This window comes from Budorcas taxicolor, chromosome 18, assembly GCF_023091745.1.
Source record: "Budorcas taxicolor isolate Tak-1 chromosome 18, Takin1.1, whole genome shotgun sequence".
NCBI classification, from domain to species: domain Eukaryota; kingdom Metazoa; phylum Chordata; class Mammalia; order Artiodactyla; family Bovidae; genus Budorcas; species Budorcas taxicolor.
In genome coordinates this window covers 47,166,189-47,305,681 of record NC_068927.1, presented here as the reverse complement: position 1 = coordinate 47,305,681, position 139,493 = coordinate 47,166,189, and the positions used below count along the sequence as shown (strand labels likewise).

Below are 139,493 nucleotides of genomic sequence, written 5' to 3'. Positions count from 1 at the left end.
CAGCCCCCAACATACCTAGAACTACATGCCATTCCTTGTCCATATGCTGTCCCTCTAACCTTTACATGTCAAAATGCAAATGAGTTGGTGAAATTATGAGATACAGCCTCAAATCTGCTCTAATTTATTTTAAAATATCATAAAAGATATATTTCAGAAATATTCCTTATTATTAGTTACAAACTGTTTACCGTTTGTGTTAATATCTTGATTCCAGGTGACAGAAACTTGCCCAGGCTGATTAAGCAAAAATGGGAATTTGGGGCTGTAGCATTGAAGAGTCTGTGGCAAAGCAGCTTCAGAAATGGCTAGATCCAGGTGCTTAAATGAAGCTGCTGGTCAACTGTCTCCAGGTTTCAGCTCAGTTTGCTTTGCCAGCTTCATTCTCAGGCAGAACCTTCCCAAAGACAGCTCTCTGAAGCTCCAGGATTACATTTTTCCAGCCTAACAATGCTGTGGAGAGAGTGTGCTTCTTTCCAAATCATTCTAGAAGAATCTAGAAATGATTGACTCTGGATGGACTGGTTTGGGCATGAACCCGAGTCTGGGTGACATGCTCTTCCCTGCAGCCTGGTTGGGGCCGGTCTCTTTTTCCCCCAACCCCCTACCCACTGCCACATGGACTGAGAGTGGAGAAGGAGTGGTTGACTAAGAAAGAGTGGGGTGTTGTCACCAGCAGAAAGAAGGAAGGAAGCTTGGCAGGCCAGACTCCAGGGATCCACTCACCGATGACCACAGGAAACAGGCTCAGCACAGAGGCGAGGACTGTTAGATCAGTTAAATACCAGGGTGTTTCTTTCAGACAAGGAAGCCCAGCTCTGCTTGGGACCTCCCCACCTTAACTTGTGTAATCCGTCCACCAGTTTATGTCTTCACTCAGTCACTCAGTTTTCTTGACCTTTACTCTTCTGGCGTCACCCGTTCACTGGCCATGAACTCCTCACCTTGGTCTCCTACTGGGTGACCCTGCAGTCACTTAAGCCTCTCATCTTCTTCCTTTTCTGGATCAGATTTTAGGGTGCCATCTCCTAGGGCTTGCTTGGTGTTTGGGGTGATGAGCCTCATCCCATTCCCAAGCAGATGTCTCTGAGTTCAGCCCTGGAGGGACATCTCCCAACTAGTGGACTAAGGTGCAGAGACACGGGTGCTTCTGCCCTCTCAGGATCTCCCAGGACATTTACGCTTGAACTTGTGGTGTCAGGAAGAGGAAGGTGAAAGGTTGAGCTCTTTCTCAAGCCACTCAGCCCTCTCTATTTCCCCCAAAACTCTGTTCCCACAAATCTCATTCATCTTTTCAAGCCATGATTAGTCTTCCAGATGTGGCTCTGCTTTCATAGTTCAGGTGTCCTGTTCTACATATTTTCCTGAGCTAATCATTTGAAATGAACTTGCATATGAGCTTGTTCATGTATTGGAGAAGACTCCTGAGAGTCCCTTGTACTGCAAGGATATCAAACCAGTCCATCCTAAAGGAAATCAGTCCTGAATATTCATTGGAAGGATGATGCTGAAGCTGAGGCTCCAACACTGTGGCCACCTGATGAGAAGAACCGACTCATTGGAAAAGACCCTGATGCTGGGAAAGATTGAAGGTGGGAGGAGAAGGGGATGACAGAGCATGAGAGGGTTGGATGGCATCACCAACTCAATGGACATGAGTTTGAGCAAGCTCCAGGAATTTGTGAAGGACAGCTAAGCCATGTGCTGCAGTCCATGGGGTCACAAAGAGTTGGACACAATGGCATCCCACTCCAGTACTCTTGCCTGGAAAATCCCATGGACAGAAAAGCCTGGTAGGCTACAGTCCATGGGGTCGTGAAGAGTCAGACGTGACTGAGCGACCTCACTTTCACTTTTCATTTTCATGCATTGGAGAAGGAAATGGCAACCCGCTCCCGTGTTCTTGCCTGGAGAATCCCAGGGATGGCAGAGCCTGGTGGGCTGTCGTCTATGGGGTCGCACAGAGCCAGACAGGACTGAAGCGACTTAGCAGCAGCAGCAGCAGAGTGACAACTGACTGATGTACTCCTTTCTCTGCTCCTGGCCACACTCCCTGTTTGGTTATTTTCCCTAGACAGAATCCAGTTGAACTGGCTGTTCTTCATCCCTATCTCACAAAACCACTCTAGAATCCCTAGACACATGCGCACCTAAAGAAGAAAGCGGGGCCATGTGTCGAACTATCCCCCAGAGGGCTGGGGTCGTGACACAACCTGTCTCGTGTGCAGGTAGTGTTTCTGATTCTGACTCCCAGTGTCCCATCTCCTGACTCTGTACGACCTCTGCCTTTTCCCCACCTCTTCTCTGCTTCAAGCATATAGATCCAAGGTGACTCCAGTTTCCTTGGAAGCCATTTGACAAAGACACATAAATACATGAGCGACCATGTGGTTCTATAGAAAATATGCCTGTCATAGCCCACGTCATATAGTCTAGAACCAACAGGCTACATTCTCATCCCCATGAACCAGGACACTTGACCCCCATCCCCACACCCTAGATTCACCCTCAGAGTCCCAGCATCTTATTTTCCTTCTACTCCATTGTCAACCGGGACCAAGATTTTCTCCTCTAGGACCAAGATTTTCTCCTGGGCACCATTTCTTCTCAGATCAGATGTACCTCCAATATAAACAATGGAATGTGGGAGAAACACCTCTCTGCTACTATTTTATAAATTCTTGTATTTATTTAGTTTTGGCTGTGCTGGGTCTGCTTGGCTGCTCTCAAGCTTTTCTCTAGGCGCAGTGAGTAGGGGCTACCCCAGTTGCAGTGTGCAGGCCTCTCATTGCAGTGGCCTCCCTTGTTGCAGAGCGCGGGCTCCAGGGTGCTTGGGCATCAGTAGTTGTGCCCTAGAGCACAGGCTCAGTAGTTATGACCCACGGGCTTAATTGCCCCGAGGCCTGTGGGATCTTCCCAGATTAGGGATTGAACCTGTGTCTCCTGCATTGGCAGGCAGATTCTTTACCACCGAGCCACCAGGGAAGCCCTCAGCTACATTAAAAAATTTTTTTTTAAATTGAGGTGAAAGTTGCATAATATAAAGCATACTATTTTAACCATACTTAACTGTACAGCTCAGTGGCACTAAGTACATTCACATTGTTATACAACTCTCACCGTCATTCATCTTCCAAATTTTTCACCTTCCTAAACTGAAATTCTGTCCCGGTTAAACACTAACTCCTCCTCCCCACTCCCCACCCCATGTCCACACCACGGATCCTGGCATCTACCAGTGTACTTTCTGACCCTATGAATTTGACTACTCTAGGTACCTCGTATAAGTGGAATCAAACAGTGTTTGTCTGTGCCAAATGAAAACTGGAATACATTTTTAAAGTTAACTTATGTCCTACAAACAGGTTGTACCTTCTTTTTTTTCTCATTCCCTCTGTGCAATACAGCAGGCCCTCACCAGCCATCCACATTTAACTGTGTTGTTGCTGTTGTTCATTTGTGTCCGACTCTCTGCAACCCCATCGACTGCAGCACTCCAGGTTTCCCTGCCCTTTACCATCTCCCGGAGCTTGTTCAAACTCATGCCCATTGAGTCAGTGATGTCATCCAACCATCTCATCCTCTGTCATCCCCTTCTCCTCCTGCCCTCAATCTTTCCCAGCATCAGGGTCTTTTCAAATGAATCGGCTCCTCGCATCAGGTGGCCAAAGTATTGGACCTTCAGCTTCAGCATCAGTCCTTCCAATGAATATTCAGGACTGATTTCCTTTAGGATGGACTGGTTGGATCTCCTTGCAGTCCAAGGGACTCTCAAGAGTCTTTTCCAACGCCACAGTTCAAAAGCATAAATTCTTCAGCGTTCAGCTTTCTTTATAGACCAACTCTCACATCCATACATGACCACTGGGAAAACCACAGCTTTGACTAGAAAGACCTTTGTTGGCAAAGTAATGTCTCTGCTTTTTAATATGCTGTCCAGGTTAGCCATAGCTTTTCTTTCAAGGAGTAAGCATCTTTTAATCTCATGGCTGCAGTCACCATCTGCAGTGATTTTGGAGCCCAAGAAAATAAAGTCTCTCACTGTTCCCACTGTTTCCCAGTCTATTTGCCATGAAGTGATGGGACCAGATGCCATGATCTTTGTTTTTTTGAATGTTGGGTTTTAAGCCAGCTTTTTCACTCTCCTCTTTCACCTTCATCAAGAGGCTCTTTAGTTCCTCTTCACTTTCTGCCATCAGGGGGGTGTCATCTGCATATCTGTGTTATTAACTGGGTTATTCTACCTTTTTTGTTTGTTTTTTATTGAAGGATAATTGCTTTACAGAATTTTGTTGTTTTCTGTTAAACCTCAACATGAATCAGCCATAGGTATACATACATCCCCTCCCTTTGGAACCCCCTCGCATCTCCCTCCCCATCCCACCTCTCTAGGTTGATGCAGAGCCCCTGTTTGAGTTTCCTGAGCCATAGAGAATATTCCCATTGGCTATTTTATATATGGTAACGTAAGTTTCCCTGTTACTCTCTCCATATGTCTCACCCTCTCCTCTCCTCTCCCCATGTCCATAAGTCTATTCTCTATGTCTGTGTCTCCACTGTTGCCCTGTAAATAAGTTCTTCAGTACCATTTTTCTCGATTCTGTATATGCTCTCCTGTAATGTTCCTGAAAGTCTGGATTTGGTTAAGAAAGATGAGGAATGGGGAGACAGACCACTTCTTTACCCTAAGGGCCTGAAGAAGTTCTCTGCCCCACCTTGCCCATGCTGTTTCTGTTTAGTCCTTATGTCCAATTCTTTTGCAAATACATTGGAGAAGGAAATGGCAACCCACTCCAGCATTCTTGCCTGGAGAATCCCAAGGATGGAGGAGCCTGGTAGGCTGCCGTCTACGGGGTCGCACAGAGTCGGACACGACTGAAGCGACCTAGCAGCAGCAGCCCTCCAGCCTCCTCTGTCCATGGGATTTCCTAGGCAAAGATACTGGAGTGGGTTGCCATTTCCTTCTCCAAGGGATCTTCCTGACGCAGGGATTGAACCTGAGTCTCCTGCTTGGCTGGAGGATTTTTTTTTTAAACCACTGAGCCACCTGGAAAGTCCTGCCCATATGTAAGATGTACAATATATGGACATACACACCTAGTCCATTTACATGTAACTGCCATGTGTATATCTGGAGCATATGCCACTCCACTGGGTCACTTTGAGGGTCTCAGGCCTCATTTGAGCTCATTTTCCTCTTGGCAAGCAGCACATACCTGGTGTGTTCCCTCCCACTCCCGACTGTGTGTCGACTACAGGGCCAGTGTCAGAAGAAGAGCTGCTGGGAAGGTGGTCCCGGTAGCAGGGGCTTCTGCCAGCCTTTTCTTTGAAAGAGCTGGCTTTATGCTATCACTTTGGAGAGAGTTTGGCAGTTTCTGTTGAAGCTGAAAATGCAGATGCCAATGCTCCCAGTATTTCCCTCCCTGGAGGAATGTTCCCACAAGTGCACAAAAAGACATGCACAGGGATGTTCAAAGTACCATTGCTATGCTGGTGGAAAGTCTTCAAGTCCACAAATCATTTTGCTCTTCCCTGCCTCCCTCTTATCACTCTGCGCCCGGCCCCTGTAGCAGAGTTTCCTCCTGGCAGTGAAGTTGTAAATGCTAGACCTGGGCTCTTCGGTGGACTTCCGTAAGCCAGCAGGTCTCCACCCAAGTAGGGGTGGGAGCAGAGCCTCTGCCAGGTGAGCAGGTGAGAATCACAGGATAGTATGAAGGTAGGATGGCGTGGATGGCTTGAAAATGCATGTTTAATATAATTTTATCTTTGCAAAACAGTATTTGTTTAATGTGACACAAATGACAGCAGTTAGCAAGGTATTACTGTCAAAACAGCATGTGTTTCAAGGTCGTGGAGTGCTCGTTGTGGGGGTGGTATCTTGAGCCCAGTTCAGAGACAGAGCTCTCACAGGAGTTTACATAAACCAAGTGACCTGATTTCCTTTCCTGTGGAAGCACACCCTCCGCACCATTAACCTGAAAACCGGAAAGGGCTGAGATATGGTATTGCTAATGGTATCTTCAAACCTTCCCCTTAACACAATGCTCCAGGAATTATTTATCAGCAGGTGTGACAGTCGTTGCATTGAACTAGATTATATGAACTAGATGTTGTTGAGTACTCTGACTGCAAAACTGGGGCTCTAACTGGGGCTCTGTGAACCCCCCCCCCAAATAAAGGACACTAAGTGTGTTCATGACTTTTACCCTGATGAGCTTTCTTTAATCTTTGTTGACCAAAAAAAAAAAAAAAATCAAATGTACAGTTTTTTTTCAGGATGACACTGGCAAATAGAATTAGTATTGAGCCTTCCCTTCCTCCAGTTAATACAACTTCTCAAATCAGAAATCCTATCTATAGTTTAGATCAATATAGTGAAAGTGAAAGTCACTCAGTTGTGTCCAACTCTTTGCGACCCCATGGACTATAGCCTGCCAGGCTCCTCTGTGGCATTCTCCAGGCGAGAATACTAGAATGGGCAGTCTCTCCCTACCCTAAGGCACTCTTAACATATGAAAATATCTGAAATAATCAGTACAATAATAAAGACAGAGCATGTAATTTCAAATCAGTAATGTGAGAACTCAATATGAGACTGATATGAGAAACGAAAGGAAATAAAACAAAAGGAAAAACCCAACTTAATCCCAGAGGAAGGCAAGGGAAGGTAAGAAAGAAATATTAAAATATGAGGAAAGCAGAGAGCACAAAATAAGACGGGAGGTGTTTTTTTCTGTTTGAATATGTTCATGGTGACAATTCATCTGGCCAGTACACTTATTTTCAGGCCATGCGTGATATGCACGTATGTTTCAGTATGTATGTATACTTCAACGAAAGTGTTTGAAAATAAGACGGCAGAAGTAAATCCAAATATATTGGAAATTCATTATGACATAAATATGAATGAATGAAAGGATATAGTTAAAAGACAAATACTTCTGAATCATAGGACTGGATTACAGAAAATCCAACTACTGTATGTGTTGCTTACAAAGGACACATTTAAAACATCAGGATATTGAGAGTTTGAAAAGAAAAGGATGGGTAAAAATGTACTAGGCAAATACTACTAAGAAAATGCATATTGGTGTGACTGTATTCATATTAGACAAAATAGATTTTAAGGCAAATTAATGTTGAAAGACATTCAACATTCTCAGAAGACTGAACTACAGGGAGAAATAGACAAATTCACTGTCATAGAAGGAATCTGTAAGCCACCTTTCCATGCAACTGATAGATCAGACAAAAGTAAATAAAAGTTATAAAGATTTGAACATTCCAAATTAACAAGTTTGATCTAAAGTGTATAGAGAGAACTCATCAACAATTTCAGAACCTTTATTCTTTTCACAAATGGAACATGAGATAGACTATATTCTAGACCAAAAAACAATTCTCAACAAATTTCAAGGAACTGGTACTATTAAAATAGTATTCTCTGATGGCAGTGTGATTTACTTAGCAATGAGTAACAATAATAATAATAATAATAGGGTCAATTAAAATTCATATGCTTGAAAATTAAGAATCATTTCTAAACCTAGGAGTCAAAGAAAAGAAAATTAGGTGGGAATTAGAGCCTATTTATAACCCAAAATAATGAAAATTCTGCAAATCAAAATTGCGGCATCTCCCTAAAAGTGCTCTTATGTGCCTGCTAAGTTGCTTCATTCGTGTGTGACTCTTTGTGACCCCGTGGACTGTAGTCCACCAGGCTCCTCTGTCCATGGGATTCTCCAGGCAAGAATAGTGGAGTGGGTTGCCATTCCTCTCTCCAGGGAATCTTTCTGACTCAGGGACTGAACCTGCATCTCCTGAGGCTCCTTCATTGAGGGAAATTAATAACCTTATATGGGGCTTCTCAGGTGGCACTAGTGGTAAAGAACCTGCCTGCCAAAGCAGGAGACATGAAAGACGTGGGTTTGATCACTGGGTCGGGAAGATCCCCTGGGGGAGGGCATGGCAATCCACTCCAGTATTCTTAGCAGGCTACAGTCCAAGTCCACAGGGTCACAAAGAGTCAGACACAACTGAAGCGCTTTAGCACACATGCAAGCAATAGCCTTATATACTTACATTAGCAAAGGACAAAGGCTGAAATAAATGAGTATCCAACCTTAAAAAGTAAGAAAAGGAACAACTGAAAAGACTCAATAAAGTACAAGGAAGGAAACAATAAAGATAAAATTAAGACATTAATGAAATAGAATACAGAGATAAATGCCAGAGAAAAGCTGGGTTTTTGGAAAAGACAAATTAATAGACCTCTGGCAAGATTGATCAAGGAAAAAAAGCATATAAATACACCGTTTGGGGATTGAAAATAAGACATAACTACTAAGAAGTATCCTGACTCAAGTTTCTTCACACCACCACTGACTTTTCTCTCAAGGACTTTTTTTCTTGCCCATTATAGACATGAGCCGTCAACTGCTTTAGTCAGGGCTCACAGGCAGCATCTTATCCTGCTCTGTAGACCTCTGCCTGTGCTGGATGTTTAGACCCAACATGTGGAAATCACACACTTTTGATTCAGGGCAAAAGATAAAGCTAAAGAATTCTGTAGTAGATACAGCATACCTTGGCAATGTGGCAGGTTTGTTTCCAGACCGCTGCAATAAAGTGAATGTTGCAGTCAAGTCAGTCATGAATATTTTGGTTTTCAGTGCCTGGTGGCTCGGTGGTAAAGAATCCATCTGCCAGTGCAGGAGATGCAAGAGATGTGGGTTCAATTCCTAGGTCTGGAAGATCTCCTGGAGTAGGAAAATGGCAACCCACTCCAGTATTTCTTGCCTGAAAAATCCCAAGGACAGAGGAGCCGGGCAGGCTACAGTTCATAGGGTCACAAAGAGTTGGACACAACTGAGCATACACACACGCACACACACACACACACACACACACACACGCACACAAAAGCTTACACCGTACTTTAGACTGTAAACTGTACAATAACATTACATCCCCCCCAAAAAACACCCACTTTTTAAATTTAGAAATACTTTGTTGCTCTTTGCAAAGTATTGCTGTTAGAAATACTTTGTTGGCCATATAAAGTTGCCACAAACCTTCAAATGGTGGAAACCACAGTATCTTGGAAGTACAATATAAGGAGGTATGCCTATTACTGAACTCTGCCATCTTACAGACACTGGGTAGGGAAGGCAAGGAATTCCACGGCTCTGATATCCCAGGATAAAAAGGCTTATAGCTTACCACAAGCAGTACTAGCCACGAATGAGGAAATGTCATAAACCACAGGGAACAAAATGAAACCCCTCACCCAGTGGATGAATTGGATTTAAGAGATCCACTGCTCTTTGCCCCTTAAGCTCGGCCCAGGAGAACTTGCCCTGGTTCTGTTTCATTGTTCCCCTTTTTGAGCCCCCTTCTCCCCAAAACATCGTAAGCCAGGCTGGCAAATCTAGTCTCATATGGCCGCACCTAAGCCCCCATTTCCTCTCTCCGCAGCTGGCTGTCCAGCTCGCCTCCTGCAGTGCCCTACGAGGGAGGCGCCCCGCTCTGGAGCCTCTGGAGCCGTTTATCAAAGGCTCTGCGCACAGCTGGGAGGAGAAATAGAAAATCAAAGGGTCGATGCAGGCATTGAGAGCGCTGAGCATCACGGCGCAGACCCGCCACCTTTCGCTGGTCTTACGGAAGAACCCCACCACGTGAGACACGTTGCAGGGCCCGAAACAGACCAGGAAATTGAACAGCGTCGCAACAACCAGCGCCACGGCTCTCCAGCGCTTCCGGGTCGCCACTTGCGGCGGGGAGAGAACGATTCGCAAGAAAAGCCAGTAACAGAAGATGGTGACCTCCATGGGGACGAAAAAGAGGAGGCGGCACAGCTCCAGCCGCACCGGAAGCAGCACGCGCAGCTGCTCTTGGGTGAAGCTGTCATAGCAGACAGGGCGGCTGTTGGCCTCCCGCGACGAGTTGGTTGGTAAGTACTGGACAATGATCACAACGCTACAGTGTCCGAAGGACAAGAGCCAGATGGCCACGGCAGCGATCACTCCGTACACGGGCCGGCGGTTAAGCTTGTACTTGCACGGGCAAAGCCACACTGCGGTAGCGCTCCACGCTGATGCCCACCAGCAGCCGCGTGCTGCAGGAGATGCCGCAGTAGAAGCCGAAACCTGTGAGGGCACAGAGCGTGTTCCCCAGGGGCCAGGTGAAATCATGCGGAGCCTCAGCCGTCTTGAAGGGCAGCAGCAGCAGCAGCAGCAGGAGGTCGGCCAGCGTCAGGCTGAGCAGGAGGATGTGGATGGGTGCGGGGTGGGGCTGGCGCACGCGCCCCACAAAGGCCCACAGCAGCCAGGATGTTGGCAGGGAGACCGAAGAGGAAGGATAGAAAGTAGACAAGCAGAAGTCCCAGGTTTTGGGGACTTGGGGCCGTCCTTCCTGAAGAGACAAAAGATGCTGTCAGAATTCTCGCAGAGTCTCCTAGCCCCAAACCAAGGTGAATCAGACTCTTTACATCTCCCCTCTGTGTTTCACTAAGAGATTATTGCCTACCCTGCAGAGGGAACACTCTTCTTCTTCCTGTGTGTCAGGGAGAAAGAACTTGTCCTTCTTCACAACAAAATTGTGCTTTTTTGCTTCACAACAAAATTACTTCTTTAGAATCTACACAACAGAGTTACCCAAGAAAATTACTTCTTTAGAATCTTCCTCTTCTTCATTTCTGCCCTGCAAACTGAGAGAGAGAGACAGTCTTAAGAATTTTGATGTCTCAGAAGCTCCCACAGGAAAAGTTTTGAGGTCTCCAAGTCCCCAATAGAAAGGGGAACTTCCCTGGTGATCCAGTGGTTAAGAATCTGCCTGCCAATGCAAGGGACACAAGTTCAATCCTTGGTCTGGGAAGATTCACCTGCCTCCGGGTGCTCCACAACAACAGAAATCACCACAATGAAGAGTCGGTCACCCCCACTCGTTGCAACTAGAGAAAACCCCCTCACAGTGACAAAGACCCAGAGCAGCCAAAAACAAAGAAACAAAAAAAAAATTTTTTTTTTTTAAAAGAAAGGACATTGTGTGAGGGCTGTGCGGTCCTGTTTTAAGTACCTAGAACTGTGCCCGACACATAGCAGGGGCTCAATCAGCTTCTGTCAGTCAATGAATGGCTGTGTGAACTGTGGTTCCTCACGAAGACTGGGTAACCCCAAGACTATCTCTGAATATTTCCAGATTCTACTTGACCTGCTTGTAGCTTTTTCCTCTCCTAATCTTTGACCTCTTTTCTTTTTTCTCTTCCCAAGTCACAGGGCTTGAACACAAGATTCTCAGCTTCAGCTCTGAAAATGGGAGTTTGGTTGAGCTTGAGGGGAAAGCAGCTCAAGCCCGAGGTGAGCCTCAGATGCCCTGCTTCTCAGTTCTATGCAGAGCCATTCAAAGACAACCTGTAGGTTCCGGGTAGGATAACAGAGGGGCCTGACTGGGACCAGGATTCCAGTCCAGGCCATGCCATGGATCAGTCATGTGACTCTGGGAATCATTCTAAGTCCCCCCAGCATCGGCTTGTTTCCTTCTGGTTTACATATAGCCAGTGATTTCGCCAGAACCACCACAGCTGCCATAGGCTGCCAGCCAGTTCACCCTTCTCCCCCTTGAAGAAAGCATATACGTGAGATGTATGTCAATCAAGAATGACCTTTAATCTCCTTGTACACACTATTATGCGCTTCGTAGGTGGCTCAGTGGTAAAGAATCTGCCTGCCAATGCAGGTTGGATCTCTGAGCCTGGAAGATCCCCGGGAGAAGGAAATGGCAACCCACTCCAGTATTCTTGCCTGGAGAATTCCATGGACCAAGGAGCCTGGTGGTCTGCAGTCCCATGGGATAGGAAAAGAGTCAGACACTACTTAGCAACTAAACGACAACAACACACTGCTATATCTGATATGGATAGCCAACAAAGTCCTACTGCATAGCACAGGGAACTCTGCTCAATGTTAGGCAGAAACCTGGATTGGAGGGGAGTTTAGGGGAGAATGGATACACGTATATGTATGGCTGAGTCCCTTTGCTGTTCACTTGAAACTATCACAACATTGTTAATTGGCTATACTCCAATATAAAATAAAAGTTAAAAAAGAGTAACATTTAATCTCCTTTCATTCATCATTAACAAGTGTACATTTAAAATTAAACTTGAGTCCTTAACCTGTTACTGGTAGCATATTACTGGTGGCCCACCCATGTATCTCACTTCTAAATTGGAAAAATCTCAGAAGTAGAGGGACCTGTGAAAAGGGAGATGACCCAACTCGTTGAGCTCACCTTTTCTGTTCCTCCTGTGCTTACCTGTGCCCTGGCCCTCACCAGCACCCTCTCTCCCTTGACTTACCCTGGCCCCCTTTCATTTCCATGACCTTCTTCCCTCCACTCCTTCTAGAGTCAAGTTCATACTCTGCTCCCTCTTCCTAAGTTTATCTACCCAAACTCCTTCCATCCCCTTTCCACCTACAGTTGTGATCCCAACAGCCTCTTCCCTGGGCCCAAGCAAAGTCAGGAGCCTTGCCTTTTCCTGGAAGCGGATGGATGGCTTTGAAAATATGTCAGGTCTCAGAAGCAAGTGGAACCTTGTCTAACTGGGCCACCTTTCACCTCCCCCAAAAAACAAGTTGTTGTTGTTGTTGTTGTTTTATACCTAGAGGAGTCAGGTGGTCAAAAAGAGGAAGGTCAATAGTTGAGCTCTTGCCAAGGCAACTCGACCTGGATCCCCCACCAAATTCTGCCCCACCAAACATATTTCTTCCAGAACCCAGATCGTTATTATTCTTTCGAGCGTTCTCCTCCTTCTGCATTCCAAGTAATCTCCTCTCTCCTTTCTGTGGGCCATTATTCCAAACAATTTTGCACACGCATCCACTCCCTGCTCCCTCTGCTCTTTCCTCACCTGTCCCCCCGCCAGGTCCCATCTTTTCTCTCAAGGCCACTGACCTGATCAATTTCCTGTTCTCTTTCCAGGCAGCTCTGGCGGAATCTGGTTAGCATCTTGAGCATTGCCTGACTTCCTCTGGCCCATTGGGTCCCTTCTTAACAGATATTTTCTTCCTTGGACTCAGACTAGCCATGTAACACGTAACATGGACTCAGTCCATGTTGCTGCCAGGCAGCCTGTTTCTGGCTCTTCTCCTCTCCCTTCTTCTCCCCTCTGGAGTCATTCCCCTCCCACCATGATCTCGGTCCTGCTTGGACCACCCTCTCTTCTCACTGTTCTCTCATCAGCCTATGTAGGACCCACAGTGCTCCCTGCTAGCATCTCAAGGCAGACATGCAAGATGCTTGTCTCTCCTCAGGAAACGTGCTTGTCTGTCCACTGGCTGCCCGACGCTCCCATCAGAGGCTCTGGTTCTCTTCCCATGACCCAGGAAACATGACCCTCAGCCGTTTCTCCTCCAGAAAGGATCTCTTCTCACTTAGCTCATCACTCCCCACCTTGGTACTCACGTGGTCTCTCTACATTTATGCAGCCTGCCCTTTGTAACCCACATGGTGTGTATCCTAGAGTGGGCACCTAGGAAGTGCTTTTGATGCTTGATACGCAGGAGACGAAGGCAACATACTTATCTTTCATTCTCTACCAAGGTATTTTGTGCTGTTTTACTGTCTGCATGTGATTGAGCAACAGAAACTTACTGGAAAGGTGAAGATTGCTGGATAAGGGTAAGGCTGCTTTCATTAGCTTAAAATGCTAAGACAGGGACCTCTTTTCTCCACCCTTATCCCCCAGCCATGCAGACCGGCAGAACCTTCTCTTCTAGCAGGTGCCAGGACCCTGAGCCATTTCCGAAGCCTCAGGAATCTCTTAGGAAACCCCCTTTTGGCTTGGAAAATGGCAGTGATTCATGCAGAGAGTCTAGGTAAGATTGGTTCTTCTGGAAATGACTGTTTTGAAGCCTGTCCTTAGGAAAAAAAAAGCTAGCACAGTCCCTTGATTGTGATAGGCACTTGATCGTTGTTGTTTAGTGGCCAAGGCAGGTTCAAGCATTTTGCGGCCCCATGGACTGTAGGCCCCCAGGCTCCTCTGTTCATGAGATTTCCCAGGCAGGGATACTGGAGTGGGTGGCCATTTCCCCCTCCAGGGGATCTTCCTGACCCAGGGATTAAACCTGCATCTCCGCTGAGCCACCAGGGAAATCAAGGCACTTGATTACTTGTGGCTGGGAGTAAAAGGATTGGAGTTGGATATGCCTGTAAGAGCTTATTAGCTGATGATACTAGCAGAGTGCGTCAGAACCTGTGCTTTTTACCTTCTTTTTAAAATCTCCATTCTCTTCTCCAAGTCACCAGTATTGGGACGTCCTTGGTGTCCCTAAGACCCCAGCCTTATGGGCATTTAGACTAAGTTGTTAGCTAAATCACAGAGCTTCAGTGACCCCACCCAGTGGCATCATGGGAGTGGGCAGTGCAGCATCTCCAGTCCAACTCAACTAAGTTTACCTCGGAGTGAGTCACACTGCTCCCCACCATGCCACACCTGTCAGCAGCACCCCGCTTCCCAGCCCTGTGCAAGGCGTGGTTCTGGATGCTGGGGACACGAGTGAGCAAGACACAGGGTAAACAGGTAAACACACAAAGCAGGTGATTTCAAGTGAAGGAAGGAAGCAAATCTAAAGAGAGTCTGGCATAGGGCTTTCTTTAGGTAAGGCTGTCAGTACAGGCCTGCGCTGAAGAGGGGTATTTGAACTGCTGAGAAGGAGCCAGCCATATGAAGGGCATTCCAGGTAGTTGTTCAGTCGCTCAGTCAGTTGTATCTGACTCTGCAGCCCCATGGACAGCACCATGCCAGGCTTCCCTGTTCTTCACTACCTCCCGGAGTTTGCTCAGACTCGTGACCGTTGAGTTGATGATGCCATCCAGCCTTCTCAGCCTCTGTTGCTCCTCCTCCTCCTGCCTTCAATCTTTCCCAGCATCGTTTCAGGTAGAGGGGATGGCAAAATCCAACGCTCTGCACCAGGAACAAGCCTGCAGTATCAGGGGAATTGAAAGAAGGCCAGTGTGGCTGGGCCTGCAAGATGTGCTGGGCCATACAGCCTCTGGGCCCCATGAGCACACGGGGTGAGTCTGGGCGTGTTGGTTCATCTGGAATCGTTTGACCTTGGATGACAGGGTCTCATTTGTTGATCTGATCTTCCTCTCTGAGGATTGGATACGTCCCCTGTAAAACTCTGTGGCCAGTCAGAATCTGATAGCTTCCTTCTGGTTCAGTGTCTTCCTGACCTCTTGACAACACAGAGCCACCACTGTCCTCTTCAGCTTCCAGCGACAACAGGTGGGGTGATGATCAGAGGTAGGGTTGCAAAAAAAATGGAGTGACTTGGAAATGGATTTTTTTTTTTTTTTGGATGATGCAATTCTTTTATTTTTTGTTTCAAATTAATTTTTATTGGACTCTAGTTGCTTTACAATGTTGTATTCATTTCTGCTGTACTTTTTATTTTAGTTTTTGGATCTAGTTCCCTGACTAGGGATCAGCTCATGCCCTTTGCACTGGGAGCGCAGAGCCTTAACCTCTGACCTGCTAGGGAAGTCCCGTCTGCTGTGCTTTTTAAAATGATAGAGATGGAGGTGTGCAGCCCAGCACGTACCAACAACAGAAGTAAACAGAAAGGAAGAATGTGGGCCTGACCCGGGAGTTAGCCACTAACCTCATTCAAGCTTGGCCCCTGACAGCTTACCTCACTGCATTTCCGTGAAACCCCTTTGAAACCACACAGTCTAAGATCAGGAAACCTTATCTGTTAGGAAGTTGAGGTTCACCAGATGCCTCCCCCACCCTCACTCCAGCTGCTGCCTGTCCAACACCCTCATGTCCAGCACCTCAAGAATGGACTCCAGGGACATTGGACCTTGCCACCCCATCCTTCTGGTTGGACAGACCAAAATCCTGAGAGATCCCTTTGACTCTTTGAAAATATCTCCCAGTATCTGACTACTCCATCAGCAAATCCTCTCCACTCTATCTTCAGAATATATCCCTAATCCAATCCCTTCTCACCACATCTCCTGTGCCACCTGGTCAGGCTGGCATCGCCATCTCTCACCTATGTCCCTTTGTTCTCTCCTGTCTGGCCCCTTTGCATCTGCTGTCCCCTTCAGTCTGTCCTCCACACAACAGCCAGAATGATCATGTAAAACATGAGTAAGTCTGTCTCTCCTCTGCTCAAAATTCCATGGTCTCCCTGTCTTACTCATCAAAGCCCTAGTCCTTACAATGGCCTCCAAGTTCAACTGTTTTGGCTTCCTGCCCCGTCACACTCTGACCTCATCTGCTCTGCCTCTCTCTCCCCTTGCTACTTGGGACACGTCTCCATGGGGTGCAACTTGATGACATCTCTCAAACTTAAAAATTTGATATCATCTGACCCAACAAGTTGATATTCATGAGTTTATTGTGTGGATATACTTTCTCATGTGCACAAAGAAGTGTATTCATCACAGTGTTTTTTGCTTGTTGGTTCTCCGAGAATAAAAGACTAGGGACAACCTCTGTCCATCAGCAAAGGGTCTGGTTAAATAAAAACCATGGGGCATCCAATCAGTTGAAATACTGAGCATCTGTTACAAATAATGAGGCAGATCTGTATACGCCAGGGTAGATCAGACTCTGAGGCTTATTGTTAGATGAGAAAAAGCAAGTCGTGAGACTAGTGAGTTGTAAGAGAGAACAGACCTACACCCTCATATTCACCCAATGAGTTCTCTCTGAGAGCCCCTAGGTAACAGTACTGGCTGTCACTGGGGAATCAGCGGTGAACCAACCTTGCCTCCTGGAGCAGATGTTCCATTGTGATAAGACAAGAATTAGATTGATCGGTTTCGTTCAGTTCAGTCGCTCAGTCGTGTCCGATTCTTTGCGACCCCATGAATTGCAGCAAGCCAGGCCTCCCTGTCCATTACCAACTCCCAGAGTTCACTCAGACTTATGTCCATTGAGTCAGTGATGCCATCCAGCCATCTCATCTTCTGTCATCCCCTTCTCCTCCTGCCCCCAATCCCTCCCAACATCAGAGTCTTTTCCAATAAACAGATACATAACCTCAAGTTGGGGGCCAGGCTGGTGCTAAGAAGGAAGATGGAGGTTGGAAAAGCAGAGTAAAGGGGCAGAGATCTAGGGCAGTCCAAGAAGGGCTTTCAGAGGAGGTGATATTTGAGCAAAGCCCTGCAAGAAAAAAGGGCTTCCCTGGTGGCTTAGATGGTAAGAACTCTGCCTGCAATGCAGCAGACCCAGGTTCAGTCCCTGGGTCGGGAAGATTCCCTGGAGAAGGGCATGGCAACCCACTGCAGTGTTCTTGCCTGGGGAATTCCATGTACAGAGGAGCCTGGCGGGCTGCTAGTCCACAGCGTTGGAAAGAGTCAGACACGACTGAGCGACTAACACCATACACTGCAAGAAAGAAGAGCATGAGGGTGAGACTGTCGGGGGTCGGTCCAGGCAGAGCATGGCCATCCCCGAGATGAGCCGGAGTATGTCAGAGGAGGTCAGGGGGGCCAGAGCTGCTGCAAGAGGGCTGAGGGAGAGTTGTGGGAATAAGGTCAGGGCAGTAGGCAGGGCCCAGAGTGTGTGGGGCCCTGAGTCTGAGGTCGGGATGTAGAGTGACATCTGAGGTCTGATGGGCAGAGGTGTGAGGGAACTGGGTCCACATTTCCAAAGGATCCCTCTGAAAGCTGATGGGTGAGGAGTAGAGTGCAGGAAGGGATGCCCATGGAACTGTTCACAGTGGTGTGTCCCTGGGAAGGGGAACTGGGTATTGGAGGGGCATTGGGGTAGAAGGGAAAGTTACCAATCTCCATGTATCTTTTGTACTATTAAAAAAATATATCTTTTTTCTGAGTGTGTGTATTTAAGTTTACTCAAAAAAATAAAAGCAAGAGAAAACATTCATAGCTAACATTTGTTGGGCATGTACTATGAGCTATACTGCTTGTCACAGTGAGCCCTTAGGCTTAATTGAGCTGAGACAGTCCATGTAAGTGGCCAGTTGTGTGGTCCACACCACCCAGCCACAGCCTTTTCTTCAGTTGTGCTGTTCCAGGTGGGAGAGGGGATAAACCCAAAGTAGACATAAAAAACAAAAAGGGCAGAGCTAACAGCCTTGCAAACATTGGATCTCTGAACCATATCCCCAGCGAGACTCAGCTTTATCCAGTTTCTGTGTTGTTTTGTTTTTTTGCCAGTTGAATGGATTTCCAGCAGTGTCTCCTTGCTGCTTTAATGCAGTTCCATTTTTCTGATTAAGAATAGGCTGAGCACCTCTCAAGAGAACGCAGGCTTTTTCAGCCCATAATCATTATGCCACCCAGTGTCTAAGTGATGGCTCTTAATTGAAGCAACAGAGGTCAACTCTGGCTAATTTAGGGATTATCTAATAAGATGTTGGATAGCTTAGAGACTTGGCAGCAAGGCTGGAGAACCAGGCTTACAGAAAGCGTCTGTCTACATTGCGGGAGACCTGGGTTCGATTCCTGGGTTGGGAAGATCCCCTGGATAAGGAAATGGCAATCCACTCCAGGACTATTGCCTGGAAAATCCCATGGACAGAGGAGCCTGGTAGGCTACAGTCCATGGGGTCACAAAGAGTCGGACACGACTGAATGACTTCGCTTTGCTTCACTTTCACATATAGCCAGGACCACCGTAAAATCATGCTCAGATCCAACCCAGTGAGGATCCAGTAGCCCTTCCCTCACACACACCGCCCCCCGCCCCCACTGCCACACACACACACACACTACACTGAACCTTGGGCCCCAGAGCCACATTCCTTCTCACCATGACTTCCCTCCTCTGTACCACACTGCAGCCTCACATTCAGAATTGGGGCAGGTGCACTTGATGGGCCAAACCTAAGAGGGCTGCTCAGAAAATAGGCTGATGTAGGCCCTGATGTAGGCTCACATCAGGACCTACAACTATCAGCTTCTCCAGCGGGAGCAGGGCTCTGCTTCTCACCAAGATTCAAAGTTCACATGTGGGCAGTTTCTTCAACACAGGAAGGGTTTCAAATGCTAGGCAACCAAAGGGTGACCGGAGGCCCACAGTGGGGCCTCTCAAAGGTCTGGACAGTCCAGATCATTGCCATATTTTGAGGTTCCCAGTATATGAAAAAACAAGTGATGAAATGCCCAAATGAGATTTAATAGTGGGGTGGCATTCCTAGCAAGAAAGAAATAGAATCGGACCATAAAGAAGGTTGAGTGCTGAAAAACTGATGCTTTCGAACTGTGGTGTTGGAGAAGACTCTTGAGAGTCTCTTGGACAGCAAATTCAAACCAGTCAATCCTAAAGGAAATCAACTCTGAATATGCATTGGAAGGACTGAAGCTGAAGCTCCAGTACTTTGGCCACCTGCTGCAAAGAACCAACTCATTGGAAAAGACCTGATTCTGGGAAAGATGGAGGGTGGGAGAAGGGGACGACAGAGGACGAGATGGTTGGATGGCATCCCCACCTCAGTGGACATGAGTTTGAGCAAACCCGGGAGATAGTGAAGGACAGGGAATGCGGGTGTGCTGCAGTCCATAGGGTCAAAAATAGTCAGACACAATGAGTGACTGAACAGCAACAACAACTCACAAAACAGTTTTAGAATTTGGTTTTTTTTGATGGACTTCTTTACAGATGTAGAGCTGGAAATGGGCCACAGGTTCAAAGTCAGATCGTGTCAAGATAGTCCTGTAACTTTATATTTAACCTTACTAAGTGTTCACATCAGAAGAGTGATGCTGAGCCCTGGGCCAATTGCCTTCCAGGCCAGCGCTTTCACGGGCCCTGGTGTGGGCAGATGGTCCAGGGTCCGCTCCCGGGCAGCAGCCCCTCCCTGCACGGGCAGTCCGGTCCAGCTGGCCTCAGCCAAGAGCTGCCCTGAATGTGTAGATGCCGCATACCACAGAGGATATTACTGCACCCTGATGCCATCTGAAATGAATGCATGCATGCACAGTTGCTAGAGTTGTGTCCAACTCTTTGCAACCCCATGGACTGTATTTTGCCAGGCTCCTCTGTCCATGGGATTCTCCAGGCAAGAATACTTGAGGGGTTACCATTCCCTTCTCCAGGGGATCTTCCCCACCCAAGAACTGAACCCGTGTCTCCTGGGACTCCTGCATTGCAAGCGGATTCTTTACCACCAAGCCACCTGGGAAGCCCCTAAAACGAATATAACCATGTTATTCAGTGGACTGGGCTGGGCAGGTTCAAGTAAACCTTAACTTTATTTTCCCCTGCATCTCTTCTTCCTGCAGCTTGCATGGACCCTTGGGTGCCAGGGCTTCTTCAGACACTCAGACAATAAAAAGTCCAGTCCAGTTAAATAATCACATAGCTCCAGGCCAGTATAACATCAAAATTCCTAATTCGATTCTAAGTAGAGCTTCTCCGCGAAGCTCTGCAGTGCCTTGGGCTCACAGCCTGGAGAAGAGGGTGGGACACTGTCCGGTTTCTCTTTCTTTGCTCCACTTTGTCTCATCTCCTCTCCTGCATGTTAATTTCATTTTGGATCCATTGAGGGTCCCACCCTGTGGACAGAGAGGAGGCGGAATGGGCAGTGGATGTCAGGCTGGCCTGGTGCATTTACGGCCTGGAGCCAGTGCCCTCTGAATGGGACAGACATCTAGTGCCAACTCATTCTCCCATGGGGACCTTTCGCTGATCCTTGGACCTCCCCAGTCGGCACCTTTCCCTTGGATGTGGAATACCTCCTCCCCTTGGCCACTTTTGATTCATCCTCAGCCCCTGGGCATCCCCTCTGTAGGTCTGCATGGCTCCTCTAGGCTGCCCCCTTGGATGGCATCATTTATAAAATGCCTTTAGGCTGGCTTCTCAGCAAAGTGCCCTTTTTTTGGTACAAGGGAGCCTCATACGTTTGTCCCATTGTTGGTGGAGCAGCAGCTCACTCCAGTGTAGCTTCTCTCCCATTTTTGCCTGCCAGTCCCAGCAAGCTCTTCAGTTTTTATTTCTCCCAGCTAGCATCTGGCACCAGCCCTTGCTTCCCTAAACTTCAGGGGTAGGTTCAGTTCTGCCAGCAGCTGTCTTGACATCCCTCTAGGGTTATCTCATCGGTGAGCAGGAAGCTCCCTTGCTTCTTCCCACTGGGATCAGAACACAGCACACTCACAGCTCCTCCCTGCCTGCCTCTTCCACTTGCCAGCTTCTTGGATTTGGCCAGAGGTGAGTCTTGAGCTTACGTTCGCAAAGCCAGTTTCCAGAGTCTGCATCGAAGATCTAACACCATCACGTGGTCGTACCAGAGTCTGCAGAGTCTGCATCGAAGATCTAACACCATCACGTTGCGGTTGTACTTCGTGTCTGTTGTTTGACTTTAATGCCCTGTGTCCATTCCACAGACCTGATCCTCTGTTCTGTCGTCTGTCAAGAAAGCGGAATGATGCCAACCCCTCAGAATTATTTTACAAGGTAGATCATCCTTGGGGAAGAGCTTTACCAAACTGTCAAGCCGTCCACCAGCTCTGCTGCTGTGCTTCTTCGGCAGACAACCTCATGGGCTAAGGCAATGGTCTCCATCCTTTTTGGCCACACTATGCAGGAGGAACGACACCCCTCCCCACCCCATGTGTATGTAACACCTGCCTTCAGGGAGTACAGTTTTGAGCAATCTCAAGTGTATCAGTTATACCTTCACCTCTTCCCCCTCACTGAAAAATGTTTGTGAGCCAGAGTCTTGCCACCCAAGGCCAGCTTTGGCTCTGCATTTTTTCCCCCCCCTAAGTAACTGTTTTAAAATTCCACTTTCTAGCTGTGGTGATAGGACCCTCCTCCCTACAAAGTATGACACTGTACCTCACAGGCTGTTGCCATGCATCTCAAGTCATTCATGGGAGCCCTTTAATTTGGGGGAAATCTCATGCCTGCTCTTTGAGGGAACCTGGAGACCAGTCTGGGAAGAGATCGAGAGCGCATGCCAGAAATCTGACTGCCTTTTGAACTCATTTCTGATGATTTCCTGTGACTGGTTCCCTGGAGACAAGCAGACAGTGTTCTGTCTGGGTGTGATTCTCCTGATACCCTGTGGGTGCATTTTTTTTTTCTTTTAAAGTCAGTTTTATTGAGCTGTATTTTTCCTGGAACTTTGCCCTTGTAATCTTTAAAAAAAATTTTTTTATTGGAGTATAGTTGCTTTACAATGTTGTGTTACTTTCTACTGTATAGCAGAGTGAATCAGCTATACATATCTATATATTCCTTCTGTTTTGGATTTTCCTTCCCATGTAGGTTGCATTTTCTGTATCTCTGGGAGAAATGGCGGTGTCCAAGGGCATGCATGGACCAGCCCCCTGCATAAGAGGTAATGATGCTCCCAGCACACATTTCCTGTGCACTCACCCTCTTGGTCATTATTTGATGACCCTCCCTGCTTGCCACCCCCATTTTTCTTAAAGAAGCTCCTGCCTTCCCTGCTTTAGGTTTGATGACAGTGTAGCCACCTCACCCCTCCCCAGCGCTAGGGGTGGACCCTTGGAGTCCTGAGTGGGTGGCGTGATTCACCCCCAGTCTCAGCTGACCTCAGTGGCCCGTGCGAGTGTTCAGGCAGCTTGAATCTCTGTGCCCTGTTCTCTGATCTAGCTTGGTCAGATCAAAGTGAGGAGTGTTCTTCCATTATTATTTATGTATTTTAAAAAATTGCATAATCATGTTGGGTTGGCCAAAAAGTTCATTTGGGTTTTTCCATTTTTCATTTTTCCATTTGAACTCTTTGGCCCACCCAATACATGAGTATATTCTTATTCTAAAAGCATCCAACAATACAGAAGTCAAATGTGAAAGGCAACTTCACTTCTCCCTGACATATCTCCCTTCCTAGTAAACACCTCTTTTGTTTATACCCATATATGTACATATATAAATATATAATTTAAGAATGGGTAAACGGAATCATACTATATACAATATTCTGAAATGTTTCATTTTTTACCGTAAAATCTGCCTTGGTGATCTTTCCGTGTTAGTACACATAGAGCTACTGTATTCTTTTCTAAAAATATTTGTTTATTTGTTTTTATTTTTGCCTGTGCTGGGTCTTCCTTGCCTTGGGCTCACAGCCTGCAGAGGAGGGTGGGACACTGGTTTCTGTTTCTTTGCTCCCCCTTGTCTCATCTCCTTTCCTGCATGCTAACTCTGCTTTGGATCCACTGAGGGCTTTTCTCTAGTTGCGGTGAGCGAGGCCTTCTCTTGTTATGGAGCATGCGTTCTAGGGCACTCTGGCTTCAGTGGTTATGGCACATGTGCGCAATAATGGCACGCGCTTAGTTGCTCTGAGGCATGGGGAATCTTCCCGGACTGGGGACCAAACCCATGTCTCCTGCATTGGCAGACAAAGTCTTTACCACTGAGTCACCAGGGAAGCCATACTGTTTTCTTCCCAATAGCTGCGTGGTATGGTTTTTAGGACCGTCCTCAGGCTTCCCTGGTGGCTCAGAGATTAAAGTGTCTGCCTGCAATGTGGGAGACCCGGGTTCGATCCCTGGGTCAGGAAGATCCCCTGGGGAAGGAAATGGCAACCCACTCCAGTACTCTTGCCTGGAGAATCCCATGGTGGGAGGAGCCGGGTAGGCTACAGTCCATGGGGTCGCAAAGAGTCGGACACGACTAAGTGACTTCACTCTCACCCTCACTGTCTCTAATGTACGCAGTCATTTAGGGCCCATTTTCAATTTTCTGTTCCTTTGTCATAACAAACAGTGCTTTGCTGAATAACAATCTATCTGTTTGCCTAGACCTGTGTGAGTATTTTGGTTAGATCGATTTTTTAGAAATGTAATTGATATAATTCCTGGGTCAGAGATGCACTTTCAAATTTTTGGTAGATATTTTCAACTTACCTTTCTGAAAATGTTTAGTAATGTACATTTCCACCAAAAGTGTATGAGAGTACCTATTTTCATACACCTTCTCCAATGCTGGATTTTTTGAATCTTTAACATTTTTGCTTACAGCATGGGTAAACTAAAGTGATCCAAGTTCATTTCCGATAACTATGGGAAAGGATGGGGTATTTAGTAAGTAATGTTGGATTGGTTGACTGCCTATTTGGAAGAGTTGCAGTTAGAGAGTGAAAGTAACTTCCAGTGTCTTAAAGATCAAATGTATTTTTCAAAAATACAGAAATGTGGCGGATGGCCTTTGCCACGTGGCTGGTGGCGCTGCCATCTTGGCGTTTCTTGAGTTAGAAGAGTGGAGCCTGGCCAGGAGGTGGGGAGGGGGTGCTGGCTCCATTACTGTGGACAGTTTTTCTTCATCTGTGAGCTCCCAAGCCACACCTGCTCTTTCATCTTCAAGGCAGAGAAAGATGATGGTGCCGAGCACATTCTGGTTTTGACCATGCTCTGCCTCACCAGGTTGGGGGTGGGCAGGGCGCAAAGAAGAGTGTAACACTGTATAAGTCATGGCTTGGAACCATGATCACCAGAAGATCACAGTACCTGTGGCCAGCCTCAAGTTGTCCTGCCAACCTATGCTGTTTGGATGACTTCCAGCTCCAGCCACCTGTAACCTTCCACATCTTGTCGAGTTCTGGCTCTGTGTGGATCCTGGGCGGCCCCAGACTGTTATTATAAGCAATGATGTTTCTGAAGAAGACAGCATAGGAGAGGGGAGTGAGGAGGAGGAAGCTGAACTGTTCACCATCCTGCCTGCCAAGAAGCAGGGGGATAAGCTCTAGTCCTCCTGCTCAGCTAGCTGCTTGCCGCCTGAACCATGTTCCGCGTTCCTGTACAAGTTTCGATAATTTTGTGTGTTCTCTGTTGAAGAGGATGGATATCCGTGGGGTGGAGTGGGCGAGGTCTTAGTCTGGTGACAGGAGAAAGAGGGTCCTGTTCTCCATCGGGCCCTGGTGTTCTCATCCTGTGCCACACCCGTAGCTTCTCTTTGCTCCAGGAAGGGGAGGAGCTCTGACCTTCTTCTATCCTGACACTCTCTCTCCACTTGCTTATGAGGTTGAAGGTCAGTATCAGATACTCAGAACTACACATTTTTTACATTTTTGGATAAAGGTTGAAATAATGTGGTGTGGAGAGTTTTGTGGGTTTTTTTTCTTTTGCAAATGTTATAGAGAAGTTGTATAGATCTTATATAGGTTTTAAATTTATTTATTTCCTGGCTGCACTGGGTTTTCCTTGTTGCCTGCAAGCTCTCTCTAGTTATGGTGAGCGGGGGCTTCTCCTTCTTGCAGTGCTTTGGGCTTCTCATTGACGTGGCTTCTCTTGTTAAGAGCATAGGCTATAGGCACACAGGCTCAGCAGTCGTGGCACTCGGGGCTTAGTTGCCCAGAGGCATGTGGAATATTCTGGGAGAAGCGATCAAACCCATGTTCCCTGCACTGGCAGACGGATTCTTAACCACTGGACCACCAGGGAAACCCTACAGTTTTTAAGCTTTGTAAATGAGATGACTTTTTCCTAGTGTGATATCAACACAGAAGTCATCAAAGAAATGACAAATATGAGCACATAAATCTATAAAGCTGTGGAAAAAAATATCGTTAGCAAGACTATCTTTCTACATACGTAAAAAGGGTTTATGTACTAGTATTCAAAGAGCTTCTACAAATCAAATAAGAAAAAAACAAGTATAGGTAGTAAAAAAACAAATAACTGTATATAATATAACATTCTCTACCTCAATTTTCATCCAAAAAATTAAAATAGTACTGATTATGATGTTTAATTTTATGTTCCACTTTTCTGGACCACAGTGCTCCTATATATATTTGATCAAACATTGTTCTAGATGTTTCTGGGAGTATGTTTTGGAGTGATATTTAGGTTTAAATTGATAGACTTTGAGTAAAGCAACTGTCCTTTTGTTAATGTGGGTGGGCCTCTTCCAATCAGTTGAAGACCTGAATAGAACAGAAGGTTGACCTCCCCTCAGCAAGAGGGAATTCTCCATCAGACCTCATCTGCCCCATAGCTCTTCCTAGTTTTCCAGCAGACGGCCTTTGGACTCGAACACCAAGTTCATCCTGAGTTGTCAGCCTCCTGTCTTCCTCTGTCAGGTTTTGGACTCACCAAACCACTGCAGTCTTAACTGCCCTAAGCTGAAACAACTCAATGTCCTTCACGGGGTGTACGAATAAGCAGGTTGTGGTGTAGTCATACAGTGGAACAGAGTACTCAGCAGTAAAAGAAAACAAACCATGATAGTATCAAATGAGATGAGTATCAAAGGCCTTATGCTGAGTGAAAAAGCCAGTCTCAAAGGTTAAAAACTATAACCTATAGGGTGTCATTTGTGTGACAGTCCAGAAAAGGTGACACTGATGACAGGGAGCAGGTCTGCAGCCGTCATCAGTTAGGGCTGAGGGGAAGATGTGACTCTGACTGCTCTTTATCTTGATCGTGGTGGTAGTTAGAGGAACCTGTGTGTGTTAAAATTCACAGAACTGTATGTACATCTCTCCCTGAAAAAAATTCCTTTTTATAGTATGATTATTTTTTAAAAGAAACAAATTAAATTGTTTCTTTAAAAAATGATGCCTGGGTGTCTGGCATGGGCAGAAAAGTAGAATTCACCATTTACAGAGGTGGGATAGGCTGGGTGGTGGGGCCAGATCTGGGCAGGGGGAGGTGAAGAGTTCAGTTTTGGACTTGGGAAGCGGGGATGCTCCCTGGGCACAGTTGGGTACGCAGGAGTCTGGGGCTGGAGATTTGGGAGTCAGCAATGATTAACGCGGTGATGAACTAGAACACCTGGGAAGAGGGTATAGAACAAGGGCAAAGGGGAAGAGCCTTCCAGAGCAATGTTTTGGGGAGAGTGAGGGCAGGAAGAGGAGCCGGGGTTGAGATGGAGGGATCAGGGGATGGTGGGGTATTAGGATTGCGTCTCCTCTGCCTGACTGTGTCCTCCAGGAGGAGGGCTGGTGGTATGAACAGGAACTTCTAAATGAGAATGAGGGGCTGGTAAGAATGGTTTTAGAAAGTCAGTGGTCATCTTTGTGATGTTCTGCCCTCAGATCTAGGCACAATTCTCTCTGAGCATTGCTTCCTCCTGCTTTCCTCCCTGCCTGTCCATCCCCCACATTCTCTGCAGCAGAGGCCACCGACTGGAAGCCCAGGAGCCAGGCCACCAGCCTCAGATCTGTTTTGTTTTCACCACACACAGTCCTTTCACATTTTGAATTGGTTATCAGCTTAAAAGAATATAAAATTTCGGAAACAGCAATTTTTTTAAAAAAATTTGGCTATGTTGGGTCTTAGTTGCAGCAGTTGGGATCACAGGCTCTCTAGCTGTGGTGGGCGGACTTAGTTGCTCCAAGTCATGTGGGATCTTAATTCCCCAGCCAGGGATCGACCCCATATCTCCTGCATTGCAAGGTGGATCTTAACCACTGGACCTCCAGGGAAGCCCTCAAAACAGCAATTTAAATGGCTGTATTTCCAGCTTGAAAAACTAGAAGATATGGCAGCATGGAGCCCACTGCCCTGCATGATAACTAGACAGGAATTGAGTTCAGATGAGCCATGGACTCTCCACTCAGCCATAGTCCCTACTACTTACTCCCTACAGTGGCCAATACTTTGGCCACCTGATGCGAAGAGCCGACTCACTAGGAAAGACCCTGATGTTGGGAAAGATTGAGGGCAGGAGGAGAAGGGGGAGAGAGAATGAGATGGTTGGATGGCATCATCAACTCAATGGACATGAGTCTGAGCAAACTCCAGGAGATAGTGAAGGGCAGGGAAGTCTGGCGTGCTGCAGTCCATGGGGTTACAAAGAATCGGACACGACTGAGCAACTGAACAACACTCCCTACGAATGTCCAGTACCAAGAGCTGGTTGCTATTTATCACTGTTTTGAGCTATGGTTTCTGCCCTTTTGCGTAACTTCGGCGGTTCCACAGCTGTCCCAATTTCTGCAGAGTGGTCCAACAAAAGCAGAGACTTGCTTGGATTATTGAAACTTGGGAGGATTTTCTCGACAATGGTGAAAGTGAAAGTTAAAGTTGCTCAGTTGTGTCCGACTCTTTGCAACCCCATGGACTGTAGTCCGTGGAATTCTCCAGGTCAGAATACTTCAGTGGGTAGCCTTTTCTTTCTCCAGGGCACCTTCCCAACCCAGGGATTGAACCCAGATCTCCTGCATTGCAGGCAGATTCTTTACCAGCTGAGCCACACAATGGTGTGTACAACCAATCAAAGGCACCTGAGGTGAGGTGTCACATTTTTAGTCAACTGGTTTTGACTGAAGCTTAATTTGCATATTAGCCCTTTTTAAAAAGATTCATTTATTTATTTGTCTGCATCGGCTCTTAGTTGTGGCACATGGCATCTTTGTTGCATCATGTGGGATCTTGTGTTGCAGCCCATGGACTCTAGTTGTGGTGCCCTGGCTCCGGAGCACACCGGCTCAGTAGTTACCGTGTGCAGGCTTAGTTACTCCTCAGTATGTGAGATCTCAGATCCCAGCCAGGGATCGAACCTAAGTTCCCTGCATTGCAAGGTGGATTCCTAACCACTGGACCAGCAGGGAAGTCCCAGTAGTCACTTTCATCAAAGAGTTCACTAAGTTTTGATAGATCTGTGTAACTCCCATCCAAATCCAACACCATAAAATGTCCCTCTGGTGTCCTCTCAGCCAATCCCCTCCCAGTCCCATCCCCAGTCCCCGACAACCACTGATATGTTTTTTTGTCACTTAAAGGGGTTCTGGTACCAATTCCAAGCTGGGGTGTCATTTCCTCTGCACCACCAAGCCACTCTCCCAATGCCTGCTGAGTGTCCTATAATTCAGCTCAATTCTGACCCCATCTACCCAGAGGTAGTGGGTCACTTCCACATCCACTCCCAGCACACCACTTTGCCCAAGTCTCCATGGGTTCACCAACCTAGAAGCTCTCCAAAGTCCATCCTTTTGGGTTTTTATGGAGGCTTCCACAGGCATGATTGATTAAATCTTTGGCCATAGGTGACTGATTCAACCCCCAGCCTCCCTCTAGTCCCTGGAGGTCAGCAGGGGTAGAACTGAAAGTTTCAACCCTCCAATCACATAGTTGGTTCCACGCACAGTCAGCCCTCATCCTTCGAAAGTCACCTTATTAGCATAACAAAAGATAGCTTTATTGCTCTCATCACTTAGGAAATTCTAAGGATTTTAAGAATTCTGTGCCAGAAATGGGGATGAAGACCAAATATGTATTCATTATAAATCACAGTGTCACAGTCAGAGGGTATCCTGTTACCCATGTGACCAGTTTGTTACTTTTTACTGCCAAGTAGTGTCCCATTGCACGGCTACATCACAGCTTTAAAATCCATTCTCTTTGGATGGACACCTGGGCCATGTCCAATTTGGGGCTATTATGAATTAAAGTTGCCCTGAATATTTGCATGCAGTCTTTGTTTGGACAGGATGCTCTCATCTTCTCGAGTAACAGCTGGGAGGACACCGCTGCTCATAACCTCAGAAGTCTTGTCTCCAAAGCCCTCCTGTGCTTCTTGTCTCACGGAGCTGGGCGATTCCTCACTGGGTTGGTTGGCTTGCCATCTGCGTGCAGCGGCAGGAGCTTGCTGGCCTGTTTGTTCGGTTCACTCTGCAGTGAGCTTTTCTGCTTACATCTTTTTTTCTGGCTGACCTCTTAATTTACAGCAAATAATCTGATTGTTTTCCAAAGGATAAGCAAACAAGGAGTTATTTCAGTGGAGGCTTCTAGGGTGTTAGGAAGAGAGGGTTGTGCTCTAAGCAAAGAGAACCACTAGAAAACAATTATTAGAAAGGGGGAGGGGACAAGCGAATCAGTGAACCGCAAGCCCATGACTGCATATCAATTACAAGTAAATTATGCATCCAGGAACATATATCCTCATCTTCATATGGGCAGAGTATGTGTGATGGTGACTTTATGGACACAAAGACTGTGTAGCTCTCCTGTTTCCAAGAACATACGCAAGGCCAAGTACCCTTCTATAGGGCAGCATCCATCATGATATCCACCCTGCTCTTTCAACACTGTCTTGTTTTCACTGCAACCAAGATTCCATATTGGAGAACAGTATGGAAGTTCCTTAAGAAACTAAAAATAGGGCTACCATTTTAATCCAGCAATTCCACTCCTGGATATATATCCAGAGAAAGACATGGTTTGAAAGGGTACATGAACCCCAATACTCATCATAGCACTATTTACAATAGCCAAGATATGGAAGCAACCTAAATGTCCCTTGACAGAGGAATGGATAACGACGATATGGCAGATATATAATAGAATATTACTCAGCCATGAAAAAGAATGAAATAATGCCTTTTGCAGCAACATGGATAGACCTAGAGATTGTCATACTGAGTGAAGTGAGTCAGATAGAGAAGGAGAAATATTGCATGACATCACTTATATGTGGAATCTAAAAAAAAGTACAAATGCACTTATCTACAAAGCAAATGGAGCTACATATGTACAAGACAAACTTATGGTTACTGTAATTAAGAGATAGGGACAAACTGGAAAGTTGGGGTGGACATATACACACTACTATAAAATGGGCTTTCCAGGTGGCTCAGTGGTAAAGAATCCTTCTGTCAAGCAGGAGACATGGGTTCTATCCCTGGTTGGGAAGATCCCCTGGAGAAGGAAATAGCAACACATTCAGGCATTCTTGCCTGGGAAATCCCATGGACAGTGAAGCCTGGAGAGCTATAGTCCATGGGGTCGCAAAAGACTCAGACATGACTTAGCAACTAAACAATAACAACAGATACACAAAAATAGATAACTAAGAAGAACCTACTGTATAGCACAGGGAACTCTACTTAATACTTTGTAATGACCTACATAGGGAAAGAATCTTTAAAAAGACTTGATACATGTGTATGTGTAACTGATTCACTGTGTTGTACAGCAGAAACTAACACATTATTAGTTGATATATATTTATGTGTAACTGATTCACTGTGTTGTACAGTAGAAAGCAACACAACATTGTTAGTATATCAGCTATACTCCAATATATGTATTTTTTAAATCCCATAATAAGCTTGGGAAATTTCATCAGTAAAAGGAGGAGAGCTTGCAGTTGAGACTGTCAGTCAGATGATATTCAACCTTAGAAAGTGTCCATCTTTGTCAAAGTTTTGCTCTTTGTCTTATAGTGCTGAGTCCATGCAGCCCCAGTCAGCTCTCAAAAGCCCCTTTCTAAACAAGGGGGATCCCAATATCTTGATGCCAGAGCTACTGACTGGAACCATAAGAAATCTCCCCTGAGTCCACTCGTAATAGGTAGAATAAACACTAAGATTTCATAGCTCCTACAAAGCAAACAGAGTTTAGAAATTCCAGGATCATAAAATAATTTAAAATAAGAGAAGACGTCATTGGATAGGTTCCAATAGGATACAGGATGCTTTGGGGTACAGGCTTATCCATTAGAGTGAAGATACATTTGGCTGCAAGTTAGAAAATATCTTGCCTATAGCAAGTCAACCATAGGGTGTTTGGAGGTGGTGATCCCAGCTCAACAAGCTCAGCAAGGACCCAGGCTTGTTCCATCCTTCTTCTCCGCCACCTTTAACTTATTACATTTGTTCTTCAAGTATGTGGTCTTATGGCCCCCAAAGGGCTGCTGTAGCTCCAAGTATCACATCTTCACATGAAAGCTTCCAAATCAGGAATGTGTGCTGTTCCTCACACATCTATCTCCTTTAATAAGGAGGAAAGTCTTTCCCAGAGACCTTCAGCAGACTTCTTACCATTTTTTGGCTCAAAATGGGTCATGTGTCCATCCTGAGACCAGTCACCCGTAAAGGGGAACAAGATTGTCATGACTAGTTTTAATTGTGAGTCACCCCCTGGGGCTGGGGGATCTGCAACAGGGGATAATTAATTTAGTTCTCTTACTAGTCTGAATGCAGTGAAATCACTCTTTTCCAAAAATATTTATAATACCCCGTTTCCTGTTTTGTAACATGTCCTGTCCCCTAGTTCCACGCCTCCATGGGAGTCAACTCCATGGCCCTTCCCACTTCCAACAGTATTTATCAGATTTCATTCCTTCTAGCCCATTCTTTTGCTGGTATGTGACCCCACCATCCTTTTCCCAGAACATGGACCACCATCTTGATACCTTGATCTCCCTCCATATGGTTTTTCAGAACTGGCCTTAAAGGGAAGTCAGAAGGTTTCCCACTTCTCTTTGCGGTTTTAGGGGCCACAACTACCTGTATTTCTTGGGCCTTTTTTTTTTTTCCAACCTGAGGTATCATGTCAGAGATAGGAAGGGAAAAATTGAGCACTCTCACATTATTTCACTCTATTTGTTCCCCCACCCAAGACTCTGTCTTCCACCTCCGATTCTCCTCTCCCAGAATCAATGGCCTAACGCTTCTTCCATGTCACTTGCTGCTTTTTATTGCCGCTCTGCTTCCTCCTTTTGGATGATTCTTGCAACTAGTTCTGCAGACTCCCAGGCTTCTTACTCCTACTCTTCCTCCCCAATCTGTTCTTCACCTCCCACCTCCCTGCTCCCCCAAACACAGGGTCTAGTTTTTGCCCCATCCCAGGGTTCAGGTGAAGCAGACTTACCTCTCCTGCTTTGCATCATAGCTTCCCTGGTCCCACCAGGCGCAGACGCACAGTGGGAGGCTACTTGCTAAACTGTCCACAGGCTCTGGTCACAGGTGATGTATTCAGCTCAGCAAAAGGCCTGGCTTCCTCCCTGCTCCCTGTCTGGCCCTCTGCCCTCCCCTGACTGACACAGGTTCATGGGCAGTCTGAGCTGCAGTGGTTTCACCACTCGCTGCCTTCAGTCAGGCCGCATCTTGGCCAGTTTCCTCATGACTTCTTCGGTGGCTTCCCTAGATTTCTGGTCACACTTGGCAATTTAAAGCTCCCAGCCTCCTCCCATTCCCCTACGAGCTGACGCTTGGGAACCTATGACTGAGATGAGTCAAGCCTACTCTTCCTTTCATCCCTCTGGGTTGCACTGCCCCAGGTTTTTCTGGGGGTAGGGGGAGGGTGACCTTTCCTTCTAGGAAGGAAAGTTTCCTACCCTTATGGCCATCAGTGACTCCCTTTTGTAAGCCTTTAAAAACTTGTTTTGTTAATTAACAAAATATTACTGCTAAGAAATCTAATTCTTAAAATCACAGACTGGGAATTCACTGGCAGTCCAGTGGTCCGGGGCCCAGGTTCAATCCCTGGTCAGGGAACTAAGATCCAGCAAACAGTGTGGCATGGCCAAAAAAAAAAAAAAATTATAATAAAATTAAAATCACAGACTGTCAGACACATGGCTGTTTGAAATCCCCTCAGTGAGAATGGAACATTCCACTGCTGCCTAGAGGCACTGGGCAGGAGCCTGTGACACAGAGAAGCAGCCTGGCTTTTCAGCCTCCAGAGCATCACGTGAGTTTTCAGACACAAAATTCCACCTTTATCTTTATTTTGTGTTTTCCAGAGAAATAAGACCCTGGGTCTGCTTTTTGGCGCAGCCCTGAAATTGACCTCCTTCCATCCAGGCCTGCTGTGCTTTGAGCCTATCAAATATGGTGTCATCAAAACATCACCTAAAGGTCACCCTCATCCCAAACCTCTAAGAACCCAGTCTCTTCATTTGTGAGATGCCCCACGCTTCCTCTGGAGTGTGTGTGGTCTCCTTTGCTCCAGCAAGATAATGAAGCTAACTTTGTTGGGCTGATGCATGAGACAGGCTTTCTCACTCTGTGAGTGATGAGACCTGTGCTCCAGCTCATGCGTTCTCCAAGGGGGCAACAATTGTTCCCAAAGACGTGAAAAATGTAGTTCTGGGGGAACCAAAAAGTCTTATAGTGGTTTATGGTCTTCCAAAGGGCTACACACATAGACAGATACAGAGTATGTCTGTTGTATTAAAATGCCATGGTGGGGGGGGCGGGGGTGCAGGGAACTTCCCTGGTGATCCAGTGGTATAAAATCCCCCTCGCAAGGTAGGGTAAGTGGGTTCGACCCGGATCAGGAAGCTAAGATCCTACATGCTGCAAGGCAACTAAGTCCACACACCAGAACTGCTGAGGCCACGCAACCCACCAAAGATTCCACGTGCCACATCTGAGACCCAAGGCAGCCAAATAAATTGTAAAAATTCTAAAAAATAATCATAAGAATTCATGGGCAGGGAAGGGAAGGTACTGAGTAGGAGGAAAATACCCAGAAAAGGTCCCTTGAGGGAACAGTGGTACAGAAGTTTGAGAAACAGTACTTTAGCTTTCATGCATTGGAGAAGGAATGGCAAGCCACTCCAGTGTTCTCGCCTGGAGAATCCCAGGGACGGGGGAGCCTGGTGGGCTGCCGTCTATGGGGTCGCACAGAGTCGGACACGACTGAAGCGACTTAGCAGGAGCAGCTGATACTGACTAGCTTTGGGTGCTTGCTGTGAGTCAGGTCCCCAGTTGCTCTCTTTTGCAACTGGAATTGAGTTCTCTGAGCTCTGTCTTTGACCTCTTGCAGCACCCGGAGAACTGCCCCCTCCCCGCCCACGTGCCTGCCATGTCCTCACCCACCGGAGCCTCACACCTGCCGGCTCTGCCGAGTGGCGAGAGTCCGTGATGCGCTGTCACGCACACGCATGCGCCCACGCCATCTCTCCACCCGCCTCTCTCCCCTGCTTTGAAGGGCACAAAACAGCAGCCCCAAACCCACCCTCTACTGCCTGAGCACCCCTCTCCCTCGACTTCCAAGAGACGTGGAAACACTTTCACTCTACCTTCACCACCACCCAGCCTCTGATGGCTCTTCATCCTCCCCGCCCCTCAGTCTTTGGTTTATACAGACTGGAGTGGGGGTGGTGCTGGGTGATGCTCGGCCAGCTAAGCTGCCTCTTCTTCCTCAGTGTAAACTCTGAGGGAGGAGTCAGATTCCTGTTCTCCACGGTTCTCTCTGGAATGCTGGGTTTCCAACTCCTCTTTGTCCTCAGACTTGGGTCATCGTTACCACCCCTGGAGTTGTAGGATTCCACGGCACCTTTGTGCCCTTTCCGAAGCATGTATACCCATGTTTCCATGAAGGCCTGAGTGCCTTGGGACAGACAGATGAACCATGGGACAGAAGGACAGCTCATGCCTTCATCTCTGCACAGAGATGATGTCTCTCTCCTTTCACCCGAGACTCAATCCCCACCCACAGCCAGTCCTCATTCCCCAGTGACCCCGGAAGAAAGCAGATGCTAAAGACATTAGTAAAGGGCTTCTCAGGTGGCTCAGTAGTAAAGAACCCACCTGCCAATGCAGGAGGCGTGGGTTCGATCCCTGGGTCCAGAAGATCCCCTAGAGAAGGAAATGGCCACCCACTCCAGTATTCCTGCTGGGAAATCCCATGGACAGGGAGCCTGGCAGGCTACAGTCCATGGGGTCTCAAAAGAGTGGGACACGATTTAGCAACTAAACAACAACAACAAAGACAGGAGTACTGAAATCCCTAAAGTTCTGAGCCCACCCATCTACATGCAATACAGGCACAATGAATAATTTTGAGCTCAATCTGACTGGGTGTCAACAGTGCCAGCATTTCTCTGGTTGCTTTGTGGGGCAGTGGGGGAGGCCCTGATCAGCTCTTTCTCAGGTATCACCCTCCCCTCTGTGGAAAACAAAAATTTACTACCTGATCACAGTTTGATAAAAGTAGCTCTTAAGAACACACATTTGTCTTTTCGGTAACGTGAAGTCAACGTGCTGACTAATTCTCTTATTTTTTTCAAGGAGGTTTCTTTACTGGGAAGAGGATGTATGCTCACAGATAGTCCATCTGCTTTGCATCCAGTTCTGTTTCTCCTCATGATCTGTTTACATTTGTCCCAGTCAGTCTGCCTTGGCTGACTCTGGAAGTCTGACCGGGCCTGCTTACCAATGACACACAGCTAGTCGCAGAGTGGCTCAGGGACCTGGGTTTCGGAGTCAGCTAATTTCAGCTTCCAGTCCTGCTTCAACCGCTTGTGGGCTATGGGGTCTCGGGTAAGAGACTTCACCTATCTGGGCCCAGTCTCTCACCTGTAAAATGAGAAGAGTCATAGTACCTGCCTCACAGCGACAGAGAAGATTGAAGAAGACAGTGTCAGGCCAAGCTCTTAAGATAGGTTAGTTATTGTTCTTATTCTCCCAGCTCCAGTCCTCTCTCAGCATCCAAGCATCTTGTTGTCCCTCCTTTTCTTTCAGAGTCTAGGTGTTTTATCCTTCCATCCATCAATTCCACCTAAGATACACTCACATATACCAATCACATGGACCATTAAAAAAAAAAAAACAGGTTAAGAAAAAAAAAATTCTCTTTTGCTTGCCACCAAATTTATTAAGGTAATGTTCCTTTGCCATTTTTCATAAATGTCCCTGAAGATCTGAAATTATTGAACAGTGGAAACTTTCTGGAAAATCCACATGTGGCAGCAGGGTGCTCCCTCCCACCTGGAGTCCTGTGTCCCTACCCCCACCAGCTTTGTCAGTAGTTCTGAAGGATATATTCTTCCTGTCTTCTGTCCCAAGTCACTGGGCAGCTCCCTGGGCCCCTGAACACTGCTCTCAGCTCCTCTTCTACCTTCAGCAAAGTTCAGGAGCTGGCCTGCTGCCATGGGAAGCTCCTTTTTTCTCCATAGCTCTTCCTCACCTTGACCACTTCCTGCGCACGTCAGGGGTTGGGAAGGGAGGGCAACATGTGGTGAGATCAGGAGCTGGGCTTGGGCACACCCTGAGGAAGGCGGGGTGCCTGCTCTGCCCCGGATGGTGCCAGTCCCTGGTCTGCCTCTTCAGGGTCCTGCCTGACTTGAGCTTGGAACTGCCCCGGGGATTATCCCCCTTGCAGCCCAGTCCACCTGCCACCAGCTCCAGAGCGCCCACCTAGAGTCCGCTAGCTGGCCTCTATATTGAACAGCTCTTGCGGTGGCCCCTCTCCCTCACTCTTCTTCGAGGTGATGCCATTCTCCTGCCGCCAAGGGCCCCAGGACCCAGTCAGCCGTCCCAGCAATTCCTGGAAGTCAGCTTGGAATCCAGATGATGAGAAATAGTAGACGAGGGGGTCGAAGCAGGAATTCAGGGTGCTGAGGAGCAGCACGTAACTTCTCCACGTGGGGCTTTTACCCTGGATGTAGCCCACGATGTGGGACACGTTGTAGGGCCCAAAGCAGACGAGGAAGTTGAGCAACGTGGCGGCCGCCAGCCCTGCCACTCTCTTCCGACGGCGATGGCTTGCTCCCCTCCCGAGTATGTAGACCAGGCGGCTGTAGCAGTAGCTGCTGATAAACAGGGGCACCCCAAAGAGGACCACTGCCATCTCTAGCCGGACAGGCAGGAGAAGGGCCAGCTGATCCTCCCGGAACTCCAGGTAGCAGGTCCCGTTGATACCCTGGCTAGGGGAGGAGTCCCCTGAGAATTCGATGACGTAGACCACGCTGCAGTGAGCAGCGGCCAGGAGCCAGCAGGCCCCACTGACCAGGCCAGCCTGCCCCGGCCTCGGCCGAGTCTTGTACCAAAGCGGGTAGGCCACACTCAGGAAGCGCTCTGTGCTCACAGCTGCCAGGAAGAGGGACGTGAGATAGATGGTGGTGAAGAAGAGGAACCTGGAGAAGGGGCAGAAGACGAAGGGCAGGGACCAGTGCATGGCACTGGCCGCCTCCACCATGCGGAACGGCAGGAAGAGCAACAGGACCAGGTCCGAGAGGGTGAGGTTTAGCAAGAGCACGTCCACGGCCACCGGGCGGCGCCGCAGCTTGCCCACGAAGATCGCCAGGGCCATCAGGTTGAGGGGGAGCCCCACGAGGAAGGTGAAGAGGTACACGGAGAAGAAGAGCCAGTGATTGCCGAGGAAGAAGGAGCGGTCTGGGCTGGTCATGGCCACTAGTGAGAGAGAGAGAGAGAGAGAGAGAGAGACGGAGATGGAAGCCCAGGTGGGGGTCTTGCACCATCTGCTTCCCAGCTGTCGGCCGGGAACACCCCCACCCCCAATCCCTCACGCTTTCCAGCAGGGAAAAGCCTGCCTCTCTTCCTGGTCACACCCGGGCTCCTGCCCCTTCCCTGTCCCTCTCTTCCTGGTCGCCTCCTGTCTCCTGTTCCCTCTCCCTGAGCGCCAAGGTGCCCTCCACAGAGCCCCTAAGGACCCCGTGCTCACCTGCTGCTTTGAGACCCCGAGGGCTCTGCCGCTCAACACCTTGCCAGCTCCTCCAGATCAAGTCCGGTGAGCTATTATCTGGCAGAAGTGATAAAAACCTGGCAGTGCCCATGACGTCACTCGCTGGAGAGCAACGGCACAAAAGATGCCTTTAGCTCCGTTAGCAGCGCCGCCGGGCCAGTATGCAAAATGAGGAACAAATTCCACGACTGCCTGCATGCCTTGCTCCTCCGCGGCCTCGCAGGGGATGTGCAGACTTTGTCTTCTCCCTGATCCCCCACTTGAATTTTATCTGCTCCTCTAGAATGGCACTCCTCCAGTTTGCCTTGTAAGGGCAGGAAGTGTGACACAGTCATGCAGAGCCTGGGCTCTGGATCCAGGCTGGGGTTCAATGCTAGCCCTGTCACTTGCTAGCTTCATGACTTGGGGCCAGTGACTTAAGCCCTCTGTGCCTCTGCTTTCTCATCCATATAGAACAGGATCATCAGAATACCAGTCTCATAGGCTTATTGTGTAAAGTGTTAGTTAATAACCTGTCAAAGGCTAAGTTAAGTGTGGTGAGCACTGAACAGATGTCAGTTGCCCTCACCCCACTTCCTGCAGTGGGCTTGTCTCTGGGCTGATAGTAATATTAATGTTGGCAGCGATGATGGAAACAAGTACCTTTTAGGGGCCACATAATGCATAGCAGGGGCTTCCCTGGTGGCTCAGTGGTGAAGAATCTGCCTGCCAAGCAGGAGATGCAGGTTTGATCCCAGAGTGGGGAAGATCCCCTGGAGAAGGGAATGGCAGCCCACTCCAGTATTCTTGCCTGGAGAATCCCCATGGACAGAGGAGCCTGGTGGGCCACAGTGCATGGGGTTGCCAATAGTCGGACACAGCTGAGTGACTGACACTAACTATTGACTTAAGAGAAATGAAAGCATATATCCACACAGAGACTTGCTCATAAATGTTCATAAGAATATTAGTCATAATAACCAAAAAGTGGAAACATTACCTGGTGTCTATCAGCTAGTGAATGGATAAACCATGTGGCATAGCCAGACAGTGGAATACTATTTGGCAACAAAAAGGAGGGAAACACCTGGGCATGCTGTAGCGTGGATGCCCCTAAAAACGTGCTGGGTGAGACAAGCCAGACATAGAAGACCATGTAGGTTTCCATTTTTATGAAATGCCCAGAGTAGGCAGATCTGTAGAGACAGAAAGTAGATGACTGGTTGCCTGGGGACTGAGAGTGGAAGTGGGTTAACTGTAAGTGAGCATGAGAGTTATTCCATTTTTATCAAAAAATGTCCTAGATTGCTTGATAGTGACAGTTGCACCCCTTGGTAAATGTGCTAAAAATCACAGGATGGTACGCTTAAGATGGGTGCATTTTATGATATGTAAATTTTATCTCAAATAGGCCGTTAGAAATCGGGCAGAGAACCAAACAAAGTTTTTGCTGTTGTGGGGCTTACATTTGGTGGGAGGGGGTGTCCTTGAGAGGGACTGAGGAGGGGGACAATAATAAAGACACAAATAATACCGAGGCCTAGAGCCCCCAGAGGAAACAGTGCAAGCACAGGGAATGGGGGTACACAGGTGGGCCTTCCGGGGCCACTGGTAGCAGGTTCACGGCACAAGGGGCGAGGATAACCAGAGGATGCTGGGGGCGGGCTCTGCGGGGCTGCAGGGAGGAGCTGAAATCTCCCCTAAGTGGAAGAGGTACCAGTAACCGGAAGAGGTGGCCCAGCAGCAGCACGTCCTCTGGTGCAGTGGGAGGGAGCGTAGTTGTCACTTTATGGGAGGGTCACCTGTGCTGGAGTTCAGGCTTTGACCAAGATTCTCTGGTGTCCCCACTGCACAGAGAGCAAACTTGTCTCTGGCTTCAGTGGAGCCTCTGGCCAGTGACTGCACTTCTCTGGCCTGTTTCCGTACTTGTTTGTTATTGCTGTTGTTTAGTCGCTAAGTCATGTTGAACTCTTTGCAGCCTCATGGACTGTAGCCCACCAGGCTGCTCTGTCCATGGGATTGTCCAGGCAAGAGTAGTGGAGTGGGCTGCCATTGCCTACTCCATGGGGTTTTCCCGACCCAGGGATTGTTCCCGCGTCTCCTGCATTGGCATGCAGACTCTTAACCACTGAGCCACCAGGAAAGCCCTCCATCTTTATAAACAGGGGTAATAAAACTGTCTTTGGAGGGCTGTTACAAGCATTCACTCACTCAGCAAATATTTACTGCAAGCCTACTATGTGCTTGGCTCTTTTCTAATTGCTGGGTTATATCAGCAAATGAAACAAGAATTCTTGCCCTTGTAGACATTTGTTTTTCTTGGCCACACAAAGTAGCATACAAGATCTTAGTTCCCTGACCAGGGAATCCAATGCATTCCCCTTGTAGCGAAAGCAGAGTCTTAACCTCTGGACCATTAGGGAAGTTCCCCCTTGTAGACATTTAAGCATGAAAAGATAACTTGTGCAAACCACAAGTGCAAGTCAGGCACGTAGCTACCAGTTTTTTGCTTCTGCGTGTTCACATCTTTGTCATCATTAGAGGAATAAGTCTGCTCCCTACACCTCGTCTCAGAGCAGACACCCACGCGTGTGTCTCTCTCTGCCGCTGTCCTCTGCCCTCTCTCTTGGGTTCAGGGTGTTACCACTCACCTTCACAAAAGGGACCACAAATAGAGGCATACCCCGATACCCCTAAGTTTTCTAGATGCACCCTGACCTTTCGGGGTCCTCCTCAAAACATCACTTTTTATGTCCACCGCTCCATTGCTGTAAGGCCTTGGGCAAATTTCTTAATCCCAAGAAATGAAGATGATGATCATACCTGGTTGCAGGACCAGAGCAAACTCCTGCAGCGCCTTAGTGCAAATTAGGAAAAGGCCCTCCCTGCGGAGCACAGCCCTGCACCAGGGAGCGTGCACTGCCCGACGAAGTGGGTAGTGTCTTTGTTCAAATTAGAGTAAGTCACTCCTTCTCCTGGGTGGGAGCAGCCCCACACCAGGCACGTGGCTTGGTGAGCAAAGCGCAGTCTAGAACTCAGTCGGCATTTGCCCCTTTGCCTGACTCCCTTGTGCAGTGAGCTGCGTGCCCATCTGTACAGCAGCTGCACGGCTAAATCAAAGGACTGTGGGAGGATGAAATGAGACAACGCTTGCAAAACTCTTGACATGGTGACTGTCACGTATATTTGTTCGCGACTATTTCCAGTGCTGCTAGTATTTTCCCTTCTCCCTACCCAAGCATCTGTTGCCTACCAGCTTCCTGTTCACAGTTCTAATGCTGCCCCCTTGTGAACCCTAGAGGGCATCACAGTGTCATGGTCTTGCCTCCTGCTGCTTCTTGAGAAATTTAAATGTACATTCCTAGGAAATGATTTTGGAGTAACATCTCCCCAAGCGCACCATCAGAGTGGCAGTGCCTCTGGGTTAGAAGCAAACGTCCTCCTCCTCCACATGGCACGCTGGCAGTCGGGGCAGTCAGGATTCGAGGAGACGAGAGACAGGGGAGGTGGGAAGTCCTGTGTGCCCAGGGCAGCTTACCTTCCTCTTGCCATCCGGCTCCAGGCCTCCATCCTTCTCTCTGACTGCAATACTCTCTTCTTCTAGGCTCAGTTCTCCCCACAAATGGCTCCAGGGATGCTCCCAGGTGAGGCCGCCCCGCCGTTCCTTGAAAGTGGCCCTCGCCAGGAGCCTGGAGAAGCAGCCAGGCTCTCCTGCTCCCTGCCCCTTTTCCCCCAGCAGCAGCTACTATTTCTGGGATGCCCCTGTTTTTGTTTTTGCCACACAGACTGTCCCCCGGCCAGGGCGCCCTCCCAAGTAGCCGGTCACCAAAGGGTTGAGCACCACGCTCCAAGCACCTGTGATGAGCCCCAGCTGCCGCCACTGGCCTCCGATATTGGGGTGCAGGAAGCCAGCCACGTTGGAGGCGTTGTAGGGTCCTAAGCAGAGCAGCAGCGTGAGCAGGGCCCCGCCGGCCACCCAGGCCGCCTTTAGCTTCCGTCTGTGGCTCAGGCCCGAGCGGGCCAGTGCCCGGAGGCAGCCCACGTAGCAGAAGGCCGTGATGACCAGTGGCAGAAAGAAGAGCAGAAGCGAGAGGCTGAAGCGAGCAGGGCCCGCCGATGCCGGGTCCCAGGCCTCCAGGCAGATCGGGGAGCCATTGACTGGCGTGCTGATGCCCAGGGAGCTGGTGGAATTGTCCAGCCATCCCCCCGGGGCCTCCAGCCCAAAGACCAGCCCCAGGTGACAGAGGACAATGGCCCATATGGCCACACACACACCCCAGGAGTAGAGCGGCCTCCGGGCAGCTTGGTAGCCCAAGGGGAAGGCAGCTCCGAGGTAGCGGCCGACACTCAGGGCGGCCAGGAAGCCCCCGCCCGCATAGAGCGGAGCGAAGTGGACCAGGGCAAAGGCAGGACACAGGAGGGCCGGCAGGGGCCAGGCGCCCCCAGCCAGGGCCTCCACCGCCTTCAGGGGCAGAGAGGTTGCCAGCAGGAGATCAGAGCAGCCCAGGTGGAGGGCATAGACCAGGCTAGGGGTGAGGCGCAGCCGGGCGTGGGACACAGCGCCGGCGATGGCCAGGGTGTTGAGTGGAAAGCCCAGCACGAAGGCAGCCACATAGAGGGCAAAGGAGAGCTGCGGGGGCAGGTCCATGGGACCCCTTGTGCGCCCCACTCACTCCCTGATCTCAGATCTCCCGGGACCAGGGAATGGGGGCTCCTGGAGTCACAGACTGGTCTGGTCTCAGCACCGCTCAGGGCACTAGAAGCCGTCTAGTGAGACTGGTGGAGAGATGGACGCCCCACAGAGGGAGGTGGCAGCTCTTTAGCAGTCTAGCCTGGATTCGAGCAGAGACCACTCGCTGTCAGCCCTCTGCTTTCTCTCCACCACGTGCCCCCTTAAAATGGAGCGAGCGATCGCTGGTAACAGGCGGGAGATGGGACACAGGTGAGCAGGTCCCAGGAGAGGCAAGACCTCCTGATTCCTGAGCCTCTGGGAAAACAAAGGGTGGAGAGAGTTCAGAACCAGAGTTAAGCCCGAGAGGATGTTTTTCTCAGGAGAGGAATCTAGACTCCTGTGTTCATGCCCCTTTCCCAATTCCCTGGAAAGAGAGGGCCCTGCGCCCCTCTAGCAGGCAGTGTGGGTCCGGTGGCAACTCCCAGTTGAGGGAAGGAGAAGTTAGGGTATGGGGAAGGTGAAGACTGTGGCCATGGGCAGGAGAAGAGGGTCGCCTGAGGAGAGTCCAGGGGTAAGCCAAGTCCCCTCGGTGTAGGGGAATGACTTTAGCTGACTTCAGGTGTTCCCCCTGAGCGGGGGCATCTGGGGTTCTGGACAATCATTCTTGCAGGGATCTGGGGAATCATTCTTATGGGGAGAGAAGCCACAGAAAGAGGGACTCACCTCCTGGTGCTGCCAGATGTCTGAGGCTCAGGAGTCCCCTGAGGGAGGGCAGCCAGGATGGGCAGTGAGCCGGAAGGGAGGGAAGGGCGGGGTGGCAGGGCCATTAGCCTGAAGCACTCACAGCCTGGATGAGCAGCTAATGGACCATCTCTGAAGGAGGTGAGGGTCCAGGGTGATGCGAACACAGGAAGGGGAGAGGTTTGAGGTGTGGTCTTTCGTTGGGTGGAGGGAGGTGTGCCTGGCCAGCACCTTTAAAGAGCAGGGTGGGTGGGGTACAACCAGCACACAGTTTTATTCCGCCCCACCGCCAACAGTCCGTTCAAACCTGCCCTGGGGGCTAAGTCTTCTCTACTCTTGGACGGGCTCGTGGGCAGGGCCAGGCTCACTCTCAGAGACTAAAACAGTCCTTCTGGTCACCATAGTACCTCCACTTGGCATGCAGTAGGTGGGGCAATGTGGGGTAATGAGACCATCATGCCTAGCTGGAGCTTCCGCTCTCCGCGTACCTGATAACAGGCCTTGGACGCCCCCGTCCTCCTCCTCCTCCTCTCCCCTCTGGCCTGATGACTGTGGCTGGGTTTTTTCATATTTATATTTCTTTTTTCTAAATTTATTTGGCTGTGCTGGATTTTAGTTGCAGCATGTGGGATCTAGTTCCCTGACCAGGGTTTGAACCTGGGTCCCCTGCATTGGGAGCATGGAGTCTTAGCCACTGGACCACAAAGGAATCCCCCGACAGTGGTTACTGACCCTCCCCGTGTCAGCAGGCATAGGAGGAGGAGAGACCAGGAACAGGCACAGTTGAGATGGACGGCACTGAAGTACCAGCTGGTGGTCTGCCCTGCCCCTCTCTGAGCTGCACTGATGGTAGAGGGGACCCCTCCTGGGGGCACTTGTAGGGATGCTGGGTGGCGCATGCCTCCATCTGGCTGCTTACCTTTCGTCTCAGCCTCTGGGAACTCGGTCGTTCACCTCCTTGTTGGTGTCATCCTCCCTACGTGCCTGCTTAGTCATTTCAGTCATGTCCGACTCTTCACAACCCCATGGACCGTAGCCCACCAGGCTCCTCTGTCTATGGGATTCTCCAGGCAAGAATACTGGAATGGGGAACTTCCTGACCTGGGGATCGGACTCGCATCTCACTGCATCTCCTGCGTTACAGATGGGCTCTTTCACCCACTGAGCCACCTGGGAAGCCCCATCCTCCCTAAGTGAGATTTAAATGGCCCCAGGCTGTCTCTGTGGTCCTGTCTCTCTGTCTCTGACTAAACAGGTGTCTGTCTATCCATCTGCCTCTCTCCTGCATGAGACTGACAATACGGCCTCTCTGGACTTCAGCTTTCTTGGGCGTGTGTGTCAGTCACCAGGCCACTATGTCCTCCCCGAATTCCACGTCACCCTGAATAAGCTTCTCCGAGTGGCTCCCTGGAAGTGCTGCCCATCTGGCTTCAAGTGCGGGCAGCATGAGATTCTCAGCAATCCACAGCTCCCTCCAAAGAAATGGTCATATCTCCCTTTGAATCTCAGGTTCTCCATCACCTCCCTTCCAAGTCCTGCATATGTCATCCAGCACCTCCCCTGGGATATAGAAGAACTCACTACCTGCTGTTTAGGGTTTCGTCTTTTGGAAACACTCAGAAATGGACAGGGCTGGGGAAAAAACTCGATGAAAGTGCCATTTTAACCTGTTGTGATGAGTGTTTGGGAGATGAACAAAGCTGGGTGCCAAGAGAGACAGCGGGTTTTCAAGCTCTTCTCCACTGGCTCTCAGTTCAGGTGTCTGCCAAGCATCACAGAGAAGCCCTTGGTCCCTGCATCCTGTGGGCTCTGCCTCTGCTCCAGCCCTTCTGCTGTCATTTTGTGTTGTTTATTCTGAGCACGTGAAACTCTGCAACATCAGATTTGCCAACTTCTCTGCTAAAATGTACGGCTTCCCTGGTGGCTCAGTGGTAAAGAATCTTCCTGCCAATGCAGGAGATGCAGGTTCCATCCCTGGGTCAGGAAGATCTCCTGGAGAAGGAAATGGCAACCCACTCCAGTATTCTTGCCTGGAGAATCCCATGGACAGAGGAGCCTGGCGAGCTATAGTTCATGGGGTCCCAAAAGAGTCAGACATGGCTTAGCGACTAAACGGCAACAACTGCTAGAATGTTGGCCAGTGAGGGCGAAGCTAGCTGTCTGCTCTGTCCACTGCTTGTTGCATACACAGCAGGGACTCACTGAGTCGGATGAATGGTCTGTTGTCTGGGCTCCGGGAGGACGGTGAGGTCTGGGGCTGGATGCGGGGCTGCGTGTGTTCTGGCCCCAGGGCTGCCCAGTCTCTGCTGTGCACATCTCAGTGGGGCCTGATGACAGCTACATCTCTTGGGCAGCTGGTCATGAAGTAGGTTGATATCAGCAGCCAGGCATGGGGACAGGATGGAAATCACCTGCTGGTTGCCAGGGAACCCCGTGCCAGGCCTCCTCAGGCTGCCTCCAGCCCCTTGGGCGTCAAAAACCCTCTGGGCAGCTAGACCAAAGACCCCTAAGTTAGGACCGTGTTCTATCTTTTTTTTGGTATCCCAATAACTGGGTCTGTGGTAAATGGTTGAGTGGGTTCAGTGATTCTGGTTCCCAAGCCCTTCTCCTCTCATTTCAACAGTCCTCAAAGCCTTCTCTAAAAAAGCATATGGTGCTCACAAGAGGTTAACCGGAAGTTCCCTGGAAATCCAGTGGTTAAGACTCAGCACTTTCACTGTGAGGGCCCCAGAACTGAGATGCCCCAAGCCACATGGTGTGCCCAAAAAAAGAAAGAAAAAAGGGGAAGAAGTCAAACTAGGGATAAGAAGTTTGATGGGGAAATCAGCGCCCCACTCCTCGGGTATCCCAAGGACAACCTTGCAGAGAGCATCTGGTGTTGGGCAGTGGGGAATGTTGGGGGCAGGAAAGGAAAGTGATGTCTTCAGAACACCCACCACAGGCCAGGAATTTGCTGGGCATCTTGCTGATTGATGAACCACGCCTTACTGCCCCGAAGGAGAATGGGCTTTGGCCCCTTGGGAGAAGTGGAACCGGTAGAGAGAGAACAGACGGAGAAGCAGAGGGCAAGTCAGCCAGGAACCGTACTAGAAAACGAGTGGGGGTAAATGAAGGTAGAAAGGGTGAGAGGTCCCTCCAGGTCTTCGAAAAGCCATGCAGCTGTGGGTTGCGAAAGAACTCAGCAGGGCCACTTTTTGAGAAGTGCTGTGAGCAATGAGTTGGCTTCCCCTTTTCACAGTCTTCAAGAGATGCAAATCAGATAGAAATTTGATTCTTAGGGACTTTTGGCTGCTGTGTTAGCCTTCTTATAATATGACATAAGACTATAGCTCATTTCCTATCTCGAACCACCTGCATCTTCTTTTTAACAGATGAAGAAACTGAGGCTCAGAGAAGCCGGTGAACTCTGCCCAAGCTCACTTGGCTGGTCAAGTGGAAGAGTCGAGACCCAGACTCTGTCTTGTGATGCCAGTGGACTCTCGGCAACCAGGAGATGGGCTCTCCAGTCTGGTGATTTGATCATGACCTTTCCCTTCTTCCCAAGCCCCAGGATGCCTGTCCCACCTCCCTGTCCCCACTCGCACTCTGCAGACTGGAAATCACTCACTGGCTGCTTGATGCCATATCTGAGTCAGGTTTATTGTGCAGCTCTGTGTCTGTTACATATGTATCCACACCGGTGTACGTCTCAGACCCCGAGACCTCCAAGGGCAGGGGCCGCAGCAGCATAATCCTCTCTGTGGAATGCCTCCTAGAGGAGGAACTGGCCCAGGGCAGTGCCTCTCTCTACCTCGTTTATGTTCCTCATTTCCTGGGCTTTGTCCCAGAGGCAAAAATTAGGCATTATATTAGTGAGTGCAGGTATCAGAGCAGGGGTCGCTTGTCAACGGAATGGGATGAGAGAGAAATAAAAATAATGACCAGCTGATCCCAGCGGGGACACAGCCATCTAGGGGATGGGGTTTGGGAGGGGGCAGATGGTGGCTCAGACGGTAAAGGTTTGGCCTGCAATGCAGCAGACCCAGGTTCAATCCCTGGTTTGGGAAGATCCCCTGGAGGAGGGCATGGCAACCCACTCCAGTACTGTTGCCCGGAGAATCCCATGGACAGAGGAGCCTGGCGGGCTACCGTCCATGGGGTCACAAAGAGCTGGACATGACTGAGCGACTAACAGACCACACACACACAGGTGGTGACAGATGGCTGGGGAGGGCCAGGGGGAAGATTTGTACAGTTCAGGGTAGGTATGTAGATGAGCCGCTGAGAGGAAAGGACCAAGAATGAACACTTTGGCAGGTTACCAGTGCTAAGAAGGGAGACTGTGTCTGGGCCACGTACAAAGTTCTCTGCACCAGCTGGGCTGCAGTAACCTTGCATGTGTGCGTGCATGTGTATAACGCCCCAGCAGAGCAGCAGGGGCTGAGAAGGTTTTGGCCCATCAGTGCTTGAGGGTCACGTATTCCACTCCTTCCTGGGCCAGGGCCCGCTTCCCATTCCCAAAATGGACCAGCTCCGAGTAATGAATGCCCTCATCGTCTAGGACCTCCGGAGTCACGTTCTCATAGTCGGCCTGAGGAAGCCACAGTGTGGTGAGCAGCTTCCCACTGTCCAATCCCACTGTCCCTTCCCTCCTGGCTCCCCCTACCCCCACCCCAGGGTCCCAAGGGCCCAGGACGAAGCCCTCTTGTCTGGAAACTGGATGCAGTTGACCTCTCTAACTGGGAGGTGCCTGCCCAGGCTCTGACCATGCCGGGGCCTGGGCAGCCCTCCCGCGCCCAGCCTCTGCCACCACGGAGCCCACCGGGTCCTTCCCGTCTGGGACGCAGGGGCGAGGCCAGGTTCCCCCTCCCCCCGCCTCCCACAGCCCTGCCCTCTTACCACTTGACTGTTCTGCACCACAGCATAGGTGACCCTGTCGTCCCTGCTTGGGGGAATTTCCCGCATCTCTGAGCTCCCTGCGTCTCTGAGAGGGAAGGCAGATAGATAACCACAGGTGAAGACTTTTGCATGCAATTTGCTCCTTTTTCCAATTCCCCCAGCCCCTAAGAGCACCCCCAGCCTCTCAGCCCCCTGTGTGTGATGCCCAGTGTTCATAGCAGGAGCTCAGGTGTCCACTGAGTGAACGTATGTGTGTCTTTCATGAAGCCTCAACCTTGGTGAGGGAGACTGGCCCTTGCTTGAAGGCATAGATCCAGTTCCCTAGCCCATTCTCCAGGGGGTCGTTACAGAGCTGGAATGAGAAGATGAAGCAAAGAGGAAGGCAGGACAGGAGCCCTACCCCCATGTCCCTCCCAGGGCGCGGGTGTCACCCCCTGGTACCTAAGTCTCTGCGTGTCAGTCTCGCCAAGAGGAAAGCTCAAGGTAGCATAGCTGACTGTATCTTCCATCACCGGGTTGTAGCACCCCAGGGAGTGGGGGCGTTCAGCTTGGGGGGTCCTTCTAGCCTGAAAGAGAGACAAAATTTCAGCTCTTATCACTGCTCTCCCCATCCTAGCTCCCCCACCCACCCCCACAGTACTCTATCACCCATGTCCACTGTGTTTCTTTTTAAAGATTTTTTTTTATGTGGACCATTTTTTTAAAGCCTTTATTGAATTTGTTACAATATTACTTTTGTCTTCGGTTTCGGTTTGTTGGTCCTGTGGCACGTGGAATCCTAGCTACCTGACCAAGGATGGAACCCAACATGCCCTGCATTGGAAGGCAAAGTCTTAACCACTGGACCGCCAGGAAAGTTCTTTTTTATTTTTTAATTGACACATAGTTGATTTTCCACTTTGCTTCTTTCTTGACTTCAAGACCTGCCCTGCATTCCCTCTTTCTGCCCTCCTACCTTTATATTCCTCACAAAGAAGCTCTGTCCACCGGAACTTTCCTGAAGGCCCTGCTGTCTCTGAATCCTCTTCCAACTGAGAAATAAAGACGTGATCAGGGAGGATGAAGGGCCTGGGGAGAGCGCCCTGAGGACCCAGCACGCTGGGGGCTGCAAGGCTGTGTGAGCAAGGACCCACTCACTGGGATGCGGGAGGCAAAGCAAAGGAGTCGGGTGGTAGGAGGCACTCACTTCCGCTGAAGCTTGACTCCCCAGATGGCCAGAAGGAAGATGGCCAGGCAGAACCCCACTCCCAAGGCCGCACGCCGGCTGATGGTGGCAGCACTGTCTGATGGAGAAGGGAGGTACGTCAGTTGATGACACAGCCTCAGTCGGGGAGCAGGCCTGCTCCACGCTTTGCCTGGGAGGTATCCTCGGCTTCTCTCTGCGAGGCCACTGTCCTTCTAGCCTGCAAAACTCCTCCATGCCCCAGGCATGTGACTCAGAATAAGAGGGAGAAGCCAGCCCTGCCCTCTGGACATCTCATTAGGAGGGAAGTGCAATCGGTTTTCAAGAGGAGCGCCTGCTTTGTGACAGACTCAGGCACACGAAGAGCACCCAACCCTCATAAATGGTAGTGTCTCATCAGAAGGCCTCTTGAGTGTGAGTGTGTGCTCAGTCGCTTCAGTTGTGTCCGACTCTTTGCGACCCCATGGACTGTAGCCCTCCAGGCTCCTCTGTCCATGGGATTCTCCAGGCAAGAATACTGGAGTGGGTTGCCATGCCCTCCTCCAGGGGATATTCCTGACCCTGCATTGGCAGGTGGGTTCTTTACCACTAGTGCCACCTGGGAAGCCCCAAGGGCCACTTGGCTTTACTTAAAATCACTTGTCCTTCAACCCAGCAAGTCCAGGCAGGAACCTAGCCTACCATTGTCCCTGTGGGTGTGCCCAGAGCAGGAGACTGTGCCCAGCCTTGAGGAGGGCACTGGGCACATAGTTTAGCAACGTTGCACCCTGAGGAAAGGAGGCAGGTCTCAGGGTGTCTGCAGAGGGGAGGCCTAGGGAACGTGGTGTTAAGTTACTTTTCTGAATGACACAGTGAGGTTGGCTCCCTTTAGCACCAGCTTTACATGGTGATGGTCCTCTACATTTAAAGTCCTGGCTTCAATCACTAATCTGAGAAAAACACAATAAGTAAATATTCCCCACTGTGTTTGCAGACTCTTCAGACACCTGTTTATGCACAAATCTAGAACAATCTCCAAATGCTGTTATTACATGGAAAGTGAAAGTGTTAGCCGCTCAGTCGTCTCCGACTTTTTGCAACCCCACAGACTGTAGCCTGCCAGGCTCCTCTGTCCATGGAATTCTCCAGGCAGGGGTACTGGAGTGGGTTGCCATTCCCTTCTCCCGGGGGTCTTCCCGACCCAGGGATCAAACCCTGGTCTCCAGCACTGTAGGCAGATTCTTTACCATCTGAGCCACTAGGGAAGCCCCCATTACGTGAAGAAAGGAAAATTCAAGGCAATGTGTGAGCTCTTCCAAAGTCTAAGTAACAAAGAAGAGTGTATGGACCCAGGTCTCTAGAGGCCTATTGTGCATGAACAGAATATTTCTGCAAGGAGACATACCCAGCCAACAGCAAAAGCCTTGAGGGAGGAGAGGAGGCAGAGTTCTCAGGGAGCAAGAGAGAAGTGACTGTCCTTTCACTGTTTACCCTTCCATCCTGATTCTTTTCTTTCTTTCTTTTTTTTTTTTTACCATGTACTTACATTGTCTTAAAGGAAAAAAACACTGCTAAAAAAAAAAATCAAAAGATAGAAACAAGCAGCCTTTCAAGTGTTAGACAAAGAGGGAGAGGCAGAGAGAGGGAGCCAAGAGGAGCTCAGGGTGTCTGGAAGGAGGGAGGTAGGCAGAGAGGGAGTCCTCCTTGAGTCTGGAGACACTGAGCAGGAGAAGGAAGGTGGAAGAGCTGTGTGTGGAGCAGGGGCCTCTGAGCGCAGGGTTCCCCACACCCCCGTCCGCCCCCTGCAGGAGAGGGAGGGTGCGCAGGGCAGGATCAGAGATGTGATCTGAACACACAGCAGCACAGCCGAGGAGGAAGCCCCAGGAGTGGCCAGGGCCAGAGAAGAAGGAGGGGGCCTTACAGTAGACAGTGAGGGTGGTCGGGGGCGACTGGCTCTGGCCCAGACGGTTGGTCCCCCGGCACCAGTAGCTGCCTGCGTGCTGCAGCTTCACCGGCTCCAGCCTCAGCATCTGGCCGTAATGGTGGAGGTCTTGGTTATTCCCATCAAACCAGTTGTAGTGGGAGGTGGGAGGGTTGGCGTCGCTCTCGCAGGTCAGGACTGCCGTCTTCCCCTCCACCACGCCGTCTTTCGGGCTGATGGACACACGCAGCCTTCTGGGAGCATCTACAGGACAAGCAAAGTCAGGATTCAGGTCACTGGTCCTCTGCCCATCTCTGCCATCTGCCTCCAGCTCCAGCCACTCACACATCACTCGGAGCTCAAGGGCCTCAGATGAGGTCTGTCCTATGGAGTTGTTGACCAAGCAGTGGTAGGTTGCCGAATCTTCTGGAGAGATGGGGTCAAAGGTAAGTGTCTTCCCTGCCTTCAGAAGAAGGCTTCCATCTTTCTTCCAGAAGACGTGGACGTCCGCGGGACGGCTACTTGAGAACTCACACTGGAGGAGGATCCGCTTCCCAGATCGAATCTCTGTATGAGGGCTGATCTGGATGCTGACGTCCTTGGGGGCATCTGGAAAGCAAGGGCCTTAGGCTGACCTCTGGGATCCCTTTCCCTCCTCCTGTCCCCAAGACTCCCTCTCCCCTTGGCTCCGAGGCCTGACTCTCATCCCTCAGTTCTCTGTGAGGACTGTGGTCCAGGCTTCGGGCTCCTCACTCTTAGAACCCTGTTATCCCGGCTGGGCCACCCCCCAGTTCCCGCGGGCCTGGGGCACTCACAGAGGACGTTCAGGTTGACGGAGGGAGACCACGAACACCACTGGTTACAGGCTTCGCATTTGACTGGCTGTGCGTCCCAGGCGACTTTTCGAATCGTCAGCTTCTGTGATGTCTGGTCCTGGGAGCCTGGACTGTTCCAGTTATATCGAGTAACTCTGGGGTTACTGGAATTGAAGGTGCAGGACAGGGTCACACTGTCTCCTTCTCGAATTGGTGTGGGGTTTTGAATCACCGTGGTGACCCCCTTGGGGGGATCTGGGAGAAAACCAGAGAGATGGATGAAGAAAAGATAGCTCCCTCTAATATCAGTATCTGTTCCTTCCGGCTTCCTCTCTGCTCTCCCCATGCCCTGCACTGACACAGTTTGTCAGTTAGCTGAGGGAAGGCTTGTGCTTCCCGCTTGCGCGGGCCATTTGGCCCGATTGTGGTTTGAGATAGGATGTTGCAGTGGTTAAGAGGACAGCTCTGGGCAGAGTACGTACGTATGGTGCTGAGCAAGGAGGGGCTGCTGTTTGTGGATCTCTGCATGGGTCTGGGAGCTGTCAAGGCTTGGTCATATAGCAAGGGCGTTCATTCAAAAAAGAAAAAGCATAGCTCTGGAGCCAGACTGCTGGATCCTGCCACTTGGAGGCTTGCAGACCTCAGTTTACTCATCTGTCAAATGGGGTCCTGTGAGTAGCTAACCTTGTGGAACCATTGTGAGGACGGAGTGAGAGGAGGCCATTAGAGCCCCATGGCAAGTGGTAAACACATTGCTGCCACTAATGTAAACCATATCCGTTGTCTAGATTCCAGGATTTGGGTATCCAGCGTATTTGAAGGAAATGGCAACCCACTCCAGTATCCTTGGCCTGGAAAATCTCATGTACAGCGGAGCCTGGTGGGCTGCAGTGGAGCCTGGTGGGCTGCAGTTGTTCATGGGGTCACAAAGAGTCGGGCACGACTGAGCGATTAACACTAACACTAACATGATACCCCAGGGTCCAAGGATCAAATATAGGGACTCTCTGTCCTGGGCTCTGCTCAGTACCAAGACTCACTGGTGCTAAACAGGGCCAGATGACAGAGAGGTAACAAGGCATTTTTCCCCAGGTCTCAAAAACTTCGGACCCCTCCAGGGACTCAGTCGCTGCATAGCGATGCCAAGTCTCTGTGTCCCTCATGGGACCCTGGTAGCTTGCCGTTCATTCAGTCAACAAACATCTGCTGAGCACCTCCCATGAGCCAGGCCCTGTTTTGTTGCTAAGGGCATGACTGTGAACTATAGCACAACACCCGCCTCCCAGAAGCTAATCTGTCGGAAGCCCCTGATTTCTGCTTGCTGTCCCTTCTCGGACTCTTCTATTTCCTCTGCGACTACTCACACTGGACGTCCAAGTCAGCTTCCTGGTCAACAGATCCAGGCCCAAGACTATTTTCTGCCAAGCAGGAGTACTTCCCAGCATGCTTGACGAGGACTTGAGGGATCTGGAAGGTCCTGCCGTTCTTTCCAGGCATTTCTTGCTTATTGAAATACCAGGTGTAATTCACTGGAGGAGGATTGGCTGCTGACATACAAGCCAGCTCTACCGTAACTCCTTCTTTAATGGACGAGGGGGAGAGCTGAACCCTGGAAGGTTCTGGAGCATCTGGAAGAAGGGGCCGAGGTGGGGGGTGGGGTGAGCAGAGGCCTCTGTGGGTCCCCTCCTGAGGGCCTGGGTGGGTCCCCTCCTGAAGGCTTGGGTGGCACCCCTGCTGACTCCCAGCCTGCCCCTTTTGCAGCTCCCGGGAGGCTCACAGTGCACCTGGAGATCCACCGCATCTGACTGTCTTGGGCCCACATCATTGGAGGCCTGGCACGTGTACTGCCCGCTCATCGTCCTGGTCACTTCGGGCAGAGTGAGTGTTGTCCCCTGCTCCTCCAGCTGAGTCCCGTCCTTGAACCAGGACACACTCCAGTGCGGCGGGTTGCTGGTGACCTGGCACCTCATGGTCACAGACTCTCCCTCTGTGACGGTGGCTTCCTCGGGGCTGACCTGGATCTCCAACTTTGGTGCGTCTGGAGGAGCAGAGGACAGCGCAGGAGGGTTAGGGAATTTTCCGAGGGTGTTAAGTGCTGAGAAGCTGCAGCCCCTTAATTCTGATAAAGTAGCAGGCTACATAGAGTGGGCTGAGAGTCTGGCGCCACTCCTTGTTGCCCTTGTCAACAAAGGTGGGCTGGTCCAAGCACCAGGGGACTGTCACAGCCTCCCGACTCATCTCTCTGCTCCCCCCAAGCCCAGTCCCCCAGCTCTGGTCTCGGCCAGCAGCCAGCAGCATTCCCAGGAGGGCCCATCAGAGCTTGCCACTGCCCTGCTTGAAGCCGTTCGCTGGATTCCACACTTAGAGAAAAACCCAAACCCCTCCCTGCAGCCCCTGAGATCTAGCATCCCAGTCCCTCTCAGCCTTCCTTTCCTACCATTGGGCCCCTTGGACACAGTCCAGGGGCCCCTTGCTCTGATGCAGACATGCCAGGTTCCTACCTCAAGGTCTTGGACTTGTTCTTCCCTCTCCCTGGGTTGCTCTTCTCACAGAGATACTGTGTGCCCGCCTCAGTCCCTCCCTTCACTGAGTCTCAGCTTGAGTTAAGCCTCCACCCCTCACTCTCTCTGTCCTAGCCCTGATTTCCTTTTACTTTCTCTCTTTTTAAATATTTACTTATTTGGCTGAGTTGGGACTTAGCTGCAGGACAGGGTCATTGTTGCATCTTGTGGGACCTTCCGTTGCAGCACAGACTCTAGTTGTGGATCATGGACTTTCTAGTTTTGGCACATGAGTTTAGTTGCTCTCCAGCACGTGGGATCTTAGCTCCCTGACTAGAAACTGAACCTGTGCCCCCTGCATTGCAAGGCAGAGTCTTAACCACTGGATCACCAAGGGGGTCCCTATTTTTTCTTAACTACACTTAGCACCACCTAAAATTATGTCCTGTATTCCCCTGATTATCTATTTGCTCTCCTATCCCCCACTGCAATGCTAGTGCCACGTGGGCAAGAACTTTGCTCACTGCTCTATGCCTGGCAGCCATAATACGGCTTAGCACCGAGTAGGTTCACAATAAATATTTATTGAATGAATGAGTGAGGCTCCAATAATGATGTGAAAAAATTCTTCATCCCATCCCCCCAAGGGAACAAAAAACCCTTAGCCAGGTGATCCCCAAACCATGTCATGGCTTGAGGATAGATTAAATTATTTTACTCTGTTTGGCGTGCACGCATGCTCAGTAGCTTTAGTCGTGTACAACTCTTTGTGACCCCATGGACTGTAACCTGTCAGGCTCCTCTGTCCAGGGGGATTCTCCAAGTAAGAATTCTGGAGTGGATTGTCATGCCCTCCCGCAGGAGATCTTCCTGACCCAGGGATCAAACCTGCATCTCTTGTGTCTCCTGCTTTACCACGAGTGCCACCTGGGAAGCAGACACTAACATGAATCCATGCCCTGAAACACCAGCGCTGATGATGGGAAGAACAGAGCGGGTGCCGAAGCTCTGCCTGGACCATTCTCATCTGCGAGTGCCCACAGACCCATCACGCTTCCTTCTCTGAGCTTCCCATGCCCCTTTGAGGGGGTGAAGAGATGACAGGACCCTCGTCCCTCCCACAGGAGCGTCGGGGAGACTCACGCTTCACTTCCAGCAACACCGTTTTCTCCGAGAGTACCCGCTGTTTCATGGGGTCCCAGAGCTGGCAGGTCAGGTTCTTGCCATCATGAGTCCACTTGGGCTGGAAACTGAGGCGGCTCTGGGTGGTGACCATATCAGGGGAGAGGTTGGTATAGGTGGTCACAGACCCCTCCAGGGACCACTGCAAATGGATCTGGTAATCACGGCAGGCGAAATTCAGCGAGCAGGTGACAGTGACTTCCTGGTCCTCGTAGATTTCCTGACGGAGCTCTATGTGGGGTTGAGGAGCCCTCTCTGCAAAAGAGCAGGGACTCAGTGGGAGGAGAGGGTGGGGGATTTGAGAGAGTAGCGCTGAAACATATACACTGCCATGTGTAAAGCAGATAACAGTGTGTGTTTGGTGTGTGAAGCAGGGCACCCACAGCAATGCTCTTTGTACAACCTGGGTGGATAGGGTGGGGAGGCAGGTGAAAGTGGGGTTCAGGATGGAGGGGACACCTGTATACCTGTGACTGATTCATACTGATGTATGGCAAAAACCATCACAGTATTATAAAGTAATTATTCTCCAATTAAACAAATAAATTTTAAATAATAAATAAAATAAATATTAATCTTATCTAAAAACATCTTCATAGAAAATCCAAAATAATGTTCGATCATATTCCAGGCTACTGTAGCCCAGCCATTGTGAAGTGAAGTCGCTCAGTTGTGTCCGACTCTTTGCGAGCCCACCAGGCTCCTCAATCCATGGAATTCTCCAGGCAAGAATACTGGAGTGGGTTGCCATTTCCTTCTCCAGGGAATCTTCCCGACCCAGGGATTGAACCTGGGTCTCCCTCATTACAGGCAGATGCTTTACTGTCTGAGCCACCAGGGAAGCCCCAGCCGTATCTACACACAGATTAGCCGTCACAGGAGTGACAGGTGGAGGCGCTGCAGTTCTTTCTGTGCTGATGTAAATGTTCTAGAATTGACTGTGGTAATGGTTGAACATGTCTATAAATACACTAACAAATACTGAACTGAACACTTTTAGTAGGTGAGTTGTATTAGACTTTTCTCAATAAAACTGTTTTTAAAATAAGAAAAACAAAAAGAGCAGGGACCACGCTGGAAGCCTGAGAGATGGACCCACTTTAGACACCCTGCCCCAAGTAACCCATCAGGAATCCCCGGCCACTCCGTCCACCTCTGTCTCTGGGCCCGCCTTTCTCTGCTCAGCCGAAATACCCTCTGAAAGGGCTTGTGAAAGCTGATCCTCCTTAGGAACTGTGTCTTACGGTTTATGCTTGCTTCAGTCGCACGCCCTGGTGTTTGCCTTCTCAGTGTTGACTCTCCTTTAGTGGAGAGGCCTGTTTTGCAGCCAGTCTCCGCTGTCCCCGGGGCTGGGCCATCCTCATATTGTGGCATCTCTCACCCCAAACATAGGGCTGCACGGAACCACCCACCAAATCCACAGGCTATGGAACAGAGTGAGCATGCCGCCTGGGGTGGGGGCCCCACACCTGTGTTTTGTTCATACCCTATCCGTATGTCAGGTAGCCGCATAGGGCTAGTTAGAATTAATCCCTCACATTAACACATTGGGAGGTTTCCCTTGAAAATTCAGATCTCCATGTTTTCTGGAAAAATCAGGCAACCCAGAAGCCAGATTCTAGAATGTACAGGAGCTGAGTGGCAGGCAGTCTGCTCAAGGAGGGGTGAAGGCCCACACTCCAGTTTGCCATGGGCACCACGGGGTCCTGGTGCCTCCCTGGTCTCTCTGGCATCCTCGTCTGGCCTCTGCAGGCAGCACAGTTTGTGATCGTTCCCAGGAGTCGGATGTTGCCCCACCTTCCTCCTTGCTGAGACAAAGGGACCCATCCTCAGGGCCTTACCAGAGATATTGAGGGCTAGAGACTCCATCCATTTCTCAAGCCCCGCTGTCACCCTCAGCCCCAGAAGGCCGCTGTCATTGACCTTGACAGGATTGATGAGGAGGGTACAGTTGTTTCTGCTGTTTCCCAGGAACCGTACCCTTTCCTGACTGGGGGTAGGCTCCTTGGCTTTCAGGTTCTTATTATAGAGGATGGTCCCCTTGTAGTGCTTGGCCTCCTTGTCATACGTAAAATTGTGGTACACAGTCAGGTTATCTAGCGTGTGTCCACCACCTTTGAGCCAATTGTATGTGCAAGGGATCCAGACGCAGGCTCCATCCCAGGCATAGAGGGTCTCAGGATGCTTAAACTTCCAGGTTGAGTCAGAGAAAGCCAAGTATTCTGGAACCCACCAAAGTGAACAGAAAACATTAGTGAGGGACACTGAGAACTTTCAAAGGAATAAAGAATTTCCCCTGAAGAGACAGGGAGGGAGAGGGAGAGGTGTGTGTACACACACACACACACACATATGAGCTTCCCTGGTGGCTCAGATGGTAAAGAATCTGCCTGCAATGCAGGAGACCCAGATTCAATCCCTAGGTTGGGAAGAGCCCCTGGATATGCACGTGCATGCGTCCTAAGTCGCTTCAGTCGGGTCTGACTCCTTGAGACCCTATGGACTACAGCCTGCCAGGCTCCTCTATGGGGATCCTCCAGGTAAGAATACTGGAGGGAGTTGTCATGCCCTCCTCCAGGGCATCTTCCAACCCAGGGATCGAACCCGCGGCTCATATGTCTCCTGCCTTGGCAAGCATGTTCTTTACCACTAACGCCACCTTGGAAGCCCAAACACAAGCACACACACAGATATGTATATATATATATACATATATATATATATATACACACCCACACACGCACACACACTGCCTGTCCCCACCCTGCCCCACATTTACTCTTCTCTTCCCCTGTCTTTCCTCCTCCTCCGGCTTCCACCATCAGCCCAGACCCAAGGACCCACCGAGACTGCCATCCTTACCGAGAAGCAGGAGCGAGGGACCAAGGAGATGCATGGTGCTGTGTCTAGGCAGGAGCCTGGGCCAGGAAGAGTTTGTCTTTGAGCCACCTGGTCGCTGACATCTTCCAGACAGCTCTTCTTGCGCACATATGCCAACCCCTTTTCCCTGATCCCCGGAGGACAGTGACTGGTTGCACAGCAGGATAGGGAATTCCAGAAGCTCATGGGCCTTTTCGGGATACACCATGCCTCTCCCATCAGCCCAACACCACGTAGGACTAGCATTTCTTCCTTGCTTCCAACCATCCATCCATCCAATCAATCATCTATCCAAACGTCTATAAACTTGCTGGCTAGCTCTCAAGCTTTGAGTGGCACCAAACTGCTGAGCACCTCAAATGTCAGGCCCTAGGTGACTTGGAGCTTACCTTGGGGCAACCAGGGAAGGGTTTCACATAGGAAAGAGACAGGGCCAAACTCTGATTTTAAAGACCAGGAAAACAACAACAACAACAACTCTAAAGCCAGTCATTAAGCATGATGCCAGGAGAGCATTTAGATGGATCTGAGAGGACTCAGGAGAATGTGGTCCAAGGGACCATTCAGAGCACCACCCCCCTGCCCCATACCCTGGGTTCGGTAGGAAACAAATCAACCAGGTATTGACACCGGCCTTGAGTAAAGGCCATGCCTATCTCAGTTCCAGTCAGGTGGGAATGTGGGCCCAGTACTGCCCTATCTTCTACTGTTTTAAAAGCTGCAAGAAGCCAAAATTTCGTGTCTTGCTTTGAAACAAAACAAAACAAATAAACACCATGCTGGTCAAACAAAACCTGTCTGTGGGCTAGAGGTGGTCCAAGGGCCACCCATGTGCAACCACTGCCTGTGTGTGTGTGCACACACGCAATGAGCTGGACAGCTAACTCACTAGACTTTTACACAGAGTTACATTTACATAGAGTTAAATTTAAGTCCCAATTTGCATGGTTGCACCCTTCAGGCCTGTCCCTGGGGGGGGTAGGTCACCAGGACAGGCCAACAGAGTGTGTCTCCTGTCTCAGCCCAGACCTTCGTCTCCTTCCCACCCCCTCCCTGCCCAGCCAACAGTTCCCACACATCAGCACCCCTGCCCCCAGCCGCTCTGGCTGTTTATCTCCTCCGGTTGTGTGGCTTAGGCTAAGGACTGTTGGGTGTCCACAACCAGCATGGGGAAAGCTAGGCTGCCGGCTGAAAGTAACAAGAAGTCTTGTTCCTAGGCCCAGAAGTCATGCTGGTCTGGCCCCAGGCATGGATGGGGTAGACACTCCATGCAGGGACCATACAGCTCTGCAGGTGTTAATCACATTACACAGAAAAAAGTCTTTAAGGTCAAAAGCTGGATTAAAAAATGTGAAATGGAATTCTTCAGCGTAGACCTTTTCAGGCCCTTTAACCAGCTGTATAGGCCTTGTGCATTCCCCAGCATGGAGCTTAGAGTACAGCACAAGGCCCCAGCTTCTTTAGCCAGGGGAACTATTTTACACGCTTTAGTCCCAGGGTCAGTATTCCAAGGGATGCACTTTGGGCCCCCTTTGGGTTTCCACAAGGGCCGTGGCCAGGGCCAGCGTCCATTCCTCGTGGCAAAGACTAGCCTCCAGGGGTTGGGCAAGAGTACCCCTCTGCCAGCAGCCACCAGTCACACCCTCATTGGGGACCCGCTGGAGGATACCAGGCCAGTGGGAGAGGGGCGCTTCTCAGAGCAGGGCTGTATGCTTATCCCCATGGAGCTTCAGGCGGTCTCTGGGGCACAAAGTGTGGGCCCCAGGCCTGCGATTGGAAGGCTGCTGAGGTGGGATAGCGCAGGGAGGCTGGGGACAGTCGGCCCTGTGCGCAAAGGCTCCAGACATGTGCTCTGCTCAACACCAGCCCACATAGAGCCTCGCAGGACCTCAGAGCTGGCCTCCCTGGGTCTGCTATCCCCTCCTGGGCACTCCGTGAGGGCAGGGAACCCTCCTGCTCTCAGATGACTTGCCAGAAAGATGCTCAAAGACAGGGGACTGCCACCTGTTGTCATACTGGCAGGAGAAGGGAAGAGAGTCCCCACTGTGCTCCCAGCCCCCGAATTGTGCCAGCTTTCAGCGGCTGCTCCATGTGTGCTTGTCTAATGCAAAAAAGAACAAAATAGTTTTTACCTGTTTCCTCATGTGTCTTTCCTCTTCGGGGACCCTGGCAGCATCTAAGAGTGAAAGGGGAAGCACAGCGGAGTCGCCAGTGACCTATTTTCACTCTTCTTGGCCACGCCCCCGGCCCCAGCTCCTTGTGACAGCAAGGCCACTTCTGGGTATTTCTCTGAAGGAAATACAACCCTAACTCGAAAGGATATTGGCACCTCAATGTTCCCTGCAGACATGGAAGCAACCTGCATGTTCATCAATGGAAGTGTGGATAAAGAATATGTACACAAAGGAATATTTTTCAGCCATGAAAGAAGAGTATCTTGCCATTTGCTACCACATGGATGGGACTGGAGGGAATTACCCTAAGTGAAATAAGTCAGAGAAAGACAAATACCGTATGATCTCACTTACAGGTGGAATCTTTACTGAAAACGAACCCATAGATACAAAGAACAGTTTGGTGGTTGCCAGAGGCAGGGAGTAGGGGGTGGGCAAAAGGGGTAGAAGTGGGTTAAAGGTACAAATTTCTGGTTATAAAATAAATAAATCAATCCTAGGGATGTAAGTTACAGCATGGTGACTATAGTTACTATTGCTGTATTGTGTATTTGACAGTTGCGAAGAGAGTAAATCTTAAAAGTTCTCATCACAAGAAGAAAAATAGTAGCTATTTATGCTGATGAATGTTAACCAGACTTATTGTAGTGATTGTTTTGCAGTAGATATAAATATTGAATCATTACATTCCACACCTGAAACTAACATAATGTTATATGTTGATTATATCTCAATTTTAAAAAGAAAATAGGAGTGGCTATAATACAGGTGGCTCCGTGGTAAAGAATCTGCCTGCAATTCAGGAGGCCCAGGTTCAACGCCTGGGTCAGGAAGATTCCCTGGTGGAGGGCATGCCTACCCACTCCAGTATTCTTGCCTGGAGAATCCCACGGACCAAGGAACCTGGTGGGTTGTAGTCCATAGGGTCGCACAGGGTTGGACACAACTGAAGCCTTCTAAGCAGCAACAGCATAGTAGATTTCAGAACAAAGAAAATGATCCAAGACAGAGAAGGATATTATGCAATAAGGAAAGGGTTGATTCACCAAAACATAGCACTCTAAATGTGTAAGCACCAAACAACAGAGCTAAAGACTGTGTGAAGCAAAATCCAATAGAAGTGAAAGAATAGACAATCCACAGTTATAGTTGGAAACTTCAACACTCATCCTCAACAACTGATAGGAGAGCGAGACAAAAACAGCAAAGGACAATACCATCAACCAGCAACATCATCAACAAACAGTATCTAGCTGACATTCGCTGACTACTACTCCACCCAAAAACAACAAAATACACGTTATTTCCAAGGAAGCATAGAATGTATACCAAGATCAACCAAATTTAGGGCCATAAAACAAGCCTCAAAAAATTTGAAAGAATTGAAATCACATACAGTATATGCTTTAACCACAATGGAATCAAACTAGAAATAAAAAACAGAAGCATCCGCAAACACCTGAAAACCAAACAGCGCACTTCTAAATAGCCTATGGATCAAAGGGAACATCTCAGGGGAAATTTAATAATACATTGAACTGAAAGAAAATGAAAATAGAGCCTATCACACTTTGTGGGACACAGCTAAAACACAAGGGAGAAATTTATGGCACTGAATGTTTTCATTAAAAAAGTAAGTCTTGAGAGTTCCCTGGTAGTCTGGTGGTTAGGACTTGGTACTTTCACTGTAAAGAGCCAGGGTTTAATTCCTGGTTGGGGAATTAAGTTCCTGCAAGCCAAAAAAAAAAAAAAAAAGTAAGCCTCAAATCAATAACATAAGATTCCATCTCTAGAAACTAGACAAATAAGAGCAAAACAAATCTAAAACAGGCATAAGGAAAGAGATAATAAATATAAAAGCAGAAATCAATGAAATTGAAAATAGAAAAATAATAGAGGAAATAAAATACCTGGTTCACTGAAAAGATCAAGAAAATTGACGGATCTCCAGCAAGACTGACAAAAAGAGAGAGAAATCGTTAATATCAAAAGTGAAACAGAGAATATTTCTACATACCCTGCAGATGTCAAAAAGATAATAAGAGAATATCATGAAAAACTCTATCTACTTAGAGTAAACGGATCAATTCCTCAAAAAGTACAAGCTACCACAACTCAATCACTATGAATCAGATAATTTGAATAGCCCTATAAATACTAAAGTAATTTAAAACATGCAAACTGAGCGTTCAGGTCAATATGGTTTTACTGGAGAATTCTATCCATCATTTAAAGAAGAATTAAAACCAATTCTACATAATCTATTTTGTAGAAAATGGTAGAGAGAATGCTTTCCAACTCTTTCTATGAAGCCAGTATTACCCTGAAACCAAAACAAAACAAAAAAGACAAATACAATATAAAACACAGAGACTCTCCTGGGACTCTGTGGGGCCCTCACAGACTCCGGGGACCCTCCCAGAGGACTCCACAGGACTGGAAAAGGTCAGTTTCCATTCCAATCCCAAAGAAGGGCAATGACAAAGAATGTTCAAACTACCGCACGATTGCACTCATCTCACAAGCTAGCAAAGCAATGCTCAACATTCTCCAAGTCAGGCTTCAGAAGTTCCAGATGTTCAAGCTAGTTTTAGAAAAGGCAGAGGAACCAGAGATCAAATTGCCAACATCCACTGGATAACAGAAAAAGCAAGAGAATTCCAGAAAAACATCTACTTCTGCATTATTGATTATACCAAAGCCTTTGCTTGTGTAGATCATAACAAACTGTGCAAAATTCTCTGAGATGGGAATACCAGACCACCTGACCTGCTTCCTGAGAAATCTGTATGCAGGTCAAGAAGCAACAGTTAGAACCAGACATGGAATAACAAAATGGTTCCAAACTGGGAAAGGAGTGCATCAAGGCTGTATATTGTCACCCTGCTTATTTAACTTATATGCAGAGTACATCATGTGAAATGCTGGGCTGGATAAAGCACAAGCTGGAATCAAGATTGCCAGGAGAAATATGAACAAACTCAGATACGCAGATGACACTCTCTTTATGGCAGAAAGTGAAGAGGAACTCTTGAGTGAAGAGCCTCTTGATGAAAGTGAAAGAGGAGAGTGAAAAAGCTGCCTTAAAACTCAACATTCACAAAACCAAGATCATGGCATCCGGTCCCATCACTTCATGACAAATAGATGGGGAGACAATCGAAACAGTGAGAGACTTTATTTTCTTGGGCTCCAAAATCACTGCAGATGGTGACTGCAGCCATGAAATTAAAAGATGCTTGCTCCTTGGAAGAAAAGCTTTGACCAATCTAGAGAGCATACTAAAAAGCAGAGACATTACATTGCCAATAAATTTCCACCTAGTCAAAGCTGTGGTTTTTCCAGTAGTCATGTATGGCTGTGAGAGTTGGACTATAAAGAAAGCTGAGCACCGAAGAATTGATGCTTTTGAGCTGTGATGTTGGAGAAGACTCTTGAGAGTCCCTTGGACTGCAAGGAGATCAAACCAGCCACCCCTAAAGGAAATCAGTCCTGAATATTCATTGAAGGACTGATGCTGAAGATGAAACTCCAATACTTTGGCCACCTGATGCAAAGAACTGACTCACTGGAAAAGACTCTGATGCTGGGAAAGATTGAAGGCAGAAGGAAAAGGGGATGACAGAGGATGAGATGGTTGGATGGCATCACTGACTCGATGGACATGAGTTTGAACAAGCTGCAGGAGTTGGTGATGGACAAGAAGCCTGGCGTGCTGCAGTCCATGGGGTCACAAAGAGCTGGACACAACTGAGCAACTGATCTGAACTGATAGTATGAAAAGATAGGATGAAAAAGAAAACTACAGACCAATATTCTTTGTGAAAATGGGTGCAAAAGTCCTTAACAACATGTTAGCAGATAGAATTCGGCAATATATCAAAAGAATTATACAACTATAACCATGTGGGGGTTATTCCAGGGATGCAAGTCTGGTTCAATATTCGAAAATCAGTCAATGTAATCTCACATTAATGGGACAAAGAAGAAAACTCACCCGATCATATAAATTGTTGAATAAAAAGCATTTGGCAAAATTCATCACCCTTTTATGATAAAAACTCTCTGAAAACTAAGAATAAAAAAATTTCAACTTGATTACCTACAACTAATCTACAAAACATACTTAATTCTTAACAGTGTTAATACTCTCTCCTTCAAGCTTGGTAGCAAGGCAAGAAAGTTCACTCTCAGTTACTTCTATTCAATATAGTTCTGGAAGTTCTAGACAGCATAAGAAGATATAGAAAGGCAATAAGAAGCATATAGATCTGAAAAGAAGCAATAAAATCTATTTCCAGATAACATAAAGGTCTGTGTAGAAAATCCCAAGGCACCTACAAAAAAATTCCAAAATTAATCAGTGAATTCAGCAAGGGTGCAGAATACAAGATCAACACAAAAATTAGTCACATTTCTTTATATTAATAATGAATATTTAGAAACTGAAATTTAAAGTACAAGTCCAGATTTCTTGGGCTTCCAGTTCCAGAGGACGGAGAAGGATACATGCTCATCTCCTTCTTTGAGAGCACCAAAATCACAACTAGCTGTTGAATAACCGTCAACAGGAGGATGCTGAACCTACTGAAAAAAGACACCCCATGTCCAAAGACAAGACACGACAAGACAGTAGGAGGGGCACAATCAAGATTAAATCAAATCCCATACCCCCCAGATGGGTGACCCACAGACTGGAGAACAATAATACCAAAGAAGTTCTCCCACTGTTCTGAAGGTTCAGAACCCCAGGTCAGGGTTCCCAGCCTGGGGACCTAACAAAGGGACCGGGAACCTCCAGGGATCTAACCTTAAAGGCCAGTGGGGCTTGATTACCAGACTTCCATGGAACTGGGGGAAACAGAGACTTCAGTCTTGGAGGGCACAAATAGAACCTTGCAAACACAAAGACTCAGAGGAAAGGAGCAGTGACTCCACAGGAAACTGAACCAAAACTGCCTGCTAGTGTTGGAAGGTCTACTGTGGAGGTGCGGGTTGGGTTGGCAGGGGCTTACCACAGGGACAGAGGGACCGGCAGCAGCTGTTTTGGAAGGTCCCTTTTAGAGTAAAGTCTCTTGGAGTTTGCCATTAATCAGACCATAGAGCCCATGGACCCCAGGGCTGGGTCAGCTTAGCCACTCTGTCGTGTCCAGCTCTTTGTGACCCCATGGACTGCAGCATGCCAGGCTTCCCTGTCCATCACCAACTCCCGCAGCTTGTTCAAACTCTTGTCCATTGAGTCAGTGATGCCATCCAACCATCTCATCCTCTGTCATCCCCTCTTCCTCCTGCCCCCAATCCCTCCCAGCATCCGAGTCTTTTCCAATGAGTCAGTTCTTTGCATCAGGTGGCCAAAGTATGGGGGTTTCAGCTTCAGCATCAGTCCTTCAATGAATATTCAGGACTGATTTCCTTTAGGGTTGACAGTTTTGATCTCCTTGCAGTCCAAGGGACTCTCAAGAGTCTTCTCCAACACCATAGTTCAAAAGCATTAATTCTTTGGTGTTCAGTTCAGGTCAGTTCAGTCACTCAGCAGTGTCTGACTCTTTGCGACCCCATGAAATGCAGCATGCCAGGCCTCCCTGTCCATCACCAACTCCCGGAGTTTACCCAAACTCATGTCCATTGAGTCGGTGATGCCATCCAACCATCTCATCCTGTCATCCCCTTCTCCTCCTGCCCTCAATCTTTCCCAGCATCAGGGTCTTTTCAAATGAGTCAGCTTTTCACATCAGGTGGCCAAAGTATTGGAGTTTCAGCATCAGTCCTTCCAATGAATACCCAGGATTGATTTCCCTTATGGACTGGTTGGATATCCTTGCAGTCCAAGGGACTCTCAAGAGTCTTCTCCAACATCACAGCTCAAAAGCATCAATTCTTCGGTGCTCAGCTTTCTTTATAGTCCAACTCTCACAGCCATACATGACTACTGGAAAAACCATAGCCTTGACTAGATGGACCTTTGTTGGCAAAGTAATGTCTCTGCTTTTTAGTATGCTCTCTAGATTGGTCAAAGCTTTTCTTCCAAGAGCAAGCATCTTTTAATTTCATGGCTGCAGTCACCATCTGCAGTGATTTTGGAGCCCAAGAAAATAAAGTCTCTCACTGTTTCGATTGTCTCCCCATCTATTTGTCATGAAGTGATGGGACCGGATGCCATGATCTTGGTTTTGTGAATGCTGAGTTTTAAGCCAGCTTTTTCACTCTCCTCTTTCACTTTCATCAAGAGGCTCTTCACTCAAGAGTTCCTCTTCACTTTCTGCCATAAGGAGGGTGTCATCTGCGTATCTGAGTTTGTTCATATTTCTCCTGGCAATCTTGATTCCAGCTTGTGCTTTATCCAGCCTGGCATTTCACATGATGTACTCTGAATATGAGTTAAATAAGCAGGGTGACAATATACAGCCTTGATGCACTCCTTTCCCAGTTTGGAACCATTTTGTTATTCCATGTCTGGTTCTAACTGTTGCTTCTTGACCTGCATACAGATTTCTCAGGAAGCAGGTCAGGTGGTCTGGTATTCCCATCTCAGAGAATTTTGCACAGATTGTTGTGATCTACACCAGCAAAGGCTTTGGTGTAATCAATAAAGCAGAAGTAGATGTTTTTCTGGCACTGCTTTATTCATGATTCAAGGTAAGTTGGAGGGCTGGGTCACCTTAGGCCAAAAACTACCAGGGAGGGGGCCCAATCCAATTATTAGCAGATAATTGGATTAAAGCTTTACTGAGCAAGGCCCTGCCCACCAGAGCAAGACCCAGTTTTCCCCGCCACCAATCCCTCCCATCAGGAAGCTTATAAAAGCCTCTTGCTAAGTTGTTTCAATCGTGTCTGACTCTGTGCAACCCCATAGATGGCAACCCACCAGGCTCCCCCGTTCCTGGGATTCTCCAAGCAAGAACACTGGAGTGGGTTGCTGTTTCCTTCTCCAATGCATGAAAATGAAAAGTGAAAGTGAAGTCACTGAGTCGCATGCAACTATCAGCAACCCCATGGACTGCAGCCTACCAGGCTCCTCCATCCATGGGATTTTCCAGGCAAGAGTACTGAAGTGGGGTGCCATTGCCTCTTAAAAGCCTCTTAGCCTCCTCCATGAGAGGGTAGACAGAAGGAGGAAGAAAAACCACAATCCCACAGCAACTAAAACAAAACCACATTACAACAAGTTAATTAGCATGAAAATGCAGAAATTTATGTCCCAGATGAAGGGACAAGCTAACCTCCAGAAAAACAACTAAATGAAGTGGAGACAGGCAACTTTCCAGAAAAAGAATTCAGATTAATGATAGTGCATATGATTCAGGATCTAAGAAAAAGAATGGAGGCAAAGATTTGAGAAGATGTAAGAATTGTTTACCAAAGACCTAGAAGAACTAAGGAACAAACAGATGAATAAAACGCTAGAAGGAATCCATAGCAGAATAACTGAGACAGAAGCATGGATAAATGGCTTGGAGGACAGGAGGGTGGAAATCGCTGCCACAGAACAGAATATAGAAAAAAGAATGAAAAGGAATGAAGACAGCGTAAGGGACCTCTGGGACAACATTAAAGACATGAACATTTGCACTATAGGGGTCCCAGAAGGAGAAGAGAGAGAGAAAGGACCTGAGAAAATCTTTGAAGAGATAATAACAGAAAACATCCCTAACACGGGAAAGGAAATAATCAACCACGTAAAGGAAGTGCAGAGTCCCAGGCAGGATAAACCCAAAGAAGAACACACTGAGGCATACAGTAATCAAACTGAGGGAAAAATTCAAGACAGAGATAAAAAATTAAAAGCAACAAGGGGAAAATGACAAACAACATATGAGGGAACTCCCATCAGGCTATCAGCTGATTTCTCAACAGAAACCCTACAAACCAAAAGGGAATGGCATGACCCATTTAAAGTGATGAAAGGGAAGAACCTACAACCAGGAATACTCTACCCAGCAAGACTCTCAGATCTGATGGAGAAATCGAAAGCTTTCCAGGCAAGCAGAAGTTAAAAGAATTCATCACTACCAAACAACTTTACAACAAATGCTAAAGGAACTTCTCTAGGTAGAAACCAAGAGAATAAAAGGCCCTGCCTATAGAATATAAGCCCAAAACAATTAAGAAAATGGTAATAGGATTATGCATGTCGCCCAAAACAATTAAGAAAATGGTAATAGGATTATGCATGTCGATAATTACCTTGAATGTAAATGGGTTAAATGCATTAGTCTAAAGACTGGCTGAGCAGATGAAAACATGTACATATGCACTTCCACTTTGTATATCTTATACTGTTAGGTTAATCATGTTCCCATTATAGCTTGAGATTGTAATTTTCTTTTATTTTTTTGTCTGGCTACTGATTGTGAAAAGTGATAACATCTTTTACTATTGTGATTATGTAACTATTACTCACTTAATACATTGTATCATAATTGGTCAACAGTGCTCCCTGGAGATGAGGTGACAGCCCCAGCTCACAGGCAGGACACAGCCAAAGACCCCACTCTTACCCCAGAGCTTGGTCTGCCTGGAACATCATCTCTGGGGCACAGGCGGGGAACCACGATTTGGTCTCAGAGAGCCTCTCTATCAAAATCAAGCTAGAGATGAGCAGCCAGAGGTATCCGTGAAGTGATGTCACCATGGAGTATCTGTCAGGCAGAGCAAGGGAATATCAGCAATAACGACAGCACACTTTTACAGTGATGCTCATTTCATGGCCACCACCGTGCAAAGTGCTTTGCATGCTCCTGATTGCTCACAGCACACTCAGGAAGTCAGAACCACCCATGTCTGCACCATCCTTAGAGGGGAAACTGAGGGACAGCTCACAGTTGACAGGTGGCAGGACTGGGCTTTGAACCCAGGTCTGTTCTCCAGGTGCTCATCACATGTCGTATGTCATAGGCAGCTGAGTGCAGCGCATGTGTGACCTCACTTAACCCTGTGAGAAAGGTGCTGTCGTCCTCATTGTTCAGGGCAGATGACACCCCAAAACAGAGACCACCTGCCTCTTTGGAGGAAAAGATGTGAAGGCACCAGAGCTGCGTTCTCAGAAGTCCTGATTCCTTAGCCCTGCCTCCTCCGTGCAGCCCTTGACTTCCAGAAATCAGGGCATGCCCTTGAACTCCCTGACCAATTTCCTCCTGTGACCATCAGCAATGCCTGGAGCTATGCCAGCAGACACTCCTAGCTGGTGAGCCAGAATATACATCCCCAGTCGGTGCCCTATTGAAGACTGGATCTTTTCCCCTGGCCTGGGAGTCCCCCACTGAGATCACTGGGTTGTTTTCTGTTTTTTTTTTTTTTTTTTTGAACTTTTTATTTTGAAATAATTATAGACTCAAAGGAAGTGACAAAGATAGAAGAGTCTGGTGTGCCCTGTGATGAGTTTCTTCTGATGGTTACTTCTTACATAATTAGGTGTAGTACAACCTAGATGTACATAACCATTGTAGACAAGATACAGAAATATTCCATTATCGCCAAGATCACCCTTGTAGTCACATCCACCTCCCTTTCCTCCACTATCTCTAACCAGTAATCTGTTCTCCATCTCTACCATTTTGTCATTTTGATAATAGTAAATAAAAGGAGTCACATGGTACATGATCCGTTAGGACTTTTTAAGGATTTATTTCTTTGTCTGCACTGGGTCTTAGCTTGGGCGTGCGATATCTGTAGTTGCAACCATGGCAACTCTTAGGTGCATCATGTGGGGATCTAGTTCCCTGACCAGGGATCGAACCTGGGCTCCTTGTATTGGGAGCACAGTGTCTTACCGCTGGACCATCAGGGAAGTCCTTTTTTGTTTGTTTGTTTGTTTAACTCAGTATAATGCCCTTCATAATTTTCCAAGTTGACGTCTGTCCCATATCTCATTCCATTGCTACATAGTACTTGCTACATAGTACTCCTGGATATAGAACAATTGTTGGCTGTATCCCAGGGAGTTGTGATACATCCACAGAGTACTATGTAGCAGTGGAATGTATTATGTACATTGTACTGTGTAGCACATAGATGTATCACAATCCTTGAACCATTTAGTATTGAGGCACATGTAGATTGTTTTCTATTTGGGCTGTTACAAATAAGGCTGCTTTGAATAACCGTGTACAGGTTTTGGTGTAGATATGAATTTTTACTTATTGGGCATCAATGCCTAGAACTGCAATTGCCAAGTCATATGGTAGGATGATTTCATTCGTTTTTCGAGAGTGGCTGTACCATTTTACATTCCCACCAGCCACGTATGAATGATCCAGTCTCACTGCATCCTCACCAGCATTTACTATCATTATTATTTTTAATTTCAGTTGTTTCATTGGTATGCAGTGGTTTGCACAGACTTGATTTGCATTTCACTAATGGCTAGTGGTGCTGAACATATGTTCATGGGCTTATTTGCCATTTGTGTATCCTCTTTGGTGAAGTATCTTTTTAGGTCTTTTGCCCATTTTCTAATTGCCCATACAATCCACCTACTTAAAGCATACCCGTCAATGGTTTTAAGTGTATTCACGGCATTGTGCAAACCATCACCACAGCCAATTTTAGATCATCTCATCACCCCAAAATGCTCATCACCATTAACAGTCTCCCCCCCGTTTCCTCTCGACACCTGCACCCCAGCCCTAGGCAACAACGAAATCTACTCTCTGTCTCTACAGATTGTCTTTTCCTGGTCATTTCATAGGAATGCAATCATACAATCTGTAGCTTTTTGTGACTGACTTCTTTCACTTAATGTTTTTAAGTTCATCATTTTGCAGGATCTGTACAGCACTCCATTTCTTTTTATTGTCAAGGAGTGGTACTTCATTGTATGGATATATCGTATCTTCTTTATTCATTCATCACTTGGTAGACATTTGGGTTGTTCCCATGTTTTGGTTTTTATGAGTAATGAGCTATCAACAGTTGTGTGCAAATTTTGGGGTGGATGTGTTTTCATTTCTCTTGGGTATATACCCTAGGAATAGAATTTCAGAGGCAGATTGGAATTCTAGGTTCAACCTTTTGAGAAACTGTCTTGAGACTGTTTTTCAAAGTGGCTGGACAATTTTACATTCCCACTAGCAATGTATAAATGCTTTCATTACTACACATCCTTTTAGCTGTCTAGTAGGTGTATGAGAATGATAGTTCATTGTGATCTTAACTTGAATTTCTCTAAAGGTTAATGATGTTGAACATCTTTCTATATGATTATTTTCTATCCAAATACCATCTTCAGTGAAATGTCTCTTCCTGCCTTTTGCCCCCCACCCCCCACGTGTTTTTTTTTTTGCTCATCTTTTAGTTGTTTGATGTTTGATGTTTTTGAATGTTGAGAGTTCTTTATATACTCATTCTAGACATGAGTTTTTTGTCAGGTTAAGTGACTTGAACTATTTTCTCCTATAGTTTGTCCTGTCATTCTCTTAAAAAAACTTTCCCAGAGCAAAAAGAAATTGATTCTGAAGTCCAATTTATATCAGGGATCATGTTTTGCAGAGTGAGGAAGGTGGGGAAAGAAGGAGGCGTGGCTCCTCCTGGGCAGAGCCGTGGGGTTCCTCCTCCCACCCTCAGGGGAGTAGTCAGCACATAGCCTGGAGCCCTTTCTTCTTTGGGTATGTGCAGCTGCCTGCCCCAGGCACTAGTTCTCAAGATAAGGTGGGAAACCCTGCTGGCCGCTGTGTGGAGAGTGAGCACAGGGGATCATCAGGCCAGGGGCTCTGGAAGCCATGATTCCTGTCCAAGAGAGATACTCGGGAATGGCTTTCCTCGATCAGGAATGACCCAGGAGTTTGGTGGGAGGGGAGGGACAAAACGGTCCTTGTTGACATGCCCAGGTGCCCGGCCCCTTCTTCACCAAGCGGCCCCTCCCTCCTGACAGGTGCAGCTGCGAGACCAGCCTGGCCCGGCTAAAACTCTTCTCCTGCTTGTGTCCCCAGCTCTGAGTCACTGTGTCACGGGTGCTGACTCTCCCTCAGCTTGATGCGTCCTGAGAGAAGAGTCCTGTCAGCCTTGCCTGTCCTTGAACATACTGAGGGCTGTGCTCTCCACCCAGCTAGCTCCTCCCCGCCTCTCCAGCGTCTAAGAAAGTGGCCAGCATCTCGGGCTCCTCTCTTCTTCCCCTCTGTATCAGCCGGTCTCCTCAGGGCCCTCTCTAGAACAGGTCTCTTCCCTCTCACCACCCACTTCCCCCTCTCTTGGACAGGAGTCATGGCCTCCGGAGCCGCTGGCCTAATGATCCCCTGTGCTCACTGTCTAAACAGCTGCCAGCAGGGTCACCAAAACCCCTCCCTAATGCTCCTCTTTGTGTAAGTCTCCAGCGGCTCCCCAGTTCACTCACAGTCCGAGTCCTGACTGTGGCCTAAAACCCTGCTGTGATCCAGCTCCCCTGGGCAACTGCTCAGGCTCCTATACACAACTCCATGCATGCTGGTTAGTTTCCTGTTCCATGACCACCGCAAGTACATTCCTGTGCTGGACATTTGCACCTGATCTCGACTTTCCCTGGACCCTCATTTCCCAGGAGTCGACCGAGCTCCCTCCCTCCCTCCCTCCTTTCCGGTGTCTACTCAGCTGACTGCTTTCTAAATCAGCCAACTTGCAGGCATATGCTGTCCTTCTATCTCTCTTAGCTTCCTTCTTAGCCCACTCGCTATCTGACCACACGTTTATCTGGTCTTTTTCTATCCCTTCCGCTTGATGTCAGTCCCAGCAGCCAGAGTGTGGGTCTTTTGGTCTGTGCAGCAGCCTTAGAGTCCAGCACAGGCTTGGCACAAGTAAGTGCTCAGTAACCTCGTGTTGATGGAACAGGTGAATTCTGGGGAGTCCAGGCGCTGGGCAGAGTGTGACAGCTGAGTTGAGTGTCGTCACTAAATGTTAGCCTAAGAGATGGTCTTTGTGTCAGATCACATCACTGTAACCCAAACTTTAATGGTTTGCCTGTGACCTTTAGGACTTTTGTCCTATCTGTGAACCACCTGAAGTATTGTTATTTCGTATGTTTCTTGAAATCAATTCACTTGATTGGTTTTTTAACTTACTTCTTCCTAAGCTTTTAGCGAAAAAAAAAAAAAACCAAAAATCAAATTTCCAAATATCCCTTTGGGGATGGGCATGTACACACTGCTATATTCAAAGTGGATAACCAACAAGGACCCACTGTATAGCACATGGGACTCTGCTCAATGTTATGTGGCAGCTGGATGGGAAGGGGGTTTGGGGGAGAATGGATACATGTATATGTATGACTGAGTCCCTTCACTGTTCACCTGAAACTACCATAACATTGTTAATCGGCTCTACTCCGGTATAAAGCAAAAAGGTTTTTGAAAAATTTAAAAACAATCACATTTGGCAAGCTAGTTTCCTTTTGCTCGGACACAGACTAAGTGAAGTATGACTATTCACCTAAAAGTCCCTCCACACCGCTCCCCGGGACACCCAGCTCACCCGGGTGGCGCTCTGGCTGCGCTTCAGGCAGCACAGGGTTACTCTGATGGCTGCAATTATTGACATTGCTCTGCCTCTCAGGGCGAAGTCCTTAGGGGCATTCCTCCCCAGCCAGACCTGCTGGCGCCAGGGGCTGTTGTCAGGGGACAGGTGCATCAGGGCAGGTTCCCACACATGCACAGGAGAGCTGGTCGAAATGTCTTGTGGGGCTGCCTGGAAGTCCCTGCTGTTCTCCGCCACCCTCTCCGGCTTCGGTTCAGCTCCTGGAACTTTGCCAAACGTGTTTCCACTTGGGGACTTCACACAGGGCGTCCCTGAGTGACATTCCTTCCACGCAGACACTCCCCCAACCCCGAGACCCTAAGCCTCCTTTCGCTCTAGTCTCTGCTAGCCTTCCCTGTTGGGAGCAGGTGCCACATGCAGGGGCCAGGTGTTCTGTCTGATGTCATTTATTTAATGCCCTTCTCCCTGAGTGACTGCCAGCAGCGGGAGGAAGGGGCAGGCCTGGGGCGGGGTCCCGCCCCGCCACCACCCGCCTCTCTGCCTTTCTCCTGCGCGGGGACAGCCCATTCCAGCTAAAGTAGCCTTGTCCCCTTCCCGCTCAACACAGTTTCGTTGTCTCTGCCTCTAGACCTTGACTTTGGTCCCTGATGTACCCCCCACCTACTCCAAAAAAAAAAAAACAGGGCCCAGCCACCTTCCTTAGGAATCGCCCGAATCCCCCATAGCCCTGCAGCTCTATTATTACTGCCCCTTTGGCAACGTCATACTCAGAAGCTCCTGCTGCTGCTCACTGAAGCAGCAGTGATGTGCAATGGTCAGTGCAGGGGAGGGGGGTGGGGCTCTAGGGCCAGGTCCCAGGTGGGTGCTCAAGCCAGGGCTGCACAGTCCTCCGCTGGGGGCCCTCGGGGAAGTCATGTCACCTTGTTGCCTCGGCCCCTCCAGATCCTCCACATCAGTGCACGGGAATCACCAGATGTGCATGTGAGTGCTGAGCCACTCAGTTGTGTCGGACCCTTTGCAGCTCCGTGGATTGTAGCTCACCAGGCTCCTCTGTTCATGGATTCTCCAGGCAGGAATACTGGAATGGGTTGCCATGCCCTTCTCCACCAGGAAGAGTCATGAAAACACAGACTGCTAGGCCTGGGTGAGGCCTGAGAATCTGCCTTTTTGGCAGGTGCCCAGGTGAGGCTGATGCTGGTAGTGCCAGGACCCCACTTGGAGAATCATTGTCAGAGTTGTCAGGGAAGGAGGACAGAGATTAAACCAGGTAGAATCATGGGGCACGTAGTAAGCACTCAGCAAAAATGTTAGTTGTTGATACCAATTCATGCCAGAGAGTCTGGCCTTCTTCAACTTCAAGAAGACTTGAGTCCAGGGTCTGGCCACACGATTTCCTGGCTCTGGGACCCTGGGAAAAATCACGGGGCTTCTCAGAGCCCCAGAGTTCTCACAGGGTTGTCCTGCAAGAGGTGGGGGTTCCCTTCCCGGGATAGCCCGAGCTTCCTAGAGGCGTTCAATACAAAGCTGGTGCCTGATGGATATTTCTTGAGTCAAATGAGGTTTGAAAGATTGAGAATTCCCTGGTGGTCCAGTGGTTAAGATGCAGGGCTTTCACTTCCGGGGCTAGAATTTGATCCCTGGTGGGGGAAACTAAGATCTCACAAACAACATGGCGCAACCAAAATAAAGTCTTCATTTAAAAAGAAAGATTGAAGCTGCAGAATGCAGCATAAATGTGAGGCATGGCAGTCAAGCTGACGCAGGCTCAGGAACCACTGAGACCTGGGGTCCCCCTGGGACCCACAGGGGGGATAGTCAGTGAGTGAAGCCAACCAGGTGGGGGACACCAGGGAATGGTGGGCACTCTGGCAAATCGGGAGCCAGGCTCCTTCCGAAGAAGAAGCCGCCATCTCGGTCAGTGAGACATGGTGGTATGGAAGTGGGAGCCCAGAGCTGTTGGTCACTCTGACTGTAGCACAAGCAGGAATGAGGGTTGTTAGGTGAAATCACCCAGTAGTCAAACATGACCTCCCATGGATCAAACCCAGCCCACAGCTGCCAGATCAGAGCAGGAACAACTTAAGAATGGCTGGCCTGGGTGCCGGGCTAGAATCCCAGAGGACCCAGGGGGAGGGCAAGGGGGTGAGTGGCAGGCTTCCCAAGGATGTGTCAGAAATCATCAGGAATTAGGCGGGTATTTGGTTTCAGGGCATTTATTTCACATCCCTCCGTACAGGTCCTGGGGCCAGGTGTGGGGGCAGGAGACCAGGCAAGGGGTAGCAATAAATAATGTGGACAGACGGAGCTCCCCTCCAGACAGATGAAGTTAAAGGAGGTTAGAGGGAAGCCACAAGGTGGAGGTGGGTGCTGGCGGGGCGGGGCAGCTGGGAAGGAGAGGGAGGCCAGGCCCCCACAGTTCTCCGTCACCTGCCCCGGCCCTTCCCCGCCCCAGCCCCCACGACTTTGGGGAGGAAGGGAGCCCACAGCCAGTGGGGGCCAGTGAGGGTCTTGGAGGGGGTGGGTGACTGCACAGAGTGCCCCCGGCTCCCTCACTTGACGCGGATTTCAGCATACTCGGCTAGCTCCTCCGTCAGGGTATAGCTGTCCTTGGTGGGTCGTTTTCCCAGGTCCGAGTGAGAATAGCTCAGGTCCAGCTCCGGGGGTTCTCCCCGAAGACCCAGGAGCCTCCTCTCTGATCCCAGGTGCCTCTCACTCTATGGAGGGAGCCAACCCATTAGGCGGTCCTGTCCCACCTTTCCCAGCTGCAGATGCTGGGGTTGCTGGCACATCCGTGGCTCCAGAGCATGTGAGCCTCCTTCCTCAAGGGCCACCCACCTAGCCGACCCCACGGTCCTGGGTCGCCCTTGGGAGCCCTGCCCGCACCAGTGCCCCCTACACAAAACAACCTCCTTGCTGCTAAGCCTGAAAGCTGCCCACAAATTCATTGTCTCCAAGAAACCTTCATCAACCTGGGAATTTGAGGGGCACCCAATTCAACCCATAACGCCTTTCTAGATGGAAGCTACCTGGTCCGGAACCCACTTTTCCCAGTTGTTGTAAGTGCCTGGCTCAGCAAACTCGGGTCTGGAGTGGTCCCTCCTCAATCTGGGACATCCTCCGGGTGCAACTTCAGCTTCCCCATCATGCCTGCCGTCCTTGACCTCCCTCCTTCACATACACACACACAGGACAGTGGCCACGGACAGACAGATGGGAGCAGTAGTGGGACAGAATAGACAAGGCCAGGGGGTGCTGGGCAAGGCCACACTGAACTGGGGACCAACCTGGACGCCTGACGGGGATGCACACACATGCACGCCAACCCCAAGGCCCAACACGGGCCCAGAGGTGGGCACACCGAGGCCCCCGGAACCTACCTCCTGGGGTGCTCATTCCAGGGTAGAGACCTCTCTGGACTATTGGAGAAGGAAATGCAGTCATAGACCCAGGCGGGGAGGGTCAGGGCTTCTCGTGGGCCCCGAACTCTACAGCCCCGCTCACAGCCTCAGCTGAGCGCCCTGTCCCAGCCCAGGGCCGAGTCCGTCTCAGCAGATCCTTTCCTCCCTGTCTTTGGGGCCAGCTCCCCCTCCACCCAGGGCCTCCCAGGCCCCTCCCAGACCCTCTGTGTCCCCGGCACCCAGGATCTCCAGCCAGCTCGGCGCCATGGGGCTTTGGCCTCACCTCATATTTCTCTGGCGCCCCGGAGATGCGGAAGTCGCTGCTGAACACGACGGGGGGATTGTCCCCCCCCGAGAAGCTGGGGCTTTCCGTCACATTCTTTCTGCAGGGAAGGACATATCAGCCCCAGTGCGGCTTTTGGGTTCCCTACTCCTCTCTCTGTCTGCAATCCCCTCTACCCTAGGAGTTTGGCCCAAGGGACTCCGGAGCTGCTCCCACCCATCTCTACGACGGGGTGGGCGGCCGCTTCGGTGAGCAGCCTCTTCCTGTCCATCCTAGCCCATCCCTCTCCTGCTAAGACGAGCCACACCTGGGCCCCAGTCTCTGCCACCTTCAGGACCCCTGCCTGGCTCCTCTGGGTTCTCTGGGGCCATCTGTACCCCCTGGCTGCCAGGATGCGGAATGGGGAGATTAATTCCTTGTGTGGAGTGCTGATGTGTGTGTGACTCAAGGAAGAGAAATAGCAGCAGGCGGGTGTGACTTGCGACTGGGGAGCGTTTATTGATACCACAGATTATGTGTAGTTGTTGGAACCCACTGTGACTGATGCTATGGCCGCAAGCCAGGGTACTGGCTCTCCGCATCACCAGGGAGGGGCAGGAGGAGACAGCAGAGAACGTGGGGCACCCGTGATGACTGGCGGGAAGGGTCCCGTCCAGGCACCGACACCTGTGACCCGACCACGGCGGCTCCTGTTAGCCGCTGAATTCTCACAGTGGAACCTGCCCTCTCTTACCCACACTCAGCCTCCAGCTGGTCTGCCCTGCCCCGCCGTTGGAGGCTTCCTGCACCCACCCCCTGCCCTCCCACCCCACCCCACTCCAGCTCAGTGCCCATAGGCCACTCACTTTCTGCGCGTCTGGGTGATGTAGCACACGATGGCGATTAGGATGGCAAAGGCCACCACGGCTCCCACAGGCCCGATCTTGGCCCACATGAGGCGGTCTGAGGAAAGAGAAGACCCAGGCGCCCTCAGGGCTGCTGGTGGGAGGAGGACACCAGGGTTCTTAGGAGACGGGCTGGGGCAGGGGTGGGAGTGAACGTATTTACACAGCAGGCGCACCCTTGCCCTGACTGGTTAGTTGAGCTGTTGGAGGGGCCCGTGAAGTGTCAGCAAGCTTGGGGCAGCCTCTCCTAACTTGACCATTCGATCAACAGCATAGCGGGACCATCGCTCAGCGGCCGATAATCAGCCGCGGTGAGGGAAGCTTAGATCCAACAGGGGTCCCAGCTGTCCCCTGACTCCCAGCCCCCGGCCACATCACTCACGGGCTCCCTGGAAGGGCAGCTCCAGGCTCTTGGTGCCGTAGAGGTTGTGGGAGGTGCAGATGACCCGGGGTGGGGCCTGGGCCTGCCCCCGCAGCGTCAGGATGCTGGTGAGCAGGAGGCCGCTGCGCTCTGAGTACACGAACTCGCGCTCCGTCTCGTTCACTGTCACGTTGCGCAAGGGCAGCTCGAAGGCCACGGAGGGCTCTGGGTTGGCTTTCACCACGCAGAGGCACTGCACCGTGTCGCGGGCTGCCGCACAGTGGGACTCCAGTAGGATCACAGGAGCAACTGCGGAGGCGAGACCAAGACCCGGTAGGCTGGAGATGCAGCCTTGGGGGCTTCTGGGCTGAGATGAGCTGCCTGTGCCCCCTGCACTCTCTCTTGCATGTGTTCGCTCAGTCCTTTCAGCCGTGTCCGACTCTTTGCGACCCCGTGGACTGAAGCCCACCAGGCTCCTCTGTCCATGGGATTCTCCAGGCAAGAATCCTGGAGTGGGTAGCCGTGCCCTTCTCCAGCGGATATTCCCGACCCAGGGACTGAACTTAGGTCTCCTGCCAGCTGATTCTTTACCACTGAGCCACCGGGGACGCCCCACACTCTCTCTAATGCCCTCTCCAATGCTGCTCACCTTGTAAAATATAAATCAGATCATAGAGACTTCCCTGGTGGTCCAGTGGCTAAGCCCCTGCACTCACAATGCAGGGGGCCAGGTTCAATCCCTGGTTAGGGAGCTAGATCCCACGTGCTGCAAACGAAAACATCTCACATGCTGCAGTGAAGATCTCAAGCATTGCAACCAAGACCTAGCCCAGCTAAATAAATAAATATATATTTTAAAGACACGAGGGGCATCCCTGGTGGCTCAGTGGTAAAGAATCCACCTGCCAACACAGGAAACACGGGTTCGATCCCTCACCCGGGAAGATCCCACATGCCATAGAGCAACTAAGCCTGTGCTCCACAACTACTGTGCGCTCTAGAGCCTAGGACCTGCAACAAGAGAAGCCACTGCCATGAGAAGCCCAGGCACCACAACTAGAGAAAAGCCCGTGCAGCAACTGAAGCCCAGCACAACCAAAGATAAATACAATTTAAACAAAAAAACCTGAAATAAAATCTTTAAAAGTGATCATTATAATATAAATCAATCAACCAGATCACGGCGCTCCCTGCTTAAACTCATGCCCTCCAACTGCTCCCCGCATCCCCTAGAATAAAGCCCCAATACTTTGCCTTGGTCTGCAAGGCCCTGCAGGACTTGGCCACACTCAGCTCCTCTGCTTTCACTCTGGCTCACTGTCTTCTGGCCACACCAGCCTCCTTGCTGTTTCTCATACTCGAGGAACCTTTTCCCACACCCGGAGGGCTTCCGTTTCTCCCTCGGCCTTGAGCACTTCCCTGACAGCTGCAGCACCCTCACTCCAGGCAGCTTCTGTGCAGACCACGCTCTTTCTCTGACCACACCATGTAAGTGGCACCTCGCTGCACTAACCATTCACTCGCGTTTGCTCCTCAGCACTTACGTCTACCCGGGTTACATACTGATGTGACTGCTCTCTTATTTCCATCCCGACAAGCACTTGCTCTGTCTCCACTCTGTCCCCACTGTTAGAATATCCTTTTCTTTTTTCTCTTTTTGCCACACTGAGAAGCATGCGGGATCTTAATCCCCTGACCAGGTATCAAACCCCTGCCCCTTGCAGTGGAAGCTCAGAGTCTTAACCACTGGAAGGTTTCCGAAACATCCCTTTCACCTGGCAGGAGCTCTGGGAAGACTCATGGGATGAGCGACTGAGTTCAGCCAGCTCCGCCTCCTGACCATCCTGCAGATGCCCCCACTCACTCCCCAGAGACCCTGCGTCCTGACCCTCCCTCCCTCCCTCATAGGACACACCAGACACCACCCTCCACGCAAGATAATTTTGTTGAGCTTTGTTGCCATTTGAATTACAAAAGTGATACTGGCATGGTTTTTCCCCTTTCATTTCCCAATATGAGATTATAATAGAACATTGAATGTTGCTTTTTAATCTATGTTCTCTTTCCTTCTGAGAGTTTGGCACTCGCCTCTGCTCACTCTAGACTGACCTTCAATTTCCATACAAACAGAATATGCAGGTAACAGTGATGGGGCAGGGAGCCATGAGACTTGGGTATTTGCAACAGGGATCATTCCATTTGGAATGGGTACATATCTCTAAGTCTAGTAAATTAAAAGTTAAATAGTCCAAATTCTGTTTAGGTAGACATGTATATGCTTGCTATGTTGTTGTTTAGTTATTAAGTCATGTCCAAATCTTTTGGGACCCCATGGACCATAGCCTGCCTGCCTGTCTCCTCCCTCCATGGGATTTCCCAGGCAAGAATATTGTAGTGGGTTGCCGCTTCCTTCTCCAGGGGATCTTTCCAACCCAGGGATTGAACCTAGGTCTCCTGCATTAGCAGGTGGATTCTTTACCACTTAGCCACCAGGGAAGCCTGATGCTTACTATAGTATTAACAAATTAACACACCACAGAGTAAATTAGTAATGACCAACCTGAACTGACAGTAATTATTTTAAAAAGTAAAAACCTTTTCATGCTAGACTGTATCGCTAGTACAGCTGTGACAGGGCTGCGGGAATGCTGACACCCTGCTGTGTGCTCAGCATCTTTGCAGAGCTGCCAGCAGCCCCGAGACCTGTGAAACCCTGCCTGACACCAGACAAACCCCAGGTCCCACAAAAGATGGGAGGTCTGGGGTGTGAGACAGCTTTGGCTTGAATTCCAGCTCTGCCATCTACTGGCTGGTGGCCCGAACCAGGCCACTCAGCTTCCTGGACCTGCAAGATGGACTTCTCATCTGTGCAAACAGGGATAATGGGTGCTTGACTGGCCAGGGGCTACGGAGAATACACTCTGAAGTGGGAGTACGAGTGTGTTGAAAGGAAAGCTTAACATCCCACCTAGGGATTTAGGATTAGGTAAAGCGACTGAGCACGCACGTATGCACATAGAACTATTCCAGCAGAGGGCGCACGTGAGCAACGCCTTGGCAGCGGGAAGGCCGCGGACATCCAGCCAGGAGTTCAGGGAGATGAGTGGGAAATTAAGAGGGTCTCTAAGACTTACAGGGCACGTGGGCTCCTTAGTGTAAGATACTGTCACACTCATTTTTCAGAGAAGAGAATCAGAGCTCAGCAAAGGCGAAGTCACTCGTCTGGGATCACACAGCAAGACGTGTGTGATCCAACAGAGCTTGGATTTAGACCCAAGTCCATTCAGCCCTGTCGGGTGCTGGACGCCAGTAACACTTCCACTTCTTCATATCAAACTGGAGTGACGAGCGATCCCTACCCCCAGTCACATTGTTGTGAGAACGAAACAGGTCAATATGTCCAAAGGGCTCAGACCTGCCATCACAAGATCTCAGTGAGGGTGAATGCCCTGCAGGTCCCCTGCTAGGACCCCCTCCTCAGGAGCACCCACCATTGTCAGCGAGCATGGAAGCGTCAGTACTAGGAGACACAGACTTCGGGGACAGAGACGGGACTGAGGGATGGCTCTGCCCAGCAACCTGGGGCTGGACTCCCAGAGCGCAAGCACTGTGACCCAGACCTCGGAGCCCAGCGACGGGCTCAGCAGGGGTGGGGGTAGGGTCATGGCTGCTTGTCCCCTCTGGCACATTGAAGGCCTTGAGTCCTTGGGTACCAGGGACTTCAGGGGAAACTGAAACAGCCAGAGGCTTACGAACTGGACAGACAGGGTCCAGAAGAATCTTGACACTGGCCAGCCTCCCAGCTGCATGGCCTTGGGGAATTCTGTCCTTCACTTTCTCCTCAGTGAAGGGAGATGATGACAATATGCAGCTGCTTCAAGAGGTGACCAGGGACGGGGGGGGGGGGGGGGGGGACTCAGTGTTTAATGGGGACAGAGCTTCAGTTTAGGAAGGTGAAAAGTTGGGGAGACGGGTGATGGTGAGAGCTGCCCGAGAGTATGGATGTACTTAGTGCCACCGAGCTGTACAGTTAAATATGGTTAAGGTAGTGTGTTTCATATTATGTGACTTTTACAACAATAAAAAAACACATTTAAAAAAAAAAAGAAAGAAGCCACCACAATCATGTGTGCTGGGATGCAGTGCTGGTGCGGGGTAGCCCCTCAGCATTGTTGGCTGCTACCGCTCTTATCGTGCTTCCCTGGTTGCTCAGGTGGTAGAGAATCTGCCTGCAGTGCAGGAGACCAGGGTCCAAACCCTGCTGGGAAGATCCCCTGCAGAAGGAAATGGCAGCCCACTCCAGTATTCTTGTCTGGAGAATTCTATGGACAGATGAGCCTGATGGGCTACAGTCCATGGGACAGGATGGTCTGTGACTGAAAATGTACATGAGGTGGAGTTGTGTGCACGTTCAGGGGCTTCCATCAGGTTCTCAGGGGGTTCTCTGACTCTTACACCTAAGACGCTCTGATTAGGGAAGTAGATATAATGGGGAAGACCAAGAGGAAGAAGGAGGGGCATGTATGAAGAAGGCAGCGTATACACAAACCATACACATGATCACAATTGATGCTGGGAGGGAGCAAAGTGGGAGGAAAGATGTCTCCAAGATGAAAGGTCAGCAGAGCAGTGATGGCCATCACCTTGCCCTGGAATAATCTGTCTCCACTTTGCTGACAAAGCCATAGTCAAAGCTATGGTTTATCCAGTAGTCACGTATAGATGTGAGAGTTGGACCATAAAGAAGGCTGAGCACCAAAGAACTGATGCTTTGGAAATGTGGTGCTGGAGAAGACTCTTGAGAGTCCCTTGGACTGCAAGGAGATCAAATCGGTCAATGCTAAAGGAAATCAATCCTGAATATTCACTGGAAGGACTGATGCTGAAGCTAAAGCTCCAATACTTTGACCACCTGATGTGAAGAGCTGACTCATTGGAAAAGACCCTGATGCTGGGAAAGATTGAGGGCAGGAGAAGCAGGAGACGACAGAGGATGAGCTGGTTGGATGGCATCACTGACTCAATGGACTTCAGCTTGAGCAAACTCCAGGAGTTAGTGAAGGACAGGGAAGCCTGAAGTGCTGCAGTCCATGGGGTTGCAGAGTCAGACTCGACTTTAGCAACTGAGCAACAACTGACTGTGGCCACTTGCAGACTATTGAGTATGGACTGTGCTCAATACCTTCTGACAAACTTGTGTGGTGGGGACCACAGTAGGTGGAATAAGTAAGTCTGGAGGTGGTGACTTTGCAGACAAGTGCCAGAGGCCAGGCTGGGGTTGGGGAGGAAGCAGAGAGAGTGGAAATATGGAGGTGACATTCCAGAAGGAGGTGCTGGAGGAGGGGAAGTGGAAACCATGACTTCAGAGCTATGACCTGAATGATGGCTGGGGTGGGAGCAGGGGGTGCTGTCCAGAGAAGGGAGGTCAGGAAGGGGACTGGTTGGCAGCGGAACAATGAGCTCCATTCCCAAGACAGTTAGCTTTTTATCTGCATCTGTCTCATCTCTCTGGCTGTGCTATATCTGTTAACATGCTTGGTGTCCTCTCGATCCTATCCCCCACCTCCCACTGAGCCACACAGCTCGTGCACATAACAAAGGCTTGATCAATGTATTCTGATGTCATAACTCAGGATGAGGTCAGATTTGGGCATTACAGAAGAGTGCAACCAGACTTCTGCATCTGAGTCTCAGTTCTGCCTGGGTGACCCGGGGTGAGTGACATAACCGCTAAGGGCCTCAGTTTCGTTCTCTGGAAACTGGGGACAGTAAGAGAATCTTCCTCACTGCGATGTCAAAGAGGTGAAAGAGTAGGCTCCTGTCAAGAGCTTCCAACAGTGCCTGATTCCTGGCGATGCTCCGCAGGGTTAGAGGTTGCAGTTTCTGTTTTAGTTAATGCACGTGTGCTTCCCCGGTGGCTCTGACAGGAATCTGCCTGCAGTGTGGCAGACCCAAGTTTGATCCCTGGGTCAGGAAAATCCCCTGGAGAAGGGAATGGAAACCCACTCTGGTATTCTTGCCCGGGAAATCCCACGGACAGAGGAGCCTGGTGGGCTACAGTCCATGGGGTCGCAAAGAGTTGGACACGACTGAGGGACTAACACTTCTACACTTCAGAGAAGAAGTGGCCACAGGATTCAGAAATATCCTTGGTCAAAAGCCCATCCCAGGGTGTGGGAATATATTCTCAGGTGGGACTTTTTTATGGCCAACTTGCACGGCATGTGAAATCTTGGTTCCCCAACCAGGGATCAAACCCATGCCCCTCATTGGAAGTGTGGAGTCTTAACCACTGATTGCCAGGGAAGTCCCTTAGGTGGGCCTTTTCTTGCTGTGGATTTAGCTTCCCCACCCCCATCTGCTGGAGCAAAGCTGACCCTTGGTTGGGATGCTGAGTGTCCCCCATTGAGCTCCACTGCAGGGGTAGGTGGGCAGGAATCAAGCCCACCTGCTCTCATCAGAGGAAGAGGGTCAAAGCGGTGTGGGGGTGGGGGGGTACTTACACTCCACAGACAGGTTGAAGGCGGTGGCCCTCTGGCCATACTGGTTCTCGGCCACACACCAGTACTCTCCGTCGTCCTCGGGTGTGACGGCCGGCAGCTCCAGCTGCAGCTCACTCTCATAGATAACCGTGGCCAGAATCTGCTTCTCCTTGAAGATGGTGAGAATAGGATCCGGGTTGCTCTGTGTGGAGCACAAGATGGAGACTGTCTCGCCCTCCACGGCCACCACTGTCCCGTTCACTGTTGGCTTCCAGGGTGCATCTAGGGGGCAGGACAGGGGGCCAGTGGTCAGAAGCCAAGGGGGCCTCTTCTGCCAGCCAGCTCTCACCCCTAAATGTGACCCTCAACACCCCAATTGGAACACACCACCTCAGGACAGCCCGGGTAACCCCAGGCCTGGCTGTCTCGTTTACAGAGATTCTGCAGACACGGTGCTTGTGTCTGAGTCCCAGCTCTACCCCTTCCTAGCTGTGTGTGGACCCATGTCTTAACCCTTCAGGGCCCAATTTTTTTAAATCTGGAAACTAGACTTAAAAATATTCCCAACTTCATAGGGGTCACTGAGAATAGACTATGACTTGCACTGCTTTGGCCTGAACAAGGCAGATGAACATCTCTGTCCATGTGGACAGATGCTGTTTAAGGAAATCAAGTATATAGTTGGCAAGATGGGGAGGAGCACTTTGGAGAAAAATAAAGGTGGGATGGGAAGTCAGGGTAGTTAGGGCTTTAACTAGGATGCTGAGGGAAGGCTCCCGTGAGACTAGAAGGGAGCCGGAAGGAGGCAGCCAGCCATGGGGATGTCTAGGGAAAGACCATTTGTGTAGGGCACTCAGAAACTGCTGAGTAAATCAAACGCTGCCTGGCGCTGTCATTTTTATTATCCCCAGTCCTGGGCACTTTGCCTCAATAAATATTTGTGAGTGAATGAATGAATGAATGAATGACCTCTCCTTGGCTCCTAGCCAAGAATCCTGTTTGACCCGCCGCCTCCTCCTGAAGCCCACAGGGGCTGGATCAGGCTTGGGTTCCCCTCAGCCCTCCCATTGGAACTGTAATAGGGCTCATTTTAAAATGCAGATTTCAGGGCTTCCCTGCTGGTTAAGAATCCACCTCGCAATACAAAGGACATGGGTTTGATCCCTGATTGTGGAATTAAGATCCCACCTGTGTGTGTTCAGTCGTGTCCGACTCTTTGTGACCCCATGGACTGTAGCCTACCAGGCTCCTCTGTCTGTGGGATTCTCCCAGAAGGAACTGGAGTGGGTTGTCATTTCCTTCTCCAGGGAATCTTCCCAACTTAGGGATCAAACCTACGTCTCCTGCCTTGACAGGCAGATTTCTTATGACTGAGCCATCTGGGAAGCCCCTAAGATTTTAGGCCCACATGATGCAGCCAAATAAACAGATATTAAAAAAAATAATAATAAAATGCACATTCCTGGGGCCAAGCCCAGCTCCACACCCCAGGAAACTGAATTTAACAGGCTTTCCTGGGTGCCCAGGGACCACCTCTGATTCTCTCTTCCTATCTCCATCTCCTCCTAGCCAGGAGACAGGTGCCCAGCAGGTGTTCAAGAATGAAAGAACTCTTTAACCTGAAACTTCCTCTCCATCTTCATCTCAACTGCAGGCATGGACCTGACCGCCATCACTACCCTCAACCCCGGCCCCCCAGCTCTGCCCTGGGCGAGGCTGGTTCCCCAGCGCCCGGTGTGTGGGGCGCACAGGGCGGCGACTCACACATGACGCTGAGCTCCACGGTGCGGTTGTCTTGGCCGTAGGTGTTTTCAGCCAGGCAGAGGTAGACGCCGTCTTCTGCAGGGGTCACTTCTTCCACCTCCAGGGACAGACTCTCGGCCACGGCCTCCCGGAGCACCGTGCCATCTCGCATCCAGGTCAGCAACGGTGGCGGGTTGCTGTCGGCCCCGCAGAACAGGCTGACGTGGGAGCCCTCGATGGCCTCGACCGTGGAGTTTATCTCCACGATCACCGGGGGGTCTGCGGCGCGGTGGGAGGACACAGGACTTCAGGGGGCGCTCGCGCAGGCCCCGCCCCCGGCCATGGCCCCGCCCCCTCCCTGGACCTGGCCCCGCCCCTGGCCCGCACCCAGGCTCACACTTGATGTCCAGGCTGGCGTAGCCCTCGAACTGCAGGGTAGTGTTGGGGAACGAGGCCTGGCAGCCCAGCCGGTGGCCGTTGGTCTCCCTGGTGGGCACAAAGTGCAGCAACGACACCTGCACCCAGGTACCCTCCTCCTCGCGCAGCCGCCCCAGCACAGTCGGCTCTCCGAGCCCCTCGTGGCCCAGCCAGCTCAACTCTGGGTGCAGCTCCGGGCAGTTGTCAGGCACCATGCAGCTGACCTCCACTTCTGTGCCAGCCATCACTTCCGGGGGGACCACGATGTTGGGGGTGTCTACGTGAGCCCGGGAGATGGAGGGTGAGGAAGCAGCGTCCCCCACCAGCCATCCCTCACCCGAGGCCGCTGTCGGACTCCATTCCTGGCGCCTGGTTCCCTCCCCGCCCTTGGATGCAGAGTTCCGCACAACCCGCTCTTCTCCTGGGTACCGTTCACCCAGAAGCCCTCCGCAGATCCAACGAGGGATATAATAATAATGGAAACAACAATATTGTGTTCTGAGTACTTCACCGGTGTTTGACTTGCCAGTCCTTCCAGCCATGCTGAAACTAGAGGGTGGGTAATGTTATTTTGCTCATTTTATGGATGAGGAAGCTGGGGCCACAGCTAGTACCAGATAAAACTGAGCTTCAAACCCTGTTGCTCTTGCTTCATCATCTGTGCCCTATGTGTGCATGCTCAGTCACTTTCAACTCTTTGCAAGTCCATGGACTAGGTAGCCGACTAGGCTTCCCTGCCCATGAAATTTTCCAGGCAACAATACAGGAGTGGGTTGCCATCTCCTCCCCCAGGAGATCTTCCCAACCCAGGGATGGAACCTGAATCTCTTGCATCTTCCTTCATTGACAAGCAGATTCTTTACCAACTTTGCAACCTGGGAAGCTCCGTGCCCCAGACAATATATTATATTCCTCAAGAAACTTTTCTTCTTCCCATGTTTGCTTTGCTTTACCTTCCACGTGTGTGTGCGTGTGTGTGGTGTGTCCTGGAGCTGTGTCTGTCTGTCTGTGCCAGTTTGGAGTTGGGGGCAGGGTCTCTTTCTGCATCAGGGCTATAATCTGGCTCCTCACACGGTCTCAGAGCTGATAGGGAACCTGAATCTAAGGATTCCATGCCTCTCAGGGCCTCTCAGAAATGAGGGGCCAAAACTGCCCAAACTGGCCCAGAGCTGCATTTTATTTGGCGTGAACTTAAGACATTAAAAAAATATATATCTGAAGTAGCAGCCTATGCTGAAAATACACAGCTCTGGTTCCCCTGGAAAATTCAGGGAATTTCCTGGCCATTCAGTGGTTAGGACTCCAAGCCTCCACTGCAGAGGATACGGGTTCGATCCCTGGTCAGGGAACTAGGATCCGCCATGCTTCTTGGCATGGCCCAAAACAAAACAAAACAACAAAAACTCAGACTGCCTGAGATCTATGGCCCTACCTTCTCATGCTACCCCACTTAGCTTGAGCCAGGCTCCATGTGCCAGGCACTATTTTGCGCACTTGACAACTATTCCCTTATTGAACTTTAAGTGCTGTTCGTATCCCCATTTTACAGAAGAGGATAACAAAGCCCAGAGAATTTCAGCAAACTGCCTACAGTAGCCCAGCTAATAGAGGGATGCAGAGGCCTTACCGAAACCCCTGAGCCCCACTGCCTTTCTCCCGTGTGTCTCTGGAGAGTAACAGCACTGCTTTCCTCTGGGGAGGACAACACAACTTGGGGCCCTGCTTTGCCCCTTTCTGTCATCTGCCTGGTCATGTGGGCCGGAGGGTTGGCACCCCTCCCTCCAGCCAAACCAGCAAGTCCTTGGTTCTGGCGACCAGACCTCCCCAGAAGGGCACTGGGAGGGCTTCCTCTTTCCCACGCTCCCCGCCCCCGGCACAGCCCCCGAGACTCACTGATGATGTCCAGGACGCTATGCTCGGAGAAGGTGTACTGGTTGTAGCCCCCCAGGTCCCCTCGAAAGTAGTATTTGCCGCCCAGCTCGGGGCTTAGGTTGCTGAGCAGGAGGGTGCAGTTGCGCAGGCCCAGGTCTCCCAGGAGGCGGCTGCGTCCTTGGAAGCTCTCGTGTACCACCTGCGTGCGTGACTTGAAGACCACCGGAGGGTAGTTTTTCGGATAGGGGCTATTGAAGTACCAGACGCCATGCACGACGGCCGGCCGCAGCTCATCGGGAAAGCTGAAGCGGCAGGGGATGGAGACGCACGTGCCCTCAAAGGCCGAGATGGACGATGGCATCCAGGCGCCCCACTGACCCCCACGAGAGGCTGTGGGTGAGCAGGACCGCTGAGGCTGAGAGACACATCCTGCCCGGGTGCCCCCAACCCCCACTCCCATCACCTCCCATCACCTGAGGTTTCCAGGGACCCCAGCCTGCTCAGGGGCCAGGACCCACAGACCCCCAGATCCCCAGGCATTATTACCTGAAATCATAATCCAAAACAGAGACAGTGCCGTGAGGAATATCATTTTGTACAGCAAGTGAGCAGAGCTGGAGAGGGGAGAGGAGAGTGTTCAAGGCCCAAGGAAGTGAAAAGTAAGACTTCTGGTAAGATTTTGGGAAGCAGCCCATTCAGATGTTAGCTGCTGCTGCTGTTAGTATTTATGATCACAGACACATCTATGGCATCAACCATGTACCTCCCGTGGTACTCTACTATACAGATTCATCTGAGGTAGGTGCAATTATTATCCTGTTTTTGTAGCTGAGCTCCAGCAAGACTGAGTAACTTGCCCAAGGTCACACAGCCAGCAAGCAGCAGAGCCAGGATTCAGGCCCTGTCTGCCTGTCCAGGGTTGCAGACTTCACCACCAAACTGTCCTGACTCTCCATGGGTTTGTTGTTATTCAGTTGCTCAGTCACTTCCAGCTCTTTGCGACCCCGTGGACTGCAGCACGCTAGGCTTCCCTGTCCTTCACTGTTTCCCAGCGTTTGCTCAGATTCACGTCTATTGAGCCGGTGAAGATATCTACATGGTTAGTGACATGCTAATAATTATCTTCATCACCATCATGCCCTTGGGGATCTCCAGAAAGTAAGGATAGAGCCAAGTTTGGATGAGCAGGAGGAAGCAGGAAAAGCCAGGAGGAAGGGAAGTTGGAACCCTCCCCCCTCACCTCCGTCTCCCTGAGTTGGGAATGCCTTCTGGTCCCACTTGCAGCTGTCAGCCGGCCAACCTGGAGCAAGAATCAGACAGGTGCAAGGAAGCGGGGGCCCGAACATCCCCCACCCCCACTCGCAGGATCCGCCACGACTCGTGGCAGTTGTCAGGCTGCCCACGCAGTCTCTGTTGCCCATGGCCTCTGGATGTTTGAGACCCTCCCACACAGCCTCAAAGCTACTCTGCGGTCGCCTCCCATGGCAAGCCGTGATGGAGAGCTCCAGGAAAGCAAAGGGGAGCAGCAGCACTTTGGGGTGGGGGAGGCGAGGGGTGTGAATGGGGCAAGGGAGCACTTGTCCCACGGCTGAGGCCTGGGGGTGGCAGGCAGGGACCCAGCCCCATCAATGACTGGGTTTCACAGCATCAGCATTCCCAACATGCCGCGGGAATTCCTGCCGCCCTCTCCCGCCCCACAGACAGCCCCTGGTGTCCTCACCCTCTGGAGGCCAGAGCCCGGTTACAAAAGAGGCCTGTTCCCTCAGGGTGAGGGTGCCTCGTCCTGGGGGGCTTCTGAGGTACGTGGGGTCAAGAGAAGAGCTGGGAACGCCTGGCCGGGCTCCGAGTGGAGCCAGGAAGGACCAGGGACTGGGGTTAGTGAGTCCCTGGCACCCGGCTCCTCTGTGGGTTGCCTCGGGTTGGAGCCAGGGTTTCCAAGTGGCTGCTTTTTTGGCCTCTGACACTGTCTTCCCACGGACAGATGCACGTAGTCAGACACACGCAAATGCTGGTATGAAATGTTACCGATCTGGACGAAACCAGAAGGAGCCGGCTCACCCCAACAGCACTGCCCAGGACCCTGCACACCCTAACAGGCACTGGGACCCACGCGCAGCAGATACTCACACACACCTCATGCTCCTGCCCACCACACCCCTGGACAGCTACAGGCATGGCCATCAGGCACACACTCTGCATGCCATGCTCCCAAAGGCACTCGGACTGGCACACACATGGAGGTGTGCCTGTGGCCAGACCCACGCAGACCCATGCCGGAGAACACGCGGCAGATGCCGTCTTTGTACCTGCCACAGGGAGGTACTGCGGGTAGACACAGGTGAGGGCCACGGGCCCAGACTTATGAACCAAGCGTGTAGACTGTGCATTCTGAATAGGCATGGAAACTGTTTTGGGGGGATGGGGTCCAGAAAAGCCTGAGTTATTATGATGGTTTGTGGCTCTCTAAAGGGCTGTAGTACATAAACGCAAACAGTCCATCCATTATCTTAAGATTTCATGGAGGAAGTGGGTTTAGGAAAAGCAAGTCTGAAAGGTTTCCTTAGTGAGATGTTAAAAAAAAGATTGAGAAACACTGACATGGATTAAGGCTCACTCAGAGAGGTGCACACGCCCGTGCACACACACCCCTGTTGTGTGCTCAGTGTTGGAACTTGCCCACTCAACCCCCCCACCCCGATTCCCTCCCAGATGGCAGGATACAGACCTGTGATCACCTGGGCATCCTTTCGGTCTTCTCCTGGCCCTGGACCACTTCCACCCCAACTGCCACAAACCTAGGAGCCCCAGGGCAGAATCTCCACCAGAGGGGTGCCGAGGAGGGTGCCTCATTCTCTCTCTCTGTGGTTTCCTCCCAAAGCCCAGTCAGTGTCCGTGCCATGATTCCAGCCCACGCCCAGAGCGATCCTGAGCAGCGCCCTCCCCCATCCTAAATTAGTGGCAGCTCACAGCCACCATGCACGGCCCGGAATGCCCCGCATTGCACCCGCCCTGGGTGACCCTGCCCCGTGCTCTCAACCAGGGTCCTCTGCTCTCCTCCCCATCCCTAGCCCTCTCAGCTGCAGTACTCACTTGATGCTCTTGCTTCTGCACCCTCTGCTCCACCGGCCCTGCTTGCAGTCCCCTGGCCTCCCAGGGTCTAGGCCCCCACTCGCCAGCCCCTCCCCTCCCCCTGGGTGCCAGGGGCCGCCTGCCTCCAGGGCCCAGCTCCTCCCTGCCCCTGGGGGAGGGGGGCACAAAGGGCCCTTGTCACCACAGCTCGAACTGGGCAGCCTGACGCCTGGGTTCCACTAGCTCCTTCCTGGAGGGGCTGGGGGTGGCTGCCTTACTCGTTCCCCGCTCCATCCCCGCGCACCCTAGTTCTGGGTCCCTGGGAGGAGGGTGGGGGTGAGGGCGGGCGTCTCTAACATCTCTGGAAGTCTCAGGCTGAGAGGCAGAATGTGTTGGCCTCAGCTTCTGGGGGATCTTGGTGGCAATGCTAGTAATAGCCTTAGGCCCAGGAGGCCACAGAGGCCAGTGTGACCAGAAGGAGGCAGGCTCTAGGGCTCGCTCTCGGCTTTAGTCCCTTCCATCTGCCCTAGAGGATATCGTCTTTGGTGCCCACACCCTGGTCTATTCTCTTCCAGGCTCTTCTTGCCATCAGAAATGACTTTATGTATTAATTGTCTCCTCCCGTGAGAACATGACCTTCAGGAGCACAGGGCTTTGCTTCCTCCCAATCTGTCCTGTGGGGAGATGGATGCCTGAGTTAAACTTCCTAAACACAGAGTGGGTGCACGAGTGTGTTCCTCAGATACCCTCACTGGAGGCCTTGGCGCTGTTCCTTCCTCCTGGAAACTCCCCTGCCCTGTTCCACTTCCCGAACCGCTGCTGACCAGACCCTCTCTGCCAAGCCGAGCCCCCCTGTTTAAAAGCTGCCCCGGAAGCTTCCCTTGTGACTCAGTGGTAAAGAATCTGCTTGCCAACACAGGAGACATGGGTTCGATCTCTGGTCTAGGAAGATCCCACATGTCACGGAACACCCACATCCTTGCACCACAGCTACTGCGTCTGTGTTCTAGAGCTCATGCTCTGCAACAAGAGAAGCCACTGGCAAGGAGAAGCCCTCATTCCACAACGAAGAGCAGCCCCCGCTCGCTGAAAGCAGAGGAAGCCCACGAGCAACAGTGAAGACCCAGTACAACCGTAAATAAAATATTTTAATGCTGCCTGGCCCTTCCATGGCCCTCAGCACCTCGTTCACCCACCTGCACCCTCAGTGAGCTGCTTCCCCACTGGCATCTGAGCTCAGGCTTCTGCCTGTCTGTCTGTCTGTCTGTCTTGTTCACCCTTGTGTCCCCTAGCACAGTGCCTGGTGTGCGAGGGTGCCCAACCCGGGCTGTGCTGACTCTCTGAGCTGGGTGGAGACCCTCTGTGTACAGATTCCATGGGGATCCTCCTGCCGCCCCAGGCCCGGTCATGACCTTTGCATGGTGGTGGTGTGACTAGGTGTTCAGTTCAGTTACTCAGTCGTGTCTGACTCTTTGAGACCCCATGGACTGCAGCATGCCAGGCTTCCCTGTTCATCATCAGCTCCCAGAGTTTACCCAAACTCATGTGCAGTGAGTCAGTGATGCCATCCCACCATCTCATCCTCTGCCGTCCCCTAAGTGGAGCAGTGGCTTGATCGTGAGCTGCTCAGCCACACTAGGGCATCTTCTGTCCTCCTTCGGGCCAGAGCAGTGGGGAGGAAAGGAGGGAGAGAGGGCCCTTTCTCCCAAGGGAGAACCCGGCCCCGAGGCACAGGGATGGGTCGAGGCGGGGAAATCCCCAGACTGGGGATTGAGGAGTCAGAGAAGCCTGGGGGCAGGGGGGATGAGGAGTCCCACCCCCACCTCAGGCTTCATGATGTCAGACTCTGCCCGTGCCTTTCCCAGGCAAGGACAAAGGCCCATTGAGAGTGGGGTGGGGCCTGAACGCCTGGGTCCCAGAGAAGAGAGGCACCTGGTGCGTGGGCTTTGGGGGAGGACACGGAGATCTTGGAGGACTCAGATGTCACAGCCTTCCACATCAACACCAGCCACATTGGAGTTGTGTGTCTAGTTTGGGAGGTCCACCATCTCTCTGGGTGTGAACCGAAGGCTGTCCCTGGGGGCGGGCTGCACAGGTGAGTGTGTCCCACAGAGGGTGCTGTTGCTGAGATCTGCACCCGGGTTCCCAGCCCACAGGAGGACTCAGGGAGCTAAGAGCCTGTACCTGCAGAAAGGCAAGGTGCCACTCAGATCCAGCTGCCAGTGCTGCCCAATCACCAGGTCTTTCCAGGCAAGGCAGGTTTGCTAGGGTGACTGTGACAAAGCCTCATAAATCAGGTGGCTTAAAAAATAGAGTTTATTGTCTCATGGCTATGGTTTCACCAATAGTCATGTACGGATGTGAGAGCTGGACCATAAAGAAGGCTGAGCGCCAAAAGACTGATGCTTTTGAACTGTGGTGTTGGAGAAGACTCTTAAGAGTTCCTTGGACTGCAAGGAGATCCAACCAGTCCATCCTAAGGGAGATCAGTCCTCGGTGTTCATTGGAAGGACTGATGCTGAAGCTCCAATACTTTGGCCATTGATGCTAAAGCGCCAACTCACTGGAAAAGACCCTGATGCTGGGAAAGATTGGGGCAGGATGAGAAGGGGACAACAGAGGATGAGATGATTGGATGGCATCACTGACTCGGTAGACATGAGTCTGAGCAAACTCCAGAAGATGGTGAAGGAGCAGAATCAGACACAACTCAGCACTGAACAACAGCAACAGATGGTCTCATGGTGCTGGAGACTAGAGTCTCCACATCCCCGTGGTGGTCTCCTATATGTGGGTCTCTGTGTCCAAGTTTCCACTTTTTATTAGCACACCAAACCTACTGGATTAGGACCCACCTAATGACCTCATTTTAATGTGATTATCCCTGTAAAGACTCTATCCAAGGACATCCCTGATGGTCTAGTGATTAAGACTCTGCACTTCCAACACAGGGGATGGGGATTTGATCCCTGATGCAGGAACTAAGATCGCACATATTGAGCCAAGCAATCAGAAGAAGAAGAAGAAAAAAAAGACCTTATCACCAAATAAGTTCACACAATTGCATTGGAGGTTAAGACGCCAACATTTACGTTTAATTAATTAATTTATTTATTGGCCGTGTGGCTTGCAAGATCGTAATTCCCCAACCAAGGGTCGAACCCAGGCCCCAGCAGTGAAAGCACTGAGTTGAGTTCTAACTACCAGACTGCCAGAGAGTGAAAGTTGCTCAGTCGTGTCCGACTCTTTGTGACCCCATGGACTATACAGTCCATGGAATTCTCCAGGTCAGAATACTGGAGTGGGTAGCCATTCCCTTCTCCAGGGGATCTTCCCAACCCAGAGATCTGACCCCAGGTCTCCCGCATTGCAGGCAGATTCTTTGTTTCATCTGAGCCACCAGGAAAGCCCTGCCAGGGAAACCCCAGCATATAAATTTCAGAGGGACCTAGTTCAGTCTGTAACAGCAGGAGTTCAGATTTCTATGTGAAATATCTCAGTCTTTAGGTATTTGCCCAATTTTTACCTAAAACATTGTACAGACTGAGCAAAACTCACCTCAGGACAGAATCAAGCCCTTGCGCCCCCTTGCTCCACATGCTCTTGACTGGGAGCAGGTGGTTGGTCTAACCCAGAGGCGCTCTGTGCCGTCAGCCAACAACAGGAGTCTCTGAAGTCTGGCCCCCAGGCCAGCAGCAGCAGTATCAGCTGGGAGCTTGTTAGAAATGCTCATTCCAGGGCCCCACCCTGGACTTGCCAAGTCTGTCTTTCACTAGGCCTTCTGGGAGATTTGGGTGCACACTGATGTTTGGGTACCTCTGCTTCCCATCACTAGGACCACCTGGAGGACTGGCTAAGCTGAGAGAAGAGCACGGGTGTGGGGATGATCCTGGTGGTCCAGTGGCGAAGACTCTTCGCTCCCGATACAGGGGGCCCAGGTTCACTTCCAGGTCAGGGAACTAGATCCCACATGCCGCAACAAAGATTCCGCATGTCACAATTAATACCCAGTGCAGCCAAATAAATAAATAAAAATAAATATTTTTTCAAAAAGCCCTGGTGTCATCAAATGAAATCAGCGATTTCAAGTTTCCCACCTCCGGGGTATTTATTTATGAGCAGGGTCTGAGAGGCCTCCACCTCCTCTGTCAGTACGAATGCTTCCCGTTGATGAGGCATTGGTCGGTTTCCAAAACCACTTCACACTCCTCTGTTGCTGAGCATCATGACAGTCCAAAGCACTGAGGACTCTAGAAGCTTCTCTCCTTTTACACATGAGGAGGTGGGGTTTCAGAGTGGGGCGAGGACGCCTGAGAAATCCCACAGCTGAGAGGTGCAGCCAAGCTCCCCACACAGCTCTTCCTCTCCCTGTCCTTCCATCCCTGTTTAGGAAAACCTCTGGCAGAGGACGAGCCTCTTGTGGCTTCCAAGGCAGAAGCTGATGGTGTGCAGAACCAATCTGGCTCCCAGCTGGGTTTAGCTTGGCTCCCAGAGTGTTGATTTTTTAAAAATTGGATTCCTTTCATCAGTTGCCAAGATTTTAGGAATCAGGAAATTTCACGTAAAAATAAGGATCGCCACCTTCTTTTGGAAAGTAGCTCTAGTGATGTCTGGCCTGCCAGTGGGCGCGGCAGCCCTGCCTGGCAGCCCTCACTGAAGGGGACCCCCAGCCTCCCCACTCCCTATCTTCACACAACACTGAGGCCAAGCGGCTGAGGCCCTTTATCATCGTGCGAGCGCCGATGTGCTCTCACGGGCTAAGATGATAATGAAATGCATCCTGCATCTCCTCTTCTGTCAAAAGCGGGCAAATCACATAAATTGAGAGGAATGCAGTTTTCAAGAAGAAAGGGAGGGAATTCAAGCCCTGTGGAGGTGAATGGTATTGTCCTATGGGTCCTAGGCCAAGCATGTCCTAGCTGAGAGCATACAACTGAAGACGCTCCTGTGAAACACATCCATCAGGCCTCACTCATTTACTGCCCCTGTCTGCTCCCTGAAGGCCAGTGGTTCTCAAACTTTTTGGTCTCAGGACCCCTTTATACTCTGAAAACTTGTTGAGAACTTCAAAAACCTTTTGTTCTAGTGAGTCATCTTTATAGTTGCTTTATCTATTAGAAATTGAGACTAGGTATTTTTTATCTTTTATTATTTTTTTGGCTGCACTGGTTCTTCGTTGCTGCAAGTGAGCTTTCTCTACTTGCAGCCAGTGGGGGCTACTCTCTAGTTGTGATGTACAGGCTTCTCATTGCTGTGGCTTCTCTTGTTGTGGAGCCTGGGCTTAGCTGCCCCACAGCGTGTGGGATCCCAGTTCCTGTAGCAGGGATTGAGCCCAAGACTCCCAGATTGTCAGGCAGACTCTTAACCACTGCATCACCAGGAAAGTCCCGAAACTGGGACATTTTTAAAGCACCAGACGCAAAGCACACCATCAGCTAGCTGTCAGAAGGATAAGATCAACACATGTCATGGGGCCTCTGGAGAGCTCCACAGTCTGTTCTCAAGAGAATGAGTGTGAGAAAGATAGGTAGCATCTTTAGTTGTCTCTACTTTGTGGGGCCCTGGAGGAGTCCCCAGACCTTGCCCTGAGAACCCTTGCTAGGGATCTGAATTTACCCCTGTTTTTTAAGAAGATTTCAAAAAGAAAACTTGAACTTTCACTCCCTGCTGTTGCAAAGTAAATTCAAGGTCTTTTGAAGTGCGGGAAGAAGAGAAAACATATCCTTCACCAAGCTTCCTTGCGACCTCCCAGTACACACAGACCCTGCACACCCCACTGAGGAGGACTGGCCCTCCGAGACAGGGCCCAAGACAAGCCTCTGGGCTAGACCTGGGCAGGGAGCAAAGAAAGCAGAGACTCTGGTTTGGAAAACAGGAGCTAGAACCAGCCATTTTATTTCAAGACTATTGTTGGAGGGCAGCAGGAATAAATAAAGGAGGAGGGCCCCGGGGGGGTTTGGGGGGTGATCTATGTCCTGCAGCACATCCCACACGTGCCTTTACGACAGCAGCCGCAGCAGAAGATGCAGATGGGAAAGTGGGTGTCTCGTCTCTGCCTCTGGAGCACAGGCTGTGGGAAGGAAGGGCAGTGAGCCAGGCGTAGGTGGCGCAGGAACAGGAAGGTGGGCGAGGCTCAGAGGGGAGTCCCAGGGGCTCTCACCGTCAAGCCAGATGCTGCTCCAGCTGTGTGCTGAGTTTGGAGGTCTGTGAGCTGTCGTGTCTGTGAAAAGCAAAAGGGGGTACTGAGGACGGCAGGGCCCTGGCAGAGCTCTCAGTCTAGTTCCCCCGGAGCAGTGCCTCCCCAGGGGTTGGAATCTCCTGGCTCAGCTGGAGTCCCAGGAGTGGCCTCTCGTTCGGACCTTTCCTCTCCTTCCCACGGGCGGTTCTCCTGTCTGCAAACATCCCAGATCTGTCCCCTTCTCTCTGTACAGCTGCTCACTCTTCCATAGGACCCTCCGTGGCTGGGAGGCCCATCCCCACCCTGTATCTTGCCCCTTACAACCCGTTCCCCACGTGTTATCAGTCAGATCTCAGCTTTCCCCATTCCCCAGGCCTGCAGGGCTTCCTCTGCACTTGCCTACAAGACTTGGCACGGCCACCCCTTGGTCTCATCCCCAGTTACCATCTCCTTCACTCACCCAGCCCTCTGCTCCTCGGGTGCTTGCCCCCACCTCTGTCCCTGCTGGCTGCCCCCTTCTCTTATCCTCCCAAACACAGGTCAAATCACATTTTCTCACAAATAGCCAACCCCCACCATCACTCTCCCACCATCTTTTACGTTATTCATGGAATAGCATTTCCTAAACACAAGTATTTCCTTGTTTTAAGTTCATTGGCTGGTTTCCTGCCCAGGATGTATGAGAATATTCATGAGAACATTCAAGACAGCTCGGTCACCGCTGTCTAGAACAGGACTTACTGCCGAGCAGGCACTCAGTAAATCACTGTGGAATTAGATCAGGGCTCCCCAGACCCTGCCACCTGGTACCCCATCTCGGCGCTCTGAACAGCTGCCTGTCCCCCCTTCCCTTGCCCTGAGCTCCGCCCCCATGCTGGGGGTCTCCCGCTGTCCTCTGCAGTCGTCTCCCAGGGGCCGTGGTGATTCCGGCTGCCCTCCGGGGCCCCAGGCGCTGTGGGCTCTCACCTGGGGAGGGAGAACAGAGCCGCTGGTCAGGCTGAGCAGGACAAGGAGCAGAAGGCAGGTGGCCCGGGTCTGTGTGCTCAGTGCCATTGTGCCGTCTGTCTGGCCGTCCTGCCGTTAGGTCTAGGACCTGCTCTGGAGTCTGGGAGCCCAGTTACAGATGCTTTTATGGGTCCTCCTGGGGGAGGCGGGGATGCGAAGCCCTCTCCCCTTTGGCCCGACTCATTTCCAAGAAGGTGGTGGCGCCGAAAAGGCGGGAGAGATAAGCGGGAACAGAGGTGACAGGGAACAAGGTTGTGTCACCCTCGGCCGGCAGAGGTGTGTCCAGGAGGTGGGGCAGACACGACCGCTGACACACGCCTCTAGTCAGCCACCTGCGAGACACTTTCCCCAACATGACATCACCTTGTTGACTTCAGGAAAAAAAAATTCCCTCTTTTGCCCCTGCGGTAGAACGGATCGAAGGGCAGGAGTAAGGTTTCTTCCGCCCCCACCATTCCTGACCTCGTCATTCGTGAGCAGTATGACTGTCACTCTCCCACCATCTTTTCTATTATTGGTGAGCAGCATTTCCTAAACACAAGCGTTTCCTTAAGTTCACTCATTCCCTGGCCAGGATACCAGCTCCACGAGAGTATTCTTCTCTCATCTACCTTGTTCACGGCTTGGTCACCACTCTCTAGGCTAGGGCTTAATGCAGAGCAGGCACTCAGTAACCCACAGTGGCACTGGATAGAAGTTGGCTTCTGGGAGGGAACCCTGGGGCGCCCATGTCCACAGGAGCCCCCAGCACACATGGGGTTTCTCAAGGGTCAGAACCATAAGACGTGGCCCTGTGGATCTGGAAAATGTTCCTGTGAAGTTTTGGCCAAAGAGGACAGTGGTGACGGTAACAGCGAGCATCCGATGACTGCACCTCACAAGCCAACAGATACACTGACTCATTTCTGTGTTAACTCAGCCCGTGCGACCTTGCCTCTGAGCAGCTCCTGCCCGCCCCATCCCCGGCTCTGCTCTGCTTTCAAGCCCTAGCTGCCTTCTCAGCCACCAACCCCCTGGCTTCCCAAACCCTGCTCCTGGGAAAGGAGCCCACCATGCCCACCTAAGATTTTTTAATTAAAGATTTATCATTTATTTGTTTATGGCTGCCCTGGGGTCTTTCATTGCTGAACATGAGCTTTCTCTAGTTGCAGCGGAGTGGGGCTACTCTTCCTTGCGGTGCCTGGGCTTGTTGCGGTGGCTTCTCTTGTTGCACAGTAGGGGCTCTGGAGTGTGCGTGCTTCGGTAGTTGCAGCGCACAGGCTCAGTAGTCATGGAGCATGGGCTGTTACCCCGTGGCATGTGGATTCCCAGACTGGGGATCAAACCCATGTCCCCTGCATTGGCAGGTGGATTCTTAACCACTGGACTCCCATCAGGGAAGTCCAGAGACTCATCTTCTTTACTTTTTAGGGGGAGGAGCTGAAGGCAAAGATTTAAGACACTGCCAAAACTTGGTCAGCCAGAGGCAGAGTTGGGCCTCCACCCTGGGTCCTGCGTCCTCATTACCAGGCTTTCCTGCCTCCAGAAAACACAGGAGGGCACAGGGGGTCTGCTGGACCATGTTTGTACTGGCTCAATGAGCACACCGTGTGCAGCCCAACTCCAGTCGGGAACAACATGTTGGCACCTTGAAACCCCCACTGGTGGGTGTACTTACACCACAGACACTGGCAAACACCACAAATCAGGCTTTCCTTTGGAGGGCTGGCTTCCTGCATACGATGGAAGAGGAGCTGAACCAAGGATGCCTGGCTTTGGCAATCTCATTGCTACGTACGACCTGAACCATCTTAGGGTGCACACGGCCCAGGGGAACAGCAGATCGTGACTCCAGAGATAGGCCCTTGGCCATCTTCTCTCTCTCACTCCTGGGCCATCCAATGACAATGCTATGAGCCTGGGGATGGTGCTGCCAAGGAATGAACTCTTCTTCCTGGCCCTGAACAGCTGCCAAGGCCCACTCGAAAAGCATGAAAACAGGGGACCCTGGGAAGTAAGTTTCCTGCCATCTGTTAGGCTCCCCCAGCTGCACACAGCCTCACGCTCCAACAGAGGAATGGCCAGGACAGGAGACAGGGCTCTCAGAGGGAAGGAAGAAACCAGCCAGGGGTATCTGGGATGGGTGCGGGGTGGCGAGCTCAGCAAGGTGACCAGACCTAGATTCTGGGAGTGGCTGGAGTTGCATGGGGGCTGCATGCTCACCCACAGGGAGACACAGCAGCACCCCCCAGGCATCACGGCATCATCTCAGCTCAGGCCAGGTTTCATCATCAACCAGGGGCAGGGGTCACAGCACAGGCGCCAGAGTCGCGGTGCAAGGCGACAGGCTGACGGGCCAAGCCTGGCTTCCTGGCCATCTGCCCTCCCTGAGGGTGGGGGGCCCAAGGCCAGGCCCCATCATTGGCTGGTGCAGAGGGGAGGGCGTTAGCCCAGAAAGGCAGGGTTAGGAGATGGTGCTGATTTTAGGAACTCGTGACATGAAAGACCCCAGCCTCTCCTCCAAAAACACGTGGCATATCCTTGACCCTAGCTCCCCCTGCCCCCCACACCACATATGCACCACCTGGGGCCTCAAAGACACTATTCATTCCTTAATTCCTCCATCTGTACAACCAACAGACTGGGTCCCGGGCGGCGCGGGATGGCCGGGACTGGTACACAGCCACGAACAGAAGAGCGAGGCCCTGTCCCCGGGAGCCCTGCACAGACCCCAGACCCCTCCCCACATCTGAGATGGACAAATACGCAGACAGACAAGGCGGGGCCACATGGGGCCAGTTTATTGCAGTTAAATACCTCTCTCTCTCTATTTTTTTTGTCCATTTTTTCCATAAAGAAAATTAGAACACACTCACACACCCAGAGGGGAGCAGGGTTCCAGAAACAAGAGGTGGGGTGGGACGTGGCCTCCCTGCTTGGGTCCAGGCCCCCCGCAAGACCCCCTCCTCCCCATAAGCACCCTGGTCTCAGTACCTCGAGAGTCCGAGGAGGCAGCGGGGTGTGGCAGGGGCTCTGTCCTCCTCCCTCTGGCCTCCAGGTGAGACCACTAGAAGTGCTGGGTTGAGTGGGGGCCGGGAGAAGGGAGATGGACAAACGGGGGAGGGGATGTGGTTTCCAAATTGAGGAGGGCGGTGGGCGCTTATCCACAGAAATGCATTATTTCTCCCCATTTTTTTTGTTAAAAATCTACTATAAAAAACGCAGCTGGGGGAGGGGCGTCTGTCCCTCTCTGTGCTAAGGGCTGAGGAAGGGGACGGTGGGGGCCCGGAGGCGGCCCCCGCCGCACGGTAGGTGGTGTCACTGCCGGGCGCTCTCGCCCACCATCTCCAGGTTGTGCTGCTGCAGCTGGGCACGGAGCACGGCGTTCTCGTTCTTCAGCTCCTCGATCTGCCAGACACGGGGGACAAGCAGCCAGAGCTGGTTCCCTGCGTCCTGGGGTTCCTGGGCACCCCCTGTCCCGGCCCTCGCAGCCCTGTGGCTCACCTGTTGCCGCAGGAGCTCATTGTCCATCTGCAGCCGCTCGGCCTCCTTGAAGGTCTCCTGCATGCGCTGGTTGGTCTGGCGCAGCTCCCGGATGTAGTCGCAGGCCTTCGACAGGATCCCTCCTTTACTCTGGGGGGTGGTGGGCATGAGCATCAGTGAGAACTGCCTGGCAGCCGATGCCCACCAGTCGTCTCAGCCCGAGACGACTCCCATGCCCAGCACTCAAGACGGATTCTCTGCAAGGGGGTTGGGGGACCAGGGGGACACTCACCGCTCCCGTCTTGCTATTATCTGCATTACAATCTGGAATGATTTTTGAAAGCTGGACGATCCAGTTGTTGATCTTGTCCCTCCGCCTCCGCTCCACTGTGGCGAGAACAGTAGGAACAAGGCTATGTCCACAGCGCTCCCTCTGTGTCCGGGCGAGTCACCTCCCGAGGCAGATGCCACGAGAGCCGAGGCTGCCGAGGCACAGCCAGGCCCGCCCGAGGTCACATGCCCAGCAGTGCAGGGGCCCGACCAGAACCCAGGCAGCCGGCTCTAGCCCGCTCCACATGGCTCCTCAGTAGGAGCCAAGAAATGCAAGTGCCACCCTCAAGTGCCACATGTACCCTCAGGGAAGCATCGACAGCTGAGGGGCTGCGGGGTTTGTTCTGTTGGTTGACCCAGCAGGCTTTGAAAAATTTGAGTCAACATTTAAAAATTAGAAAAGTTCACGTAACAACTGGCCTCTTTTGAAAAAAGGAGTTGTGGTGTAGTGGGCACATGTTCCTGGGAGGCAAGAAGGGGCCAGAGTCCCTGTACACAGGACCCGGGTGACCCTTTCCAGTCCCCACAGCCCCTGAATTTGATTCTCCATGGCGGTACTCATGTATCCCAAGTTTTGGACCCCACAGTCCTGTTTTCCTCTTCATCATTAAAACCCCAGTCCGACCACATCTCACTCCACTTACAATCCTCAGCTTCCCCGGCTGGCACTGCAGTTCTCAGGGGCCTGGCCCGTCATCAGGATACTCACTGGGTCACCCAGAAACACCGCGACCCTATCTTGAAGGCCAGGTTTGACAAGCTACTGGCAGATTTTACTTGGAAAGTCCAGATGTGTGATTTATAACACACTACTGTCTCTGTCTGCTGAGTCGAGAGGCAGCTGCCCCCTGCAGACAGGGCTTCTATGCATCCCTGCTGTGGCCTGTCATGACTTATGACAGTGGCCTGGGGGCTGCCTGCACTGCAGCCTGAGACCCCTGGTTTGGGGCTCACTGAGAAAGCTGTCCCAGCCTTTCCTCACCTTCTAAGCACAGTACGAGGCACTGCTAGGGACACACAAGAAAGCCCAGTGGGCCCCACACTCTCACCTACTGCCAAGGCCGTCCACGGACAGATGCAGGTAGGGAGGGGAGACTGTGGATGGGATTTGGAAAGGAGGGTAAAGGAGGGTATTTTCTCAGGTTTGGGTGACTGGGGAAGAGGGTCGGGATGCGAGTGAGAAAAGTGGGGTGGGCCAGAAGGCTGTCCCTGACCCCCTCTCCTCCTGAGGCCTGCACTGCCCCTCAGCCCAGCTGTTCCCTCAAAGAACGTGCCTGGCCACTAGAGGAAAACCTGACTGTCTTCCCCCGGTGCTTGCTTTTGTCCACTCGCTGCTGACCGGTCCTTTCAAGTGCCCCCACTCTGGCCTGGGTGACAACACCCTCCCACGTGGACTTGCTTCCTCCCTCATTCTCCTCTCTTGCCTCCCACAACCTCCCTTTACCACAGGAATAAGAATACTGCCCGGTATCGAGCTTCACCTGACCCTGGCCCTGGGGTAGTACACAGCCATGTGCCCCATCACTACCCTGGTGAGTGAACGTTCCCAGCCAGGGCGGCCATGTCTTACGGTCTTTGGGGATCTGTGGCCCCAGATAGCAGCGAAGCTGAGTCCGCCCCGGCCTCCACATCCATTCTGAGGTGCCAGCTGAGGAGCTCGCGAGCAGACAGCCGCCCTCCGCTGCTCTCCTGCAGCCTGGCGCCCTTGAGCCTGGGCCCCATGCTGCAACCGCATCCCATGTCCACTCCTTGCTTCCTCGCTGGGGGCTGGGCTGGGGGTAGGGGGCACCTCTAGCTCATATTCACTTCTTCAAAACTTACTGCTTGCCCTACTGTGTGCAGGGCACTCTGCGAGGCCAGAGTCCATGGCGGACTCAATCGCTGTTGGACTGGCACTCACAACACCAACGTGAAATTCACATGAATGGGAGACACTGACACGACAGACTGGGAGTTACAACTGAAGACAGCACCCAGTGCCTGGGGAATGCCAGGGCGCAGTACTGCTTCCCGCGGAGTGGGGGGGACTGTCCCTTCAGAGAGAGGTTCAGAACGGAAAGATGGGGGCTGGCTTCTGAGAGGAAGGACCGTAGGCAGCCAGGCATCATGAAAGCCAGAGAAGGCGACATGGAAACACTCTGGCGGGCGCAGGAGTTGGGGCAGGGGGACAAGAAAAAGGTGGCAGAAATAGGTTGAAAAGGCCCTGAATGCCCTGTCAGTGGGTCTGGACCTTGTGTGCTCTTCCCCGAGGGGTCTAGCCCTCGAGTCTGGGGCCCCGCTTGGCCTGTGGTCAGGCCTGTGGCGTGGGGTGACTACTTCAGCACAACCGAAACGGAGGAAGACCAGTCAGAACCAAGGCCGTGCCTGTTCTTCAGAAGGCGTAAGCCACAGCCGTATAACATTCAAAACACAGCTTAGAGCAAAACCTTCCAGGACTAATGGGAGAAATGGGCAAATCCACAAATATAACTAGAGACATCAACACTCCTCAGTCACTGACAGAACGAGCAGACAGAAAATCTGAACACTGTCAGCCAACGTGACCTAGTTACCACTGATGGAACACTCCACACACACCCGCAGATATGCCTTTTCAAGCACACACAGAAACTTTCACCAAGATAGACTGTATTTAGGGCCGTAAAATAAAGTCTCAGTAAATTTCGAAGGACTTAAGTTATACACAGAGTATGTTCTCTGATCACAACAAAACTCATTTACAAATCAGTAACAAGAAGATACCAGGGGACTTCCCTGGTGGCCCAGCAGTTAAGAATCCGCCTGGCAAACGCAGCGAGGTGGGTTCAACCCCTGCTTGGGGAGCTAAGACCCCACGTACTGTGGAACTAACCCCTCACACCACAACTACAGCGTCTGGGCACCGCAACAAAAGATCCCACATGACGCAACAAAGGCCCAACGCAGCCAAACAGATAAATGTTCCAAAAAAAAAAAGATATCCAGAAAACCCATAAACATTCCTAAGTTAAACAACACATTTCTAAATAATCCCATGGGTCAGTGAAAAAATAATCAGGAAAACAAGAAACATTCCAAATTGAATAACAAGAAAACACAACGTATCCAAACGGCATGAAGCTAAAGCAGCGTAAGAATGAAATCTGCAACTATGAAGGCTTATGCTGAGAAAAAAGAAAGGTTTAAAAATCGTCTTAAAAAGCTGGGGGAAGACACCCTACCCAGCAAACTAAACCCCAATTAAGCAGAACAAATAAACTGGTCACAGTATGAGTAGGAACCAATGAAATAGAAAAAGCAGCTAAGAAATTAGTTTTCACGTAAAGACCTGGATTTCTGGCTTCTTCTGAGGTTCTGGTAGCAGTGAGCCCAAATCCTGACACGGCAGCAACGGCAGGCACTGTGAGACCACCTTTCAGGCAGGACAGACACACTGGCCCCCAGTCACTGCTGGGGACCACCACTCCCCTTTCTGCTACACCAAGTATACTGACTTCCTTGGGGGCCCTGAAGACATCTGCCTGCGGCCCAGAGATGGGCCCCTGTGATATCAAGAAATATGGGAAAGAGGGAAAAGCAGAAAAGGTCGATTGGAGGTCCACTTTGGCACAACGTCTCGGGTCCTGCAGCTGTGAGGGAAGAAGAGGGCAGAGTTGAAGTGGCTTGGCTCTCGGGTCTGGCTGGGGTAGTCATGACAGGGATCCCTCTTGCTGCTCTGGAAGAAGGAGGCTTTGGAAAGGAGGGACAATGGCAGGTTCCGGTTTGGACAAGTTGAGTGTGAGATGCTTCAAGGACATCCAGCAATAGAAATTTGGAACGAACACCCCAAAATATGGGTCCATAGGAGCACAAGAGAGATGGAACAGAAAGACAGCTGTAGGCAGTGCACGGGGTAGGGGAGCCCTGGGAGGACATCAGGGAACATTCTCATCTTTTTGGAGTCACATACTTTTCTGGAGAAATCCCGCAGACCCTCTCCTGGGAGAAATGACACACACCAACATCTGGGGATAGGGACTAGGGGAGACTGACCATCCCCGGGCCTGATGTTTCACTCTCCTGACCACTGGACCCCAGGAGGTACTAACAGCCAAAGCAGCTTCCCAACTTTACCCATCATCAAGAGTCACCTGGGGAACTTGTTTTAGTGCAGACTCCCAGACCCCCTTGGACCTACCCATTCAGCATCTTGTGAGGACAACCTAGAGATGGTGACCATTAACAAGCTTTCCAGGTGACCAGGAAGCCCTGCCCTCAGGAACAGGCTTGGAAGGAGAACCAGAGCAAGGAGAGTAGAAAGGAATGTTCCCGAGAGGAGGGGAACGAGCAGGGCCAGATGCTTGGAGTGCAGGCAGGAAAGGAAGCTAGTGGATTTGGCAATGAGGTCGTCATGGGTGACCTTAAATGGAGCCATTTTGGTAGAGAAATGAGCCAGATTGCCAAGGGTACAGGGAGGCTGCCGGGCAGAGGGTGGGTCAAACGTTCTGCAGGTTAGGAGAGAGTGGTCTGGCTGCACCTGGTCAGAAAGGGCAAGGTCATGAGCAGGACTGACTTTTATAGGATGAGGAAGAGTCAAGACTTGGGAGCTGGATTAAGCCAGTGAGGGGCAGAGTGACAGTAGGGTGGAGAGTGACTGGCTCATCTTCCAAGAGTTGTTTGCTGTGGTCTTACCAGGTAGCATGCTAGCCTGCGGGTAGCTGAGGGCTTACATCTCAATGCGCCGCACCCTCACTATAAGCCTCGGGGTAGTCATGTTAACACATTCGTACACAGGACTAAACAGGCACAGAGATGAAGTCCAAGGTCACAAGACGGGTATGTAGTAGAGCTGGGACTGCCCGGGAGCCAATAGGAGACCCCTCAAACCCACCACACCCCAAAACCAAGCTCACGCTCACTGCTTCCCTTTAAATGAACCTGACCCCATCATAAAATCCTGATTCTTCAGCCTTGGCCTCTTCTCTCCTACAGCTTGTCCCCTCCCCTGACCCTCTTTCACGCCCTGTCCTGTCTGAGGCCCACAGCTGCAGTCACCTCCTATTTTCCTAGCTTCTGGCATCCCATCACCCTTAGTATCCAGTCTCCACATACACGCCCTCTGCGGACTTCCCCTTGAACCAGCACAAAGATCCAGGAGTAGGGGCCCTGGGAGGGCCTGTGACAAGACCCACGTGATCTGGCCCTGGCCAGTCCTCCCATGATTCTGCCAACTTCCTCTTTTCTTTTCTGAATTCTGCTCTTCTTCAATCACACCGAGCCTGTTCCAGCTTGAGCTGGGTGTTTGTACTTGCTTATCCCTCACTGTCTGGGACTCTTCCTCAGGATTGTGGCCAGCCCATTCAGGCGCCTGCTCAAGTGTCACTTCTAGAGGGGCCCACAGAGCTCCCTGCCGCCATAACCCTCTAAGTCCTTACCAGCCTTATCTTCCTTCACATGACACATGACTTATGTTCCCTGACGTCTTATTGCACTTTTGTGTAGTTTCTGTCTCTCCCACCAGAATGAACAGCTTCTGAGAGCCAAGGTGCCTGTTTCATTATCTGGGTGTATCTGAGGCCTAGAACAGGGGCTGGGACCTAGCACATATATGCTGAGTAAAGGTCTGAACTCACCGAGCCGCTCAGAGCATAGCTGCGTCAGCCACCCCTCATCAAACACAGTGAGGACTCTCAAGGCCTCACCCTGACATTCAAGGCCCTCCTTGGCCCTCCCAAGCACTCCATAAGGAACCTCTGCTACAAGCAAACCAGCACCCCCAGAGCAATCCTTCTCCACCCTGACTTCCTGTGCTTCCCTCTGCTGGACAGGCACTCCCAAAGGCCACCTCCCTGGGGAAATATCACCTGCTCCTCCAGTTGGTGTTCAGTCACACACTATCTTGTGCCACCCCGAGTTTCCTAAACACTCCACGCTAGGTCCCATACCTAGCACAGGGCATATACTGGCCAGCCTAGAATCCTCCTTCAGGAAGTATCTGCCAAATGACGGCTACTTGAGTGGAAGTGCTCCCTGGACATGTTCATGCTCTGGCCTAAGCCAGAGACACAGACTTTCTGCAACTTCATTTCAGATGCACTCTCTCTCAGATCAGAGCTACTTCTGGAAACCAGGCTGGCAGCGGGGTGGGGGGCTTGAGCAAACCAGCTGCCACATGGGAAGGCAGGTCTGGCTGCGCCAGAGCAGCCCAACTTTCCCAGAAGAGCAGAAAATCCACACATGAATGTGAAACTCGCCACTTAAACTGCTGGTCATTACTTGAGAGTCCCCAGCCAGGATGACAAACATACTACAGCTCATGCCTCCTGCCTATATCTGCTCCTGACAAGGAGCCTCTCTGCTTCTGCCTTCCCAGCATTCAACCAACACCTCTTGAGCACTTGGATCAATAACCCGGCCACTGATCAGTGACTCCAAACACCCAGCTGGGGTTGAGCCCATGAGGCCCAGCAGCTCCTGCCTGACCTTACCTTCATTATGCTGAGCTCTCCTTCTCTCATCCCGTGGTGTTCTCGTTCCGTCAATTTTCCTAGAAGAGAATGGAAACAATGGGTACATGTTACCTCCAGCCCGTGTGTCCAAACATTTATTAAGGAGTCAGACTGAAAAATGATCTCTGCAAGACAAATCGATGTGTAGAGACAGAGAAAGGGAGAAAATGGTATTTTCTTTACTTAAACTAGAAAAGCTGAAGCTGACCAAAAAATACACCAACTGCCTGCTGTGTATTCAACTGCCTGGTTCCCATCCCAGGAAAACCTCCTCTTCCTTGGCTGCCCACAATAGGCCCTCCCAGCGTTCCCAATCCTGGGACCAGGTCTCCTGCACGTACGGGGAGTAGGGGTGTGTCCGAGGTGCAATTGTCCTCTGCGTTCCTGTCTGAAGCACGTCCTGGGGCGTCATCATGACATAGAACTGGCCTGCAGGGAAAGCGGGGGTTAGTGCTAAAACTGGGGGTAGAGTCAGAACTGGCTGGGGGTTCGGGGGGAGCTTCCCTCCCTGCTAGGCCTGTTGCCTCCCCTGCCTTCCGCCCTGGCCCCTTCCTTCCTTTACCTCCAGCCTGCAAGCTCTGGTCTGTGGTCTGTACGGACACAGCCGTGGTATCTCCCACACTGGACGCTGGGAAATAGGCAAACCGGGCCTCCCCACTGACAGCCTCAGCAGCCGGGCTGCCGCCATTGCTGAAGGGATTTTGGATAACAGCCTAGGGAGCAGGAGGACAGAGGCCACCCTTAGCCATCTTTGCTTCCCAATCCCTCCCCTAGCCACCATATTTGATGTTTACTGCATTCTCTACAGAGAGTGGGGAACCCCTGTGTCCCACTCTGCCTTGTGTCTCACAGCCCTGGAACTTGACAGATACTAAGCAATCACTTGGGGGAGCTGACCCACTTTTAACTCTAAGAGAGTGCCCCGTGACCATGATTCCCATTTCACAAAACAAACAAAAAAAAGATGTTCCGAAGGTCTTGCCCCAGGTTTCACCGTGCAAAACAAGAGATCTGACCTGAAGGCCTGAAGGCAGCATCTTAGTTCCACGTGCCCCACCCCCTTGGCGCTCCCCAAGAACAAAGTCAGTGTCCAGTACCCCTTCTCCATTCCCCCAGAGGATGCTGGGCACCTACCAGTGGGAAGGGCGCTGCGGGACCTGAGGGCACAGAGGCAGCAGCGGGGCCGGGGCGCTGGGTGGCCCCATCCACACCCACCTGGGTCACAGCCTGCTGCCCCCCTGTGAAGGCAGCCGCAGACACGACGCTGACGGCGCCTGCTGTGTCGCCCTGGCCGTCCAGCTGACCATCAGTCACCTGGACTACGCGGTACGTCACCTGCAGGGGGCGGCAGAGCAGCGAGACCCGCGCTGGGGCCCGGGCAGGGGCCAGGTCCGAGCCCCTCCCAGCCCGCCAGCCCGCCAGCCCGCCCGCCCGGGACTCAACCCTCCACTTGCCCGCCGGGCTCCGGGCCCGCAGCCTCACCTGTCCTCCATTATTCTCTGTGCGGAACTGGTACTGGATGTTGTGGTCGCCGAACGCCGCCTGCTGGACGCTGGCAATGGCCACCGCCGTCTGCTCCTCCGCCCCAGGCCCGTCCCCGCCTGCGGTCGGAGGAGGGTCGCGGGGATGGTCAGAGGTGGCGCGGGCCAGGGCGCCCCCAGTGCCCTCCCGGGCGCAGGTCGCGGCCCCGGTGGGCCCCGCGAGCACTCACCTTCCTGCAGTTCAACACCCTCCTCTGCCTCGGGTCCCTTGTCGTGACTGCGGGAGGCACAGGAAGAAGAGGGGATCAGAGGTGCCCGCACCCCCGCTCCTTCGCCCAGGTGCAGGGCCCCCATCCCGCCCGGCCCAGTCTGCGACGGCAGCCTCTCGGGGACCGGGGACCGGGGGTATACGTGCCGGTTCCCCCTCCCTCGCGGCCTCCATTTTGAGCTGGGCCGGGCGGCCGCTCGGGATCATGGCGGCCCGGTCGCCAGGCCGAAGGGCCGGGACCAGGGCGCGCGGGGGCACGGGCCGGCCCGGCTCCCTTACCTGGCGGCGGCAGCAGCGGTGGCCGAGGCAGCGGGATCCAGACCCGGGTCCAGCATGTCCATGGGGGGGTGGGGGCGGGGGGGGCGCCGGGCCCGGGGGGGAGGGGAGGGGAGGGGAGGGGAGGGAGGGGAGGGGGCGGGCGGCCGGGGGGGCCCCGAGCCCGGCGCTCACGCCGCGCGGCAGGAGGGGACGGAGGAGACACGGGAGCCGCTCGCGCTGATCACGGGGACAAACAGTGGGGTCATGTGAGGAGGAGATGCCGCCGCCGCCGCCGCCGCCGCCGCCGCTGCTCCAGCAGCCGCGTCCACCCGCTCGCCCGCCGGCCGGCTCCCGGCGGCTCTAGGTTCCCGGACGCAGCGCAGCCGCCCCCCGCCCGCTGCACGCGGCCCTCGGGCCTCCTTCCCTGAGTAGCCGCCGCCGCGACTTTTTTTTTAAACCCGGCCCGCCCTGGATGGCCGCCGCCTCTCCCCTGGATCGCCGGCTTGCGCGTCCGCCGCCCGGCCTGGCCCAATACGGCGGCGGATCGCTGCTGCAGCCGCGGCCGCTTTCTATTTTTTCCCCCTTTTTTTTTTCCTCCTTTACTTGAGCTGCGCGCGCGCGGCGGCGGCGGCGGCGGCGGCGCGAGCCCGGGGCCGACGCGCGCGAGGGGGGAGGGCAGCCCCTGGGGAGCGCGCGCGCTGTCTGTCTCCGACGGAGGGCGGGCGCGCGGGCTCAGGTCTCGGCTGGGAGAGAGGTTGCCGCCGCCGTCTCCGCGGCCGTCGCCCGGCACCCGCCGGCGGGCCGCCCGAGTGGAACGTGGGCCCGGATGGAACACCGGGGGACCTGGAAGAAGGCCTCTGGTCGCCGAGGACGAGGCAGGCGGCTGGGTTTGGAGACAGTAAAGTAGGTCGGGGGGGAGGGGCGGGGGAGGGGGCGTTGGGTGGATGGAAGGGAGCGCGCACGCGCGCCCCCGTCGACCGGACTGAAGTGCGCGAAAGCGGATGCCCCGGGCGCATGCGCACGTCTGGGCGGGGCCGGAGCGCGCACGCGGGGCGGGGCGGGGCGGAGCTAGCGTGGGGCACGTACTCCGGGCGGTGGAGACTCGGCCGAGCCGGTCCTTTCCTCCTGGCTTCGGACACAGGTCCCGTGAGAGAAGTGGACGTGCGGCCTTTTGCAGACACCCACAGCAGCTGTCTGGGCTCCCCACCTCGCGCGGCAAAACAAATGCTTTCCTCCAGACTCAAGACTTGTGATCAGAAGTTTTATTAGTTTTACGAGATCATCAATAATTCCTCCAATTAAAAAAAAAAAGTACAAAAACTACATACAAAATGTTGAGATCAGACGACTAAACTTTCCCGACTCAGCGCCAAGTTCTGCAAGGGAGAAAGAAAGATGGATATGAGCCAGGGAGGACTGGAGAACAGGGTCCAGGAAGGCTTTCAGGGCCTTATCACTCACCTTCCTAAGCCTCCGCTCCCGGGAAGTCTGAGAGTCAGTCTCAGAGTAAGGGGGAGGCGCTGGAGGGTAGTAGGCCTCTTCTTCTTCCTCCCTGTAAGGCCTCCTCTCCGCTGGCCCCTTTTTCCTCAAGGCCTCTTCTAGTAGCCGCCCGTCATAGGGAGGGTCCCTGGATCTGGAGCCATCATCCCGAGGGTCCCGGGAGCGCTGGTAGCGGGCCCGAGGGTCAACATGAGGTTGGTCCCTAGGCCTGAAGTCATCGTAGTGGGGATCCCGGGAGTGTGGAAAGTGCCTGGAGTCGTCTTGGTCTTGGTCGTAGAGATCATCGCGGCTGCGACTTCGTGGAGGTACATAACCCCGGCCTCTCCTCCCACTGCTTGGGGGAGATCTCCTCCCTGATTCAGCAGAACCCGGCCGTGTAAAGTCATCTAGAGCATCCACAGAGCGGGCTCGGGGCCGCCCCGCACCCCGGCTGTTCCCTGGCCGCTCCAGGGGGCCCTCTTGCTCCCACCGCCTGGAACTCCGGGGGGAGTGGTGACCCCATTCCTCATCCCTGATGGGGGTGAGGGCAGGGCCCCGTGAAGGCCGGGATCTCCAGTCGTCCTCGTGGAGAGAGGTGACTTCACTCATGGCTGTAGGGAAGGAAGATGTCTGTTACTGGTGGGAGGCGGTCAGGACCTAATGTCAGGAGCCCGGGGGCCCAGCAGCGTCACTCATTTGGCTCATACGTTCTCAAGGGAGCCCCAGGCTTCTCACCTATTTAGTGATGATCTGCAGGGTTCTGTACCCTTCACTGTGGCCATGGTAGGGAACAAGGGATTGTGTTCAGGATGTGGAGTAAGCGTCCCTCGGCAGTTATCAGGGAGACCTGCTTCCCCCGGCCCCCTCAAGAATCCCTCAAATTCTAAGGCTTACCTCGCTCTACACGGCCATTGGGGGGCCCAGGTCGAGAAGGGTCGAAGTTGGCCAGCTCCTTCTCCATGTAGTATAGGACCCGCATGGAGTCGTCCTGCTGGTTGGCCTGAATCCTGTAGCCACTGCGGATCTCTAGGGACAGGAGTTGGAGGTGATCAGTTCCAGAGGTTGAATGCTGACCACCACCCGCCCCATAGGCATGTCCAAGTTCGTAAGGATTGGTTCTCACCAGAGGTCACGCTGCTGTCTGTGTCACGAAGCAGGGGTACCTGGGAGCTGTGGCCACCAACTGGGGGAGATTGGCTGTCAGGAGCAAAACCCTGCATTCCCAGCCCCTGCCCCCAATTCCCTCTTCCAACTCCAGACCCCTTAATGGCCAAAGGCCCAGCCTCCCTGCACCCCTCCACCTCCCACCAGCTACTCCTGGCTGTCCCCAGGGCCTCACCTGAGCTATTCCTGTCGAAGTCTCCAGAGTACCCGTTGTAGAGAGGGCCCATGGGGATCATGGCTGGCGGGGGTGGGGTCTTGGCAGGGGAGAGGTGGGCGTAGGTGCTGGGGGCGTAAATGCTTGGGACGCCCGAAGTGGCAGCTTTGCCAGCAGCATATACTGGGGAGAACACACACAGCATGAGAAGGGCCCCAGGGGCCACATGCCTTCTCCCCAGTCCCCTGTTGAGGAGCTTTCCTGGGTGCTTGGTTGTTGCTATAGAGTCCCTGAGGTCAGAGGACATGAGCCGCGTTGAGTCCACACCTCCTGTGCCATTCCTCACAGGAGTTTTAGGATGGGAGGGTGTACGCCAGCGGCCCCAGTCAGGAATGCCAGTTTGTTTAACAGTACAATGGTTTCCCAGCATCTGACAAGGTTTTACGTCAAACTCTGCTGCCAACTTATCATAGGACATGGCCACCCTGGACCTGCATTCTTACAGAGCAGCAGGGACAGAGGTGTCTCATAGATAAACACCCATGTGTTGGACCCACAAGCCAGAAACAAGTGTTCCCTTTGACATCCGAGCCCTTGCACTAGAAAAATGGATCATCTGGGGGCGGGGATCCCATGCCTGCTCCCCTTTCATGCCTGCTGGGTCCTCCCTGCAGGGTCTTCCAGACCCCAAGGTGATGGGAAGCCGTCTTGGGAGCCTCAGCATTCACTTTCTCAGCCAACCAGCAAAGCATCTCCTCCAGTATTTCCACCTTGGGGGCCGCACCCATCCTGCCCCCGCCCGGTTCTAGGCTTGACAGCTCAAGGGCACATCCTCCCCAGCACCCTCCTCCCTGGGCAAGAGGCTGGGGTCTGGTGGCTGCTCTGAGGCAGAGTCACAGGCCTAGGGAAGTCGCTTCCCAGAGCTCCGAAGATGATGGAACGCTCTGTGTAGGCCAAGCCCCACTGGGAAGGTGGAGTAGGGCGTCAGGCTCGGAAAGCTCCCTTCACCCCAATTCAGCTGGGCAGCAAGGCTCAGTGCTTACTCCCCCACCCCACACCAAAGAAGCCCCTCAGCAGTTGTCGGATGTGCTGCTTTATAATTAGCTCTGGGAATTGCTGCTCTAGGACGGCTCAGGAGGGCTGTGGCTGTGGCAGAAATAACAGGGCCTCTGGCAGGGAGTTAATGGGATCTCAGTTTCGGGGAGCAGGGTCTCAGGATGGAGGAAATGGGGCCCTGGGACTGGCATTCACAGTCCTGGTCCCTGCCTTAATTAGCGGGGTTAACTGCAAACTTGTTTGCAGCCCTGGGGGGAACCCCACCCCACCTGTGAAATGGACTAACACCCACCCCGCCAAGTAATAAGCAAGACACCCACAAAATGTTGAGAGGGAGGAGATGGCCAGCGCAGGCCTCCAGAGAGCAGTGGATTTGATTTCTTCAGGCAGAGGTGAAACAGGTTGCCTACTGCTGAGTTCAGTCAGTGACCAGAAAATCAGCCAGCATGGTCTGAGCCATGGCCCCGTGCTGGGCCCTGACACAGCATTTCCCTTAATGCTCATGACACCCCGTGATGGCAGGACCCTGCAGAGAAGGAAACCAGCTGCTCACCTGAGGTCACATGGTGTGAGTGGTGGGGGCTCTAATTTGCATCCTGGCCCTCAGTCATTACCGATGCTGACAGCAGCTATGTGTGGCAGCTAGTGGGCGTGGAACGCTCTGTGTAGGCCAAGCCCCACTCTAAATGCGGGACACACCAGTTCACCGGATCCTGACTCATGCTGTACAGCGGGCTCTGCCGTGGCCCCATTTTACAGAGGAGGAAACTGAGGTTGAGAGGGGAAGTCCTTCAGTGGACTTCCCAACAGGTAAAGGGGTCCAGCCAGGCCTCAAACCTCCACCTGCCCAAGCTTGTGATGACTGCCTATGATTTTAACCGGGACTGTGTTACAATGGAGTCACGTCACGTGGAAACCTTAAATGTCAGGATGCTCACATACATCCATCTGAGCCAGCTGGGTAATTCTCTCTACCACGTGTTCACTCTTGGCCTAGAAATGAGCAGGTGCCATGAGAGGGGGCAGGTCTGTCCCTCTTCTGGTCTCTCCTAGTCTAGGTGCTCCTAACACGGAAAGTTACTTCTTTCTAGCCGCCAGGGTCATCTGTCTGTCAACCAAAGATATGGTGAACCTGACAATAACGAAGGAAAAGGTGAGGCACCCTCACTGAGAACTAGTAGAGAAGTATGTTTTCACGGCCTACTTTCAGTACAAGGAACGAGAGCAGGTACGTCTGGGTCTAGAACTTCCATGTCAGAGTTGATGGAAATTTCCCCATAACTGAGTACAGAGGTGCTCTCAGGAAGGTAACCAGGGAACTGGCAGCACTGACGTCCACAAGCGGGGAAATGGGGCAGCAGGAGGGAGGTGGCTCTCTCTTCCTTTCCTACCTCTCCTATTTGCTTCTTCCCCCTCCACCTCGGGTCCCATGTCTAATCCCAGACCCTCTCTGATGTGCTCAGTTCAATTCAGTTCAGTTGCTGAGTCGTTTCCCACACTTTGCGACCCCATGAACCGCGGCACGCCAGGCCTCCCTGTCCATCACCAACTCCTGGAGTTCACCCAAACCCATGTCCATTGAGTCAGTGATGCCATCCAGCCATCGCATCCTCTGTCATCCCCTTCTCCTCCTGCCCGCAACCTGATGCGCTGGATGGTCCTTAAACGGCATCCGTGAAAAAATCCAGCATCCTTATGTGGATGTGGGTTGTTAAAGGGCTTAAATTTGGTGGGGCTGTAAACCTCGCTTGGTTTCTGACCTTTTTCAGTTCAGATTTTGTTTTTAAAAGGACTTTTACTTGCCGGTGAACAATGTTTTGTACTATTTGAATTTTTTTTTTTACCTTGTGCATAAATTATACCTTCAAAAGGAAAGACTTGAAATAAATGAAAACTAAAATAAGTGACGAGTTGAAGTATGTAAATGATCATGTAAAGTAGCAGGTCCTCCTTGGCCCACTTTTCCCCAAACTACTCCCCTCATGACCTCCAGAGTGACACTCTCCCAGGAGGCAGGCAGATGGGCGCCTCCTCCCCTTGGACCCAGGACAGATGCCGAGTGGGAGTGGACGCGCGGCGGGTGAGGGGTACTCACGGGCCTCGGGGCAGCAGCACTTTTCTGGGCAGCAGGGGCACCTGACGTAGCAGCAGCAGGTATGGGGGCAGCACTGACACCAGCAGATGCCCAACAGGAGGACGACGAGGAAGGCCGCCAAGCAGACGACGACCACGAACAGCCAGTCTGCGGGGACATGAGAGCTGGCCCTGAGCCAGGAGGCCTGGGAGGGAATAGGGATGTGGGCACTGGGGGTGGGGGGAGGGGAGGGCGGCGCCTGTCTGCAAAGCCCATCGGGGAAGCTGCAGCCCCAGCCCTTGTTGGAGTCTCCACGCCAGGGGCTGGGGTGCAGCCCCAGAGGGATGCCCGCTCCACTACAACCCAGGTCAGCCCCAAGGTTAGGGAACCCACCCTGGGCTCATCTGGACAAGGCAGTAAACGAGAGCAGACCTAGCCAGAAGAAGATGGGCTATAGCCTTGAGAGGGGACAGAGCCAGCTGCCCAGACCCCGAGCGCTAGAAGAGCACCACAGGCACCAGTCACGGGAGCCCTCTGTCTACACCCCAGGCCCCTCACCAGCCAGCCCAGCCCACAGCCCAGAGCCAGGCCGCTAGACGCCCGGAATCGGCGGGGTTATTAGTGCGGTCCGAGCAAACTGTGTTTAGGAAAGGGGGAGGATACTTAGAAGCGATAAGTGGTATGTGGGGGGACTCCACCCCCGTACCTTCCATGGGCCCCGCCTGAAAACCAGGTAAGAGCTCGGCCACCCCCGAGGTCCTGCCTGGAGGGACAAAAGAGAGACAGATTATGCTGACCAGGGCCAGCCCAGGCCATCCCTGCCCTGAAGCCCAGCTCCAGGCTCATTAGGGTGGAGGCGTGCTCTGCAGAAGAGATGGGGTAGGTGCTAGGAGGTCCTAGCACGCGGCTCCTGCCCTCCACAGCCCCGTCCCCTGTGGGTGCCGTCTTCCAGAAGGCTGTGTCACATGATTCACTCACTCACTGTCCCCACAGAGGATTCTGTTGCCCAGAAGGGTGCCAGGACACATCCCATGGGCTCAGGAGGTGGGATCTCAGTTTGGGATTCCATCTCTTCCACACACACACAGTCCTACCATCCCAGGTAAAGACAGTCCTAGCCCATGAGGCTCAGGAAGACAATGCACTAGGGCCCAGGAAAATGTCTTAACTGTATTGTGAAGTCTGAAGAAGAAAAGGTAACAATACTCAATACACAGTAATGAATGGTCTTTGTAACAATCTAACTGTAAAAGAATTTTTGTTTTTAATCTGGAGGAAGAGGCCCTTGAAAGCGACAGTGCCTACAGTCCAAGGGGCCTCCTTTGGTGGTCCAGTGGCTAAGACTCCATGCTCCTGCTCCCGGTGCAGGGGCCCTGGGCTCAGTCCCGGGTCAGGGAACTAGATCCCACGTGCTACAACTAAGAGTTTGCAACTAAGAAAGACCCGTCACAGCCAAATAAAAATAAATATTTTTAAAAGTGCCTTACAGCCCATAAAAGTCACCGTATGGCCCAGGTTCACTGCCCACCAAGGTCCCCTGTGCAGGTTTCCTGGCCCAGCTGGGGCCTCCTTTAGGTGCCACCCACCACTCTGTGCCGCACCGGTGCTGCATCCCCAGGGGTGTCCACACACCTGGCTGTACATCAGCACCCCATGCCACCTGCCCCCAGGAGGAGGGGTCCAGCAGGTAAAACAGTGGTTCTCAAAGTGTGATCCCATCCTGGAGGCCAAGCCATGTTCCGGATAACTAAGCCACTGCCCTTTCTACTCTCCTTCAGTAGAGATACAGCGGAGCTTTCCTGAGGCTCCGTCACACATGATGACGTCATTTGCTCTGATGGTAATGCTTGTGTTCCAGTTTCAAATATGTTAAGCAACTGTAAATGTAACCCACAAAAACTTAAACAAACCTTCTTTGAAATCCTCAGTAACCTGAGTGTAACTGGCTCCTGAGACTAAATTTTGAGACCTGCTGATGTCGACTGTGCATTTTCTGGAAGAACACGCGCGAGTTCTGTGGGCCGTGGATGCATGCGTTCTGTCACCCAGACATGAACTCTTGTCACGTGATCTGAGCACCCTGGGGCGTGGTCCCCCATCATCTGTGCTCGTTCACACGTGTGTCACCTTGCATCATGCATGTGATGATGGCCATGTGTGGCCCAACAGCATGTCACATATAGCACGTGCCACATGGGACTATATGTGTCGACTGAGAACACAGCATCTGGCTAACAGCAGCATCCCTTCCACGCGTGGCAGGGGGGCCTCACAGCGGGGTGGGGGCTGCTGGTGGGTATCCCACCCCACTCCTGGGCATGTCGGGGGAGGGCTTGCTTGAGGGGAGCACGAACTATGCAAGCCACACAGCACCATCCCAGCAGGGCAGAGGGACTGTGGGGTGAGATGTGGCCTTAGGTGGGGGGCGTGGGGTGGGAGTTGGCGGGAGGTGAAGCGGCCTCTCGATTACACACACCATCACCCCTCCTGGCTCAATGCCCATCCACTCTGACCATTTCTGTGCTTTTAAACACTGAGGCCAGGAAGGGGTAGAGGCCCCATTCCTTTCCACTCCTGGTTTGGCTCTGGCTTATTTGAAATGTTGTGGGGCGGGGGAGGGGGTCCCTGTCTGGGGTGCAGGGTACAGATAAGCCCAAGTGACTGGTGGTGCTGTGAGGGGAGAGCGGAAGAGGCGACAGAGCCCAGAGAGAGAGCAGGAGGGCAGAGGGCGGACACAGGATAGCAGGAGAGGCCCATCCCCAACCCTGTCCCTCGGGGCCCAGACTCACCTAGGACGATGAGTTCTGCGTAGGCCTCGTTGTTCCCCTGGAGGTCCTGGGCTGAGACCACGGAGCAGTAGTACACACCACTGTCCCCCCAAGCTGTCTGGTCGAAGGTCAGGTCAGCATCTGTGGCAGTGGGCAGTGGGTAGACGAGTGAGGGCCATGCAGGGGAGGGGCGCCTGGGGGGAAGGGGGTGGGGGCGGGGGGATTCAATCCCTCATCCTGAGGGCTTGACACCTCTCAGGCTCTGTTCTAAACCTTTCACATGGGGAACTTCAAGCAGGTTATGAGGTGGGACTGTTATCTTTCCTGTCGCGGAGAAAAGAGCAGTCTGCTGAAATTACGGATGAATTGTATAGCTGTGGCGAAAACGGGGGTGGTTGGCCGGGATGGTCTGACCCTAGTCAGCTTACAGCCTCCACACCCCCCCATCCAGCCCCCTCCCCACCCGCCCCCCGCTGCTCCCCTCCCCATCTCACCTCTCAGAACAAAAGTCAACCCCCTGACACGACCTGCCGTGGAGCCTAGGGCAGACCCAGGGCCTGGGGCCTGGGTAAGGGGGCAAAGATAAACAGGCCAGATTCCAGGAAGCAGGAGACTCCCGCACCCAGCAGAAGGCGGGGGTGTGAGGCAGAGACTTAGTCCAGTCCCCTCCTCGGTCCAGCTCTCAGTGCCCACATTCCAGGTCAAGGCCCAGGGCCGTCCAGCTCTCAGTGCCCACATTCCAGGTCAAGGCCCAGGGCCGTCCAGCTCTCAGTGCCCACATTCCAGGTCAAGGCCCAGGGCCGTCCAGCTCTCAGTCCCCACATTCCAGGTCAAGGCCCAGGGCTGTCCAGCTATCAGTCCCCACATTCCAGGTCAAGGCCCAGGGCTGGGGACGCTCCCCATGACACAGCCCCAGGCAAAGGGCCTGTTAATTACAGCGATAATGAAAGTCTTGCCGAACATCACCGTTTCCTCTCTACTCCTCAGGCCCTAATTAGTTAAATCCCTCAGCCATTCTGCAGGGTGGGGCCCGCTGGGCAACTCCACCTTGGGCCTGTGGCACACAGGAGGTAGGAACCTTATGAACCGGCCAGAGACATCCTCACAGAGCATCCTCACACCCTTTCTCCCCAGCTGCTCTGGCTCCCGGGGACCTACCCACCACCTGCCCCACGGACCTCCAGCCCTTCCCCAGGATGGCTCAGAGGGCAGCCACTGTGTGTGCCTCATTCTGTAGTACCCGGGCATCAGTCAGTTGCCAAAGGAATGAGAGAACCAGAGCCTTCTTCCTTCTTTGGAAAGACCTCACATCCATAGTAAGACCTCCTTTCAGTGCCTATCTACACCATCCCAAGGGCTTCCCAGGTGGCTGAGCAATCAAGAATCCGCCTGCCAGTGCACGAGATGTAGGTTCGATCCCTGCGTCAGGTAGATCCCCTGGGTGAAGAAAATGGCAACCCACTCCAGATTTCTTGCCTGGGACATCCCATGGACAGAGGAGCCTGGTGGGTTACAGTCCATGGGGTGGCAAAAGGGTTGGGCAGAACTTAGCGACTGAACAATGACAGCACGCCATTCCCACGCCTTACCCTGGCCCACGAGGCCTTTGGAGCCATCTGACCCCTGGTTACCACACCAGCCTCATCCATACCGCTCTCCTCTACTCGCCAGACCCCACACACGCCGGCCTGCTCACTGTCCCCCACCATGTGCTGGGCCCACCCTGCTTTGGCGTGCACTCCGGCTGTTCCTCTGGCCTGGCTCTGTGTCCTCAGACCCTCACAGGGCTGGTTCCACTCCCCTGACACAGCTCCCCTGCCCTACTACCAAATTCTATCAGCCTGCTTAGGGGCTGATTGGCCGTGAGCCCATCCCCAGGGGAAGGTGGGCCCCAGGCAAGCAGAACCTGGAGTCCCCAGGCCCTGGTCAGTATCGGGAAACGAACCCCTTTCCTCCTCACACTGACTTTCCTCAGTGTTCTAGACACGTGGCTGTCCTCAACTAGGCGAGTGATACAGTCATTCAGTATTTGAGGCATTGCATGCACCTGATGTTTCAGGCAGTATCTGAGATACTGCCATACTAGAGAGCAACAGTTCTCGAAAGTGTGCTCCGTGGAGCCTGGGGCTCCCCAAGACGTTTTCACAGGGGGTCCCTGAGGTCAAAGTTATTTTCGCCATAATAGTAAGATATTTGCCTTTTTCACATAATCTCATGAGTGTAGTGTGGAGTTTTCCACAGGTTACTGGCTTGTGTTATAATATTCTGAATGCAGAAGCTGCTTTGAGAATCCAGCTTCTATGCAGCCAGACTGTAAGGAGATGTGCAAAAATAAAAAAGCAACACCATACATTTTCATTAAAGGTTTTTTTGTTTTGGGAAATATGGTTATTTTTTCATAAAAGTATGTTATTTAGACTAATCTATAGTTTATTAGGGCTTCCCAGGTGGCGTGAGTGGTAGAGAACCCACCTGCCAATGCAGGAGACAGATGAGACATGGCTTCCATCTCTGAGTAAGGAAGATTCCCTGCAGGAGGGCATGGCAACCCATTCCAGGATCGCCCGGAGAATCCCATAGACAGAGGAGCCCGGAGGGCTACAGTCCATAGGGTTGCAAAGAGTCGGACACTTAGCATAGCATGTGAAGCGGCTTAGCACAGCACGCACACTTCATTATCATCATTAAAGAAACTTTTTTTCAACTTCTCAGTTTTCTAGCTGTAAAAACAAAGTTCTTTGTGGACCTCAGTAAGTGTGTAAAGTGACCCTAAGACCCACATGTTTGAGAACCACTGCGCTAGAGGACAGCTAGGAATCCCCACCCAGACAAGGCTCAAGCTCCTAAATGGAAAGAGAGACAAATAAAAAATTTAAACATTGTGCTTCAGATGGTGATAAGCAGCACAGAACTCAGATAGGAAGTGCCTCTGTCGTGGAGGTGGTGACTGAGTTTAAAGTGACAAGAAGGTAGGGTGACCTTGGGCACTGACACTCTCCTTTATGGTCAAGCATCCAGCCCCCAGTTATTGATTTTTTACTGTGTGAGGTACCTTTGTCGGAGAAGGCAATGGCACCCCACTCCAGTACTCTTGCCTGGAAAATCCCATGGAGAGAAGAGCCTGATAGGCTGCAGTCCATGGGGTCACGAAGAGTCGGACACGACTGAGTGACTTCACTTTCACTTTTCACTTTCATGCATTGGAGAAAGAAATGGCAACCCACTCCAGTGTTCTTGCCTGGAGAATCCCAGGGACGGGGGAGCCTGGTGGGCTGCTATCTATGGGATTGCACAGAGTCAGACACGACTGAAGTGACTTAGCAGCAGATACCTTTGTATATATTCTTTTATGGAATCATCCTAAGACTCTAACCTACATTCTCCCAAATCCTCTGAATTCTCTATAACACCCTCTCGGCCTATCGTTTTTTCCACTTATATCTTTGAATCAGACTCTGAACGCACCTCTCTAAAACCAGAACCCTAGACTGGGGCCCTGCCCAAAGCTGGAGTGGGGATTGAAGGCAGCCTCTGCCCCCTCCAAGAGCTCCTAGGCTGGGAGCTGAAATCTGGTCCTGTGGGCCGGATCTGGGCCTCAATGCGTTTTGTTTGGCCTATATGATGTTTTCAAAACTCACGAAAAACATGGTTTTCCGGCTTCTTTTGATCCGTTCTAAGGCCTGAGTTCACCTCCTTCCTCCCGGCCGCACCCTGTTCCCAGTCTGGGTCTGGTCCTGACATCACCTGGGCTGGGCATTGCTCTAATTGTTTTAGATACAGGGAGAAAATGCCAGGTCTCCAGCTGGGCACAGGAGCTGGGCTTCCCTTCACCTCCCTGGGCCTCTGGCTCATTTGCACACAGCAGAGGCGGCCCTCATGATCTCAGAGGTCCCACAAGCTCCCAGGTCCAGAGCTACCAAGTGGGGGTGCACGTGGTTCCCAAGCAGCCTGAAGAGGTAGAAACAGCCCCGATCCAGGCACCCCATCACCCAAAGCGGGGAAGAACGGAAGTGGAAGCGGAACCACCCAAGCTGAGGCACACCACTCTGGCTTGCCCAGGACGACTTTCACTTTTAAAACCTGGGTGGCTGGTGACCCTAGAAACAGCGAAGGCAACTCTGCTTTTCTCCATCCTCAAAGCTGAAATGGAGGAAGCTCCCGTGGCTACTGGGCTTCCTGAAGGGACATACACACAATGGATGTTTATAAATCACGGCCTGTATCAAACCCGGGCCCAGGGTTGAAAACCCAGGGCCTGTGGGCCTCTGGAGCAGGAAGAATCTGCCCCAGATGGAGCCCAAAGGTCACTCCAATGACAGACTCAGCAAAGGGGACACGATTCCAGGCAGCCTTCAAGGGCACTCTCAGTACGGGAGTTGTCCTGACAGTGCTGGCCGGTCATACCTGATCCAGGCTGGAGAAGCCCCTGGATTATGGGGTAGGGGCCTATAGAGGCTGAACCACCACCACCACCCTCCCCCGCCCCGAAAGTCTTTTATCCACGGGAACAGCTGCCCAAGGAAATTCAGGGCCAGCAGAGCTAGTCCCTCCCCGAAACAAGACTGAGAGGCTGGGTCCCTGCCCACGGTCCAGACAGAGAGGGAGGGGATGTGCTCTGAGGCCTGGTCTCCTGGGGTCTGCAAAGGGATGCCCCCTTCCCTCCTCTGCCCCCATGCCCATGATTAAAACACTCATCCTTTATCCCTTGCCCACTGTTGCCCATCACCCTCCTCTCTGCCCACTGGATTCTTTAGGGCCCAGTCCCAGTTCCTCTTCAAATTATATTCACAGCAGCCTTGAATCATGATCACCTATCACCCAGGTGGGGTTTCTTTGTAGCACTCGGCAGCACCTTCTGAAATCCTCTTACTCTTTTGCTACTTGTTGCCTATTTCATCCCACGAAAGTATCACCTCCTTGAGTGCAGGGATCATCTGTCCTGATCACCTCTCTAGCCCCAGCAACTACCATAGCTTCTGGCACTTAGATGATGCCCAATAAATGCCAAGTGAATGAATCAATGAATGAATGAGTTCCCCACCCCTAACCTGGTCCCAAGAGGCACCTCCTATGAGCAGGTAGCATGACAGTGAAGGACAAGGGCTAGGTTCAAATCTCAGCGCCAGACCTTTACTATGTGTGCACCAAGATGAACTATTTGATCTCTCTGTGACTCAGTTGTCATGAGTGTAAAATGGGCATAAAGCACCTGGCAAGATATAGGCTTTCTCCAGTAATATCCCTCACTCCTTCGGTTCACTCCTGTTACCTCCTCCAGGTGGGTTCTTTGCTGACCTTCCTGGGTAAGTAACCTGAGGGGTTACTAGCTTGGAGACGAGGCCCCAAAGGGCTGACTTATAATCCCACTAGCTGTGTGACCCTGTGCAAGTCACTTTAACTCTCTGGGTCTTTGTAAAGTGAGTGTAACAGAAGCTACTTACTCCATTATTATCATCTAAATGAGCTAATTCACATCAACCTGGATTAGAGCCTGGCACATAGGAGGCCTTTAATAGGTTATTAGTTATACGCGTGCATGTGTGCTAAGTCGCGTCCTGCTCTTTGTGACCTATGGACTGTAGCCCACCAGGCTACTCTGTCCATGGGATTCTCCAGGCAATACTGGAATGCGTTGCCATGCCCTCCTCCAGGGGATCTTCCCGAGCCAGGGATTGAACCTATGTCTGCTGTAGCTCCTGCATTGCAGGGGATTCTTTACCACTGAGCCACCAGGCAAGCCCCTGTTACTTATATAAATTTTACTTATTGTTGATGATATTACAAGTATTATTACAGAACCCCTGCCTCTCTCTCCATTACCCACTTTTCTTTACCTTTAAGCACTTGAAAGTATGTGTTTATTATTGTTGTTTAGTTGCTAAGTCGTGTCTGACTCTTTCGTGACACCATGAACCATAGCCTGTCAGGCTTGTGTTTGCCTTATTTGTCTGTCTCACTGGAATTCAAGCTCCAAGAGGGAAGGCATTTGATAATTTTGTTTACTGCTGTATTTCCAGGGCCTCAAGTGGTGCCTGGTATACGTTAGGTGCTTGATAAATCTTTGCTGTTAAATAAAGGGATGGATGGATGGGTAAAAGGAAGGATCCGTCCCTTGGCCAGTGCTTTCAGACATCCATGCTGATGAACTTCTGAGAGGGAGCCAACACCAAAACTCAAGCCCAACCCGTCCAATCCCCTGCCCACGTACTTCCTGTGATGGTGATCCTTCGGCCCTGATAGTAGTCTCCCAGGGTCACGGCATTGCCCTGCTTGGTGGCCACAACCCTGACGGTGCGTGCGCTGTCCTGGCACTCCACGTAGGGGTTGTAGCCTGGGTTACCAGCCGCCAGCTGGGCGTTGAGCTGGTTATCAACACTGGCAGGAGAGAAGGCATCAGCGATGCGGTCCCGGCAGAAAGACTTGTACTTCCAGATCACGATGGGTGCCGTGGGGGTCGTGGTCAACTGGTAGGTGCAGGGCAGGGTCACGGGTTGGAATAGGATCACCACGTGGTAGGGGTCTGACACAGTCACCTGGACGGCGCTGGTGGGGGCTGAGGACAAGAAGAGAGTCAGCAGAGGGACTGCTGTGAGCGCAAGGAAGCACTTCAGCAGGAAGAAGCCACCCCACTTGTCACATACTGACATTTACAAGTGTACGGTTTTAGAGAGTGCCTGGCACACACTGCTCCTTAATCCTCAAGGCAGCTCTGATAATCATGCCCATTTAAGAGACCCAGGGGGCTGAAGGGCCACTGCAAGGTCACACAGCCAGATTCCTTGGAACATCCTGTCCATTGCTCTAACCAGAGCGCAGCCTCTGCAGAGCGCAGCTTTCAGTCCCCTCTTCCCTTGGCCACCCTCTCATGGAAAGCGTCTGCGGCCCAGACAAGCCCAAATGGCGCCCCCAAAAGCCCACAGTGCTCGAGGCCCACTTTCAAAAACAACCAAGTGTTCCAAGTTACTCCCGGTTTTGTGAATTGGTGGGGGGGTGGGGGGGGGGAGCCGGCGGGGGATTCTGGAGTTGTTTGGATTGCTTCCCATACAGTAGCTAAACCCCTAGTTATGTCACCACCAGCCTTTCACCCTGCCCTACCCAAAGCCATCTCAAATGAATATGCCAAAACTGCTTGCTGAAAGATAAAGTCCCCCAGAAACCCCCTGCCCAAACAAACATCAGATCCAGCAGAAGATGGTTTCCAAGTTAGTTCACAAGGCCGTTTCACCGGACTCTTACTCAGATATTCTTACGACATGACTGGGTTAGGGGGTGGGGAATTTTCAATACCGCACCCACTCGACGCCTGGGCGCTGCTTCTTGATCTCACCCCCTAGGAATCGTCCGATCCAGCCCTCAGGTGCCTTCTCCCTGTTACCCCAAGACTCAGAAATCTCGACCTGCTACCGAATCCTCATCCCCGCCTTTCTCAGTGATCGGGGGGTCCTTCATCCCTACCCCACAAAGGGTCCCATTCTCCCTGCGGCTCCCGGGTTCGCAGTCCCGGGAGTTTCACTTCCTGTTATCTCTGAACACGGGCGGAGGAGCGCTCTCAGGCACTAACAGAGAGTTCTTCTCCCTCTGGCGCACAGGGATCTCCGGAGACCTTGGGGATCAGGTCTTAGTCTCTGCGCCCCCCCTCCCCCAGTTCTCCTGCCTCCCGGGCGCTGCGGAACTCCAGGCATCGCCCTTCTATAGTGCCCTCCCGGCGTCCCGCAGCACCAGGGTCCCCGCGCTCCGTACCTGTGCACAAGGTGCTCAGAAAAAGCCACACGAAGACCACCGCGCCCCAGCTCAGGGTACCCGGGCAGGACTCCAGTCCCCCAGAGAACGGGCGGGCCAAAGGCGCCATCGCGGCCGTCTGGGCGCGTCGCGCCCGCGCGTCCCCTCCCAGGTACCGGGAGGGTAGGGGGCGCGGCCCCCACCAAGACTGGGAGGGGTGCCTGCTCCTCCCCTTCCCGCTTCCGCTGCTTGTCTCTATTCCAAGCCCACTCTACCCTATTCTAGGATTTTTAACTAGAGGGGACATCGTAGATGAAGAGCACGCGTCCAGCTTGCAGGGAGAAACTTGCTTGTCCCACTGGGGCTCTGCGAGCCACTCCACCCCCCCGTGGCTCCGGGGAATGGATCGGCCCAGGTACACAGGGTGAGAGCGGAGGGCAGGGATAGGGGGTGGGCGGCGGGGAGGGGCTCCTCCGCCTCCCTCCCCGGAAGTGGGCTGACCCAGGTGCGCTCCGGCCCAGAGGGTTGGAACCAAGTGACCAGCCCGCCGGGAGGGCGGTTGAAGACCAGGGATCGCGGTCCGGCCCTCTCCTGCTTCGGTCACGCCGAGCAGAGTGTGAATCACGAGAACAGCGACTCAACTGCGTTGATTCACCTGTTGAGAGGGGCGGGACGCGCCGCGCACCTGTTCCCTCCCTTCCCACACCCCTCTCCTCGGCTGGCGATGGACCCGCCTAGGTACACACTGCGGGGCGGGGCGAGTCCGAGCGAGCTTTGGGCTCGAAGAGGCTTGTTAGTTGCCGCGCTTGACTTTGCCACTAGCCCTGGGGGTCCTCCCGTCCCGGGGGACGGAGGCGCCCGCAGCCTTCTCGCGCCTTCCACTTAGATGATACGAACAACCGAGCCAAGTTCTCGGAAACGAAGCTGCCGCCTTTAGGGGACGCCCGAGGGGAATCGAGCCCAGGAAAAGTTGGAATTCCACTTTGGAAGTTTTCTCCGCCTCTATACTCCCCGCCACCCCATTCCTAACTCTTGGTTTGGCCTCCGGGCGTCCATCGCCCCGGGTCGGGCCTCCGGAAACTATGGCTCTTAAAGGGGCCGAGTGGAGGCTTGGGACTAGGGACGGGTTTCCGCCTAAGGATTCCTAGAGACTGGGCCACCTGCACCGAGGGCGGGGCGGCCGAGGCCAGCCTCCTGGAACGCGAGGCGCTCACGCGGCTCTGTTGCCCCCTGATGGCGGCTAGGGGAAATGCATCCTGGGGAAAGGAGAGCTTCTGAAGAGATTCCGCGGGAGGCAGGTTAGGTACCCAGGGATGCTTTGTTCGACGGATCTTGTTAAAACCCAAGTTGATCCCGACCCTCTTCTCAAAACTTTCCCAAGACTCCCTTTCCCAGCAGAAGTCAAGATACTTATAGTGTGGCCTGATCCCTCTCTGAACCTCTGCACTCACCCCATGGCTTACTCAACTGGACACCTCAGCGTTCGGGAATGACTCTCACCCTCCCACTTCAGGCTCCTTGCCTTCACTATTTTGGGAACACCTTCCCCTCAGTTATCCACCTGATCCTCCACATCCTTTAGGGCTTTACTTAAAGGTCACTTTCGCGGTGACACCTTCCCTAACCACTTCTATAAAATTTCAACCGGCTCACATGCCGGTTGTCCACCCACCTCTTTTCTGTTCTTTTATTGTTTTGCAAGGATACAATTCAGTGGCAGTAATTACATTCACATGGTTGTGTACTCATAACCACTGCGTGCATGTTAAGGTGCTTCGGTCCTGTCCGGCTCTTTGTGACCCTATGGACCGTAGCCCACCAGGTTCCTCTGTCCATGGGATTCTCCAGGCAAGCATACTGGAGTGGGTTGCCATGCCCTCCTCCAGGGGATCTTCCCAATCCGTCTGTTATGCCTCCTGCATTGGCAGGCAAGTTCTTTACCACTAGCTCCGACTGGGAAGCCCACTCATAACCACTAGGGTATACCCTAATCTTTTCATCACCCCCAATATAAATTCTGTATCTGTTAAACAATAACTCCCCATTCCCACCTGCCCCCAGACCCTGGTAACCTCTATCCTACTTTCTTTCTTTATCAAATTGCCTATTCTAGGCACCTTATTTAAGTGGAATCAACGACATTTGACCCCTGTGTCTGGCTCATTTCACTACATATGTTTCAAGATTCATCTACACTGTAGCATATATAAAAATCAAGATTTCTCCCTTTTAAGTTACTGAAAATATGCAGTGTTAATATTAGCAAATGTTAGTTGAAGTAATTTAAATAGTTCAGTTATGCAGCTTAAATTTGAGCTGTGGCTTACATTACACATGTTGTTTGTATACATTGTTTTTAATTATCTTACATGGTTTAAAAATCCTACCTCTAAAAGAAATTCAGAAAATTCGCCTGACGTAGGTGCTTTGACCCCCCCCCCCGAGAAATGTACACTTGTATCAGTATTGGATTTTGACCAGTGCTCCAGTATAAGGAAGTTCTTGTTTAGTCAGTAAGTCCAATCTGACTTTTTTGTGATTCCATGGACTGTAACCCTTCAGGTTCCTCTGTCCATGGAATTTCCCAGGCAGGTATACTGGAATGGGTTGGCATTTCCTTCTCCAGGGGATCTTCCCAACCCAGGGATTGAATTTGTGTCTCCTGCATTGGCAGGTGGATTCTTTACCACTGAGTCACCAGGGAAGCCCATAAGGAAGTTACTACTTTCAAATAAAGCAAAGTGTTATTTTCAAAGAAAACAAAATATTTTTTCTTTTTATGGCTAAATAGTATTTCATTGCATATACACACACACGTCATTCTATGCATCTACTTATCTGTTGCTAGATGCTTGGGTGGCTTCTACCTTTTGGTTATTGTTAACAATGCTGCTGTGAGCATTGGTATACAGATAGTTTCTTTCAACCCTTTTGGATTTATACCTAGGAGTGGGATTACCAGTTCATAGAAAATTTCTATTTTTAAACATGAGGAACCTCCAAATTGTTTTCCATATCCATGCACCTTTTACATTCCCACCAGCAATGCACAAAGGTTCACATCCTCACCTACACTTGTTTTTATCTTTCTCTTTTAAAATTTTTATTGGAATATAGTTGATTTTACAGTGTAAGCCAGGCTTCAGCAATACGTGAACCGTGAACTTCCAGATGTTCAAGCTGGTTTTAGAAAAGGCAGAGGAACCATAGATCAAATTGCCAACATCCGCTGGATCATGGAAAAAGCAAGGAAGTTCCAGAAAAACATCTATTTCTGCTTTATGGACTATGCCAAAGCCTTTGACTGTGTGGATCACAATAAACTGTGGAAAATTCTGAACGAGATGGGAATACCAGACCACCTGACCTGCCTCTTGAGAAACCTAAATGCAGGTCACAAAGCAACAGTTAGAACTGGACATGGAACAACAGACTGGTTCCAAATAGGAAAAGGAGTACGTCAAGGCTGTATATTGTCACCCTGCTTATTTAACTTCTATGCAGAGTACATCATGAGAAATGCTGGGCTAGAAGAAGCACAAGCTGGAATCAAGATTTCCAGGAGAAATATCAATAACCTCAGATATGCAGATGACATCACCCTTATGGCAGAAAGTGAAGTCTCTTGATGAAAGTGAAAGAGGAGAGTGAAAAAGTTGGCTTAAAGCTCAACATTCAGAAAACGAAGATCATGACATTTGGTCCCATCACTTCATGGGAAATAGATGGGGAAACAGTGGAAACAGTGTCAGACTTTATTTTTTTGGGCTCCAAAATCACTGCAGATGGTGACTGCAGCCATGAAATTAAAAGAAGCTTACTCTTTGGAAGGAAAGTTATGACCAACCTAGATAGCATATTGAAAAGCAGAGACATTACTTTGCGAACAAAGGTCCGTCTAGTCAAGGCTATGGTTTTTCCTGTGGTCATGTATGGATGTGAGAGTTGGACTGTGAAGACGGCTGAGTGCCGAAGAATTGATGCTTTTGAACTGTGGTGTTGGAGAAGACTCTTGAGAGTCCCTTGGACTGCAAGGAGATCCAACCAGTCCATTCTGAAAGAGATCAGCCCTGGGATTTCTTTGGAAGGAATGATGCTGAAGCTGAAACTCCAGTACTTTGGCCACCCCGTGCGAAGAGTTGACTCATTGGAAAAGACTCTGATGGTGGGAGGGATTGGGGGCAGGAGGAGAAGGGGACGACAGAGGATGAGATGGCTGGATGGCATCACTGATTTGATGGACATGAGTTTGAGTGAACTCCAGGAGTTGGTGATGGATAGGGAGGCTTGGTGTGCTGCGATTCATGGGGTCGCAAAGTCGGACACGAGTGAGTGACTGAACTGAACTGAACTTACAACGCTGTGTTAGTTTCAGGTATACAGAAAAATAAATCAGTTATACATATATCCACTCTTTTTTTAGATTCTTTTCCCATATAGATCATTACAGAGCATTGGGTAGAATTCTGTGTGCTGTACAATAGGTCCTTATTAGTAATCTGTTTTATATATAGACTGAAGTGACTTAGCAGCAGTATGTAAATGTCCTCCTGATCGCCCAGTTTATCCCTCCTCTTATAACCATAGATTTGTTTCTACATCTGTGACTCTGTTTCTTTTGTAAATAAGTTCACTTGTATCTTTTGTTTTTAGATTCCACATATAAGCCATAGGATATTTGTCTTTGTCTGACTTCACTCAGTTTATCTGTTTTCTTGTTTACAGCCTTCCTAGTTAGCATGATGTGGCATCTCATCAGGCTTTTGATATGTGTTTCCCTAATGACCTCGAGCATCTTTTCATCTTGGACATTTGTATGTCTTCTGTGGAGAAATATCTATTTCAGACATCTCCCCATTTTTGACTTGTGTTGTTTGGTTTCCCATTGTTGAATTGTAGGAGTTTGTTTTGCCATGCAAAACACAGCTTGCAGAATCTCAGTTCCCTGACCTTGGCCTGAAAGCCCAGAATCCTAACCACTAGCCACCAGGGAACTCCCTGTAGGAGTTCCAAGAGTTCTTTTTAATATTCTGAATATTAATCCTTCATCAGATATATAATTTGCAAAAATTTGTTCCTATTCTGTTAATTTTCTTTTCACTTTCTTGTTAGTGTCCTTTGAGTCACAAAAATTCTGAGTTTGATGAAGTTTAGTTTATCTATTCTTTTTCTTCTGTTGCTTGTGCTTTTGGTGTCGTATCTATGAAAATGTTGCTGTATCCAAGGTCATGAATATTTTCACCAGTGTTTTTCTGAGAGTTTAATAGTTTTAGCACTTAAGTTAGGTCTTTGATCAATTAAAAATATTTTTTTGTATGTGGTATAAGGTAAGTGTATAACTTAATTCTTTTGTATGTGATTATCCAGTTTTCCCATCACAGTTAAAAAGATTGTCCTTTACCCACTAATTGATCTTGACATCTTTGCCAAAAAATCAATAGACCATATGTATAAGGGTTTATTTCTGGGTTTTCTATTCTATTCCATTGGTCTATATGTCTACACTTATGCCAGAGCCATACTGTTTTAATTTCTGTAGCTTTGTAGTAAGTTTGGAAGTTGGGAAGTGTAAGTCCGACTCTTTGCGACCCCATGAATCGCAGCACTCCAGCCTCCCTGTCCATCACCAACTCCCGGAGTTCACTCAGACCCACGTCCATCAAGTCAGTGATACCATCCAGCCATCTCATCCTCTGTCGTCCTCTTTCCTCCTGTCCCCAATCCCTCCTAGCATCAGAGTCTTTTCCAATGAGTCAACTCTTCACATGAGGTGGCCAAAGTATTGGAGTTTCAACTTCAGCATCATTCCTTCCAAAGAAATCCCAGGGCTGCTCTCCTTCAGAATGGACGGGTTGGATCTCCTTGCAGTCCAAGGGACTCTCAAGAGTCTTCTCCAGCACCACAGTTCAACAGCATCAATTCTTCGGCTGAGCTTGTGTATAAAAACACAATGGATTTTTGAGTGTTAATCTTGTACCCTGCAACTTTGCTGAGTTCAATTGTAAGTGGATTCTTTTTGATTTTCTATATGTAGAATCATGTCATCTGAGATTAGGGATAGTTTTACCCCTTCCTTTCCAATTTGGGTGCCTTTTACTTCTTTTTCTTGTTTGATTGCTGTGGTTGGGACTTCCAGCACAAAGCTGAATAGCAGTGGCAACAGTTGGCATCCTTGCCTATTTCCTGGTCATAGGCTGAAAGCATTCAGTCTTTAACCATTGTGAATGATGGGTTTTTTAATTTTCATAATACCCTTTATCATGTTGAGAAATTTTCCCTCTATTTTTAGTTTCCAGGAGTTTTTGTAATTAAAGAATGTTGGATTTTGTCAACTGTCTTGTCCTTATCAACTGAAACAATCACATGATTTCCCCTCTTCATTCTATCAGCATGATGTATTACACTGGTTGATTTTCTTATGTTTAATCACCCTTACATTCCTGCATAAATCTCACGTGGCCATGACTTCTGCCATTTTGCCATTTGTTTTCTCTATGCCGTATTGCCTTTTAGTCCTCATTGCCCATTACTCCCTTGCTTTGTTTAGTTAACGTTTTTGTAGTGAAATATTTTGATTCCCTTCTCATTTCCTGTTGTGTATATTCTATGGCTATTTCCTTTGTGGTTACCATGGGATTGCTTTACATACAATTTCCTAAAGTTATAACACTTCAGCTTGAATTTATACGTGATTAACTTAATAGTGGACTTCCTAGGTGGTTCAGTGGTAAAGAATCCACCTGCCAGTCAGGAGACATGAGTTCAATCTCTGGATCAGGAATATCCCATGGAGAAGGAAATGGCAACCCACTCCAGTATTCTTGCCTGGGAAATCCCATGGACAGAGAAGCCTGGCAGGCTTTAGTCCATGGGGTCGCAGAAGAGTTGGACACAAGTGAGCGAATAAATGACAACAACGTTACTAGCATGTAAAAATGCTGCTCCTATACATCTGCATCATCTCTTTTCCATTATTAAGGTCACAAATTATACCTTTATACACTGCTTTCCCAATTACAAAGGTTAACAATTTTTTATGCTTTTTAAGTCATGTAGAAAAACTAAAATTGGATTTTAGTATAATAATGTTAGCTTTTATAATTGCCCATGTATTTATAACTACTGGAGACTTTTATTTTTTCATATAGTTTCCAGTTACTGTCCAGCATCCTTCCATTTCAAACTAAAGGAGTCTCTTTGGCATTTCTTGCAGAGCAAGTCTAATGGTAACAAACTCTCTAAGCTTTTGCTTATTTGGATATGTTTTCACTTCTCCTTCATTGTTGAAGGACAGTTTTGCCGGTTATAGAATTCCTGGTTGAAGGTCATCTCTGATCTTTCCTGAGCTTGCATCTTCCCCTGGGTTTGTACAATGACTTTCTAAATCCCCATGTATTGTGTATGTATCAGTTGTTTTTGAATGTCCTAGTCCTTAAATGTCTGGCTCCCAATAGCAGGGAAAGGGGAGAAAACCCAGCTCTTCCTTTACGTTTCTGGGAAGTCACATTAGCCAGTGGAGCTTGAAACAATGATGTCCTGCCTTTATGCCTGCATATCTGTGATCAGAAGCAGTAATCAGCAATCAGAATACAAAACCCTGATATTTGGAGGTCCTTATTGCCCATTCCCCAATAATGACAGCTTTTTCACTCTCCTCTGTCATCCTCATCGTGAAGCCCTTTAGCTCCTCTTTGCGAGAGTGAAAAAATTGGCTTAATAAAACTAAAAGTTTCATTAAAACTAAAAATAAAACTTTTAATAAAACTAAAAGTTGGCTTAATAAAATAGCATTCATAAAACTAAGATCATGGATTCTGGTCCCATCACTTCATGGCAAATAGAAGGGGAAAAAGTGGAAACAGTGACAGATTTAATTTTCTTGGGCTCCAATATCACTGTGGATGATGATTGCAGCCATGAAATTAAAAGATGCTTGCTCCTTGGAAGAAAAGCTATAATAAACCTATACAGCATATTAAAAAGCAGAGACATCACTTTGCCGACAAAGGTCCATATACTCAAAACTAGAATTTTTCCTGGAGCTGTTGTACAGATGAGAGAGTTGAACTATAAAGAAGGCTGAGCACCAAAGAACTGATGTTTTTGAACTGTGGTACTGGAGAAGACTGTTGAGAGTCCCTTGGACTGCAAGGAGATCAAACCAGTCAATCCTAAAGGAAATCAACCCTGAATATTTACTGGAAGGACTGATGCTAAAGCTCCAATACTTTGCCCACCTGATGTGAAGAGCCAACTCATTTGAAAAGACCCTGATGCTGGAAAAGATTGAGGGCAGGAGGAGAAGGGGACGACAGAGGATGAGATGGTTGGATGGCATCACCGACTCAATGGACATGAGTTTGAGCAAGCTCCAGGAGATGGTGAAGGACAGGGATGCCTGGCGTGCTGCAGTCCATGGGGTCGCAAAGAGTCAAACATGACTTAGTGACTAAACAATGAACAACAAACAATAATGACACATAATCATATGTAAAATGAGCGCTTTATATATACAATATCTCATCAAAGCCCCATAAGAGCCCTGGGCAGCCATTAAAATCCTTATTTTGAAAATGAGGAAACTGAGGTTCACAGAGAGAGAGCCATTTGACCAGGCCTTCATTTCAGGAAGAGACTTTGTTGCAGCTCCACAAATATGTGAGAAAGGAAAACGGCCCTTGGTAGCTGGCAGCTGACCTGACACTAACAATGGGATGCTGGTATTTCTAGAAATTGTCCCAGAACTTGCAGGTAGGCCATCGAACATAAACAATTTCATAGAACATCAGCATCACGCAAAATCTCTCTCTGACTGTGATGAACCAAGGGAAAAACAAGATCACTCCATAATCGTGTCTGAACACAGACAAATTAGGAACGATGTCCATGCCACAGAAGACCTAACACCTCCCTTTCCTGTTCTTACCTTCTAGATAAGATAGAATTCCTCCCACTTCCTGACAACACCCAATTCAGAGAAAATCTCCACTTCCTTGAACTCATGCCCAAATCACATAAAACAAGCCCAAATTCTACAAGTCTTTTCTCACACTTTCTTACTGAAATGTTGTACTATTCCTTTGGTGTGCACCTTCCCTTACCGAAGTTAGTCAACAAAGCCAACTTTCTTCAGCCACAAGTGTGTTCCTGGTCTTTGGCTAAACTGCATTCACACATGCCAAGCACGTTTCCACCTCAAGGCCTTTGTGTGTGCTATGAGCTTAGTCCAGACTTTGTTCCCTCTGGCTCATCTTATGTGGGTCTGCTCAAATGTCACTTCTTCAAAGAGCCCTTCTCTCTCCATCCCATTTAAAATGGTCACTGTAGGGACTTCCCTGGTGGTCCAGTGGCTAAGACTGCACTCCCAATGTAGGGGGCCCAGGTTCGATCCCCAATCAGGGAACTAGATCCCACATTGCTGCAACCAAGAGTTTGCATGCCTCAACTAAAGATCCTGCATGTCACAATGAAGACTGAACGTCCTGTATACTGCAGCTAAAGATTCAGTGCAGCCAAATAAATAAGTAGAAAAAAATGTTTTTTAAAGTCACTGTATTAGTTTTCTAGAGCTGCCATAACAAATGCCACAGACTGGGTTACTTAAACAGCAGAAATTAGATTCTTTTCAGTTCTGGGGGCTAGAAGTCAAAGATCAAGGTGTTGGCAGAGTTGGTTTCACTCTGAGGCTTCTTTCTTTGGCTTCCAGAGTTCAGTTCAGTTCAGTCGCTCAGTCGTGTCTGACTCTTTGTGACCCCATGGACTGCAGCACACCAGGCCTCCCTGTCCATCACCAACTCCCAGAGTTTACCCAAACTCATGTTAATTAAGTTGGTGATGCCATCCAACCATCTCATCCTCTGTTGTCCCCTTCTCTTCCCTCCTTCAATCCTTCCCAGCATCAGGATCTTTTCTAATGAGTCAATTCTTCGCATCAGGTGGCCAAAGTATTGGAGTTTCAGCTTCAACATCAGTCCTTCCATGAACACCCAGGACTGATTTCCCTTAGGATGGACTGGCTGGATCTCCTTGCAGTCCAACAGACTCTCAAGAGTCTTCTCCAACACCACAGTTCAAAAGCACCAATTCTTCAGTGCTCAGCTTTCTTCACAGTCCAACTCACATCCAGACATGACCACTGGAAAAACCATAGCATTGACTAGATGGACCTTTGTTGGCAAAGTAATGTCTCTGCTTTATAATATGCTGTCTAGGTTAGTCATAACTTTCCTTCCAAAGAGTAGGCATTTTTTAATTTCATGGCTGCAATCACCATCTGCAGTGATTTTGGAGCCCAAGAAAATGAAGTCTGCCATTGTTTCCACTGTTTCCCCATCTATTTGCCATGAAGTGATGGGACCAGATGCCATGATCTTCATTTTCTGAATGTTGAGCTTTAAGCCAACTTTTTCACTCTCCTTTTTCACTTTCATCAAGAGGCTCTTTAGTTCTTCTTCACTTTCTGCCATAAGGGTGATGTCATCTGCATATCTGAGGTTATTGATATTTCTCCTGGCAATCGTGATTCCAGCTTGTGCTTCTTCCAGCCCAGCGTTTCTCATGATGTACTCTGCATAGAAGTTAAATAAGCAGGGTGACAATATATAGCCTTGACTTACTCCTTTTCCTATTTGGAACCAGTCTGTTGTTCCATGTCCAGTTCTAAC

General features: G+C 50.9%; 7 protein-coding genes, 1 non-coding gene and 1 pseudogene across 10 annotated transcripts; all 9 read right to left on the bottom strand.

Annotated features, from left to right (window-relative positions):
* Positions 1-9,436: 9,436 nt before the first annotated feature.
* LOC128063934 (free fatty acid receptor 2-like) lies at positions 9,437-12,380 on the bottom strand (annotated as a pseudogene).
* A 24,454-nt stretch (positions 12,381-36,834) lies between these two features.
* On the bottom strand, positions 36,835-38,203 carry LOC128063883 (free fatty acid receptor 3-like). Its single transcript, XM_052656710.1, has 2 exons — positions 38,092-38,203; positions 36,835-37,820 (listed from the first exon to the last, which is right to left on the bottom strand). Exons 1-2 carry the CDS (start codon positions 38,201-38,203, stop codon positions 36,835-36,837), a joined length of 1,098 nt encoding a protein of 365 aa, XP_052512670.1.
* A 3,633-nt stretch (positions 38,204-41,836) lies between these two features.
* FFAR1 (free fatty acid receptor 1) lies at positions 41,837-42,739 on the bottom strand. Its single transcript, XM_052656674.1, has one exon. It carries the CDS (start codon positions 42,737-42,739, stop codon positions 41,837-41,839), a length of 903 nt encoding a protein of 300 aa, XP_052512634.1.
* A 5,203-nt stretch (positions 42,740-47,942) lies between these two features.
* Positions 47,943-60,987, bottom strand: CD22 (CD22 molecule). The gene is made up of 14 exons (XM_052656452.1): positions 60,976-60,987; positions 58,826-58,991; positions 57,805-58,185; positions 55,925-56,218; positions 54,058-54,318; positions 53,645-53,908; positions 52,281-52,535; positions 51,811-52,074; positions 51,466-51,729; positions 49,569-49,665; positions 49,338-49,413; positions 48,824-48,948; positions 48,383-48,467; positions 47,943-48,074 (listed from the first exon to the last, which is right to left on the bottom strand). Exons 1-14 carry the CDS (start codon positions 60,985-60,987, stop codon positions 47,943-47,945), a joined length of 2,676 nt encoding a protein of 891 aa, XP_052512412.1.
* A 9,745-nt stretch (positions 60,988-70,732) lies between these two features.
* On the bottom strand, positions 70,733-70,804 carry TRNAG-CCC (transfer RNA glycine (anticodon CCC)). The gene has a single exon. It is a non-coding gene; the product is annotated as a tRNA-Gly (tRNA).
* Positions 70,805-77,006: 6,202 nt separating this feature from the next.
* Positions 77,007-90,492, bottom strand: MAG (myelin associated glycoprotein). The gene is made up of 9 exons (XM_052656393.1): positions 90,444-90,492; positions 89,919-90,287; positions 88,006-88,302; positions 87,630-87,887; positions 85,887-86,147; positions 79,405-79,692; positions 78,984-79,080; positions 78,139-78,238; positions 77,007-77,171 (listed from the first exon to the last, which is right to left on the bottom strand). Exons 1-9 carry the CDS (start codon positions 90,487-90,489, stop codon positions 77,007-77,009), a joined length of 1,881 nt encoding a protein of 626 aa, XP_052512353.1. The 5' UTR covers positions 90,490-90,492.
* Positions 90,493-98,934: 8,442 nt separating this feature from the next.
* HAMP (hepcidin antimicrobial peptide) lies at positions 98,935-100,202 on the bottom strand. Its single transcript, XM_052656721.1, has 3 exons — positions 100,111-100,202; positions 99,127-99,186; positions 98,935-99,036 (listed from the first exon to the last, which is right to left on the bottom strand). The coding sequence occupies exons 1-3, from the start codon at positions 100,195-100,197 to the stop codon at positions 98,935-98,937; spliced, it is 249 nt and encodes an 82-aa protein (XP_052512681.1). The 5' UTR covers positions 100,198-100,202.
* Positions 100,203-102,901: 2,699 nt separating this feature from the next.
* Positions 102,902-112,508, bottom strand: USF2 (upstream transcription factor 2, c-fos interacting). 3 transcript variants are annotated; one of them, XM_052655665.1, is made up of 10 exons: positions 112,437-112,508; positions 112,120-112,166; positions 111,891-112,009; positions 111,543-111,743; positions 110,971-111,121; positions 110,750-110,837; positions 110,388-110,446; positions 103,904-103,998; positions 103,633-103,761; positions 102,902-103,536 (listed from the first exon to the last, which is right to left on the bottom strand). In XM_052655665.1, exons 1-10 carry the CDS (start codon positions 112,496-112,498, stop codon positions 103,447-103,449), a joined length of 1,041 nt encoding a protein of 346 aa, XP_052511625.1. In that variant the 5' UTR covers positions 112,499-112,508; the 3' UTR covers positions 102,902-103,446. The 3 variants fall into 3 exon arrangements, with proteins under 3 accessions (XP_052511625.1, XP_052511626.1, XP_052511627.1); XM_052655666.1 differs by having other exon boundaries at positions 111,624-111,743; XM_052655667.1 differs by lacking the exon at positions 111,543-111,743.
* A 1,211-nt stretch (positions 112,509-113,719) lies between these two features.
* LSR (lipolysis stimulated lipoprotein receptor) lies at positions 113,720-128,959 on the bottom strand. The gene is made up of 10 exons (XM_052655594.1): positions 128,851-128,959; positions 127,319-127,663; positions 121,132-121,251; positions 119,049-119,105; positions 118,364-118,510; positions 115,234-115,395; positions 115,018-115,077; positions 114,789-114,920; positions 113,877-114,505; positions 113,720-113,791 (listed from the first exon to the last, which is right to left on the bottom strand). Exons 1-10 carry the CDS (start codon positions 128,957-128,959, stop codon positions 113,756-113,758), a joined length of 1,797 nt encoding a protein of 598 aa, XP_052511554.1. The 3' UTR covers positions 113,720-113,755.
* Positions 128,960-139,493: the final 10,534 nt, after the last annotated feature.

Excerpts from the sequence above, each read along its gene's own strand:
- LOC128063883 (XM_052656710.1), bottom strand. The coding sequence starts at position 38,203 with ATGGGCACTGCCAGGTTTTTATCACTTCTGCCAGATAATAGCTCACCG. Across the intron at positions 37,821-38,091 it reads TCGGGGTCTCAAAGCAGCAG|TGGCCATGACCAGCCCAGAC; the intron begins GTGAGCACGGGG and ends CTCTCTCACTAG.
- FFAR1 (XM_052656674.1), bottom strand. The coding sequence starts at position 42,739 with ATGGACCTGCCCCCGCAGCTCTCCTTTGCCCTCTATGTGGCTGCCTTC.
- CD22 (XM_052656452.1), bottom strand. Across the intron at positions 56,219-57,804 it reads TCTAGCCCTCAATATCTCTG|AGAGGGCTCCTCAACCCCAC; the intron begins GTAAGGCCCTGA and ends GCTCTTTTGCAG. Across the intron at positions 48,949-49,337 it reads TCTTTGTGAGGAATATAAAG|GCTAGAAGGACCCCCCAAGC; the intron begins GTAGGAGGGCAG and ends TCTCTCTTTCAG.
- MAG (XM_052656393.1), bottom strand. The coding sequence starts at position 90,489 with ATGATATTCCTCACGGCACTGTCTCTGTTTTGGATTATGATTTCAG. Across the intron at positions 90,288-90,443 it reads GTTTTGGATTATGATTTCAG|CCTCTCGTGGGGGTCAGTGG; the intron begins GTAATAATGCCT and ends GCTCACCCACAG. Across the intron at positions 78,239-78,983 it reads ATCACCCAGACGCGCAGAAA|AAAGAATGTGACGGAAAGCC; the intron begins GTGAGTGGCCTA and ends CCTTCCCTGCAG.
- HAMP (XM_052656721.1), bottom strand. The coding sequence starts at position 100,197 with ATGGCACTGAGCACACAGACCCGGGCCACCTGCCTTCTGCTCCTTGTC. Across the intron at positions 99,187-100,110 it reads GCTCTGTTCTCCCTCCCCAG|ACACGACAGCTCACAGACCT; the intron begins GTGAGAGCCCAC and ends TGCTTTTCACAG. Across the intron at positions 99,037-99,126 it reads GAGCAGCATCTGGCTTGACG|CCTGTGCTCCAGAGGCAGAG; the intron begins GTGAGAGCCCCT and ends TCCTTCCCACAG.
- USF2 (XM_052655665.1), bottom strand. The coding sequence starts at position 112,498 with ATGGACATGCTGGACCCGGGTCTGGATCCCGCTGCCTCGGCCACCGCT. Across the intron at positions 111,744-111,890 it reads CAGAGAATAATGGAGGACAG|GTGACGTACCGCGTAGTCCA; the intron begins GTGAGGCTGCGG and ends CGCCCCCTGCAG. Across the intron at positions 103,537-103,632 it reads ATGAGCTCCTGCGGCAACAG|ATCGAGGAGCTGAAGAACGA; the intron begins GTGAGCCACAGG and ends CGTGTCTGGCAG.
- LSR (XM_052655594.1), bottom strand. The coding sequence starts at position 128,959 with ATGGCGCCTTTGGCCCGCCCGTTCTCTGGGGGACTGGAGTCCTGCCCG. Across the intron at positions 121,252-127,318 it reads AAGGATCACCATCACAGGAA|ATGCTGACCTGACCTTCGAC; the intron begins GTACGTGGGCAG and ends CCACTGCCACAG. Across the intron at positions 119,106-121,131 it reads CGCAGAACTCATCGTCCTAG|GCAGGACCTCGGGGGTGGCC; the intron begins GTGAGTCTGGGC and ends TTGTCCCTCCAG.